At 41.6% G+C, this 144179-nt stretch overlaps 1 protein-coding gene and 1 long non-coding RNA gene across 5 annotated transcripts; one reads left to right on the forward strand and one right to left on the reverse strand.

Annotated features, from left to right (window-relative positions):
- Nucleotides 1-3841: 3841 nt before the first annotated feature.
- On the reverse strand, nucleotides 3842-113791 carry AKT1 (AKT serine/threonine kinase 1). Of its 4 annotated transcripts, XM_075129914.1 has the most exons (15): nucleotides 113774-113790; nucleotides 105980-106144; nucleotides 63965-64041; nucleotides 62025-62153; nucleotides 51304-51415; nucleotides 45600-45747; nucleotides 43813-43944; nucleotides 43571-43636; nucleotides 42462-42530; nucleotides 41599-41724; nucleotides 39676-39804; nucleotides 29179-29393; nucleotides 13305-13392; nucleotides 6939-7041; nucleotides 3842-5458 (listed from the first exon to the last, which is right to left on the reverse strand). In XM_075129914.1, exons 2-15 carry the CDS (start codon nucleotides 105994-105996, stop codon nucleotides 5379-5381), a joined length of 1491 nt encoding a protein of 496 aa, XP_074986015.1. In that variant the 5' UTR covers nucleotides 105997-106144; nucleotides 113774-113790; the 3' UTR covers nucleotides 3842-5378. The 4 variants fall into 4 exon arrangements, with proteins under 4 accessions (XP_074986015.1, XP_074986016.1, XP_048709578.1 ...); XM_075129915.1 differs by lacking the exon at nucleotides 13305-13392 and having other exon boundaries at nucleotides 113774-113791; XM_048853621.2 differs by lacking the exons at nucleotides 63965-64041; nucleotides 113774-113790 and adding an exon at nucleotides 113199-113551.
- Nucleotides 26993-36795, forward strand: LOC125638207 (uncharacterized). The gene is made up of 2 exons (XR_007357170.2): nucleotides 26993-27467; nucleotides 36468-36795. It is a non-coding gene; the product is annotated as an uncharacterized LOC125638207 (long non-coding RNA).
- Nucleotides 113792-144179: the final 30388 nt, after the last annotated feature.

The following is a 144179-nucleotide window of genomic DNA, read 5'->3' on the forward strand; positions in this document are numbered from 1 at the left end:
GATGTTTATGGTGAGTTCCTCCAAAGCATGTGGGGCAGCATGGGAGAAAGCCTGTTTGCAAATTTAACAAATGGGAGATGGAGGTTGGCCTCATGTGCCAATTGGAGGCAAAGGATGACATCCTGATTCTGAACGAAAGACGATAGATAGGGTGAGGATAGGCCATGAAGGGGCTTGAAAGTGAAGACAAGTAGTTATGTCTGATGTGATAGAGAAGGGATGTAAAGAGACGGTGACATGGACAAAGTGATGGGCTAGGAAAATCATCTTTGTGACAGCATTCTGAATAGATATGAGCATGGAAAGTAGCATTTGTAGAAGCCAAAGAGAAGGATGTTATGATAAAAGCCTGGGTGAGAGTTTTAGCTGAATGGACGGTTAGAGGAAGGCTGTATTTTAGGGCTGGTCTACACTACCGCTTAAGTCAATGCAACTTGCATCGCTCGGGGTGGAGAGTTTTTCATACCCCTGAGCAATGTAAGTTACATTGACTTAAGCGCTGTCCACACCGGCGCTATGTCAGTGCAAAACACTCTCCCACCAGCATAGCTTCTGTCTCTGGCGGAGGTGGAGTAATTATGCTGACTGGAGAGCATTCTCCTGTCAGCAGACTGCATCTTCACCAGAGTGCTACAGCGGCGCAGCTGCATCAGTGCAGTTACACCGATGTAGCACTCTAACGTAGACTTGTCCTTAGCAACGTTATGCAGAAAGAATCTGCAAGACTATCCTGGATGTGGGGACCTAGAGAGAGGGCTGCGTCAACAATGAGCCTAACAGGCGGGATGCAGGGTGTTGTTCACAGTGATTGACATGCAACTGACTCTCCTTATCTTCATCTACTAAATCATAATGAAAGTTAAAAAGATGTTACATTTCCATGTAAGCAAGTGTAATAGCCGTAGGGATATCATGCAATCAGAGGCAAGATGGGTGGTATAATCGCAAATGGGAGGGGATATGATCCATGAGACACTCTATTAAGATGCGGACCATACTGTGAAACAGAATTGGTGACTGTTTTACTCTGTTAACACTGGCTTCATTAGTTGGTTCTTACTGATTTGCAGGGTTTTGTTGTTGTTCCGCTAAGTGGCATTTTGTGTGGTGGTATTGAGACAGAATCTATCACCGCAGCAAACTGGCAAAACACCCCAGCGAGATATAACTTTTCTCTGGAGCATCTGAGATGGATTACATTATTTTTCTGACTCTTGTCTTTCTGCATTTGGAAGGCAAGGTCGCTCTTTGGGAGGTTTAAACAAATAGGCAGAAGTTATTGCAACCTATATTAGGATGCTTTATATATATGTTGGCTCAGAACTTGTAACAACTTGTAGAATCATAAAATTGTAGGACTGGAAGGGACCTTGAGAGGTTTTCTAGTCCAGTACCCTGTACTCAAGGCAGGAATAAGTTTTATCTAAACTCTCCCTGACAGGTGTTTGTCTAACTTGCTCTTAAAAATCACCAATGATGGAGATTCTACAACCTCCCTAGGCAATTTATTCCGGTGCTAACTACCCTGACAGGAAGTTTTTCCTAATGTCTAACCTAAACCTCCCTTGCTGCAATTTAAGCCCATTGCTTCTTATCCTATCCTCAGAAGTTAACTAGTAAATTTTTTCTCGCTCCTCCTTGTAACAACGTTTTATGAACTTGCAAACTGTTATGTCCACATCCCCCCCGCCCCGTCTTCTCTTCTCCAGACTAAACAAACCCAATTTTTTCCATCTTCCCTCCTATGTAATGTTTTTTAGACCGTTAATCGTTTTTGTTGCTCTTCTCTGGATGTTTTCAGTTTGTCCACATCTTTCCTGAAATGTAGCCCCCAGAACTGGACACTGAGACTGAATCAGTGAGGAGTAGAGCAGAATTACTTCTCGTGTCATGCTTACAACACTCCCGTTAATACAGCCCAGAATGATGTTTGATTTTTTTACAATATTGTTACACTGTTGATTCATACATAGCTTGTGATCCACTATGACCCTCAAATCCCTTTCTGCAGTACTCCTTCCTAGGCAGTCATTTCCCATTTTGTATGTGTGCAACTGCCTCTTCCTTCCTAAGTGGTGGAGTACTTTGCATTTGTCCTTATTGAATTTCATCCTGTTTTCTTCAGACCATTTCTCCAATTTGTTCAGATCATTTTGAATTTTAATCCTCTCCTCCAAAGCATTTGCAACCCCTAACTGCTCAGTATCGTCTGCAATGTTTATAAGTGTACTCTCTATACCATTATCTAAATCACTGATGAAGATATTGAACAGAACTGGACTCAGAACTGATCCTTGCAGGACCCCATGTGATATGCCCTTCCAGCTTGACTGTGAATCACTGATAACTACTCTGGGAACAATTTTCCAACCAGTTATGCACCCACCTTATAGTAGCTCCATCTAGGTTGTATTTCCCTAATTTGTTTACGAAAAGGTCTTGCGAGACAGTATCAAAAGCCTTACTGAAGTCAAGATATACCACATCTACTGCTTCCCCCACATCCGCAAGGCTTGTTACCCTGTCAAAAAAAGATATTAGGTTGGTTTGACATTTGTTCTTCACACATCCATGCTGAATTACTTATCACCTTATTATCTTCTAGATGTTTGCAAATTGATTGCTTAATTATTTGCACCATTATCTTTTCAGGTACTGAAGTTAAGCTGACTGGTCTGTAATTCCCCAGGTTGGCCTTATTCCCCTTTTTATATATTGGCATTATATTTGCCTTTTTCCAGTCCTCCAGCATCTCTTCCATCATCCATGACTTTTCGAAGATAATTGCTAATGGCTCAGATATCTCCTCAGTCAGCTGCTTGAGTATTCTAGGATGTATTTCATCAGGCCTTGGTGCCTTGAAGTCAGCTAACTTGCTAAGTAATTTTTAACTTAGCCCTATTTGGTCTTGGTGTGCTGGTTGGCTCCATTTCTTAACCCAAACCTAGGCACAGGGTCAAAAGCAATAGGACTCAAGGATGTGTTATATAAGACAAATGGGGCATGCTGTCTGGCACACACTGAAGGCATCCCTTTGCAAGGAAATAGACCTCACTCTGCCCCCCAAAATTTCATGTGACCACACAGACACATGCTGATGCTCCTAGCCCACCATGATGCTTAATAATTATTGCTTGGTTGGGTGAAGAAGACTGCAGAGAAACGCTTACGCTCCCTGGTAAGAACTTGAGCTTTGGTGGACAGTAAACTTTTTAGGAATTACAGCCCGTTGCTTAAACCAAACAGACCTGGTTTGGGTGTTTTGTTGCTTATTGCACAGCTGAAGCATCCATGGTTAGCTTCAAATATATTGTGTTTAAACAACACAGTATTTTTTTTCCAGCACCTACAAGGAGAGGGAACACTCGTTTTAACAGGAGCCCCTGGAGTCAATGAATACTGGCCTCCTGTGGCCCTGACTCAAGTGACTGGGGCAGGAAATAAAGATTTAGCAACATTCCTGCATGTCACACCTTAATTATACTCCAGCCCTTTCTTGTGCAGAGAGCTCAGGTGACCTGATCCTGCAGACTTTTAATGATTAGTCCCACTGACATCAGCGACAGCTCACAGACTAAACATGGCAAAGTGAGTCCCTTCCTTTTTCATCCCCCCTAGAGAAGATCTTCCAGTGCAGAATGAATTATTTCTTTAACAATTTACTGCTGAAAACACCTGTTACTAAACCAGCAGCAAAAGGAAGGAGTGTAGGGAAGGCAAATTCCACTCACAGAGGTGAGAGCTTTAGAGTTTGGATCAGGGAACGATGGAGAGAAATTTGAGAACAGCTTTCACATTTCTCTGAATCCATAAAGCTCCTATCAAAAGAAATAAGCACCTACCGTGTTTAAGCAATTTTTATTTAAGTATTTAGAGGGAAACTTCCATATCATAAGTAAAAATACTAGAGTCGAACCTTGTGTACAAAAAAAAGTCACGGCAATGGGCTTTCTGCTGGACCACAGTAGTTTCTCGTGGAAAGGGGAAGTGAGGGTATTTCCAATACACTCTCTTCCAAATTAAAAAAATAAATGCTAATTAACTGCAGTACATTTCATCATTTTTATACAGTCAAGAGAATGAAAACAAAAAGCGATCTAAAAGAATGCAACCTACAAGGGAATAAAGTCATTTGGGCAGTAGAGGCAGAATAAGACTGTTTTTACGAAAGTTACAAAGAAACATGATACAACAACAAAAAAGGGAGTGGGGGAATTTCTCACTAAGATTAAAAACAAAATATATTCACTTGAACACCCTATTACTCAAACACAGAGAAAGTTTCAACCTTCTTTCTTTTTTTCTTATTTACGGGAAACACGTTAAAGTGCTTCTTCAAGAGTCAGAAGGCACCAATGACAGTTGCCTGATACCTTGAATGCACACTGAAGAGTGAGGAAATTGTCTGGCATGATGCAAACAGTAATTGTTTACGTATCTTTATACAACTTCTCTTTAAAAAAAAAAAAGCAGCGACAAGTCATTACTTCAGTGCCATAATTTACTTCTGTTTGGTTGATTCATTCATCAAGATGAATTTCTCCCTTAGACCTGTGTGTGGCTTTTTATACACTGTACAAAGTGGGGCAATTCTGCAGTACAGCATTTTAGATTAGATTGGTAATCAGACTGTTCTCTAAGTTTTGAGCAGCCAATCCTGTTAAATACTCTTAAACATTAGACAAATGGAATAATTAAATGCACTATCTTGAAGGGAATACTCATCTGTGCGATGTAGAAATGGACTAGATTCCACAGAATTCAATTTGATACATAATGTCTTGTAGCAGATGTTATAACAAAATAACTTGCTTTTTGAACTACCTCACTGAGGCCATTAATGCTGTTCCTATAGTTGATTTTCTGGAGTAGGATGACACTTCATTGCTGTCCAAAGTGAGTTTGAACCTTTAACTCTCCAGAGTTTGTTCACTTCGTTGCTTATATTATTGCACTAGCTACTAAAGTCTTTATAGCTTCCTAAATAAATCTAATTGTTCAGAGTGCAGATTCTATATTTAGATAATGACCTGTATGAAATAAATAAAATAAGGGGATTTTTCTGGTCAGAGTTGCTGATATGTTGAATATCTTAATTATTTCTAATGTAAACTGTTTTGGTACGTATTCTTAAAAACCTAGTCATTCAGCATAAAAGGTTGACTTAAACAAATCCATTCTTAAATGTTTTCTTCTCAAAAATGCATCAGAGAATTGTTTTAAATACAGAATCTGTGAGGCTTCCAACAAATTCATGTAAATTGTAGTACAAACATAGTTTGTAATTCCGATAATGCAGACGGTTTTCTAGTGTCCATTGAAGTAAGGTCCCCAAAATGTAGTCGGTTTTGTTTCTGAATGGGAAAAAAGGCAAAACATTACGCTGTTCCACTGGCTGAATAGGAGAACTGAGGAAAATGAGGTCTTCTCTCATTATCTACACAATCCATACTGTCATCTGCAAAGAGAAAAATAAATTTTACCCACATTGAATAATGCCGCGTATATTTTGATTTTAAACAGAGCGGAGGTTAATGATTTTCATGTCTTGGAACAAATGCATTGTAACTTCCCCCCTAGACCCCAAACTAAAAATATAGCTAAAGATAGTAACAGAAAGGCATCAAACTTAAGACCTGCCTTGACTCTCTATTTAATGTAAGTCACAGAAGAAGTTAATTTTCAGCACAGAGATGTAGCTGTGTTGGTGTCCATTTAACATTGCTGGAAGTTGTATGGCTGAATCCATACTCACTGTACTGAATTTTCACCCCTCCGTGTCTAGTAGTACAAAGTGAATGCTAAGTTACCATGGAAATAGAGTATACTTAAATTAAAAAAGCACATTAGCCATTATGCAACAAGTGTTTGTTAATATACACCATGTGTATGTGTATGCATTTCTAAGCTTATGAATATTGGTGGTTGGAAATTTTCCAACGGAATGTTTTTCTGTTGGAAAATGCCAATTCATTGAAAATGAAATGTTTTGAGGAAACTTGTTAATTTGAACATTATTTCATTTGGAAAAGAGCCAGTGCAAAGTGTTCTGACATTTTCAGAATGAAGCATTTTGATTTATTATTTTGAAACAACTTATTAACATTTTTATATCAATTTTTGTAAAATGTCAAAATTAGAATGAAACTTTCTGATCTTGCAAAATTAAACATTTCAACTGACCTGAAATTATTCTTTTTCTCAGAACTTCATTTTCTAAGATATTTCATATATTTTGTTTTAGTTCCATTTCAGAACAGAAACCAAATTTTGAACTCTCAGAACTCCCCACAACAAAAAATCCAGTTTCTACTCAGTTCTCTTTATGATGTTCTATGCCTGTGAAAGGCACCAGACTGGAAGTCTCTATTTAGCTGTGGAGTGGGTACAGTCATTTACACTTCCCCAAAACACTAGACTGGAGAGACCACCAGTAGGGGCTGAGAGGGCAATTCAGTTTCTATGCCCAGTCAATAGTTGGCTTCTCTGCTGAGGCTACTAATAATGGGGTCGGTTATAGTATTGGTTTTCGAGGCATTTATGAGGATAGGGACTCAGACCGCCAGATCAAATCACATAGCTCACTGAGCAGCCACTGGATAACAACTTTCTGGTACTATCAATTAGAGATGGGCTCAGGGTGCAAAATTCAGTTTCAGATTTCTAAACATCCCAAAGCTGGAGCTGGAAGTTTGGTATGGACCCATCTTTGCCGCCATCCCAGATCTGAATAGGCAAACTAACAGTGAAAAGCTCCATATCAGTTTACTAACACCATGATCAAGTATAATCATACAGTTTAATTACTGTATATGAAGAAACCCAGATGAATCTGAACGGACATTTCTCTGATATTTTCTATAAGGCCAGATAACACTACTGAATATTATCTTGGGGTGGGCCTAAAAAGAAAGAGAGAAATATTTAGGAAACTTTACCTTGGTCAGGTGGAGTGATTGTAATCATCTGTGCTGTAAATTCTTCGTCAAAATACCTTGTGTCTGTTTCAGATGTAACTTGTGGTTTAAATGGAGGTATAAGCTGAAAGACACAAAAATACTGCAAGCTTATAGTTTATTGAAATACATTCTTTATAGGTTGGCTTTGAATTTCAGCTATAAACCACAGTGACTTTTCCTATACTGCTAATAAAATCATGGCTCGTAGGAAAGAAACGTATACAATACAAAGTATTTAAATGTGCATTTGCTGTTTATAGGATGTGAACGGCTTTGTTTCTAAATCGTGTTTGCAGTAGAAAGAGTTGTGAGCTCTTGATGCTACTTCAAGCAATAAATAAATAGCTGATATTTACAGTTAAGAAATTAATAGTCTGTTTTTTAAAAATAGTATACATACTATAGGCCTTATCACCTCTGCTTTAGGCATGAGAGGGGCAAAAGGAGCAGAAAGCCTGCCTAATTACCCAAAATTGTTCAGAGGGAGAGGAGCTGTACTTCAGTGGCTTTACAGCTCCCTCCTATCCCATGGAAACAACTGGATATAAACTCTGCACTTCTGGAGCTCTGAAGGTTTAAGGGAAACTGGCATGGTCAGTGGAGAGCTTCTTACATTGCATCCTTCTCTGGCTAAACCATGAGTAGCACTAATAAGACCCTACGCTGTGCTGTTAAACTCTCTTGGGTGTGAGGGGTAGAAGTCAGCCCCGTGTAAGCAGGGAGTCCGGCAGCAGGACTCTAGGTAAACAGAGCTGTTTGAATGGGGTGAGGGAGGAGGGAGCGTGGGAAGTAGCACGCCCACCATGCTGGTCTTATGCAGATGCAGCGTTCCAAAGGATTTTGTAATGTGCAGTTCTGGAAGGCAGCATATCTGGTAGACAAACCTTGTTCTGTTTCCCACTACATGATACAGCAGAAACTTGAGTGTGAAGTCACAGTCTGTAGCCCTTCCACAGAGGACATGATGCTGGGCATCAGTTCACCCACCACTGGGGATAAATCTGGCAGTCGTAATAGCAACTACACTACACTAGGCAACACAACAATTGGGGAATGGGATCATGGAAGCATACTGTATCCCACTGAAACTGCAGGGACTACGTTAGCTAAGCAGAACATTAAATCACTCAGGCCTGGTCTACAATTAAAAGACAGATCTACGTAGCTATGGTGCTCAGAGGCATGAAAAATCCACACTGTGAGTGCTGTAGCTATGCTGACCTAGTCCCTGGTGTAGGCACAACAAGGTCAAATAACTTAAGGACGGCCACACTGGATCAGACCAATGGTTCATCTAGCCCAGTATCCCGTCTTCCAACAGTGGCCAATGCCAGGTGCTTCAAAGGGAATGAACAGAACAGGCAATCATCAAATGGTCCATCTTCTGTCGTCCAGTCCCAGCATCTAGCAATCAGAGGCTTAGGACACCCAGAGCATGGGGTTGTATCCCTGACCATCTTGGCTAATAGCCATTGATGGACTTATCCTCCATGAACTTGTCTAATTCTTTTTTGAACCCAGTTATAGTTATGGCCTTCACAACATCCCCTAGCAATGAGTTCATAGAATCATAGAATCATAGAATATCAGGGTTGGAAGGGACCTCAGGAGGTCATCTAGTCCAACCCCCTGCTCAAAGCAGGACCAATCCCCAATTTTTGCCCCAGATCCCTAAATGGCCCCCTCAAGGATTGAACTCATAACCCTGGGTTCAAACCACTGAGCTATCCCTCCCCCCACAGGTTGACTCTGTTATGTTAAGTACTACTTCCTTTTGTTTGTTTTAAACCTGCTGCCTATTAACCTGACCCTAGTTCCTGTGTTACGCAAAAGGGGAAATAACACTTCCTTAGTTGCTACTGCAATACATACAATAAATAATACCATTAGGCCCCTTTAATTTTATTTCAGATTAGATTTAAAATTAAAGACAAAAATATGATCCACAGACACAGAATCTGGTGATACTTCAAAGAAAAATCCTGTGAGGTTTAGAACCAACAATTGAACTTTATGGGAAGTGAGAATACAACTGTTTTAAAAATGGCCCTTATTATAAATACCTAATACAGTTACAATATGCAAACAATATACATATTTTAAACCTAAATTTTCAAAACTAACTAATCACTTTGGGTGTCCAATGATACCTTGAAGGAGTCTGAGGATTGGATAAGTGCTCAGCACTTTCAGAAATTCAGGCCCCTTTAAGAGGTCTCAATCATAGAACTGGAAGGGACCTTGAGAGGTCATCTAGTCCAGTCCCCTGCACTCATGACAGGACTAAGTATTATCTAGACCATCCCTGACAGGTGTTTGTCTAACCTGCTCTTCAAAATCTCCAATGATGGAGATTCCACAACCTCCCTAGGCAATTTATTCCAGTGCTTAACCACCCTGACAGGAAGTTTTTCCTAATGTCCAACCTAATGTCCCTTGCTGCAATTTAAGGCCATTGCTTCTTGTCCTATCCTCAGAGGTTAAGAACAACAATTTTTCTCCCTCCTCCTTGTAACAACCTTTTATGTACTTGAAAACTGTTATTAAGTCCCCTCTCAGTCTTCTCTTTTCCAGACTAAACAAACCCAATTTTTTTTTTTCAATGTTCCCTCATAGGTCATGTTTTCTAGACCTTTAATCATTTTTGTTGCTCTTCTCTGGACTTTCTCCGATTTGTCCACATCCTTCCTGAAATGTGATGCCCAGAACTGAACACAATACTCCAGCTTTTAATAGATCGGCACTATATTTGCCCTTTTCCAGTCATCTGGAATCTCTACCATCTTCCATGACTTTTCAAAGATAATCACTAATGGTTCAGATATCAATGTTAAGTACCCCAAATTATTGGACCCTATTGAAAATGAAGGCTTTGTAGTCTATATGTTATTAGAGGTACATTAGAAGGGAGCTCCATTTCATAAGATAACAATCCTATTCTCAAGTGAGTCCGACCAATCTATTTTTTTGTGAGGATAAACATCCTTTCTCCCTGATACTGAACCCTCAATATTCTGATCATCCATAAGGCAGTTTCTCCATCTAAGCAATAGCTTGGCCCTTTTTGCGTGTTTGTTCTATCCATAACCCATTTAGCTAATGGTGATTTTGGCACATGTGCTGCTCCCCGTCACTCTCTAAATTGTCTGCAGTGCTGAGTCTCAGAATGCGTGAGTGATTAAGGACTCGGGCTCTGCAGCAGAAACCTAAACTCTATGCTAGAGAATGACTGGGAACCACAGAAGGAAACAGAAAACAAGTATAAGATGTGTTTTAGATTATTTTTTACAAAATACTTGTAAAATACAATCTAAGACAGGGTGAGCTGCACCTACAAAACGAGGGCAATATTTTTGCATATGGTCAGATTTGGATTATTGAACTACGAGGGGAAGTGGGAGAATGTAGCAAGGAGGTTTGTTTTATTAAGTGGATTTATTAAGTGGATTGCAGCCCTCACTGCAATAGCTCAGCAGACTATGGTTGAGAGGTGCCACTTATAATGTAATGTTGCTGCATGCCAGCATAAGATACGTGGACTTAAGTTGCTTACCTAGCCAAGAGAAACTGGTGAGAAGATGCAATTAAAATATCAATATTTACATGGAGTTTGTGGAAGGATGAAGTATTGCACAGTTAAAATGCAGCCTTCTCCAAGGACAAATGGCAAAGATTTTCAGCAGGGATCTTCTGATAAAGATTTTAAATTTCTGTGACTAGACAAACTCAGCCAAACTCCCTGTTGTTCAAAGCAAGGTCTTGTCTCCCAGAAAATGTCCTTGTTCATACAAAATCTCAATTATGTAAACATATTCAACATTTCCTGATGACACTGGGGAACCATGTCTGTCCCAGAGATTCATGTAGCATATTTCACTCACTATGGGGTGATATTCTATCACTTTCAGAAGCCCCTCCAGGCCACTTAAACCTGTCTCTTTGGCTTTCACAGAGTGGGTATTTCTACAGTAGATAATGTCTTAGATCCAATTTCTGATTTGCCTGCTTGCTAGAAATGGGCCAAAGAGGCTGGGTTTTGGTTTTGCAAAGACAATGTCAGAGGTAGTCTTGATCCAGGCACTCTTTTCCCCAAGGCAGCAAAGGTCTGGAGGGACTGGGAAAAAAGACTGAAGTTTTTGGCCCGTCACCACGCACTATAAGCTTCATGAAGATCATATTAAAAACAATATTTTTTACCCTGAACTGTGTAAACTCTGCAGTCAGAATGCTGGCACGCAGAAGTCCAAGACCTGATAAATTCACTGCAGACATTCTGCATGTGGCAGTCTCCTTTGATATCTGGTCTTAAAAGGGATATTGTCAAGGCTAGTAGACCCAAAATCAGACCTTCCAGACAGCTCTTTGTTTCCTGGCAGATGCACAAAAGGAAAATAAATGACTTGCTATCCCTCCAATTTGTTTGGCTGCCTTAGTCTGGGGAGCAGACAGAGTATGGAATATACACAACTCCTATTCTCTCAAGAATTGAGATCCTTGTAAATTTCAGAACTCTGCTTTCTGACAAGAATAGAGCAGGCAGAATGAGAGGCGCCCAGTAAAACATGCATGTGTGATCATGAATTAACATAGTTCTAGGGTTTGTTTTCCACTTGCCCAGCAGAAGAGTTGGAGTTCTGTCGGTTACAACGTTTTCTTTTAGAGGAAATGACAGATTTTCCAGAACCAGAAGGGCAGAGTTATATTGTAAATATTAAAATGTGTATATAATACAACAGGTTAAAATTTTAGTCTGGCAACCTGGACAGCATCCTTTAAAAGGATCAATATATGCTGAATGATGCATAGGCATTCAAGTGTGAAACATGCAATGCTGAAATATTTCATCAGGATTCAGATGCATCTCTCTCCCTTCTGTGAAATGATATAAAGGGGCAACCATCTTTTCTAATACAAGAGTCTTCTAGTATTAGGAATGTGCGTGTCATATTACATTTTGTTTGCTGTATCTTTTGCGTTCTCCAGGGGACTATTCAAAATCTTCATAACTTTATCAGGAATACAAAGAGGGACACATTTGTGCAAGGAGAGAGGGAAGTTTTGGAAGGAGAAGATAGGGTACCCTTTGTACTCCCAATACAATAGGAAAGCCAACAATGTTAATCTCTACTGGTATGATATGGAAACTGCTAACATATTATTACATTAGTTATACCAAAAGCTAAAACCCTGAGCAGATCATACATTTCTATTCATTAATAAGAGACTTTCAGGTTAAAAATAAATTATTATTGATGCCTACTGAGGCCCAAAGGCGGCTTTAGCACTTTCCAAAACCAAGGGAAGATATGACTCTTGCCTCCTAATTAAATTAGCTCTGATATGATGCGGGGAAAACAAGACAGTACGGAGGGCAAAGTGGGATAACATGAATAAAATCACACCGTTACTCAACAATGGCTAGTGCATGGCATGATGAAGTAGTTTCTCTTTTTATCACTAAGTAGATGTCTGAGTTCCATGTGGGTGTCATGACAAAAGTGTGTGTGAGGAGGGACTTGAATGAGTGGAGGGAAACTCTCGGAAGAGGTAATGAGGGCAACGTGGAAGATGGCACTAAGATAATGGAGGAGGAAGTGACTGAGGCCGACATCACTGACAGAATAGTGGTTATGCCAGTCACATGGCAGCTGGTCAGTCTCTCTGACTCTAGGGGCTCTTGTTAGAGAACATGGGGGCAGGGCTTCAGAAAAGAAGGTGACAAACCATGAATTCAGATACTTAAAATTGTCCTTCCCTTCTTTGTCACAAACCCCTTACTAGAACTGGACTAACTTTAAAAAAATCCAAGTTTTACTTTGCTGTGTTTATGCTATTTGTCTGATCTAGTCTATTTGCATTATTCAAACAGAGAGAAATGCGAAAAAGCAAAAAGCAGTTTCGCTATTATTTCTGATTAGTTTCATGTTCAGAGTCTCAGGCACTGGTTCAATGAGCCAGTTTCTGGGCTTCAAGCATCTTAGGGGTATCACTTGTTAAAGAGAAAACTGTTTCAACTAGAATTAAAACAGAATTCATGGAAACCAGTTTTGTAAAAGCTTGTGTTTACAAAAAACTAATATTTTGAGCCATTTTTGACCTAACAGATTCTCTTTTACTCCTATTATTGATTTAGATATGTTTTCTTTAGCAGGAATTTTTTAGTTAGAAATAAAGAACTATATTGGTGTAAGAACTATGTAACAATTCTGGCTTAGAAAAGCTGACTCAGAAACATAGCAAACCTTTTTTATGAAGTAATCTTCAATAACCAATATAGGGGACCACCTCAAACGTATTCAGTTTCTCCACAAACCCACTTTACATCAGAGGAATTATTATAAGTACCTTTTTCTCATATACGTCTTGCCAAACAATGCCAGAAAAAAATTTGTGTTGCATAATCTCCTTTGCATCATCAGAGCCACCACCTAACCTGTTTTGGGGCAAAAAAAAAAAAAAAAAAAAAAGAACACTTGAGCATATGTAGTTTTCAAATAAGATTATTACTGAGAAGTGAGGAAGTCATGGGTTATATGGTTAAGTAACCAACAGTTTATCAGTTTCGGGTCTGAGAACAAGCCTTTACCTTGATGCATTTGTTTCGTCTACTAAGACTCATGAATACTGTTTGATTGTCCATTTCAGACTTCAACATGCTTTCAAAACCTCTAGTGGAACTATTTTAAAGAGACAAATTATTGATACAGAAAAAGATGCATCTAAAATTTGTGCTTCAAACTATCTGACCTCAAAATGAAGTTCTATTATGTGACTTTAAAAGGGGGCTTCTCTTACTCAACATCTCTGCTCTAATTCATATTTGTTTTAGGGGCAAAAGTAAGTTATTACTTTTAGCATGCAGAGCTTGTGCATCCCTATGGGAGAGTGAGCTGGATTCTAGTCCTTCTTGTGCATTAAGTTTTACTGTGTTCCAATTAGAGGTCCAATCAGTTACACCTGGCAACTAGGAAAAGGGAATGAGGTTTGCTCATGTGTAAATTAAAGCTAAAATCTGAAGATAATGGGAGTTATACCATAGAAATGAAGAAAGGCAGAATTTGACCTGTAGAACACTAATCATTTGTTGGAAGCATAACTTACAGGCCATCAAAAAACTCTCTTTGTGGAAATATTTGATATGATTCATAGATTCCAAGGCCAGAAGGGACCACTGTGATCATCTAATTTGACCTCCTGTATAATACAGGTCATAGAACTTCCCCAAAATAACTCCTAGATCAGATCTTTTCAAAAAACATCCAATCTTGATTTAAAAATTTCCAGTAATGGGGAATCCACCACGACCCTTGGTAAATTGTTCTCACTGTTAAGAAGCTGTTATGGAAGATAATGAAACACAAACACAGAACTCCATGTTGCCATTTTAGTCAACTTTCAGAGAAGAGCTGAAGCTTAAAAATACATTTTGTAACAAGAGTTGAGTGAGCCCTGACTGAGCTAGCCAGACTTCCTTCTAACTCTGTTACAAGGAGTAGTCACTTCTCAGTGGGCTGGGATATTTTCTTGGAAGCCAAAATGATCTTAACGACCAACAGTGAAAGACACAAGGCTTTAAAAAGAAATGAATTATGCAACCTGATGTAAATGTAAATTATAAGAAGACACTTGGTGCTATAATAACACAAATAATATTATCAAATTGTACACAAACAGTACCCTCCTTCCTGGATTCAGGGAAACACAATGGGTTTTCTATTGATTTAAATTATATCGAGATAGGGCACTTTTATTACGACAGAGTCTTCACACAGACATGACCCAACATAATTACAGGTATAAATTAAAACAATTTAGTTATTTTTGTTCCAGTTAACGTGTAGAGAAGCCCTGAGTCAACAGGAGTTTTAACTTTATTATATGGGTGAAATGCTTTCTCTCAAAGACTGAACCACATTATCCAAACAATACAAAAAGCATGTTCTTCTGGAACAAAACACACACACAGATCAACAGGCTTCTAGTTCACCTATCACCTTCAGACAGATGAAATTCACAGATATGAAGGCTGGAAGGTACCATTACAACCATTATGATAATCTAGTCTGACATCCTGCATAAGGTGCCCATCACCATAATTTCTGAGCACCTCATGAACTTTAATGTATTTATCCTCCCAAACACCCTTGTGTGGTAGGGAACTATTATCATCCCCATTTTACAGGTGAGAAGCTGAGCCACAGAGTGGCTAAGTGACTTGCCCAATCACACAGGAAATAGGGTAGAGCTGGGAACTGAACTCACTACTCCAAGTCCCCGGCTAGCACCTTACCACTGGGCCACACTTCCTCTTATAACACAAGCCACAACACAATTTCACTCTGCAATTCTTGCAATCCTAACTATAAAAGCAATACACCATTAAAAGTTTACAGTGAAATATTACAAAGATTAAATGAGAACCGAGACGTAGAAACTACAGAAAAAACTATAGTCTAAATCAGGGTGGATAAAAATCAATGATTTAAAAAAAAATAAATAAAAAAAATCAGATTTTTTAAATTTAAATTGGATTTTTTTTGATAAAATGCTTTTTGAGGAAAAAACCTATCTAAAGATAGTTTTAATTAAGATACATTATAGCTCAAAGATATCTCATAATGGAATAGGGATTATAAATTCGAATTCTATACTATGAGACAATATATTCATGTAATGTTTAAGAAAAGTTTTGTAAATGAGTTCCAATAGTTCATGGATTAGGGACCCAATCTTATGGGGTTCCACAGGCTTCTGTATAGATTATTTAGGTTAATCTTTCTATCTACCCAATGGGATTCAGTGCTCAGTCTAGAAGATACCATCAGAGATGCTTAGTTTTGCAGTTCTCAAACTGTGGATTTGTGTCTCCAGAGCTAACATGCTTGTTAACAGCAAAAATGTTTTTAAATCAATCAATAAATAAATAATATACAGAGGTGAGAAATAACAGACCTCAACCCTACTGTCCCTCTGCAAATTTGTGTACACAGAGTCAATCACGTACCTCTCTCTAAAAGTGAAAAGTTTCAAAAAGTTCAATGAATAGAAGATTGTTGGGAGCGGAATAGATCTGGACAAGGAGAAGAAGTCTGGAGATAAATGTGAGAAGGGAGGGACAGGCAGTAGAAACAAAAGTGAAACCATTTGAGCAGCATATTCTAGGAGTCTTGAGGTCTTTCTGAGTGTAGCCTTCATTGATCTACCATACCATTCTCTCACTGGAAGGGAAAACCTATAGTGGCAGCAGACCGTAAAAGAGACCCAGTTTGGGAATATTTTAATGAAGCTCCTCTACCTGTGGGTAAGACAGGATGCGTGCAAAATGCAAACAGTGCAACAAAGAAATGCAAGGCCTGGTTGCCTGAATGAAACAACATCATGAGAAGTGTTGCTTCTTAGGAGGAAGCTGCGTTGAAGATGATGAAAGGAACATGTCCTAACACGCAGGATCTCCTGGTTGGTAAACTTTTTTATTTCATACTTCTTTCTTAAGGACTGCCTGTCTTCCTTCTGGACTAGTCTTGAATTCTCATGTTTGAGCAAAAAATATAGTTGTTACTCTATTGTACTATCATTTTAGATGCAGTGGTGATAAAAAATAAATGGCTGAAATAGGCTGATCTTCCTTTTACAATAATCATCTCTTGTGGTTCAAAAGAGAAAAATCATCATTAGGAAGGTGCTTAGAAAAAACCATGAAACATGTGCATTCTCTGAACTTATAAAACTGCATGCAGCCTGGAAGTTATTTTAATGATCTGACTGCAAACATCTGTGCTCCAGAAGTGAAAGACAGCCAGCTATCATTCTGAAGAGAAACCAAGTGCAAATACAGTAATCATTCTGCATACCTAAATCACTGACAGGATTACAATTAGGGCCCTATCAATTTCATGGCTGCGAAAAAAGTGTCACGGACCATGCAACAAGCCCTTCCTCGTGAAATCTGATCTCCGTCTTGCTGCTGGGAGTGCCCCAATCAGGGGGCTCCTAGCTTCGAGTCCCTGCTGGGCTGGGGAAGGACAGGACTTGTCCTTCCCTTGCATGGCAACTCAGTGTGGGGAAAGGGAAGATCAGATCCACTTCCAGGTACCTTTTGGGTTGGGACCCCCAAGGTTACAATACCATAAAATTTCAGATGTAAACATCTGAAAACATGAAACTGACCAATTTTAAAACCCTCTGGCTGTGAAACTGATCAAAATGATTGTGAATTTGGTAGGGCTCTAGTTATAAAGAAACACAATAAAAAAGGTTACTGAATCATGGATTCAGTATCATCTCAGCTAACTCATCGATATAAGGGTTTAAACAATGCTGAGCACCCATTTCCGTTCACAGCTTAAAAAAAATAGTACTAGTTCTTTATTTTAATAATCTCAACTCTACTGCAGCATGGTTCTGATCCAGAAAAGCATTTAAGCATGTACTTAACTTTAAACATGTGAGTAGTCCCACTGATAGTGAGCTTCTGCTTAAATCCTTTCTGGGCCAAGACCACACAAGATGGGATACAATGAGTCTATCATCATCTGGAAGGCCTTTTACACTATTAATCACTAGGTTATTGATTGTCTTCTGCTGGTTGCTCATTTTGGGTCTTCCCCAGTGACCTTTTATCCAGCAGACTCTTAAATCACATTATTCTCCAGTTGGTCTCCACTTATTTCCAATATATATTGTTATGCTAAAATATTTAGCAACTCCAAAATCTCAAACACAATATTTTAATATTCCCCTGCAGGGCTTTCAAGACATAACTCACTGTTATTAAAATCCTTATCAATCACCACAGTAGATATTCCCTATGGTCCACCTTGTGTATAGGAAGATCTAATCATTGCTAGCACCAGGCTGATGTATGTGATAAATGGCACACTTTGTTCCTTCCAAATGCTCTTCATTTCACTTGAATGCTGCAGAGAAGAATGACATTTTGGCAGTAGGCCCACATTTTCCAAATACTGTGGAACCAAGGAGCAGAATTCCTTCCATTTCCGGTTTGTATTGTTGCTAGAATCCACTGCTTCACAAGTGTCTCCAATTCCTATGTAGTCCCAAATCAGCACTAACTTAAGCCACTTTTCATTACTAGGTCTTAAAGTGTGATCCCTCTGACTTTATGATAAAGACCACATACTCAATACACCTAAGTTTACAGAATCTGCTTCCTTCCGTTCAAATTTCTACCATTCCAACCCTGAAAAGCACTCTACGTATACTGGTTAAACAAATGCATTAAACACACTGAAGTGCTGTGGAACTCTTTGGTCCTAAATTTTCACAGACAAGGTGGGTGAGGTAATAATATCTTTTATTGGACCAACTTCTGTTGGTGAGAGGGACAAGTTTTTGAGTTATACAGAGATCTATTTCAGGTCTGGGAAAGATACTGAGAGCATCACAACCAAATACAAGATCAAACAGATAATTAAGCATAAGTAGTTAGAATATGTGAAGGTGAAGTGGTCCATTAATATCCCTGTAGTCATAGGACAAAAAGGGGGGTTAATGGGTTACGGATTGTTGTAATAAGCCATAAATTCAGTGTCTTTGTTAAGACCATGATTTTTAGTGTCTAGTAAAATTATGAATTTAAGCTCCCAGGCTCATCTTTTGAAAGTGTTGTGCAGGTTTCCTTTGAGGAAGAGTTAGATACAGAGCGATCGCTTTGTCAAAAATGTTCACTCACAGGTGATATGGTGTTTTTGTCCTTTATCATTTTCCTCTGAGAATTCATTTGCGACTATAGTGATTGTCTAGTTTCACTCACATAGTTGTTATTGGGGCATATAGTGCACTGGATGAGATACACCACGTTTTGTAGGATCCATGGATCTTGAAAGATGTGTTGGGGGGGGGGGGCGTTGATCATTGTAGCAGTAGAGATAAGTCTCAAGTTTTGCATCTGTTGTTCTATTAGGGTCCAGTGCATCCTGATCTGTGGGGAGCTTCCTGCTGCTGATGAGCTTGGATAGGATGGGGAGTTGTGTGAAGGCCGGAAGAGGGGATTCAAGAAAGATATCTTTCAGAATAGGGTCCACACCAAGTATGGGTTGTAGTTGTTTCATGATACCCCATATTGATTCCAGTGTGGGGTGACAGGTGACAATCAGGAGTGTGCAGTCAGAGGGTTTTTTTTTTCTGTATTGAAGCAGGTTCTCTTGGGGTATTTGGGTAGCCCGTGCCATGATGTGATCTACTTCTCTCGTTGAGTGTCCTTGTTTGGTGAAGGTAGTTTTAAGTGTGTTAAGGTGTATATCCCTAACTTTCTCCTCAGGGCATATTCTGTGGTATTTGAGTGCCTGGCTGTAGGTAACAGATATCTTGGTGCGTTTGAGGTGGTTACTGTATCTATGAATGTAGGTGTGGTGATCCGTGGGTTTCTTGTACATAGTTGTCTGAAGGGTTCCATTACTGAAGTTGATTGTGGTGTCCAGGAAGTTGATGTTAGTGTGGGAGTGTTCCAGAGACAGTTTAATGGACAGGTGATGGTGGTTGAAGTTGTGGTAGAAATCTATGAGGGAGCTGAAGTCATCTGTCCAGAAAATAAAAATATCACCGGTGGTATCTCAAGAATATCATTGGTTTTGGGGTGCATTTGTCTAGAAATTCTTCTTCAAGATGGCCCATGAAGAGGCTGGAATATTGGGGAGCCATCCCAGTACCCAGGGCTGTTCCCATGGTTTGGACAAATTGTTTGTTGTCGAATGTAAAATTGTTATGGGTGAGGATGAAATGGATGAGTTTGGTGATGTGTTTTGGGGGGAAATCTGAGAGTTGACCATTGTCTTGTCGATATTTGAGGCAGGCAGTGATGCAATTATTGTGAGGGATGCTGGTTGATAGGGAAGTGACATCTATGGTGGTAAGGATGGTGTTCAGAGGGAGGTTGTTAATGTTGCAGAGTTTCTGGAGGAAGTCAGTTGTGTCCTGAAGGAAGCTGTCCCTTGTGTCCTGAGTGGTTAGGATGGTTTCTGAGTTCCAATATTCCTTCAGTAAGAATGCTGTGGCTAGATGATGGGTCTACTGGGGTTCCCTTGTTTGTGTATCTTGGGAAGAATGGAGAAGCTCCATGGAGTGGTGTCACAGGGAGGATTCCTGTGAGTCTCTCCCACCTTAGATACAGACCACACTCACTCCAGGTCACCTTCACCACCACCATGCTTTATGATAGTGTTCATTCAGGATGCTGACTGTCATACTATTTACATATATACAAGTCCCAGTCACTTCCCTTCTTACTTCTGGGGTAAAAGGGAATGGTACTAGCAGCAACCAGATCTTCTTTCTTTGAGGCTCTGTCAGCCCCCTTCCCAGGGCTTCCTTCCTCTCTATTTATATGCTCCCAGCTGCTGGGGTTGCTTCTCCTAAATAGCCATTCAGCTGTGGCCCTACTTGTTATCTGGTCTTCCACTTAGATTCCAGTTAAATTTGTGGGGATTTGAGTGACAGGTTACTGAGTCAACTCCTGACTCAGAACCCCTGTCACAGGTGGGCTCATGGGGGATGAGTTTGTAGAGTTTCTCTTACCATTGTTTGAGGAAGGATTTGAGGATATCCTTATGTTCCTGGGTAAATTGTGGCCAACCTGTGGCTTCGGAGTGGCACGTGGCTCTTCAGAGGTTAATATGCGGCTCCTTGCCTAGGCACTGACTCTGAGGCTGGAGCTGCAGATGCTAACTTTCCAATGTGCTGTGGGCTGCTCACTGCTCAACCCCCTGCTCTGCCCAAGGTCCCGCCACCACTCCACTCCCTCCCCCAAGGCCCCTGTCCCTTCCCCCTGCCTGCCATGCCCTCGCTCCTCACCAGAGCCTCCTGCGCACTGTGAAACAGCTGACTGCAGCGGGCAGGAGGCATGGGGAGATGCTGATTGGCAGGGCTGCCGGTGGGTGGGAGGTGCTGGGAGCGGCTGCTGATATATTACTGTTGCTCTTTGGCAATGTTCATTGGTAAATTCTGGCTCCTTCTCAGGCTCAGGTTGGCCACCCCTGCTCTCACACATTACCAGCTGAGATAGGACAGGTAATTTGTAATCTTAAAATTCCCTGATACCAGGCCAGGATTCATTAGTTACTGGCTATTTAGCTGAAATTTCCCAAGCACAGTACTTCACTATATCATCATCTGAAAAGAGATTTTATTGTGGGGGATCACATGGTTCAATTTCCCTTATAACTGGGGCTCTCTCCTCCCTCTCTACCACTTACCAGTATCAATTCAGTGTTGCTGATTTTCGGGATGGGCGACTCCTGCTGCTGGCAGTCTCATGATGACACAAAGTTCTAGCAATCATGTGACTTGAGGGGGGCGGGGGAGGAGAAGGCTTCTAAACAGTTTCCTGTAGCCTAGTGGAAGAGGCACAAAACTGCAAGCCCAGAGACCATGAGTTCTAATCCTGGCTCTTTCACTGACCGCTGTTAGTATTTTGATGCCCATACAAAACCTCATTATTAAACAAGGTTTTAGCCTATTAGACAGGAAGACCCAGAGACTTATAGACCAATCAGCCTAACTTTGATATCTGGAAAGATCCTGGAACAAATTATTAAATAATCTGTTTGTAAGCAGCTAGAGATAATAGGGCGATAAGCAACAGCCAACATTGATTTGTCAAGGACAAATCACGCCAAACCAATCTAATTTCCTTCTTTGACAGAGTTATTGGCTTAGTGGATATAGGGGAAAAACAGTAGACATGATACAGCTTGATTTTATTTAGGCTTTTGGACACAGTCCCACATGACATTCTCATAAACAAAGTAGGGAAATGTAGTCTAGATGAAATTACTATAAGATGTGTGCACAACTGTTTGGAAAAAAACAACAACACAACCATACTCAATGAGTGGTTATCAAAGGTTCACTGTCAAACTAGGAGGGCATATCTAGTGGGATCCTGGAGAAGTCAGTCCTGGGTCCGGTACTATTCAATATTTTCATTACTGACTTGGATAACGGAATGGAGAGTATGCTTATAAAATTTCCAGACGACACCGAGTTAGGAGGGGTTGCCAGCACTTTGGAATACAGGATTAGAATTCAGAACGACCATAACAAATTGGAGAATTGGTCTGAAATCAACAAGATGAAATTCAATAAAGACAGGTGCAAATTCCTAAACTTAGGAAGGAAGAAAAATCAAATGCACAAATACAAAATGGGGAATAACTAGCTAGGTGGCAGTACTGCAGAAAACGATCTAGGGGTTATAATGGATCACAAATTGAATATGCAACTGTGATGCAGCTGCAAAAAAGGCGAATAGTCTGGGGAGTATTAACAGAAGTGTCATGCCAAAGACACAGGAGGTAATTGTTCTGCTCTACTTGGTGGGGCCTTAGCTGGAGCAGTGTGTCCAGTTCTAGGCATCACACTTTAGAAAAGATGTTGACAAACTGGAGACAGTCCAGAGGAGAGCAACACAAATGAGAAAAGGTTTAAAAACCTGGGAATGTTAAGTCCTGAAAAAAGAAGGCTGAGGGAGGAACCTGATCGCAGTCTTCAAAAATGCTGAAGGGCTATTCGAAAGAGGACTGTGACCAACTGCGCAGGTGGTCCCCCAGGAACTGGTTCTTGGCCCTATGCTATTTAACATTTTCATCAGTGACCTGGAATAAACATAAAATCATCACTGATAAAGTTTGTAGATGACACAAAAATTGGGAGAGTGGTAAATAATGAAGAGGACAGGTCACTGATATAGAGCAATCTGGATCACTTGGTAAACTGGGCACAAGCAAACAATGTGTGTCTTTAATCCGCTAAATGTAAATGTATACACCGAGAAACAAAGACTGTAGGCCATACTTACAGGATGGGGGACTCTATACTGGGAAGCAGTGACTCTGAAAAAGATTTGGGGGTCATGATGGATAATCAGCTGAACATGAGCTCCCAATGCAATTATGTGGCCAACAAAAGCTAACGCAATCCTTGAATGCTGTAACAGGACTGGCCACCACCCGATCTCCCCGTTATCGCCAGAGGTTGCCCTCCAGCTCCCTGCATCTGTTGTCCCCCTCTTTAGGGCCCCTTAACCAAACTCAAGATAGTCCAAAGGAAATTAAAACATTCCCCACCTGGGGTCCACTTTATTCAGTTCTCAGGTATACACTGGTCCTCCCAGCCCCAGCACCAGTTCAGTGTCTCTCCCCCTAGCTGCAGGGTTCCCAGCCCTTTTCCCCAGAGCTGGGCATAGTTCAGTCTCTGCAAGCGCAAATCGTGTTCCCTGCAGCTGTTGTTTCCTCAAGCCAGCTACAGCTTCTCAGGCTTCTGCTTCCTGAGCATCTCCCAGCTTACTGCAGCCAGCTGCTGCTCTCACACAGGTGTACCTCCTTTAGTAATCAGGGTTGGCTAGCCCCAGGCCCTCCAGGCATTAAGGGGTGAGCCACTTTGTTACAGATACATAAAAAAAGAATCTTGAGTGGGAGTAAAGAGGAACTGGTGTGACTGCTGCTGGACTATTGTGTCCAGTTCTGGTGTCCACAATTCGAGAAGGATATTGATAAATTGGAGAGGGTTTGGAGAAGAGTCATGATTAATGGATTAGAAACTGGATTAGAAAACATGCCTTATAGTGAAAGACTCAAGGTACTCAGTCTATTTAGCTTAACAAAGAGAAGGTTAATGGGTGACTTGATTACAGTCTAAGTCAGAGCCTCATAAACAAACTAAGCAATTGCTTAGGGCCGCCAGCAGCTCAAGAGGGTCACTTATTCAGTTTTTATTATAAGAACTTGCTCTTGCTCATTTTAGAATGGGGGAGACAAAAATATTCCTGCTTAGGGCCCCCCAATGGGCTAGCACTGCCAAAAAGTACCCACAAGGGGAACAAATATTTACTAATGAGCTAGTCAGTCTAAGAGAGAAAAATAAACAACATGATCCAATGGCTCAAAATTGAAGCTAGACAAATTCAGACTGGAAATATGGCATAATTTGTTTAACGTTGAGAGTAATTAACCATTGGAACAAAGGTCATTGCGGATTCTCCATCACTGGACATTTTTTCAAGATTGGATTTTTTCTAAAAGATCTGCTCTGGGAATTATTTTGGAGAAGTTCTATGGCCTGTGTTATGCAGGAGATCAGACTAGACCATCCCTTCTGGTCTTTGAATCTATGAAAAAAACAAGTATTTACTTGTATTGTTACTGTTGTTCTTAGAGAGGAGGTGCAGACATGCATACATAGGTGTACACCCACCCAGGCTAGATTCTCCCCTGGTTATATAAGGGTAGCATCGACCAGACTCCCTCAGATGTCAAGAGTATAAAGTCTGATGTAGAGGCGACAGAGAGTGGTTGTGGAATACACACCTGCAACTCATCTCAAAGAACAGTTACAATGTAGGAAAAAGAAAAGGAGTACTTGTGGCACCTCAGAGACTAACCAATTTATTTGAGCATAAGCTTTTGTGAGCCACAGCTCACTTCATCGGATGCATCCGATGAAGTGAGCTGTAACTCACGAAAGCTTATGCTCAAATAAATTGGTTAGTCTCTGAGGTGCCATAAGTATTCCTTTTCTTTTTGCAAATACAGACAAACACGGTTGTTACTCTGAAACCTGTCAATGTAGGAAAGGAACCATTTTTCTTCTTTGAGGAGACACAGCTATGTTCCCTGTAGGCAGATCACAAGAAGTACCCTTGAATGACTTTACAGATGGAGCACTGTTCCTTAATGTACCGAGACACAAGCACCTTGGGTAGGGGACACTATTAGGGATGGCCCACACACACGACGGCCAATGCTTGAGCCTTGGTTAGGGCATCACACAGGGCAGCCAACTACTCTAACTCTAAACTAAACTTAAGGTACTACTAGCTATCATCTAGAGCAGTGGTTCCCAAACTTGTTCTGCCACTTGTGCAGGGAAAGCCCCTGGTGGGCTGGGCTGGTTTGTTTACCTGCCGCGTCCACAAGTTCGGCTGATCGCAGCTCCCAGTGGCCGCTGTTCGCTGCTCCAGGCCAATGGGAGCTGCTGGAAGCGGCGCGGGCCGAGGGACGTACTGGCTACCGCTTCAGGGGTCTGAAAGAAGACTATGTTCTGGAGGAAAAAGGGAGAGGAAGGATCCTGGACTCCTTTGAAGACTCTGACCACATTCCAAAGAACGCTCAAGGGTGGTGAAGAAAATGAAGCAAGAAATAGCATACTGGTATTTATTATTTTGCAGGGATCTGCACATCTCTTGTGCAGTCTAAAGTAAATTGATTTGTTTTAAATATCCTTCTGCAAAGTCTGTGTCTACTGGCTTCACTGTCACATGTCCCTGAAGGGTTAAACTATAAACCAGCGTGCACATAAGAGGAGTAAGGCTTTGCTTAAGCCACTGGGAGACCTGGAGGGTTCAGCACTCGTCCTGGGGCCTCGTTTAGGGCAGCTGGGCCGTGGGGTCCCACTTTTAAAAAAGGATACTTGACAGAGTCTGGGACCAGCAAGCATTCCAGAGGCCAGAGCCAGACATAATGTCTGAAGCCTACCGTGACTCAAAGAAGCTTGAAAGTACAAAGGCCCAATGTGTGAGTCCAAACACAGCAGCCTGGTGAGTGTTCAGAAAAGGGCTGCTTGACCAGGACTGTGACACCAGGTCTCAGAGGCCCAAATCTCAGCCACTTTTCCACACAAGTCTTTCAGGAGGAACACGGCAAATACATGCTTCTGTAACCCACACCAATATAGCATGATCCTGTGTCACCCTCTAGGAGCTGGACCACATATAGGAATGTACGACAGGATACTGCTTTGATACTAAGAGACATGGCTCCTTTGCTCAAGTAATATAGGGCCATACTTCATCCACAGGTCCCAGGTTCAGTTCCCTGCAGATGACCCGAACAGAGTCATTGTTACATCTGCCTATTCTGTCTGTAACCATTAGGCCACAGTCTGATCCTAGAGCTGGGCAGAGAAACTAAGATTTCTGGTGGTCATTTTTCCACAGCTGTCTCTCAAATATTTATGTCATGTATACTTGTGTAAAGTAACTAGCAGTGTGCATGTCATGCCTCCTGGTACAGGCTAGTCCACAGAGAATAACAGCATACTTTCTGCCTCCCTGCTTATACCTATAGCGGACACTGAAGATATCTATGTTCTATGGCAGAGGTTCTCAAACTGTGGTCCGCAGATCATAGCTCCTTTTAAGGCACACCTGGGCAGCAGCACACAGAGAATGAAGGGCCACCCACCTAATCAGTGGAGCCATGCAGGTGTGGCTCCACTTATTAGGTGCCTGGAACCTGGAGAAGACACACATGTAAGGTGAGGTGGTGGCCTTGGGTGGAATGGGGGTAAGTGGGGTGAGAAGAGGGGGTGGGGAAAATTTGGGGCGTGCAGGGCTCAACGGCCATAGAAAGAGGCTACTTTCCCCAGCTCCAGGGCTGGGGCTGCTGGGGAGATACGCCCCTCCTTCCCAGCCCCAGCTCTGTGGCTGCTGTGGCCGGGGAGAAACCGCCCCACCTTCCCAGCCCCAGCTCAGGGGCTGCTGCAGCACGGAAGAGAGGGCACATCCATCGCATTAGAACGTAAGACTACTGATATTAAAATAAGAGTTGTGTGCTTTTATATGTAGAGCAAAAAAACGTTAAATATTATTAAGGTTTTTTTATATAGCGCTTTTATCCAAAGCTCTTTGCAATAGTTAGCTAATGGTGCAAATAACATTTGGAAAGTTCATTAAGTGGTCCGCCGAGATCCTCAGCAATTTTAAAGTGGTACACCTCTACCCCGATATAACGCGGCCTTCGGGAACCAAAAAATCTTACCGTCTTATAGGTGAGACCGCGTTATATCAGGGTAGGGAGAGGAACTGCCCCCTGCCCAGCTCACCTCCACTCTGCCTCCACCTCCTCCCCTGAGCGCACCGCTGCCGCTCTGCTTCTCCTCCCCTCCCTCCCTGCCAGGCTTGCTGCTCCAATCAACTGTTTGGCGCGGGAAGCAGCGGAGCGGCGTGCTCAGGGGAGGAGGCAGAGTGGAGGTGAGCTGAGGCGGGGGGCTGCAGCAAGTGCTCGGGGGGGGGGGGGGAGGGGGGCAGAGGAACCGCTTGCAGTAACACAAATTCGGATATAACGAGGTAAAGCAGCCCTGCTCCCCGGAGCACTGCTTTACTGCATTATATCCGAATTCACGTTGTATCAGACTGCATTATATCGGGGTAGAGGTATATGCAAAAAAAAATAAAAAGTTTGAGAATCACTATTCTATAGATCAGAAGGTTGTACATTCAAACCCTGCTGAGGATGATTCGTGTGGAAGTGAAAACATATACAACGGCAAAGTTAGCATAAGAACCTTGGAGTAATAGTTGGAACTATTTCATATTGCAAAACATTGCATCTAGAAGTGAATTCGAATGCTGTGTTAATATTTATTTTATTGTTTGTATTTTGGTTAATAGGAGCTGCTCTGTTAAGGGGGTATGGCAGACTGAGAGAAGCTTGAAGGAGATTTTGCCTGTGTTTCCAGAGATTGGAAGAGGCTGTTTGCATAAGCTACAGAAAGGTGATAACTTGATCTAAGATGCATACTTTTCTGGAAAGCAGCCTCATTCTCACAGTGCAATGTTAATACTTAATAGCGATTGGATTCCTCAGAGTATTCCTAATAAACTATAGAACCTCTTCATTTGTAGGTTACCGGTTTGGATCCTAGCCAGCTCAGAAAGGATTAAAAATTGTTCCCATCTGATGGATGTTTGGTAGCCCCTATATGAGTATGGCAAGTCCCAGTTCCAGTTCCTAATATCACCATTAAGCTTTGAACTAGATTGATCCCTTGTGGGCAGGGCCTGGTTCTTACTAAGTATTTGTACCTACCACTATGGGGCCCCAACCTAAGTGGGGTCCTCCAGCTAAAACTCCTGCAGTGGGGGCCAGTCATCTTGCTATACATTTGTAAGAGTTGGGAAGACTAATGTCACACGCACACAGGAGTCTGGGCATGGGAAGTTCAAAAAAAAAAAAAAAAAATCAAAGGACAGACCAAAAAAACAGGCCTTACATTTTTTTAAAAGTCTCAATTTCAGGGTCAATCTCAGTTTTTTGGGGACAGACATGTTATTTTTGTATGTGTGGGGTTGGCAGTGGTGCAAATGGTTGTAAGCAGTGCCAGGTCACTGTGGGAAGGTCAAATGTCCTTTGTAATCCTGTGATACTGTACTGGTTGTTGTGTATGAAGTCTTTCACTTATGGTTATCAATAAAAAAACAACAAGAAGGGAGCAGAGAAAGAGGGCTAACTTCACGGCACAGATAACACCATCTACCCACTAAGTTGCGGAGCAGCACTGCTAACAGCCCACTGATTCAACATGGAACTAAGAAACAGAAAACAGAATTGTAGATGTGAAAGCAGTCACTGCAGAGCATGCAAAAGTCATGTTCACTGTGATCTAGAATGGGTTATGTGGTTTGTTTGGGTTATAGCCTTCTGTACAATACAATGGCAGCCAGGGTATTTTGCAGTTCTGCCTCTCTATTACTGCATTTGCTTCCTGTTGCCATCTGGAGTATCCAGTCTGTACCAACATTTAAAACAAGAAAGAAGACACCGGTTTGTTGGATCTTCCAACTACCCTTAGTTCCTGATAAATCTGCAGTATTTAACGGGATGTTGTCATCAAAAAAGAAAAAAAAATCATCACACTTATCTGAAGCCCTGAAAGAAATTAGAGGGGAAAAACCCCTTTTCCCTTTTCGTGTGTTTACTTAGGGTTTGTCTACACTGGCACTTTACAGCGCTGCAACTTTCTCGCTCGGGGTGTGAAAAAACACCCCCCCCCCGAGTGCAGCAAGTTTCAGCGCTGTAAAGCACCAGTGTACACAGTGCCCCAACGCTGGGAGCTACGCCCCTCGTGGAGGTGGGTTTTTTATGGTGCTAGGAGAGCTCTCTCCCAGTGCTGCCGCGGCACTGCTTTAACGTTGCCAGTGTAGACTAGCCCTTAGTGAAAGCGACCATTTACAAAGTGTGGTTGAACGCACAATTTGCTCTGATTGTGTGGGTTTTTCCAACAGCAACATTGGTGAGAAACTATTTTTAACTCATTTTCTGAAATCCACTGGACAGGCATATGTGTTCTTTTTCATTTAGTACCTCAGCTGATTGTGCCCCTGTGTTTGTTTTGATGTGGTGGATCCAAACAAGAAATGCGACCATAGCTATCATTCAGAAAACCGAAGAAATTAAAATGTTTGATTTTTAAAAAATGGTCTCACCTTTGCTTAGGATCCTTCTTCAGCAAACCTGACAGAAGAGATTTTGCTTCAGGTGACAAAGTGCGTGGAAACCTAATCTCCTCCATGAGGATAAGTTCAAAGAGCTTCTCATGGTCCTGATTGTAGAAAGGGAGCCGGCCACACATCATTTCATACATTACGACTCCTAAGCCCCACCAGTCTACTGCACGACCATAGTCATTATCTTCCAGCACCTGCAGAAACACAGAGAACAGCTTTAGTAGGTATTCCTGTGCTGTGACTATGCAAGGAATTCAAGTGACAGGGACTTATACTATTATATTCGTTTTCATGCATTTCACAACTCTGCAGGCACAGCATACTTGCTGCAGCTGAGAGAGCAGATCCCGTTGCACACAACTGACACTAATGCACACCAATGATTTATCCACAGGGAACGCTCTAGGCAAGCAAGAGGGAAAAAAGGCTAGAGAGAGATGGCTCTACCCCCCTTACCCCCCCCCACATTACTTCCATGATATGCATAACCTAATGCCTAGAGGCTGAGAACCCAAGTCTGTTCTCAGATTACACAGCCAGCTGTTAAATCCTAACTTATTCATTAGAAACCATTCCAAATGGGGCCTCATTTTAAAAACAGGATGCCATTTGGGGGGCAAGAGAGGATTGATTAACCTATTGCTTCAAAGCTACAATCATATCTATATCTGTTCCCTTTCCATGTCAACTTGTACGTTTTCTTTATCCTCACCAGAAAAGCTATGCAGCAACCCAGGAAAGACAGCTTGCAAGTTTTAGAAGAATTGCTGAGCTGAATTAAACTGTAAGGGCCCAAGGTTCAAAATAGCTCAGTTCTCTTTTGCACTTCTGGCCTTTATGTTGCCCTAAATGGGAGCCAAGTGCTTTTGAAAATCTGGCCCTAAATCTTTTCAATTTGCAATCTCCTTATTATACACACAGATGTTCAGAAAAAAAATTGTTTCTCTCTCACAGTGGAGAAAATCTACTATTACAATTTTCTCTTACTTAATTGTATCCTCAGGTTTAGGTTGGGTTACATGATATTTGATAGCTTTACTCTCCTTACAGTTCTGCACTTTACTGCTTCTCACTGGTAGGAGGTAAAAGCACTGTTTGTTCATTCTTTAGTGCCTTGCAGTGTCAGTGCCTACCCAATTTACAGAACTGCACTTCAGAACCATTTATGCTCAGAAATAAGTCTTCAGTAGGACTCAGGACCAAAGAGCCAACTGAAGCCAGAAGTAGTTTTGCCACTAACTTCCATGGGAGCAGAATCTGGCACTTTATGAATTAATTATTAAGATCCTGTGGATAAAGAGAAAGATCAAGATTTTCTTTGTAAAAAATTGTTTGTGTTCTCTCTATATATTCACTAATTATTTAGTACTCTGCCTTAAAAATGATCTGAATCAGAAAAAAAGTCCTGCAGTAAAAATCCAAAGGCTGTCAGGTATTACATTACCCCGCACAGGTCTATTTACAGCATCTCTTGCTGTATGATTCACACCAAACGACAGCTGGTTCTACAGCTGCCCCATATATGTATAAGACCAACACAGCTGCTTGTCTGCCAGGATTCCAGGAGCCAGCCTCATCCTTTATGAGGAATCACAGTCTCTAACTTTATAGGAGATAGTGTGTGATAATGCAGTTAGCCATATTTCTGAGCCACACCCTTTCACGAAGCACTTCCTGTTCATTCTAAACCACTTAGGTTACTTAAAATAAAGTAGACACATTGCTGCTAGATACACAATAGGAATAATTTTTTTTTTTAAAAGCCAAGATCGAGTCCTACAAAATCAGGCCTTCTAAAACTCAACAACGATAATTTGGCCAAGATACTAAAAAAACACTAGTTATAATTCAGATTACTAACTAGAACCCTGAATTTCTTACCTCCATACAGCACAAAACAAGTACCAATCCTTATTTTTCAAAGTAAAAAATACTTCTCACAAACCCCACAGTGCTTATATTAATGTTTATACAAAACAGGACAATGATTTAGTCTTACTTTAAGTATGTTCACAACTGAGAAGAGAAAAAATAATATAGAAGTAGCATGAAAGGTACTTATATACCCATGATTTATTGCAATGTGCATGGTAACTGAGAAGCAATAGGTAACAAGGTCATTTAACTTAAATTAAGCGGATGGTCAGTTCACCACAGTTCTTGGCAGCTGTGTGATGGAATTTACAAGAGAAGACACAACAGCTGTAAACAGGACAGTCATCAATATATCTGACACATCAAAGCGGACGCAGTTCAGTCCCTGCCATCCATGCACAAGATTCCAATACGAACCTAAAAACAACTATGCAACAACTGTATAAACACGCTCTTATGCTGGATTCAAGTTACAAATAGAGAGGAAAAGAAAGAGACCCCTACTTTTAAGGATACATGACCTTAAACATACAGAATACTCATTCATGCACAATTTCCAGATTTTTTGCATGCTATCAGCCAGATGACAAAAGCCTTCAGAATTTAACACTCCAACCAATAGCTGGGATTTGCAATGAAGAGTGTGAGCTAGGTTAGTCAAAAGGATTTGTCCTTCTGTGTTATGGTTAAGCCAGATCATTATAAATATTAAAGGAAAATATTACAGGTAAAATGATTGAGGGGTAATTCATATAGAAACATTCCGCGGCTGCTTCAGACACATTCCACGTCAGGAAAAAATTCAAAAGTTAAATAATCTCCAATGAGATTTGCCCAGTCTTTCACTGGCCCACAAAATCCACAGTTATAATCAGAGACTAAAGTTTAACACTGCTTTTAAAAGGGATAATGGCAGATTTAAAGCCATATTTGTAAACAACAAACTGCCTTAGCTGTTTTACTGATAACTCTTTGTGTCAGTGGTTCTCAACCTATGGACTGCTGATGATTCACAAGGAGCTTCTGGTTGTCCATGAGAGCTGGCAGACATCATGGAGCTGGCTCGATCTCCTTGCTTCAAGCTACTTTGACAGGTGCCCAGGTTCTTCATTTCAATGAAGCGGCTGGATGGCTGTACAAAGAGCTGGAAAAAATGAACACAGCTGCCTCCCCGCCACTGCTGTGTAGGAGGAGAGTATAAACAGAAGCCTCCAGAAAGGACAAGAGCCATCAGTGGAACAAAACAAAAACAAAAGCAATGTTTCCCAAAGGTAACTTTTCCATGTAATCAATTCCTGTACTTGTGCCTTACGCTGCTATAACTGAAAGCGTGTTTACTCGTGGCTCCATTTCACCCAACTTGGACAAAGAGCGAAATGGAGCCACGGTTTCATTTTCATGCTGTTGTGCACTGGCACAGTGCTCCACTGTCCGGACTGCAAACAGTTCAGGGGAAAGGTTTAAAAACTTTTAAAGAGGGAAGTCATGAAAACATTTCTGCTAATTAAGTTCTGCAAAATGTCTTTAGTACAAAGAAATGTAAAATTCTGAACATAGATTACCTGTCCGTATTGTTCCTTCCAGAAAAGGATGGTACACTATTCACTTTGGGGAATATCTATCTATCTATAATGGTATATGCTAGCTGCACCTTTGTCCCCTACCTAGTCTCTCTGAGTGTACCTCCTCAGGTGGTACCTCCTCCTATCCCAGGCCTGAATTCCGCTTTTCTACCTCTAATTAGACAGGGCCCTAGACCATCAACCCTGTGTATCAATCATGCTTACCCAGCAAGTCTGAGTGAGCTCTGACAACCTGTAGTTCTTCCCTTTGGGAGTCTCTGACCAGTGTTGTACAGTGACAAAACGGCTTTCCTAAAGGATGGTTTATTTTGCAGAAGGAATAAAGCATTTAGAGCAAAAAAGAGGGTCACTCACCTTGTGCAGTAACTGAGGTTCTTCAAGATGTATCCCCCTGTGGGTGCTCCACTTCAGGTGATTGGGTGCCCCATGCCTCTAGTCAGAGAGCTTTGACAGCAGTACCCGGTTGGGCTGCACATGCGCTCTCCCTGTCTCACACCTGTAGCAGTGGTTAACAAGCGCTGTGTGGCCAACCCCCATCTCAGTTCTTTCTCAACTGCAGAGGACCTTGCAAAAACTCCAAAGCAGAGGGGAGGAAGGTGGGTAGTGGAGCACTCACAGGGACATACATCTCGAAGAACCTCAGTTACTACACCTTCTCTTCTGCTTCGAGTGATGTCCTTGTGGGTGCTGCACTTCAGGTGACTGTAGAGCAGTGCCCCTCAGTGGAAAGGAGGGGCTTCAGAGTTGGATCTGTGACAGATGATAGGACCGTGAGTCCTAATAAAAAGTGTCAGATGTCAAATCTTGCTTGATTGCGTAGTGCTGAATGAATGTGTGGGCCGAGGACCAAGTGGCTGCTTTACATGTCTAATAGTCACAGCATTAAGGAAGGCTACCAACCGGAAGAGCGACCTGGTAGAATGCGTTCTAACCCCCCAGTGGGGGTTCAAGTTTGTCTTGGCGTTAGCAGAGATGAATGCACTCTGAAATCCATTTGGAGAGTCTCTGCTTATATATAGCTTCTCCTTTGGATCTCTCCGTAGTTGAGAGAAACAGTTTTGGTGCCTTCCTGAATAGTTTAGTCCATTTGAGATAAAAGGCTAGTGCCCTTCTGACACCTAGAGGATGAAGTGCTGCTTTTTGCCTGTTGTTATGAAGTTTAGGGAAGAATGCAGGAAGATTAATAGGTTGGTTGAGGTGGAACGAAGAGGGTACATTAGGTAGAAATTTAGGATGCACTCTTAGAGTGACCTTGTTCTTGAAAAAGATCATGTATGGGGGTATGCCAGGAGGGCCCCATATTCTCGTACACATCTTATGGATGTGATGGCGACAAGGAAGGCTATTTTAATTGAAAGGCGTAATAGTGAACGGCAGCCAAGGGCTCAAACGGAGGTCTGGAAAGTGAATGAAGTACTAAATTAAGATGCTATGGAGGCATTGGGACTCAGAGTTCAGGACAGAGGTTCCAGAAACCTTGTAGGAATTGTTTTGTAGTTGGATGGGCAAAGACTGAAAAAACCTCATCCACTTTAGAGTGGAACATTGTGACAGGTGCGAGGTAAACTCTGAATGAGCTCAGTGAAAGACCCAGGTTTTTTTATTGAAGTATATAGTCCAGGATTAGTGGTAGAGCAGAGGTGGTAGCTCTGATTTGTTTGTTCTGGCACCTGTGTGGAATCTCTTCCATTTGTGGAGATAGGCTGAGTATGTAATCAACCATCTCTGCTGCCTAGCAAGGTATCCTTCACCCTTTCTGAGCAGGTCATCTCCTTGCTTTGAAACCATGGAGGAGCCATGCTCTCAGGTGGAGTATCTCCAGGTTCGGGTACAAGATCTGACCTGCATCTTGTGACAGGAGATGTGGAAGAAGTGGGAGAACTCGCAGTGAACATGCAGACATCTGCTGCAAGTATGGAAATCAAATTTGTCTGGGCCATGTGACAGCTATCAAGATGACCCTGGATAGGTCAGTCTTGATCTTTTATCTGACCCTAGACAACTACAGGGTAAGAGAGAAAGCATAAAAGCGAGGTGCAGCCCATCTGAGGAGGAAGGCATTGTCTATGGATCCTGGCCCCAACCCCACTTTGGAGCAAAATGATGGGCATGTGCTGTTCTGACTCATGGCAAGTAGATCTCTGGGGGGGGGGGAAACCCCATTGCTGGAATACATGCTGTATCACCGAGGTATTTATTTCCCACTCATGATTGTAGGAGAACTTTCTGCTTAACATGTCTGCTGTGGTGTTGTGACGTCCCAGAAGATAGGAGGCTGACATGGTGATGTTATGATAGATGCACCAGTTCCACAGTCTTAAAGCCTTGGCGCAGAGGGAGCGTGACCTTGCTCCTCCATGTTTGTTTATATAGAACATGCAAGCAACGTTGTCCATCGGGATCTGTATGGTTTTGTTTTTGATCATAGGCAGAAAGTGGGTTCATGGGTTGCGAACTGCTTGCAGTTCCAGAACGTTTATGTGCAGTGCTGATTCCGAAGAAGACCACCTGTGCTGTACTGTCAGGTTGTTTAGATGGACCTCCCAGCCCACTAGGGAGACATCCATTGTGATTATCATTGTGGGGGAATCTGTAGAAAGGGGACCCCTGCACACACGTTGTGTGAATGGGACCACCACTCTAGCGAGTTCATGACCTTCTGTGGTATGTTGAGAGGCTTGCTCGGACTGTGTTTGTGGGGGATATACACTGTCCTGTGCCACCCTTGTAGGTAGCCCATGTGTAATCTGGTATGTTTTACGATGGAGGTGGTTGCCACCATGTGGCCTAGTAGTTTGAGGCAAGTCCTAGAAGATGTTTGTGGACTGTTGACTGTAGTGTTGATCAGATTCACTAATGTGACAAATCTGTGCAGCGGTAGTGAAGCTTTCGCCTCCAACGAGTTTAGGTGAGCCCCAGTGAATTCTAGTTCTTGTACTGGTGTCACTGTTGGCTTTTGAATGTTTATTTGGAGACTGAGTTTTGTAAAACTGAGTTTTGTGTGGCTTTGATGGCTTCTTCCCAAGTGGGGGCTTTGAGTAGACTGTTGTCTAAACATGGGTACATCATGACCCTTTGCTTGCATAGATGGGCCGCTACCACTGCTAGAACTTTGGAAAAAACTTGAGGGGCCATGGAGAGGCCAAAGAGCAGTATCTTGTACTGATAGTGATCTTGCCCCAAAACAAATTGGAGGAACCGCCTGTGTGATGGATGTCTGGCGACATGAAAGTATGAGTCTTGCAGGTCAAGGGCCGAAAACCAGTCCTCTCATGGGATTACTGTTGCTAAAGTAACCATCCTGACAAAAGTGTTTTGACAAATTTGTTTAGGTTTCTCAGACCAAAAAGGGGCCTCCAAACCCTGGATTAAGAAATATGGGAATAAAAGCCCTTCCCTCTGTGTTGTACCGATACTGGTTCTACTGCACCCAAGTGCAGGAGATGGTCTACTTCTTGTCTCAGAAGATGTTCGTGAGGGTAGGTGGGGGGAATAGAGGTGAACTGGATGGACTAACTGGTGGTGATAATTTCCAGCACCCATTTGTCTGAAGTAATAATTTGCCATGTTGGTAGAAAGAGGTTTCAGCAACTGGAATTGGGAGAGGTCTCTCGGACCCTCAACCAAACCATCAAATTTGATATTTCAGTTCAGGTTGTTATGATGTAGGAGATTGAGATGGGAGTGGCCTACGTCTTGTGGGTCTTTGTCTCTACCTCTGGGCGCCATATTACGTCTGCGGTTGTGTGTAAGGCACTGGTCTGGAGTGTTCTGATGGGTAATATATGACCTGTTTTCGTTTTTGTGCAGGTGTGTAGATGCCTAAAGACCAAAGAGTCGCTTTAGAGTCTTTCAATGCATGGAGGGACTCGTCAGTCTTACCTGCAAATAATTTTGACCTTCAAAGGGAAGATCCTCTCTGGTGGATTGCAGCTCCTTTGGGAATCCAGACAGGTGGAGCCAAGAGGCACATTGCATTACTATGGCAGTTGCAATGGATCTTGCCACTGTGTTTGCTGAGTCTAAGGATGCCTGAAGATCTGTTCTTGCCAGGAGATGGCCTTCAGAAATGACTGACCTAAATTGCTCCTTTTTGTCTTCAGGGATAATGTCAATAAATTCAAACAGTTTTGAGTAATTTGTGTGATTGTATTTCGCCATCATGGCTTCATAGCTGGCTATTCTGAACTATAATGTTGCTGATGAATAGGTGTTGTGATCAAAAAGATCCCATCTTTTCCACTCTATCATATGGGGTGGTCCTCGAATGGTGTTGCCTGCCCTGCTCGTTGACAGCTTCTATGAGTTTGGCTGGGGGTGTGAAAATAGAAACTCTAGGTCCTTCAATGGGACACAACACTTCTTATCCACCCTCTTACAAGTAGTGGGGGGGATTGCTGTGGGTGTCTGCCAGATAGTCTTGGCAGGATGCATGAGTGCCTCATTATAGGAAGGGCTATTTTATAGGAGGCTGATGTGTGTAATATGTCCACCAACTTGTGTTGGGAATCAACAACCTCTTCCAGGGGGATTTGGAGCGTGTCTGCAATTCTTTTAAACAGCTCCTGAACTTGCTTAAAATTGTCTCCTACTGTAGGTGGCAGAAGCATGATGGTTTCATCTGGAGAGGAGGAGGAGGAGGAGGAGGTGGTGTTAGTTGCAGAAGTGGCCTCCTGATCTAGAGCCTCCTGTTTCATCAAGAGTCTCCTCAGGGAGCTCACAGAGCCCCTCCTCTGATGCTGATGGGGAGCATCTCTGTCTTTCCCTGGAGTTACTGGGAAGCTTGGAATAATGTTCCCTACGGGTCCCAGTATGGCAGGAATGACACTCGTGGTGGCATCCATGAATGTCCATACCACCCCTGGGTGCCAGCTCTGGAGCGGTGTCCTGGCTGTTCCTATAGATCTGGTCTGTTGATTCTCTGGATGGGTGAAGAGTGGTGTGAGGAACAAACATCTCCCTCCTCATCATCGGCCTCCTCGCTGGAAAAAGGAGAGGCAGATCTGTTTGTCTGTCTGTATAATGGTGCCGAATGTACCGACGCTGTATCAGTACTGAAAAGAGGTGATTCTGGTGCCGCAGCAACTACTAAGTCCTTATGTCAGAAAAATTGGTGCATTCCAAGAGATCTCAGTACCAAAGATGGAATCTGTAATTGTTGCAGTACTGGGAATTGTTGTGGTACCAGGAGGTATTGCGGCACCAGGAGAATCGGTGCTGATTATGTCCGTACCGAAGGGGGTAAAGTAGACTTTAGTACCGCTGTCTCTACACCATGCGCCAGAGGGCCAGGAGATGGCGCCATAAGCTGAAGCACTGCACAGGTGCTCAATACAGAGTGTTTAATTGCTGCAGTCGGTGTCATGGTAGAAGGGGTGGTCTTGTCTCTGCAGTCCTTCTGAGAGCCTGCCCACTTAGGGTCTTTGGCCTTAGTGGTACTAGTAGGTACTTAGCCGTGGCGTGGTTTGTACTGATGATAGGGAGAGTTGGTGAACGCTTCTTTTTCAAGACTCCTTTCATAGGAGAAGTGGTAGCTCTCTTCTTCGTCTTTTTTTCTGAGAGACAGGTCCTTCCTGTGCAGAATCAGTGAGGGAAGTCTGTCAAAGCCGAGGTATGCAACCGGTGATCGGGAGGAGTTTGTGATCCCAGGTCAGAGGCTGGGCAGAGAGATTTCTCCATGAAGATGAGTTTAAGCTCCTTGCTTTGGCAACGAAAGCACTTCTGAGGTACATGCGTTTCCCCCAAGCAGCAGACACGCTAGGAATGTCCATCTGAGACTGGAATTGCCAGGAGAGGCAACGTTGAAAGCCCAGAGACCCAGGCATTCACAGATAAAATTATCCCCGAGAGGAGTGAATGAAAACAAAGAAAAAAAAATTTTTTTTTTAAATGGGGAGAAAAAAGAAAAAGAAAAGGGATAGGAAACAAATTTTACGTAACTACTCAATCTACTACACTATACAGCTAATCCTAAATTTAAAGGTAAGTCGTACAGAGGCACTGCCGAAGCTCTGACTTGGATCAAGGGTGATTGAGAAGGAACTGACAGAGGGTTGGCAGCTAGTTAACTGCCGCTACAAGCACAATACAAAGAGAGCACATGTGCAGCCCTACTGGGTACTGCTGTAAAAGTTCTCCGACGAGAGGCACAGGGGCGTACAATCACCTGAAGTGGAGCACCCACAGGGACATCACTTGAAGAACAGATTTTAGAACATCAGTCTATCTTACCTAAAGCCTTACCATCCTCTGATGATAACCTAAGAGGGTAACTTCTTCAGATACCCCCTTTGGATGCCAATCCCTCAATCTGGTTCCCCTGGACCAACTTCCTCCTAACCACCACTCCCCGCATTCCTCAAGTCTTCCTTTTCAATCCTGCCACAGTTCTTTTGATCTTCTGCTTCCCAAGACCATTCCTGTCCTGGCTTTGTCTCTAAATGTCTCTCAAAGGTTTGCTGAGAAGTGGCTTGTCTTGAGCCATGCTATTCCCCAGCCTGCTTGTTCTTTCTTACAGACCCCTATTAAACTAGACCAATAGATTCATACAGGGAGCATCCCAATAATCAGATCAACATACAGCATTCATAAATTATTATATGGAGCAGTTCCACATCCATCACAAAAGTTACTCATTTAATTTTTAAAAGGATTTGAAATATATTCAAAATATTTTCTATAGCTATTTAATTTTAAAAATTTAATATAAAATATATCCTGCTATATAATTATAACTTTTTATATACTCCCTGAAGTGAACTGTACTTTTCTCTTCTTAAAGACGCACAGACAGAAGAAAATAACCTATGTGAAAACATTTAACATTTCTCTATACTAATGAAATTTTGCAGAACAATGAATAAAAAGGTTTTTATCTATATCATAAAATAAAATATACACATTTTTACAAATAAACAGTGCAGTTAGTACAGGAAATATTTAAATAACAATTCTGCTATCTCAAGAATGGCATTTATTTAAGAATACAGTTAGGTACAATAGCTGTAATAAAAGGTACCTCTGGTGCAAGATATTCTGGAGTGCCACAGAAAGTCTTCATTGTTGCTCCATCCTTGATACCTTCTTTGCATAGCCCAAAGTCTGTTATTTTTATGTGTCCATCTTTATCCAGCATAAGATTTTCCAACTTAGATAAAAATCCAAATTAAAATGGTCATTAGATACACAATCCACAGACTTGAGTGAGTTTGTAAAATACTTGGATTTCTGCAGGTTATTCTTTTCAGCCCTGTTCACCCTGGGATAAGAATTATACTAGCTACCAAAGCACATATAATGTAAATATACATTTACATCATTTCCCTTAGGGATAACTTCAGAAAAGTAACTTGAGATCATTGGGCAGTTGACATACATATAGTGAGAATACAGAAAACAGTCATACTACATCTAAGCTCCTTAAATGTTACAGTCAGCAAAAGCACAAATTTAAAAACAAAGAAACTCCTTTGCCCCTGCTTTTACTTAGAGCATCTTTCATAGGCCATTTCAATACTGACAGAGGCTTGCAGCAGTGACAAAAACAATGAATCAATTTAAAGCTAAGGGATCAATTTACAATAGCACACTGTACATGGTAAATATGCTGTAAATTTACTCAAAATTTGATAATTATATAAAAACTGAGAGAATGCTGGCACTATCCATTTCTGATGGCACTACCCATAGCTCATGAAAATAAAGCTCTATATGCTGACGGTACTTATGCTATAGGGTGGGGTTTTCAAAGGAGCCTCAGAGAGAGAGGCGCTTAACTCCTACTGAATTTCACAACAGCTTCAATATTCATAGATTCCAAGGCCAAAAGGGACCATTGTGATCATCTAGTCTGACTACCTATATAACACAGGACAGAGAACTTCCCCAAAATAATGTGTAGACCAGATCTTTTAGAAAAAAACATCCAATCTTGATTTAAAAATTGTCAGTGATGGAGAATCCATCATGACCCTTGGTGAGTTTCTCCAATGGTTAATAACACTTACTGTTAAAAATTTACATCTTATTTCCAGACAGAATTTGTTTAGCTTCAATTTACAGCCACTGGATTTTGTTATATCTTTCTCTGCTGGACTGAAGAGCCCATTATTAAATATTTGTTCACTGTGTAGACACTTACAGACTGTAATCGAGTCACACCTTAATCTTCTCTTTGGTAAATTAACTAGATTGAGCTCCCTGAGTCTTTCGCTATATGGCACGTTTTCTAAACCTTGAATTATTCTTGTGGCTCTTTTCTGAACTCTCTCCAGTTTATCCACATCCCTATATACACAGCGCCTTTCATCTAGATGGCTCCTAAAATGAACTGTGGACTGAAAGAATAGTAATAGCACTTCTCATACACTTCTGGTGAGGGAATGCAGCCATCATTCTTAATCAGAAAGAACACAAAAGTTTGTATGATTCATTTTTCCCCCTCAAATAGAAAAGCCAAGGAAAACGTAGTCAGTTTTAACTGCAAGTGAAAAATAGGACAAGGGAGGAGAATGTTCACACAGTCTGAATTTGTACATAGAGTGTACATTGACCAAGACACCACAAATACCCTCCATCGCTTAGAAGAACTACCAGGGTCTTTTTCATAATAAAGTGGTCAATTCTTTAATTTCATATCCATGTGAAGATGCATCCCCAATAACAGAGTGCCCGTTCGTATTCTACCAAGGCACTGGTTCCATACACTTGGGGAGAATCAATCCCAAAAATTCGCTTTCTGTAGCAGTAGAGTATTCAAGTGCTTAGTTTGAGATCTTATAACAATCATGGCCAAAATAATATAGCTGTAATATTTCTGTTATAACAAAGTTTGGTGGATAGATTTATTGTATTTAAGTGTAATCAGCTTCTGTGACTTTAAGAACTGTAACAGTCCAAACCCATTTTTAATAGCCTATGAAATGAACAGTCTTCTAAGTACCTTTAAATCTCTATAAACCACATTCTTCTCTGAATGCAGGTAATCCAGTGCTGATACAATCTCAGCTCCATAAAACCGAGCCCGGTCTTCAGAAAAGACACGCTCTCTTGACAAATGGAAAAACAACTACAACAGCAAGAATTTATTACATTAGAATGCACATACTTCATATACGCTATAGACAATCCTGCCTGGAATCAGATATTTACCCAGAAAGGAACCTTTTTCCCCCGGACACAGCTGTACTCCGAAACATTCTAAAAGCTGCACCATAAATTAAATGATTAAACGTAAGTGTAATAATATATTTCAAATTCATAGCTGCTCTATTTGACAATTTGATGTACTATTAATTTTTATCACTATATATAAACAACTAAAACAAATCAAATTATTTTCTTAGCTCGTTACTTATTAAACCAGATTTTTATTGCATTACTTTAAAAGCAGGAGATTCCTTATTTGACATAAATTGGATTTCTCTTCTTCTGAAATGTCTAACAGTATGTGTTTTCATTTACAGCTCTGTCCTCAAAGTACCGTGTGCTTTGAAATTATAATACAAAAAGCTTCAATGGTGTAGAGAAAGCAGCAACAAGATGTATAAACCTCCTGCACCAATAAAGACAGACTTTAAGATACTAGTATAATTTTTGTTAACTAGGGGCTCACCCCTGAATATCCTTACTCATGTATGTAGTCTAACTCATGTGAACAGCCCCACTGATGTAGGACTACTCATGTAAGTTAGGGCTACATATATGAGTAAGTTAATGAGGGCTCAAAGACAGCAAATCCTAACATGAAACTGAATACAAAAAAATATAGGAAAATCCCAAAGCCTTTTAACATGGTTTCCTTACCTCTCCTCCATTAGCATACTCCATAACAAAACACAAACGATCATGTGTCTGAAAGGAATACTTTAAAGCCTGAAACAAATTTAAACAAAGACTTAGCAGAGATCCCATATCAAGATTTACAAAAGCGCTTTCAGTGAAGTTTTAGAAACGGGGACAGAGAGAAAATACATTATATTGTAATATTTTATAGAAACTTCTCTCTGATACGTTCTTCAGCAGCATTTCTTCATCACTGATCCCATGGTGGTTTTACTAAAACAACATATAGGTCAGATATGGGAGTTTAACTAAAGTAGGGATCAATTCTGGAAAAACACACATGGATTAAAAAAAAATTGTCAAAGGGTTATATTACTATTGGACAGTTATATCTCTGTCCCTTCTGCTTTCTCTACTGCTGCTGCTCCAGGCTGACAGCCAGCCAGGGGATTGAGAAATTCTGTCAATATGCATTTACCATCAATTCACAAAAAACAGAACAGGCACGGAGAGTGATGAAATGTCATGAAGTGCCTTCATCCAGTTGTGTCATGTGCATTCCTGCATCACAAGTCCCACCATCTTGTTTGCCACACCCTTGGATTTATTTTGTTTGGGTCATAACCCAGGCTTATAGCTAGGTTTTCAAGCCAGGCAGTTGCAGCCCTTTGCTTTGAAGATATATTTTGATTTATGCAAGCATACTTTTATATACAAACAATTATGTCAATCTGGTGGCACATTTGAATCAATAACATCTTGTGCAGGAAGCGAGCATCAGATTTTGGGGTTTGTCAACTCTGACAGTATTCTGTAATAAAAAGTAAACAAACATATGCCATACAGTATATTTTCAAAAGTGACCAATGATTCTGGGGGCCCAAACTGAGACACCATAAAGCATCTCTGATTTTCAGGAAGTGCTGAGCATCTACCCTCTGAAAATCAGGATCTTTGAAAGCGTCGCAAGTTGTCCACCCCAAAAATAAAGGTACCCCAAAACACTACTTACTGTTAAAAACCCAGACCTGTGAGACTTGTTTTATAATCATGATAATAAGGAGGAAAGCCGTAGCTGTCACAATGCTCAATTTGCTTACCAGATGTACTAAAAAAGGAGGAACACTTACTGTCAAGAATGGGTGCCTCGAATTCTGTAAAACCCGGTTTTCTGTCAGCGTGTGAGCTACTTCATCCTGCAATGCCACCCAGAGAAAGTTATCAATGCAATCACTAAAGAACAAGAGTTCGATTAACAACAACAAATACGTGGTCACATACACAGGGTAAATTGCAACCCTGAGGTCACTCTTTAGAAGCTAGAGGGTTACACCAGGGGTGAACTGGGCCCAGAATGTTCTAATTTACTCACCTTTGCAACAATAACTTCCTTCTTCAGGATTTTCATAGCATAATATCGTCCAGTTGCTTTTTCTTTGACTAGAATGACCTTGCCAAAAGTGCCTTTTCCCAGTAGTTTAAGGTATTCAAACTCATTCATGGTCTGTTAAAGATATTTAAGTTAAATATAGGTCATGACCAACTTCATAATACATGTAAATACTGTCTAAAGTAGATGAATTTACTGTTTTGGTCAGTTAAAATGATGTATATACTGTTTATGATTTGCTTCTAGAGAGTTAAAATAAAAAACTAGTTCTTCAAAAAGAATAGGATTGTTACACTTCCAAGGATATGACACTTCAAACCCATAGAATTAATTAATAAAGGAAAAACTCTCCTCCATGTAACTGAGAATTTCTTCACATGAAATAGGTAAGAGCCAAAATAGGTGTTTTATTCACGCAGCCTGTGTCAGTGCGCAAGCTTGGGAAGGCCATCCACATCTCATTCTAAAGATCTGTCAGTCTGATTCCCACTCTGATATGAAAATAAGTCTCCCCATATTTATGGAGGATCAGCTTTGCTGTGACCCACGGAACAGTGCCAGAAAATGTGCAGAAACCACACTGCACATAGACTATCTTTCTCTTTCTTGTTTGTTTTTCTATTAAAAAAGGTGGAGGGAAAATAGGAAAGGGTTTGTCTCTTAGATCCTATTCCAGCATCTTCAACGGACAGTGCCAAAGGGGTGACAGAAGATCTGTGTATCCAGGGGCTCACAAGTTCCTTGCTAGAAAGGATTATGAGATGCTCCTGATAACAGCTTTCTTGCTCCCTGAAAGCATGATGAACTTTACTCCCACACTGTATGCTCTGCAAGGACTGTTTTAGTTCACTTTGAAATGCATTAACAAAAGCAAGACTGCACTTTTGGTTGTGTGGGACAATTGGTTTCAGGATTTAAACCAGGGGTACTCAATTTTCTTTGTCAAGGTCCACATTTCTTGGTCAAAACATAGTCAAGGTCCAGACTACAGAGAAAATAATTCAAAAACAACAACGATAATAAGAAGTAAATAAAAAGATGTCAGGGTCCGTTCAAATGCGTCTGGCATGGATTTGGCCCATGAACCACCTATTGACTATTCCCGATCTGAACAGTCATTCAGACCGATCCTTGCTCAGAATGAATCAGCTCACTAGAGCTGAGAAACTTTCCACCACCTCCATGACACACTAGCCAAGCTAGTGAGGTCCAGTCCTTTTAAAATTCACCTGCAGCATCCTACTGGAACCCTCCGACAAGATGCTAAGGGCCCAATTAGTAGGGGTCATATTAAACTGATGGCAGCCGTGGTTCAGAGTGGCATATGGGTAGTTGCCCAGGTTGGTATAAATTTAATTTTGTAGCATAACCAAGCGTCAAAGCATACGGTGCATGTTCATTAATGATGCAATTTGACAGGCATGATCCTTTTGCTGTTCATTGTTTTGGTTCATTTTCCCAAAACACAGGCACAACTCTGGAAACAAATGGAAGTGAGAGGGGCAAGGGCACAGAAGAAAGCCTTACTATAATTTACAGAGTAGGATCTTCTCACAAATAAATATATTGCTATGGGGGGAGGGGTGTCTTAATGGCTGCCTCTCGCTTGGATTCAGTATACCTAATAGTGCTCCTCCCCTTATAATTATTCAGGATCTAAAGGATTACTAGCTGACACTGGACTCAAAGCTTGGAGCTGTGGCATTAGCTAGGTGTGCACATGTAACAAGGTTCCCTTTAAAAACACTGATCCTGCTATACTAACTTACCACTTTATGTTTTGGTTTTGTCATAGAAACTTCCATTTCTTCAGCACCTGAATTATCACTAGGGGAACCAGATCTAAAATCCATCATTTCCTCCTCCTGTTTCTTAAGGCTGTCTGCTACTGTTTGGATGGCTTTTGTCCATTCTTCCCTGAGAAAATGTAAGCAATGACATTTGTTATTCATGACCTCAGATTACCATCTGCCTCAGCAAGAGTCAGAAAAACATAAAGCGTGATTATCTGATAATGTCAAACCAGTTCAATGAATGGTGAAAAATCCCATGTGTTTTTAGATGTAAAAGTTGGTGTTCAAAAAAACGCTTTTAATGTATATATCCATTATTACAGCTATTAATTGTTTTACAAACAGGAGATGACTCAAGTCCCTGGAATATGAATACAATAACTAGGACCTTCAATATATAGCAAAATTTCTAAAATGCACATTCAATCTTTAGGGCAACACATTGTCTAAGGATACACACATTACATCTCAACATTAGGCCTGCCAAAGCCAAAAAGCTACAAGGCACCTCCACAGCACAGAGCTATTTAACACACCCTCGCTTTTTCACAGTACATTGTAACAAAAACATGCAAGAGTTCGACACATAGTGACAACTCATGACACACTTATGCCATTTTTTAAATGAATATACGTTTTCCAGTACCAGATAACACTGCCCAGGGTTCTTGGGCTATCAGAGAGGACACTAAATGTGTTGCAATGCTTGTATACAATATACAGCGTTTAACAAAATATCTCTGCTTTTGTCAGTTGTTCTCGCCTGCTTTGAGATTTCCCCCCGCCCCCAAAAATAGTACTTTTGATCTGAGATGCGGGTACTAGGTTACAGGAACTAGGTTACAGGAACGTGTCCACCATTGTTTCAGCAATGGATGCTCTAGTATCGCGCCCCTATTCCTTTGGAGACACTCCAATTGCAGTGAAAGTGTCCTGTGGGGAATTTTACACTGTAGGAAGCTACTGGAGTGAATGTTCTTGCCATTCTGGTTCATTTCAATGCAAGTCTACCAAAACAACAATTCGCATACAAACAATCGCTTATTTAAGTTGGTAACTGTAACCATGTCAGGTATTTTCCCTCATCCCTACCCCCAACTTGCTAGAGAGGCCAAAACAAAAAATAAAGTGGATTAAGTTTGGGTATCGGTAGATTGACAAAAGTGGTAATTAGCAGCGAAGGAAAAAGTGCTGGGTTTTTTTGGTGAATCTTACGAGGTTTCTACTGAGCACTTACCTACATTAAAAAAATGGGTCAAGATTCAGTTGGTGTATTAATTTACATCAGTCTAGCCACAACTTTTTTCCTAACCTGGACAAACTGCAGTGCCTTCTACTTCAAATAAGCAGGTGAAGGTGTACTCAGATAAAAAAACCTAGCCGACATCTTGACCTGCTCTGTCAAGTTAAAAGGTGTTGCAATATATACACACACTAGGAAAAAGATCATGGTTAGGAGAGGTTAATTAACACACCCGGGCCTGCAGACAAGCCCTTAGGAGATGAGCTCGCTATGTCCCTAATACACCCAAACTCTTGGTACCAATGGACAAGAGCCAAAAAATGGAAGTTTGATATTCTAAATGGCTGCGAAAAGCCCTGGAAACCTATTGGACTGGCCCACTTCTTTGTCCTTAAAATAAAATTTGCACTTGGTAAGCAGTATTCACCGACTGAAGCCAAAATAGAGCTGAAAACATGCTTCCTTTTAAACTGTTTCCATAGACTTCATTTTCTAGATTTATTTACAGCACAATTCCTGACAAAGAACAGAATGAAGCCAAAGGAACCACCACTGAGAAGCTGATGAATTTCAGAAATCTTTGCTGAATGACACTGCTCTGCCAATTAACATCAACACCCACATTTTAGCAACCTATTTATTCAATACTGAAACAGCTACATGTGAAATGTCCTGCGATTAACAACAACATAAATACTGCACAGGACTATCCAACTTACAAAAGATTTTCAGAAGTGTTTGGCATTGGCCTAACCCTGCTCCCACTAAGTCACAGGTGGTAAACTCCCAGTAACTACAATTGGAGCAGAGATAGACCAGTGCTGAATACTTCGGAAAATCCCTCCCTACAGCTAGACAGGGAAAAGTAATTAAGAGCATTTAATTCTAAAATTCTGGATAGAGTGACTCTGCAGCACAGGCTCCCATGATTACATCCAAAAGATCTGCCTAATAAGAAGAAAGTGTTAAAAATGTTTAAGATGCAGATACTGCTGTGTCCACTTCATCATAACATACAAATTTTTCAAATACGCCTCCACAACTGCACCTCCAAATATGCACTGGAGTGAACACACTAGAGTAAGTAGTTTGCAGGCAGCTACACAGAATTTGGGGAGATATGTTTCCCAGGTGCATTTTGAGGGGCCATTGAAAAAAATTAGCTTTAGAAAGTACATCTTTCAAAACAGCTGAACTTCAGTTTGAAAAATAAAATAGGGAAAAACAAATACAAGGTCCAGGCAAGAGAGAGTATCTGGCATACAATTCTAGTTAAAAACATAGCAGCTGCACCGGCATTTCCTTGTAAACCCCACACTCTCGCCTTGCAGTACCTTGAATTTTTCACTGTCTGAATAATACACTTGTCCTATCTAGTTTCTTTAGGCAAATTATGTTCAATTTAGTATTCTCTGTCTGAAGAATATCTGCCTATCCTCAAAGAGGGGATGTGGAGTGAAGATAGCAAAACCTGTGGATTTTGTCCAAGCAACCTTAACTTGCATGATCAACCCTTGTTCAGAAGATCCTCAGACACTGGAGTCTTGAGGTGAGGCCCTTGAGATGCCAAGTGGTCACATCTGTACACGGAATAATAGTTTCTGAACAAAGGCACAGATTTTTCTTCAACATTAGGAATGCCTGTCTTTATGCCCCACCTCTAAACATTAAAAATAACCATTACAAAGAAAACATCCTTCCTCCATTTGTGTTCACATTTCTCCATTTCCCTCTTAAAAGCAGCTTTTGGGTTTAAAGGATAAAAGGACATTCAAGCTACTTCTACTTTTAAGTCTATTTTTAGATCTCTTTTACTGATTTTGGGTGAAATGCCACTGACTTCACTGGGGCCAGGATTTCACCCTTAGATCCTGTCTACACTGGTGGAGGCATGTAGGCTACGTGTAGCTAGAAGCCACAGTGAAAGGCAGTCTGTGTCCACACTCAGTGCAGTGTATAGCTACACAAGGCAGCGAAAGGTTCTGGGAGTGGGGAGGCAGTGGGGAAAGGTTCCTGCAGATCCCTGCTGACGGAGCCTTTCCCCAGGCAATGCAGCAGGAAAAGGCTCCAACAGCAGGATGCTACACTGCTAAAAATGGCAGTGTTGATGTGGAAAGCGCTGCGTGGGCATCCAGAGCACCACATACAGTATATACCTTGGGGTTCAGGTGTGTAGGGCACTCTACTCGACTCACCTAAGCAGTCTACACTGCTATTTATACCCATGCTAGCTGGGCGTGCAGTGTGTGTATTCTACATGCCACCGCATGATGATACACCACTGATGTACCTTCAGACTATCTTCCAAATGTATGTTGCAGAGATGACTAGTATTAGCATTCCAGGCTGTGATGCAGGCAGGGTGGATTTGATTTAACCATAGTTTTACATAAAAGTGCATTCTTGTTGGTTGTTATAAACTTAATACATATTCTTCACAACTCAGAGATAGATGTAGGTTTCATTTTTAGAAGGTACACACTATTAATTTTTAAACAGTGACTTATTTTGAAAACTTTTCTGATTAGTTTTACAGCTATATTAGAAAATGAATGAATGATTAGTTGGTTATTTCATTTACCAAAGGTAACTGAAGCAGATATTTATGAAGTCATTGGGAGGTGAACTATCATTAATATTTGGAGGATTTTCTTGCCATGCTGTATGAGGAGGAGAACATCACTAGACAGACATTTAAACTGTTCTATTTAACTAAAACGATGTTAAGTATTGTGGATTTTTTTTTCAACAGCAAAGATATAATATTTTAACAAAAAAGCATATGTCCCTCGCTTCTCACATTTATCTCCAGACTTCTTCTCCTTGTCCAGATCTATTCTGCCCCCAACAATCTTCTATTCATTCAACTTTTTGAAACTTTGCACTTTTAGAGAGAGGTAAGGGATTGACTCTGTGTACACAAATTTGCAGAGAGACAATAGAATTGAGGTCTTTTATTTTTCACCTCTATATGTTATTTATTTATTTTAAAACATTTTTGCTGTTAACAAGCATGTTACCTCTGGAGACATAAATCCATAATTTGAGAACTGAAAAACTAAGCATCTCTGATGGTATCTTCTAGACTGAGCACTCAGTCCCATTGGGTAGATAGAAAGATTAACCTAAATAATCTATACAGAAGCTTGGGGAACCCCATACAATTGGGTCCCTAATCCACGAACTATTGGAACTCAGTTACAAAACTTTTCTTAAACATTACATGAATATATTGTCTCATACTCATATAGAATTAGAATGTATAATCCCTATTCCATGGTGAGATATCTCTGAGCTATAATGTATCTTAATTAAAGCTATCTTTAGATAGGCTTTTTCCTCAAAAAGCATTTTATAAAAAAAATCTGATTTAAATTTAAAAAAAATCTGATTTTTCTGATTTTTTTTTTTTAATCATTGATTTTTATCCACCCTGGATGCAGCCTTTCTAATTGGTTGGGAGGGACGAAAGGAAGACTGAAATGCAATCTCCCTGAAATGGACGGTGTCTCATTCATTTTTGGGGCCATCTGCTACAAAGTGATAAAAGAAAACACGTAATTTACTTTTCTTTGCTTGAGTTTGTTTTCATCCTCCCCATGTCCTCATAACAGAATCATAAGCCATTAATATGACACCAACTGGAATCAATGAATGAAAGACTAAGTAGAAAATAAGCTAAGAGAATCAGGTAAAAATATGTGGAGGTTAAAGACAAATATTGTGCCTGTCATACATAAGGGGGGGCTGGGATTTTAAATACCCCACAATGATACCGGGGAACAATCTAAATTCAACAGCTGAACAGCAATTTAAATATTTAAACAGCCAGTAGCTGTAAACAGCTACGCTGGGAGTCTGTTCTCTCAGCAGGTAAGAGATCAATTCTCCACTAGTCAGAGTACAGGATACATTCTTTTAGCTCTGTTTCCTTCAACAGCTGAAATACAAGTCTCAGGCAGCAGCATATTACTTCTTTGTCATCACTTTTATCATCTTATTTACATAACCCATTAGCAGGTGGTAGCAATACAACTAATTTGTTCCTTAAAAAGGTGTCCTCAGAAAGGGTCAGTAGGCGGAGACAGCTCAACTCTGCTGGGATTTTTGTTTTGCTTTGTGCTGACCTCTCCCCGTAATCTCAAGGTGGGAGAACCTTTATTTCTTACGCAACGAGAGCCCTGAAATCAACAACTCGCGTGGGACTGAGCACCCATCCTCTGAAAAATCAAGCCCCTTTATAAAGGTCTCTCAGGTTGGACTACCCCAAAATTGTGATATCCATGATCATTTGTACTTTTGAAAACGTAAACCTATTAGATTCTAGACCTATGTCACTTGAGAAATCAGAGCTTTCGCAAGGACTGCACTAATAGCGCTGAACATTCACATCTGCTTTTGCAAGTAGTTTATGTATTAAATATGAATGAAACATACCGCTCCTCTAGAGTCTCCACATGAAATGTTCTTTCAATTACTGTGGTCCACTGGAGGCATCTAATGATGAATGTGTTTGGTTTAGGTCGTTCTGTCTTCATCAGCTGGCATTCTACCACAATCAAGGAAGAAAAAGTCATGGTACATAAGCAGGTTTAAATAATCATTTGTCTTTATTCTTATCTAGCAAACTGTTGCAATTAATCAGCCACAGAAATCTCTAAGTACTTCTTTAGGAGACATAAGACAGTTTGCTATGCTGATGAAACCAATAAATAGCTAGTCATTTAAGCTTTGCTTGAACCAAGTTCTATTTAGAAAGCCTTCAGAGCTGACCAGCCATACAGGGTAAGGCCACTAAAGAGATCCAAACTCAGGTCCCACATTCCCCTGACCCTGTGGAGCAGAGCACATGACAGGGGCAGTTCACAGTGGGTCTGATTACTGCATCCACTGAGGTTAATGGCAAAGCCCTCATCAATTTCAGTCACACAGGCTCAGGCCCATAGCTTTGAAGAAGTTAGCAGAGAGTTTCAGAGTAGCAGCCATGTTAGTCTGTATCCGCAAAAAGAACAGGAGTACTTGTGGCACCTTAGAGACTAACAAATTTATTTGAGCATAAGCTTTCGTGAGCTACATCGGATGCATCGGATGAAGTGAGCTATAGCTCACGAAAGCTTATGCGCAAATAAATTTGTTAGTCTCTAAGGTGCCACAAGTCCTCTTTTTCTTTTAGCAGAGAGTGTGTTTGCAGTCCTTGTTCTACAAAGGCCCCTGTGGCTAACAGAAAGATCAACAAAACAGTCTCTGGAGGAAAGAACCTCCAGTCCTCATTACCTTATCATTATAAGGGGCAGATCACAAAGGGGCATTCTGAAAAGCACCTTCTTAGCATAAAAAACACCCAGAGAATGGATGTGCAGACACCCATGTTAAACTCTGGTGACAGCTTTCACCCCTGCAGATACCACAACACAATCTAAACTAACAATTCCACAGAAGTAAGGATCATTTCATAACATCCATAAACCATAAAGTGGACTCCTTATACCGTCATTCACACAGCACTTTCTTCAGAAAATTATTTCTGCATCTCTTAGGAATAAAGTGGCCCTTTTTTTCTTTCTTTCAAAGCCACATTTGGTATTTTATGGCCATTCCTCATGAGACAGACAGCTTAAGATCCTTCAAATTTGGGGCCGACACTGATCCTCATTAATAGCAGAATGGCTGCTGTAAGCTGAACAAACTCAAATAAGTTCAGCTAAGTAGCAATCTTCAGGCTATTTTAAGACATTTTTTGTACCTAGTTTTCTGAATTGCATTCAGCAGAGCTCTAATAATAATAGAGTTCCTCCTTCTAATGGAAACCTCAACCAATTGCCCAAATAAAAACAAAAAGGACCAAAAAAAAAAAAAAAAAAAAGGGAAGAGTTGTTGAATGTAGCTGTTCTTGTTCCAGTATCAAGTCTCTTGCTCTGCGCTTTCTGAAAGCGCTGCCTCATTATTATTTGGTCCTAAAGTTCTAAATTAACTTCACAGTAAACAAAAGGCCCTATAAAAAGTCAAGAAGACATCTCTACTTACTACTAAAGCTTCTAACAGGTTCCACCTTCAGTAAGATACAATTTAGTAATGTGTACTGTCACTCTGGATCCATTCTTTTCTTAAGAGTATACACTCTAGCATTGTGAGGCAAATTTTATTATTGTGAAAACTTAGAGCGTCCCATTTTAAATTCAAGCCTTTAATTAGCACATTGTCTGTCAGATAAAATATTTACTGCCAGGGTATTTGGGTTCTGTATTTTTGGCAATATATTTCATGCCTCATTTGCTGCTGAAATTATAAGCTTTTCAACAAATCTGCATTTTTTATCACAAGAAAATCTAATTTTTCTTTAATAGCATGCTGACGTTATACTGTGTCCTACTAAAGAACTGCAATAAGAAAAGAGAAAGTTTATTAATGAGTCATGGAAAGGTTTTAGTGTGATAAACAGCACTTCCTCATTCCCTAGAAAAATGAACATTAAAGAACCACCACAAACAGATGCAGTTATGCTTTTATTATGCTGCACCCACCTCTACTGCATGTGCTCCTGTAGCTGCCACAATCTTTTAAGGAACTATAGTTTACACTGTATATTATGATAAGAGTTAGCATGGTCCAGTGGATAGGACTCTGGAATGAGTTCTACCTTTGGCTCTGCAACTGACCTGCAGCGTGACCTTGGGCAAGTCACTTTACCTCTCTTTGCCTGTTTCCCCTCCTATTTTTAGTCTGTTTTGTCTAGTTAGACTGTATTCTCTTTGAGCAAGGACTATGCGTTTGAACAAATGGAGCACTGATCTTTGCTGAGGCCTCTAAATACTACTGTATAATACAAACAAATAATAATACTGGCTATAGCTAATGAGATTAAAAAATTGTGAGTTGTCTGCTATGTTTACCCTGCAGCTCAATATTATTTTTAAGAGACTATTAATAAAATTTTTTTATATGTATTTAGTCAATGTCCTTGTCATGGACCCGCTTGCTACACTACTTGATATCTATGAATAGATAATTTCAGCTAGTAAATATTTCTGTAAGTCACCATAAAAACAAAAATTAACTATTTAACTTCAGCATAACAAACTATGCTAGGCTTTTCAATACAGAGAACTGGACCAATTAAATATCAACACATTTCGTCTAAATCAGCACTGTCCATTGATATTTGTTAAGCTTGCTGATCAAGCAATCTTTAACGCATGCAGCAAGATGAATAATAGAGATTTGTCAGTTAATAACCACTATAATTCAAATATGTCACACAGAAGTGTTTTGTTTGGTGAACAATATGCTGTCTAATTACTCTGCTCAATCATAACAGAACGTATCACAAAATGCAGTAATCTTTATTTTTAACTTGCATTACACTAAAGTACTGTACCACACAGATTTTTTTAAAAATTAATCAAGTTACTACCCAATTTCCTCCAGACATAGCTGAGTCTCCTGGACTTTATTTTATCAATGAACCCAGGAAATACCTCTTTTAAAATAAATAAATAAATAAAAAAATCTTTAAATCTGACAGTGCTCTTTGTGGTACTACTCAGGACAGGTTACCATTTTTATATGTCAGTACAGCATCATGCACAGTACAGCACCTATAGCACTCCATAAATAAAAAGTTATTACTGGCCCTATGATACTATGGATGACTGATATCACATTTTTATGTTCTGATATGAAAACAACCTCATGCCTCCAATATCAGCTGAAGATCACCTGCACACTTAGAAAAAACAATCAGTCCTGTCAAATGGACCCATACCACTATTCCCCATTTGCAACGAAGTCTGTACTATAAACTGCAGCCTGTTTAAAAAAAATGATGTAAACTATTCTCAAGAACCTCTTGATTCTTTCTTGGCATTTGGTCTTAAAATAAGTAGGACAGAGAAATTGTTTAACAGGAACAGACACGAAGGCATTCAAATGCAAATGATCATTTTGTATTTGAAAGACACTTAGTATTATCCTAGTGACTTTCTAAAATGTCACAATATTTGCTTCCCTAGCACTTAAGCAAAAGCCAGATTATTTGTGATGAAGGTGTCAAACTCTGCTCCCTATTTAATGACATCACGTTTTAAACCAATAATGTCAAGGAAGACACCTTCGCTCCCCACTTTTTTTTTTTAATTAAGAAAAATTAAAAGGACAGACAGTAAGAAGAGCAGTCTGGTGAAGAAGAGATGGTTTGAAAAGGCAAATAAGGAATGTTATGTCTCATAGCAAGCCTTCTCTCTGTGCTACTGGATAGACCTAATCATACAATACCAAGGTGCAAGTGAGAACAGAGTTCTGAATGCCACCTTATGCCCAGAGTCAGCAAGGTATGTAAATTCATTGGACCCTGGAGATCGCTGATAAAATCAAGTTATCTACTGGAATCTGATCACCTTGTGCAAAACCAGAACACTGATAATTCTTGGCCACAGATACACAGTCCTGCCCATAAAACTACTACTAGTTTAGTTGGGCGCCTGCAGTTGTCATATACCAAATGCAACAAAACCTCTTATATTGAACATAGTCCACTCAAATTTTGATGACAGGAAAATAATCTGTTCCTTGTAGCAGGCTCTTCTCTATTTCCATGTTAATTTTTTCTATAAATTACCTCTTTCAGATGCATAAAATTTAAAGGAGGGTTTATAATCTAATATGGAGATGTGCGTGACACCCAGAGATTACCATCACTATGAGTTCCACTAACCTAAGCTGTTCATAGCAATAGAATCTATTTGTTATTTGCCTGCATGATCTCTGGGGTGTTTTACATTATTTCAGAAAAGATCCGCATGAACACTGATTTGCTAGAAGGTCTCTTACCTAATCTCTCTTGGTAGTGCAGGAAAAACAAAATAAATTACCAATAAGAACAGAGATTCAACCCTGCAAATCTGTTGGAGCTGCACACTCAGATGGATTAGGCATTAGTTTTGATGGAATAAATTGAAATCACCAACAAGTATTTTATGGGAGGAAATTTCCAAATTGTATCCTTGAACTACACAAACAGGTGAACGGAGATTTCAAAATGTACAGTAGGCAAAAGAGAAGCAGGCTTTTTCTTTTTTTCCTTTTTTAAATAAAGATAAGACTGATTTTACAGAGGCGGCTTTTCAGACAAGCTTTCACAGACAGTGATGGGATCAAAGCCCATTCCATCTGAAGCATGAGAGTCTAGCCTGATCCTAGAGTAGTGAGGGACTTGCAGATTGCAAAACTGTAGATGCAACTTATATTTCTGCATCTACTGTGCAGAAATGTGGTTAGCATTGGACCCACCGTCTTATTTATTCTTCCTTGGGGGGGCGGGGAGGGGGGAATCAAACTCTTCTCTAATACCATCTGCCCCCTTCCTTCAGTGTGTTATTCTCACATGTGTAGCAGGAGGTGCAACTTATTCACAACAAAACTGGAATACTCAATATTTGAGTTTTTGCATTTCATTACAAATATGAAAATGGCCCTATTTTCATTTAAAACCTTTTCTTCTGGAAGATTAGACCACGGAGTGAAAACTGAGCTGTTTTCTAGTGAAAAACATGAAGATTTCAGGCAGCAACAGAGTAATTTTTGAGCAAAAGTAGTTTTGCCATGAAAAATCTGCAATTTCACAAGTTTTTGACAGAGAAAGAGCCACTTAGTTGAATTTCACTAAATAGCAAATATTTGGAGTTGTGAAATTACTGAAAACAAATTGAAAAGTTTTTATGTAACACTCTGGGGCAAGCCTGTCCCCAGTTTTGCTAGTATCAACCTTCCCTGAGCCACTGCTAGCTATGTGTATCCCACTGGCAGAGTGAAAACAGTATTTTGGGCTGTGTTCTTCATCTGATACTTGTAAAGGAAGCTTGAGTTAACTTTATACATTTTGGACGGCCCTTTACCCAACTACAAGCATGCTTCACAGACTAAGACTCCAATCCGAGACAAATGAAAGTGGGCGATCAGATTTGGGGGCAAAGAGAGAGGTCTGAGCAGGCTCAGAGAGACAAGAGTGTAACATAACTGGGCCTCCAATGCCAATAGTATGCAGGTGATTCCCAGTTCTATTTAAAGTGCCAGAGCTCAGTGCCTCGATGACAAGTAGTTGAACAAAGCTAAATCTGAGCAAGATGGAAGAGACAGTCTAGTGAGATCTAAATAGTTTTTTATACCATGCTCATCATCATAGTATCTGAAAGCCTTCCAGTAGAGCATTAAGCAATGTGCCCACACATTGGTCAAGTGTTTGTTCTCTCACTCTCATCTCAGAAGGAGAAACATGTGCAGAAATGTGTCTTATTTTGGTAGGGTTTTTTTTACAAAATAAATATGCCTGTTGCCATGTGTTTGTATTAGAGAAGGCAAGATCAAATAGGCGTGCCTTGCACTTGGAGTGGAAAGTGGTGAGGTTTCTGTCTCCCACACGGATAACCTTTACTCTCAATAATAAGGGTCCCACTGGGCCAAAAGAGCGTAGTTGTCAATGATGGTCTTTGTCCCAGAGCTTTAGATGGTCTTTTAGGTATCCTGAGTCCAGGCCATGGAGCGCTTTGAATATAAGGACCATGCCAGTGAATTTGACTTGAAGCCAGCAAAGAGTGTAGGAAGTTGTGATGCGTTCATGGTAGTTTCAACAACTAGCCCAAACTACAGTCACTGCCTCGAGCAAAGATGTCTGCCGGTTGATCATCAAGATAGTTTGCAGTCTTGGGATCCTCTTGGACTCTTCATTGCCACTGTATTTCCAAATACCAGCAGCTTCCAAAAACACTTTTCCTCCACCACCCCATTCTTGCCAGGATGATACCCCTTATGGTGGACCTGTGTCTGTCTGTAAGATACTCTGATACCATGACAATTAGCTTGTTATACATGCCTAGACCAACAGGCTTGATCTGCCAAAAATTCTCAGAACCCTCAACTAAGGAATAAGTTAACCCCTTCTGAATGAGTTATGGAAGAAAAGCAGAAGAAAGGAGGTAATGCTCACCATTTTCAGACCTTAGCATTAACATTTCCTCTGTAATTACCATAAAAATATAGTTAGCATCAACTTAATGAAGGTGTTAAAATCTTCAGGGTACATATCAAGTGCTTGAAAAGACAGTCTAGGACTTTGTCTACACTACGCACCTTTTAGCGACACGGCTTTGCTGCTACAGCCGTGCCACTAAAAGACACTCAGTTTAGCCACTGTTTGTCATCAAGAGAGAGCTCTCCCACCCACAAAAAACTTCCATCCCCAACAAGCAGTGGTAGCTTTGTCAGCAAGAGAGCGCTCCTGCTGACAAAGCGCAGTTTACACCGGTGCTTTTCATTGGCAAAACTTTTGTCTTTCGGGGGTGTGTGTTTTTTTTAACACCTCTGAACAACAAAAGTTCAGTTGCCAGTGTAGACAAAGCCTAGGATTTAATGGCTTTCTGCTGCTTTCTTTACTTTTCTGACCTGTAAGGAGAAATCAGCATAAAGAGGGAAGCATTATAGGCTCTAGAGGAACAGCCGTGTTAGTCTGTATTTGCAAAAAGAAAAGGAGTACTTGTGGCACCTTAGAGACTAACCAATTTATTTGAGCATGAGCTTTCGTGAGCTACAGCTCACTTCATCAGATGTGTACCGTGGAAACTGCAGCAGACTTTATATACACACAGAGAATATGAAACAATACCTCCTCCCACCCCACTGTCCTGCTGGTAATAGCTTATCTAAAGTGATCAACAGGTGGGCCATTTCCAGCACAAATCCAGGTTTTCTCACCCTCCACCCCCCCACACAAATTCACTCTCCTGCTGGTGCCAGCCCATCCAAAGTGACAACTCTTTACATAATCAAGTCGGGCTATTTCCTGCATAGATCCAGGTTTTCTCACATCCCCCCCACCCCCATACACACACAAACTCACTCTCCTGCTGGTAATAGCTCCTCTAAACTGACCACTCTCCAAGTTTAAATCCAAGTTAAACCAGAACATCTGGGGGGGGAGGGGGGGTTAGGAAAAAACAAGAGGAAACAGGCTACCTTGCATAATGACTTAGCCACTCCCAGTCTCTATTTAAGCCTAAATTAATAGTATCCAATTTGCAAATGAATTCCAATTCAGCAGTTTCTCGCTGGAGTCTGGATTTGAAGTTTTTTTGTTTTAAGATAGCGACCTTCATGTCTGTGATTGCGTGACCAGAGAGATTGAAGTGTTCTCCGACTGGTTTATGAATGTTATAATTCTTGACATCTGATTTGTGTCCATTTATTCTTTTACGTAGAGACTGTCCAGTTTGACCAATGTACATGGCAGAGGGGCATTGCTGGCACATGATGGCATATATCACATTGGTGGATGTGCAGGTGAACGAGCCTCTGATAGTGTGGCTGATGTTATTAGGCCCTGTGATGGTGTCCCCTGAATAGATATGAATAGATTATAGGCTCTATCATTGCTGAGGTGAAAATACTAATCAAATCTCTCTTGGGATTGGCTTGGCAAGACAAAAGCCCCAAACACACTCTCTTGTCATTCTGGACTGATGCAACTTGTGATAACATGCTTGTTTTTTATTCCCAACCTCATCTCACCCTAAAATAAGTGACTACACACCTATTGGGCACATGGGTACCAGGTCTGTCATGCGAATGGCTGGCACAGAGCAATAATTCCAAAGAACCTTTTTGCATTTTAATAGGCCTCAGGATGCCCTAGAGGAAATCTGATTGGAGATTCATTTTTGTAGCTAATCTTTAAAAGGCATCTATCTCCTTCCAGATGTGCAAGCTCCCCCCTCAATGTATGGAGTGCCCACTGCTGCTCCTCAGGCAGAGCTTCACTACCCAGCCTACCAGGCAGGGACGCTCAATGGAGCACTCTTTATAACAAATGCTGCATGATTCCATTTGTAAAGCTGTGGGAAGTGAGGTGAAATGAAGGGCGGACTGCATATCAGCATGAGGAAGATAGACGTTGAGAAAGAATTGCGGACAATAAGATGGAACGGAAGCCAAAATAGGGGACGAACAGGTTAAAGAATATTTAAATAAGTTAGATGTATTCAAGTCAGCAGGGCCTGATGAAATTCATCATAGGGTACTTAAGGAACTAGCTGAAGCAATCTCAAAACCATTAGCTATTATCTTTGAGAATTCCTGGAGGACAGGTGAGTGGAGAAGGGCAAACACAGTACCTATATTTAAAAAGGGGAACAAAAAGGACTCAGGGAATTATAGACCAGTCAATCTAACTTGGATACCAGGGAAGATACTGGAACAAATTATTAAACAACCAATTGGTAAGCACCTGGAGGATAACAGGATTATAAGGAATAGCCAGCATGGATTTGTCAAGAATAAATCCTGCCAAACCAACCTTATTTCCTTCTTTGACAGGGAAAGTAGGGAAATGTGGTCTAGATGAAATTATTATAAGATGGGTGCACACCTAGTTGAAAAACTGTCCTCAGAGAGTAGTTACCAATGGTTCACTGTCAAACTGGGAGAATGACTCTAGTAGGGTTCCACAGGGGTCAATCGTGGGTCCAGTACTATTCGACATTTTCATTAATGACTTGGACAATAGAGTTGAGAGTATGCTTATAAAATTTGCAGATGACACCTTGCTGGGAGGGGTTGCAAGCACTTTGGAGGGCAGGATTAGAATTCAAAACAACCTTGATAAACTGAAGAACTGGTCTGAATTCAACATGATGACACTCAATAAAGACAAGTTGCAACTGGCAACTCAATTAGGAAGGAAAAATCAAATGCACAACTACAAACTGGGGAATACCAGGATAGATGGCAGTACTGAGGAAACACATCTGGGGATTATGGTGCATCACTAACTGAAAGAGATACACCAATGTGAAGCAGTTGTGAAAAAAGGCCAGAATTCTGGGGTGTATTAACAGGAGTATTTTATATAAGACCCAGGAGGTAATCGTCCTGCTCTACTTGGCATTAGTGAGGCCACACTTGGAGTGCTGTATCCAATTCTGGGGGGGCCACACCTTAGGAAAGATGTGGACAAATTGGACAGAGTTTAGAAGAAAGCAACAAAAATGATAAAAAGGTTTAGCAAACCTACCCAAGCAAAGGTTAAAAAATCCTGGGTGTTTAGTTTTCAGAAAAGAAGACTGGGGGGGTCAGGGGACCTAATAACAGTCTTCAGATATGTTAAGGGCTTTTATAATGAAGATGGTGATCAATTGTTCTCCATGTCCACTGAAGATGTACAAGAGGTAATGGGCTTAATCTTCAGTAAGGGAGATTTAGGCTAGATATTAGGAAAAACTTTCTAACTACAATGGTAGTTAAGCTCTGGAAAATCCTTCTAAGGGAGGTTGTGGAATCCCCATCATAGGAGATTTTTTAAGAACGGGTTGGATAAACACCTGTCAGAGACGGTCTAGGTTTATTTGATCCTGCCACAGCGCAGGGGGCCGGACTTGGTGACTTCTCATGGTGCCTTCCAGCCCTACATTTCTACGAACATGGTAAAGAATGCCAGGAGAAGGGAAGTAGGAAGAGGACCAATTTCTATTATCCCCTGAGCCCAAAAATTCTCTTGTTGCCTCTGACACACAATTTTGATTTTAAAATAAATAAAAAAATTGAACACATTCCGTCAATTTCAGGGCCTGATCTCATGCCCATTGAAGTAAATGGAAAGACTCCCATTGATTTCAACACACTTAGGACCATATCCAAACAGCAAACATGTAGTTTAGGGTTGAAAGCCCTGATTCTGCAATGTTCTTAATCTTATACTACTGAATGGGATTAGCCATGTATAAGTACTTTGGTGAATCAGGGCTTAAAGTTAGCTATTTTTCCTAACGTACAATGTATAAGAAGAGTAAAGGTAAAATAGTAAAAGAGTATTTTGTATTGTAACTATAAACAACGATTAGTAATTTCAACTAGAAAAGACTGAAAAATAACAGTGTATTACATAAAGTAAATGTAATCACACCTTTGCATTAATCATTTGTACTTCAAAGCTACAAATCAGATTAACACTGCAAAATCTAATATTACATAAAATGAAAACTTTTTATGTTTTCATAGAACATTTGTCTTGAGCTGATTTTGATTTAACATGAAAGATATTGAGTATAAGGGCTATGCTTACAATAATTCTGTAAAACCCATACAGCAAGAATGAGAGTGCCTGTGAAAATGCTTACGAGCTACGGAGAAATTATTTAAAGGGGATTCCCGTTGGTCAACATCCTGCGGCCGCTCTTTGTAGCCAATGAACGTGCCATCGTTCTTCAACAGAAAATACCTTGGCCTCCATGTCTTTATGTATTCTCCTGGAAAAAACAGAGCAGAAAAGACAGTAAAATATTCCATATACTCCATCCTAATTCCTCATGTTCCAGAATTCCAATGAGAACCTCTTTAAAATATTAATACTGTACATCCTCTTAATACGGAAGGCATTTTAATTCATTGTTTGTTCTGCTGAAAACAATGGAAAAATATAGGCATCAGTTCAGATATTGACAGCAGATTTAACCATAAAATGGGACTTCATAAAAAGTAAATAGCTATATTTCCCTCATCTATGCCTATTTCATTCAAATTCTGCAACATCTGCTTAAATGCAATTTAAAATTTAAAAATCAGAGCAGATGTCCTATGTATTATTTTTGCCATTGTCATTTTTCATACTGACACGTGGAGACATTTTTTTCATTTACATTTTGCAGCGCAAGTATTTTAAACAACGGTGGGTAATTTAGTAATTAGTCAACTGCTTTATCAAACCCACAATAATTTTTAGAGCATAAAGAGGCAATTCTCCACTTAAGTTACATAACATCACTCACTCCTCTAAAAGAATGAAGCACAAGAGAGATTGCAATGTGAAGGGTAAAAACCTAACTTTTAATACGCAAAAGTTCTAAAGGTCCTTCAAAGTGCTTGTTCTCTCTTTTCTGAAGAAAGCATCCCTAAAGCATATCATGCCACTGGTCGTATGAATATTTTGCAGAGATAGCGTATTGTTACACACAAACAATACAGCCACACACAAACTCCTGGCAACAGAAGTAACAGTGATTACAAAGATCAAATCTCTATTTACTAGGGAAGCAGAGTGGTCTACTTGACAGGGCATTGGACTGGGATACAGAAAACATGGGTTCTATTCCCAGATCTACTACTGACTTGTTGTGTAACCTTGGGGCTCCAGCCCCACCTATTCCCCCCCTTCCGCTGAGGCCCCGCCCCCATCCACTCTTCCTCACTCGCCGCTTTTCCCCTCCCACCTTCTCCTGATCCAGGTCAGGAGGGACTTGCCTGCAGAGTCAGGGTTGGGAGCTGCAGCCACCCGATGAAGGTAGAAGGCAGCCCCAGCTCAGCAGGGGCTGGAGCGGGGGGTGATGACTGGCGCCTCCTTGCCTACCCCGCTCGCAGTAACCAGACTTTAGGTGTCTGGTCAGTAGATCTGCCAGGTCCCCTTTTCAATCTGACCTTCCGGTTGAAAACCAGGCTCCTGGCCACCCTAGGCATATCACCTCCCCTCACACTGCCTCTGTCTCCCTTCTCACTCTTTGCCTTTATCTGTTTAGACTGTCACTCACCACAATTCTGCAGCACCTAGCACAGTGGTATCCAATCTCAGCAGGGCCTCTAGGCACCATAAGTAATTTCTGAAGAATTATTTCTATTGCATTGTGCCTAGAGGCCCTCAATCCTGGTGTTAAACAAATCCAGGGACTCTGCTCCAAGCTTTCTTCATCACTTGCAATTTGCTAATTTCATTCAGTTTCATTATAAAAAGCATGCAGGTGCACATACATACAGGAGAGTTCACTGTAGCAAGATATAGTGATCCTGGCTGGTTGTTTGAAGGGTTTGCTCCCAAATTAAATAATAGACAAAAATTACAAAAAAAAAAAAAAAAAAGGCACAACAGGTTATTGACCAAATCTCCTTTATTCAGCTCTCTTCCCATCCCCCACCCCCACCCCACCTCTCCTGCTGTTCTGCTTTCCACCCCAGGTGATTTCTTTCATGATGATGTGTACTCTGCCCCAGGAACTCCCCTACAGCTGCCTGGCCTCTTTCCCTCTCCCACCTCTCCTTCTGTGGTGCAGCCTCCTCCTGCTTCTCCTACCTTCTCTCCCCTTTCTCAGGGGCACGCACACAGCTGGCTGTCGCTTGTTGCCACAATGGCTTTTGTCACCTTTTATTCTAAAGCAAAAAAAAAAAAAAACTCAGAGTAAGTGGAGGAGAGGATCTGCCCAAGACTTAAGGGGTGATCTCCTCTGGGTATTGGGACTGTCTGAGAACATCTATTAGCACTGATACAAGTGTTATTGCAGACAGAAAAAAACAAAGACCCTGCATACAATCTAGTATGTTTGCCCCAGTTGAAACAGGTTTAGAAATAGTCAGAGGTACCTTAGGAATTTCAGAGGAACTCATCCACAGGTGTTGTGATTTAACATTTACATTCAAAATGTTAAATATACTTTTTTTTTTTAATCTGAACTTTAACGTAACACTGGCAACTCTTGGGAATCAGTAATAGGCTACGGAGCCTTTCACTTCTAAACCATCAGTTCAAATCCAGCCCAGGTCAGCAGTGTCCAAGAGTCATTACCATCAGGCTGATTAGGTACCTACTCTGAGTAGAATGAGCTCGTGGTGTCAGCTGAGATCTTGTAGACAAGAGTCTCAAATGAGAAGAGCCACCATCATGACTGGACAGGGCAGACTGGGGGCAGCTTGCCCACCTGCTGTCTGGACTGCCACTGTTTTGTGACTTGTTCTCTAGGGCTGTCAGGCTGGCACCATCTCCAGCAGTGAAAACGTTCTTCGCTTACTGAAGCAAACGCAGCTATAGACAATGAGCATCAAAATAACCAATATCCACTTACAGAGGGTAAATGCTTCAGCTTACCCTACAAAATAACCCTCAACCCCTCCCAACAATACATGGTATATTTAAAATAAAAACAGACAAGGAAATAAGTTTCAAATGTGGAGGACTAAGCCCCTAACAATTTTAAGGTAGGTCAGTTTTCAGGCTTAGAAATCTTGATGATATCCCTTTAATGATGAACTAGAGCAGTGGTTCTCAAACTTTTGTAGTGGTAACCCCTTTCACACAGCAAGCCTCTGAATGCAACCCCCCCCCCTTATAAATTAAAAACACTTTTTTTTATGACAGGTTTCAGACTATTATAAATGCTGGAGGTGAAGCGGGGATTGGGGTGGAGGCTGACAGCTCGCGATCCCCTGAGGGGTCTCTACCCCCAGTTTCAGAGCCCCTGAAATAGAGAAAGGGTCTAGTTCATCATTAAAGGGATTTAATTTAACCTGGCACCTTACAGTGTCTTGCTGAGTTCCCTCAACTCCCACCGACTTCAGTGTCTTCAGCACCTGCAAAATCTGACCCTCACTTAAAGCCAAAATTATAATTAATAGTTTTACCCTGCAAATTCACTAAGAGTAAGAGTGTGACGTTACAATCTGCCCTTTGTGAGGAGTGGCATGTAGCTATGTCCCACAAGCGGACCAGAGAATGAATTCTGTCAGTGTTCCTCCCCTGTGTTCCCCCATTACTCTGGGGAGGAAGTTATTTCACTTGTTTCATGGAGCAGCTCACTCCCAGCTATGCACCTATCCAGTAACTCTAGCCAGTCCCCTCCCACTTGCACAGGAAGGGACTGGAGTGGAAGGGTCAGGCAAGAAGTAGCTGCTACTTGTACTTCCCACCACAGCCTGAGTCACAATCTGAGCAGGGTCCAGCAAGGGATTTTTACTCTTCCTTTCTCTTTTCTACAAATGAGTGACAATCTGCCATAAACTCTTTCTCCTCATTAAAGTTTTCAGAGGAAAGGTTTAATTTTAGAGACTTTTTTTTTTTTTAAGTGAAATATGAGCAGGATTTCACACAAAACTGCACTGAGTTGTTGCAACAAACATTTTACCTCCTCTTTCCCATTTTACATTTTATAATTTTATTTCATGTTTAAATTTAATCACTCCAGTATTTTTGCCCTACAGCTTTATTCCACCAATAAGTTCCAGGTAGAAACCCTTGAGGAATTAGGATTTTTGTTACCGTCTTCTATACGCTTCTTTAGAATGGGACCTTCACTTATTCATCACTGTAGGTGGTTCTCTTTCCTGATTCACATTGCTAATTTGCAGACTAGTAGTAAATTTCTAAATTTTCTTAAATTTTATGCTTGGTCTATGTCTGGAGCTTAATAAATTGTTGAGTCTTTTGGTTTTTGTTTGTTTGTTTGTTTATTTTTATTACCAGTATCAAGGATTACAACCAATCAGTAAATAATAATAAGTACAAAACCAAGATGTCTTGATGACCTGCAGCATTATGAAGCACATTGCAGTAACTATAGCATATGTGCTATTACATAACATGCTCTGAAGTGACAGGATAAACCAGAAATGTAACGAATGGGCATGAAATTGACTTATCCGTGGTTACAGGTGAAAATGATAAGAGAAGCTTGAATATACACTTTATCTATAGATTAATAAAACCGTAGGAAGTCTGATGATCCATCTACGGAAGCGCTGGAACACAAATTTGTCGATAAAAATCATGAATACATTTATGAAATTTCTGTTCTTCATAAACAAGTTTAAATTTCTATGATCGGCAATTGTAACTGCTAAAAAATATAAACCTACTTTACCTGTGACAGCTGTCATATTTTATCCCCCTTTAGAAACCATTCTTAAGTATAGAACAGTAGAGATGTTATATGTAAAGGAGTTGGAACTTTAAAAATAATCACTCAGTAAAGCAATAGAAATGTATGAAATGAGGTGAAGTTTTGCTTTTTTTAAAACTGTGTGTGTAATTTTGCCTGTTTATTAGAATACAAACTAATTACAATAGGATATTTGAATATCTAAAGACAGAACTCTACGATTTTTGTTAAAACAGACAAGATACAGCAATGTCAAAATGCCCGGACAAAGCTGATTTAAAAAACAAACCAACAGCCTTTCCTTCCACTCGTGTTTGGAGTGTTGGACATTGGCATATTTGAAGGGTGAGTTAAAATATCGTTTTTAAAAAAGGTTTTATGTCCTGATTTTATTTCTTTAAGACAATTGTAAGTAAAAAGATATCTGAAGTGGCTTATATTAGTCATGTTGCTGCACATCCAACAGTTTCAATACATAAAAAATTCAAAGTGCAAGAGATGCAGGATAATGCAAAAGTGTGTGTGAATAAGAAAAGTAAAACTGCAGCTTTATTAGGTAACAGTAAAAAATAGCAATGAAGCACCATAGAAAACTGAACAATTTACAAAGCAAAACATTTTTTCCTCTGTGATTCATTGCTTGTGTAATGCCTTGGCAGTCATCTTTGTTTTCAGTAACAGAATGCTAACAGTGCAAAGAGAGAAAAGCAAAAGTATATTTTATAAATCCTACATATAAAATCTGGATTTGAATAAACTCATCTACAACTTGCTAGCTTAAAAAAATATGTAAAATCTTTATACACCATTCTATTTACCCAAAGCAATTTTTGAACCGCAAAAATTCCAAAACTATACATTTCTGTAAATATACACAAAGGTTGTTAGACCGGTTTCATTTTGTTGCCTTGTCTCTGCCCCCCGCACACACAGCACATTAAAATCCTTAATATACACTTTGGTAAACCTGTCTCATGCCCAAACCACTTTTCATTACAAGACGTACTGCAAAACATACTTGCACTTTAATATTTCAAAAGTTAAACATGAAACTCTTTTGGTTCATGAAAAGTTAATTCTACAGAGAATTTACAATAATGCAGGGTTATTTTTTTTCCTCTCCTCCCCACAACAGTGTCTTACTGAATCTGGAGCTGTCTACCACTGATAAACTGTCTAACATCAGAAACAGCTGCCACTCCCTGGGAAGCTTACAGGGTAAGTGGAGAATAATGAGCAGCAAGCACCAGCAGAACAAAAGAAAATCCATCTTTATTTACCAACTGCTGCATGCTTGTTGCTGCATCAAACTCATTCAAAGCCAACACCACACCCTCTAATTCATAACAGACTGTATTTAAGCAGTCTTTGCTTAAAATATTTTATCTAAACTCATGCATACACAGAGGATTTTTTTAAAAAGAATTAGATTAATAAAGCAAGAATCGAACAAGTTTACAAAAAGTACAGGTTTGACCGTTAACTTTTTAATGCCCCAAGCTAACTAGAACCTGCTTAGAAGCTTTGGGGGAAAAACAAGCCCACAATTATATTAAATGTACTAGAGTGACTATCGGAAACTATGGACAAATAATGTATTATTTATTCTGCTCTGAGCATCAAAAAGCACCTTTATTAATGGACAAAACGAACACACTAAATATTACATACAGAGAAAATTATAATGCACTCCTTGATTGCACACATTACTATCTGAGTGCAACATGAATGTTATGCCAAATGCAGTACTAATGTTTCGCCAGTCAAAGAAACAGAATGACTCATTTATAAAACTTCAATGGAAGCAAAGAGTGGTCTGCATCCTGTCTGCCCAATAAGGCTTCAGCAAAACAGATGCCAGCTTCCTTAAAGATGTGAAGTTTTTAAAACATGCCATCTCATGTGCACTGGTGTGACTGAAAAACGGGATGTGAATTCACAACTAGTGTCTGCTGTTCAAGCAAATTATGTCCATTCACTTTAAAATCAACTTTATTAAAACCAAGACAGATTCTTTTGTTGGAAAGGGTTTGACAACCCTCCTTGTGGTGGTGGGTTTTTTTGTTTGTTTTTTTAAATAGAAGCAAGCAGTTTTCAGACAGGGAATTAGTTTCACATCACATGTACATTTGATGCTTATAAATTAGAGAAGTCAGTTATGCCAAACAAAATATGTGTTGTAACTTTTTTAATTTCTAATTTGTTTCCCTCAGTTGATATGCCTCCTTTTTCTCCCCCTGAACTAACTGTCAAAACAGTATTCGGGTTTAGGGAGCTTGGGAAAAAAATAAAATGTATGCTAATGTCTTTCCCAATATGCTCACTAAGAGGCGAGGACCTCTGGTTTGTCTGCCTATTCACAGGAGTACAGAAGGGGGCCAGTGCTTTGATTATTTTTGGGTCACACTCTGGATGTGTTCTCAGCCTTTGCCTCCAGCATACAGCTGCGGACACTTTGGCTGTGCCCTGAATCTCAATGAGCCAGCTCAGACTGCAGTCAAGGGTGCTCCCCAATAGGGAGGTCAAGCCTGAGTCAGCAGACTGTCTGCACCAGACTGGCGCTCCACAGCTTATCCCAGCTCTTTTTCCTTTCACTGACCATATATGGCAGTCCACTGTCACAACAAGCTAATTCAGTGCAAGGCAAATCTGCTCACTGCTTTATTCTTACTCATTTTCCGTGCAGCTGGATTGTAGTACATTACATTTAAGGCCCTACAGCAGCCTGCATGACAATGATTGACATTATTGCCAACAGGTTAAGAAGAAATGCCTCTGCCTCTAGTGTGGCTCTGATTATCCTAAAACTACTACTGTTTCTCACGGTCACACAAAGCTACAATATATGGCACCTGCTTAATTATCATATCTTCAGGGAATTTGAAGAGGGGAGAGGGAAGCTGGAGGAGGGGCAAAGGGGACTGATTAAATGGTCTCGTGTTCAGAGCAGCACTTAAAAAAATCTTCACACTGTACTCAAGTAGAAGCCCATTAAAAACAACCAAACAGCAACTTATGTTCATCTGGTTTCACACATCTGTAGATTATTTTTTAAAAAAAACCAACACCACATCTCTCACATAGGGCCACAGCTACAAAACAATACGACAAATTATTTGGAGGAACTAGCAAAACAAAGACACCGAGATTGCTTTAGAAGCTATGTTGGTCTTTAAATATATGGACAGTGTAAATACAAACATTAATTAGGGGACCAAAAGATGCTCTAAATCATAAAGCTAGCTTGTGTGCACACTGGACACCTATGAGACATCAAAATAAAGAACATGGGGAAACAGACATTGATGATGACTTATTCAGGCACCATTTTCACATAAAAGGTGGACGGTGACTGATTTACATTTTATATATACTTAAAGTTTTAAGAACACCCAAGTTCAAAACTAGGCATCATCCAACAAGCAACACCCTGATCTATATCAGAATATCTATATTCTATACCACAGCATTTCAGTTTTACTTCATAGTGTATTTGAAACACAGGGTTGGGTTTTTTTGGTTTGTTTTTTTGTGGGGTTTTTTTGCAGCGTTTTGTTTAGAAGGTCAAAAATGTTGCCATCTTGCTTACAGTAATCAATTTAAGCAGTGCCAGATATTCCCAAAGGAGTCCAAGAGAATTAATCAGCATACAAAACTCCTTACTCCTACCTTTGGCACAGCTTACTCAGGCTAGTCCTAACCTACAGCTGTCTCTAGTGAGAAAAGATGCAAATGAGGTTTCATTAAACACTGCAATTTTAAGGATAGCTACATAAATTATAAGGAAGGATACACTGAGCTCTTAAAGTATGGTAAAAACAATCAGAGTGAACTTTGTCTCCATTACGCCATGGTGGAAGTAAAAGGGCTAAAAAGAAAGCTATTAGAAGCCATGCAATGTAATTTTAAAACTTTTCCATAACACAATATGATCAGCAATTACAGCATTTTAAAAATGAAAACATGCAAGTAAGAAGTGCCATAGTGTATTACTTTGTTTTTGACAAGTGCCTTTATGTATTTTAACAACAGAAACAAACTGAATTAAATGTATTTTGAACCGTTTTTTCCCAGTGTTTTAGTTAGACTTTAAGGGGGACATGTCCAAAAGCACTTAAGCAAACAAGCCCCACTGACATTTGAAAATCCTCTTGATTTTTCAGAAGAGTTGCGCACCTACAACTTCACCATGACTTCAGCTGGATTTGTGGGTGATCAGCACTTCTCTAAATCAGGCCCCAAATACATATAAACATAACCAATTGTTTGTGACAGGTGCGACATAATCCCCAAACAGCATAATGAGCACTAGTAAAATAAATAAACTTTGCTGACGTTTTTGGACACCCATGGACTTGTCTAAACAAAGTCTAAAGGCCTTGGGTAGCCATGAAGATTGACACACACCATGCCTACACTGCAAACTTTTGCTGCCACAAGTTACCTCGACATAAAGCTGCCGCAGTTAGTATATGGCTTGTACATGTGCATACTTGGTTCCTTGAGTCTATGCTACATGTACTCACCAGGAGCGCTTGTGTCAACTCACAGGGTGTGGTGCAGCATGAGTAGGTAACCCAGTGTGCATCTCACTACCATACAGCACACACTCGTTTGAGAAGTTTTAGCAATGCATGATGGGGCAGAGACAAGTCGCACAGGGGTGACTGGGAGCAATGGATCAACTTCCCAGCACCCAACTGGCTCCGTCTCATAATGTCATTTATATCCCATAATTTTCATGATTTTTTTAAAAAAATCCCATGAACTTGCATGGCCCTCCTCGCTGTCCACCATCTCGGACAGAAGCACTGAGCCTGCAGAGCTCTACACTACTGCAATAAGTATAGCAAACACAGGACACACAATCCTCCAGTATTTTCAGAGCTGCAATGACAAACGAATCAACAGAGAACATAAGGATTTCTTGGAGGACAGATGGCTGTGAGACATAGTGAGAACCAATTCAAGACTGCTAGTGGCATTCACGGAGCAGCTGCAGACAGTGGTGCTTCTGGGCCCGAGAAACAAGCACTGACTGGTGGGTTCACATCATAATGCAGGCCTGGGACGATGAGCAGTGGCTGCAGAACTTTCAAGGCCACATTCCCGGATGTGTGTGCTGAGCTTGCCCCAGCCCTCCAGCACAGGGACACCAAAATGAGAGCTGCACTTACAGTGGAGAAGCAAGTTGCAATGACACTGTGGAAACTTGCAATGCTGGATTGCTACTGGTCAGCGGGAAATCATTTTGGAGTTGGAAAATCCACTGTGGGGCCCGTTGTCATGCAAGTGTGCAGGACCATTAATCACCTCCTGCTATGCAGGATTGTGACTCTCAGCAATGTGCAGACATAGTGGATGGATTTGAAGCAATGGGGTTCCTGAATTGAGGTGGAGCAACGGATCGCACACACATCCCTATTTTGGCACCAGACCACCTTGCCACAGAGTACAGCAACAGAAAGGGCTACTTTTTTGTCGTTACGCAAGCATTCAGGGATCACTGGGGACGCTTCACTGACATTAGTGTTAGCTGGTCAGGGAACGTGAGTAACACTACCATCTTTAAGAACACATGACTGTTCAAAAAGTTGCAAGCAGGGACTTTCTTTCCTGAATAATGGAAATGCTGAAATGCCAACAGTGATCCTCAGGCACTGAGCATACTCTTTGCTCCCCTGATTCATGAACTGTACACTGGCCACCTTGACAGCACCAAAGAAAGATTCAACTACCAGCTCAGAAGATGCAGAATAACAGCTGAATGTGCTTTTGGTTGACTGAGGGGACGCTGATGTTGTTCACTCACGTGACTGGATCTCAGTGAAGAAAACATTCCAGTGGTTATAGCTGCTTGCTGCTTCCTGCATAATAGCTGTAAAGCAAAGCGGGGGAAGTTGCCACTGGAGTGGAGGTGAAGCGGTGTCTCCTGTGTTTGAACAGCCAAACACAAGGGCTATTAGAAGAGCTCACTGTGGAGCTATATGGTTCAGTGAGGCTTTTAAATACCACTTACAGCGAGCCACAGTAATACCTCCTGGTGTACTGTGCTCTACCTGGCCCTGCTGTTTTGGGGCCTCTTGGGAATTCTACATCTAAGAATATAACACTGCAAATGCACCTGTTGATTCTGTGGTGCATACTGTACATTTTTTATTATTATACTGTGTTTGTCACTGATCCTATGAGTTGTGTCATACAGCACAATAGCAAGTATGTGGGTGCTTTCTGATCTGCTCGGCACTTTGCAACATATGTTGTGAACTAATGAAGATGAATTATTTTCCAAATAGAATTTTATTCAATAACAAAATTAGTGCAAAGAAAAATCTGTAAAATTTAAAAAGCAAATACATTAAAAACTTAATAAATTAATGGAACTGAACTTAACAAGGGGAGAGACTATTCATGCCCATTTTAGCTACACATACAGCAACCGTGGCTTTCACAGGTCAGTGTATGTAAAGCTGTGGTTGTCCTTACTGTCTCCCAGGAGGGATCCGACCCTGGGGGAGGGATCCGACCCTGATGTCATGTGCAATGCTGAGGGGCGGTGTAGGGAGGTGCTGCAGTGGAGATCTCCATGGACTGCAAAGGCAGGCAAGCCTGGACTTGTTGAACCTGTAGGTCCACAAAAGTCTACAGCATCTGTGTTTGCTGCCAGAGAAGCCCCATTGTTTCCTGACACACATCCCTCTCCTTTTCCTGTTGGGACTTCCAGGCCTTTCTCCTGCCTGCTCTTTCCTTCTCCAGGCTGTCTGCAATATTCACCCTCCAGGCCCTTTGCACACGGTCTGATGCAGCACTGGCTTGCAGGATCTCATTGAACACGTCATCCCGAGTCCTCCTCTTTCTTCTCCTTATCTTGCTCACATATTCCGTGGATGTGGAGGGGAAACCCTTCAAGGCCACAACAACAGCAGCTACAGATAACACACACAATGTCAGTACAGTCACAACAGAAAGTGAAAGTTAAGATTCAGAACTCCCTTTCCTTGCTCCCCTGAAGTGTTAAACAAGACATGCTTATTGACAGTTGGTCTTCGGATTACTTGTGCATGGCACCACTCACAGCACAAGCAATGGTGAGTACGGCCCACCGGGGTGAGGGGAATGGAGAGGAAATTGCTCAGGTGCATGAAACCATGAGTGCAGGGCAATGGCACTGACTACTGGCACCATTTTCCACACACAGTGGTGATTTTAGCAGATATCTCACTCCTGAGGGTAACAGAGGCAGAGAGACCACAGCTGCAACTGGCCTCCCAAAGCTGCCCAGGCCCGTATGCTGCTAGCCTGTTTACTGTGACGGAGCCTGCTGAAGTTATCGCCAACTGGCGTAGGAAAGTGTCCTACTGCAGAAGAAGAAATAAAGGCTGCCATCCTTAGAAACCTCTGGGAGAGGACTTCAGAGCACGTCCATGCAAATCTCTCAGGAAGATTCAAGGAACATGTACATAAACAAACTGTGCTGCATGGCCCCCACTGCCAAACTCTGTAGGGGAATGACAAACAGGTAACGTTACCTCTCATTGTTGCACCGCTACCTCTTCTAGTACAAGTAAATAAATTAAAAGTCGATTGTTGTGTCCTGCTAAGTTGGGGCACCACCAGCACATCATTGTAATGGGAAAAGCAATTACACACATACCCAAGGTTCCTTCCCCTGTACCAGGCTTGCCTATGCTTAACTGGCAGGACCGACTGAACTGTGGTGGAGTCTCACACAGGTCCCAGCTTGCAACACAGCTGGATCCTCTGGTTACGTATCCCTCATCCTGCTCTTCTTCCTTCTCCATCTCCTCCTTGCTGTTCATGCCAAGGGCTTGTGACTCGGGATCCTCGGAGGTATTGATGATGGCCTGCGGGATGGTGGTTGGGCCTCCGCTAAGTATGGCGTGCAGCTCCTTGTAAAAGTGGCATGTCTGCAACTTGGCACCAGATTGACTGTTGGCCTCCCTGGCCTTCTGATATGTCTGACACAGTTCCTACACTTTCATGCAACACTGCTTCTGGTCCATCATACTCTTCTCCTGCATCCCATGTGCAATATGCTCGTACGTGTCAATGTTTCTACATCTGGTCCATAGCTGTACCTGTAACACCTCCTCTCCCCACAGGCCCAGGAGATCCAATATCACCTGTTTACTCCAGGCAGGAGAGAATGTCTGGAGCGTGTAGCTGGCCTGGTCACTGAGCAGTTGCACACAATGGAGAGCTGCTAGGTGTGCTTGCCAAGCTGGACAATCAGGAAAAGGCATTTCAAAAATTTGTGGGGCTTGAAAGGTGGGGCAAAGGGACCTTCCACTCTGCGTGACCCCTGGTCAGTGGCGTTCACAACTGTGACCAGAGTGGTCAGTGTCAGGCATTGTGGGACAGCTGCTAGCAGACTGTTAGGGTCGACACAAGTAACACAGTGTTTACACTTGCATTGTATTGGCCTCAGTACATTGACCACGGCTCAGTGCTGCTTGGGAAGAAGGTGTTACTGTGTCAATGGAAAAGGGTGCTTACAATCGGACGGGAGACAAATTTAAGTGTAGACACATGCGCAACTAGGTCAACACAGGTCAGCTTACATGGACCTAACTTTGTAGTTCAGACCAGGCATAAGTTTCTATAATTCCTGGAATAAATTGCAAGCAGCATTATTCTTAACATGAGTGTTGCACTTATTTGAACTTTGAGTTTATTTAAATAATATACCATATCTAGTATTGTTCTTCAGTGAAATTCTGTTGAAAGATTCAGAGATCTGGGAGTGGGGACAGGTAGAATGCAAAAAGAAAAGCAAATACAAACCAAAGAAGCATCCCTCGCAATGTATGAAAAACAAAAAGTGAATCAAAAGGCATAATGCAAGTTTTAATTCCACACACAGTTTATATATACTGTGCGTTGAAGACATTTAGGACAAGCTCTATTAAATGAAATAAAAATTGATTCCTCTTTTCATATAAAAGTTAGTAGAATCCAATACATACAAATTAGAATTTTATGGTGCATTTAAACTCTTATGCACTTTGCAAACATTAATCCTCAAAACCACTGTGAGGAAAGTTAAATATTAGCATCCCAAAATTACAGGTGGGGAAAAGAGACAGACAGGTGAAGTAATTAAATTAAGGCCAGAAAGAGAAAGACTGAGAGTGTGTCACAGGTAGAATGAGGGCTCATGATTTCTTGGCTCACACTCCTGGGCTCACACCACTACATCCTGGCTTCACTAAAACTCAACAGAGACTTTGGAGAAAGTGAAAAGAAACGGGAAAAAAAAGAAAGGACTTCAGAAGAACAAAAGGGGTTACCAATACCTTTAGGGAACAATAGTTTCACTGAAGCATGCATATGAATACATTTTAGAAACCTGCCATTTTGGAATAGAATGAAATGGTTGCATTCAGCACACCTGCCCAATAATCCACTTGATAATGAAGATAAATGGGTTTATTCCACTCAGTAAATTAGAGGGAGTTGAGAATAAAGACTCAATCCTGCTATCCTTTGGGTTCTGGGTTCTAATCCTGGTTCTGCCACTGATTCACTGTGTCATTCAATTACTGGAGTTTTGCATGAGAATGGAAATATTCACCATGAGAATGGAAAGGTCGAACCCTAGCTCCAAGTTGTCCTGAACAATACAGATGTACCTCAGAAAGTTACTTTTTGTTTTGTTTTTCAAAGTCAATGAAAAAGTTCTAACTAATTTACAAGTAACAGAATGGACACATTCAAGATAGACTCCGGAAGTCCTGGGTGTATTCCAAACACTCTACACATACATGCAAAAAAACCAAGTTACAAAAACAGGTCAGTGCTAATACAGATGCAATACCTAGTCTGTAAAAAGTCACATGAGAAAAAGGATGGCCTTTTCCATAGATAAGGCCAACTCTGTTCTCCCCTCCCCAATCCAACACACTCACTTGTAAGTTTATAAAACCTCTGGAAGTGGATGGTGAGACCAAGATAGTCCTGACTGTCTCATTAACTTGACTATTTAAATGGCTGCCAAGGGAAAATTTCAAGCAATTGTCAGCAAAAAAATTTTAATGCTTGTTATTATCAGGGCATCCCTCCCCGCTTTCAGATTTGGTATTGTACAGATAAGAACAACAGCTCTCTTTCTAACTTAGATTGAGTCACTGCCCTGATGCTCAGTGAGGAAAGCCCCATGGAAGATAAATAGTAGGAATGCCCTGTTTGTTTCAGAGGAGTTATGAGAAGTAAAAATACACTCCAGTTGGTTAATGCATTATCAGTGCAAACTGATATGCCATCCGAGCCCTGGCCCCAGGCGTATCAGTGCAAAGTGGCCCTAAATGGGGAGCTGAGGATTCCTCCTATGGAGGATTTGGAGTCGGCCTGCCCAGGATCAGGGAAGCAGAAAAGGTGACTTACAGCCATCCCCAATCTTACTCTCCTCAGTCGTGCCAAGTGTAAACTCGTGCAGCTGAGCATATGTGCCAGAAACCAGATTATCTACACTAATGTGATGGAACATATCATAGCTGCCTACAGACAGTTTCACTGGAATTCATACTTTTTTTTTTCTTTTTTTTAAATCACCACCACCACAACCACCAGCAATCAGTGTCCTTTTGTCAGTTTCAGCACAGAAACTACTGACTGAATGGATGTGGAGAAACCTCTGGGGTGGCTTCTTTGGGCTCGGATGAGGCATGTTGTCAGGGTAGCATAGGGCAGCTATGTACCACTACAGCCCCAGGATTCTACCACAAAGCAGAGATCTTCCATCAGCCACCCTTCATAATCCTGGCTCCACTGAAGTCAACAGCAAAACTCTGATTGACTTCAGAGGGGCCAGGATTTAACTCAGTCTTGGGGGGAAAAAATCTCTAATACTCAATAGGAAACATGACTGCATTTTTAGCACACCTAATCTCCATTCTAATGGAGCATCAGCTTCATCCCTAACTGCTCAAAGTCCCAGCTGAGCAAACATCCCGTTCACTCCCATGCAAATATACTGCTTACTAAAACAACAGGATGTGAAATATAACTAATTCAGTGGATTGAACAACTGACTCTACACCAATACAGTATTTATTAATGTTCATATTGCACTAACAGCTTAGAATGTTAAAGATACTTTTGGTTAAATAAAGCAACCAGCTAAGGTGCCTATCCAATTCCAGGGACAGTCAGGATTTTCAGCTGAAGATGCAAAAGCAAAAACTCAAGGGTGAAGGCAGAGGAGAGACAGGACATTTCTTATTTAAAATAAGATCACAGGCTTTGCAATTAGAGCAATCCTACAGTAATGACGATAGGCAGAGGGAGGAGAGAAATTCAGTGGTTCCACCCTCTAAAATTCCCCCCATTCCCAGGGGACACAAACAAAGGACAAGCTCCCTCACTCTCCACACACACAGCCCACCCCCCACAATCTAGTAGGGCGTCCAAAATAGCACTTCCTCCACCATAAGGATGTACAGAGGTCGGGGTCAGCTGCATAAGCGCCACCTTCCAGAGCACCTGATATCTCAAGTGCAGTGTGGCACATGCACGTGATTCTCCTCCCCATCACACACGCACGTCTTCTACCCCCAGCATGTATCCAGGGAGCCCCCAGGGCAGACCAGCGTTGGTTTTTCCCCCCAACATTTAACATGACAAAAATCACTTGCCTAGTCAGGATATATTTACCCTAATAACTGCACATTCTCCTATGAACATGAAAATGGCTCTCTAGCTAAGTCAGATACCTGTGCTTTAAACATGAGAGAACCAGGAAGCCGTAAATAAAGCTTATGTGAACCTTTCCTGCTGAAGGTCATCTGGGGTAACGCTCCTGCAGAAGGGCATCTGGGAAGGCAGTCCTGCCTCAGGGAGTTTTTGCACAGGAAGGTGCACAAAAAAACCCCACGAATCCTGCTTTGCTTAGTGTACGTTTTGGACACATGGCAAATTTCCCCCTCCTCCTCCCAGCACTCCCTGAGCTGATACTGTCACCTCACTGCAGCTGCTATGGGGGGTTTGCTGCTGCCACAGGGGTCAAACCAAGAGAGGCCACCCTGACGATCCTGCTTCTGCCAGCAAGTTAGGTGGGGGAGGGGAGAAGCAAGGTCTGGCAGAGATCAGCCAAGATGTTCCGGCTGCTGTGACTCCGACTGGAATCAGCTGCCCCAGAGAGGATGCTGCTGATAAAATGACAGGATAGGGGTGGGGTAGACGGCCATGCTATTAGACCGGTGGGGTCTCTGCCAGTCTAGGATGCTGCCTCTTCTGCAGTATACCCTAAGTCTCAAAATCCCACACTCAGGACCAGCATGGGTCACCAGAGCACACAGTGGGGTCGGAGCGACGGATTGGCTGGAAGGCTTTGTTTTGTTTTTAAAAGTGGGCTTAGCACTGCTCCACATCCAGGGTTTCTTTCCTATCTCTGAAAGCTGCCAGTTTAGACTGAGGCAATTTAAATAGCCTATATCTATGAAAAAACAAATGTCAACTGGGTTCCAATGCAAAGACTGTGGATGGAGTTTGAGAGCTACTCACTTCTGTTCTCACCTACGACTTTGTAGCCCAGCAGAAGGGCTGCGAGTTTCTGTAGTGGAAACTCACAAAAGATCAGCTCTGCTATGGAAGCCTCGGCCTGTCCTTTTGTTTAGTGACATTATAAATCTGGATTATTCCTATAATTAAACTAAGATTTTAGTCCCTCCGCAAAAGTAAATATTGTACAAGCCAAGTTTTAATTTGCATGGTCACTATCAAACCTAAGGACAAGTGAATATATGTTCAACAGCAAATCTCCACTGTTCATTTCATCCTAAGGATAGTAAGGAGGATTGTTTTGATGGGGGGGGGTATTTGTTTGTGGTTTTTTAAAGGGCTACCTTCTTGCAAAACTGTATTTTTCAAAATTAAGACATATTTGGCACAGAAGAAGGCAGAGAAAAAAAACCTTTTCAGTCTCTCCTTTAAAAAACAAAAATTAAACCACTGAAATCATTTTTGGCAAAAAAATGATATTTCAGTGAAACACTTTACTAAGTACCTAGCACACTTTATGAGTGCTCTGTAAACAACAACAACATCCGAGAAACTCCGCAGTCTCACACTTCTCATCCTGCACCCCTCACTTTAGTACGTGAGCATCCGAGTTTAGCCACCTTTCCCTTTCTATGAGAAATGGATGTCCTCCCCCAAAAGAATGACAGGCATTGAATCCTCTAACTACAGTGACACTAATGGCTGGAACTATTATGAATCCAAAATAAATATCTCCAATATTATAAGCAAGTTTCCCACTAACCTCAGATCAAGGGTTTTAAAACTCTCAGGTTAAGGTGTAAAATTTGATTAAAGTAGCATATCTTATAAATTCACCTCCCTTTCTTTTCCTTATTAAAATTACTCCCCAGAATGTAATTTCCATGAAGAAGTGAATCTAATATTGACAAGAGTCGTATGAAAAGGGAATTTTTGAAAGCCTGCATGGGACTCTTGCAGAAAGCCTAAAAAGGTAAAATCTATAGTAGTTTATCACACAAAATCAGCTGCTCTGCAGATCAAGGCTCAAATTCCATGCTTCAGCTGGAATTCCTACAAAGAGGATGGGTAAACAAATTCCTGCATTTTTAATTCTTCGCACTTATTTTTAACAAGAAACAGACTAACTAGAAAGAGAGTTACTATTTTACAGTGTGCACTTAGTTCCTTGATGGGTATGCTTACTCTTGAAGGTAAAATTGGGAAATTATAACAAGCATTTGATAAAAAGGTTGGTTACAAAACAGCTGCCCCCCCCAAAAATCTTTGCAGTACTGCAATTGTATGATTGTTTTAAAAGAACAGAGCCAGTATAATTCCCTTTTCCTCTTTACTGAAGTTTAATAAACATTTTTTCTGAGTTACCAATTTTAGGAAAATTGCTGGATAAACACTTGCGTTAACCCAGCAGAATGGCTCAGTGCCAAATGTAATGCCAAACTTCCCAGTTGCAAAATGAGCTGTTTTTACACACCAAAGTAACCACACAGCAGGCCTGTGGAGTCTGAAGACAGCTGACAGAGATGACTGTTGCTGTCCCCCCATTGCACCGACATCCATCCAAATACCAACATCTGCTGTGCTACAATTTACTTTTTACACAACATTTAGCAAAACAGTGCCTCTGACTGCAACATCATTAAGGAAGTAACAACAAATAAATCGCGAAGTCCCATCAGACAATTGTAAAATTAAAGCGTAGTTTGTCTTGCATACGCTGAGCTTTAGTTCAGATCTATTTGGACTTCAGAAATAAGCACTGGAATCTGTTTCCTTTTATTAAACACCCAAGCCAAAATTCCATAAACGGTGACAAGTGTAATCCATCATTACAGTGAAAATTACAGTTTTGAGGATATTGACTTGACTCAATAGACCAAAAAGCAGATGTCTGAGAGGCATCCTGGCCTGCCCAGTACAATCTCTGCAATCCAAACTGCTGAAAGGATTACGTTATGCCTTGAAGCAAGAGAAGTGTGCTTTCGTTTCAGGGCCCACTCCTTTTTAGGTGACCTGAGTGCATATTTGGGTTTGTGAAGCAAGGAATTAGCGTTCCTAAAAACTGAAGTAGTCCTTGGTGTAAATGCAGCATAAAGTGCAGGGCAAACGCAATCCAATCTGATCACACAAGACCAAGGTGGTATGGTGGGTTGATACACCAATCCTTTTAATTTTGTAGACCTGGGTTCAAATCTGGATTTAAGTTTCTAAGGCCACGTCTATACGAACAGCACTGCAGTGTACTGGCTGCACCGCTGCAGAGTGTCCGATGAAGCTGCTCTATGCTGACGGCAAAGAGTTCTCCCATCAGCATACAAAACCAGCCTCCATGAGCAGCATAAGCTATGTCGGTGGGAGAAGTTCTCCAGCCGACACAACACTGTACACACAATTGCTTATGTCGGTGTAACTTATGTCACTCAGGGGAGTGGAACATTCCCACCCCTGCGTGACATAAGTTTTACAGACTTAGGCTATGTCTACACTATAGCCTAAGTGAAAGCAAGGTTTGGGGGTTTCAGTTTATTTCCCACAGACATCTGTTCACAACACAGAACACAATCTGACAACGGGCAGTTGCTGGTTAGCTGTCTTTCAGGATTGTGCTGCCAGGGCTACTGCAAGTCAGATTGGTAGAGCACTAAAAGCCACAGCAGGGTGGGGAGCTTAGAATGTCTGCCCTTTGCTTGGCTACTGCTGATAGTGTTTGTCCCTCCTTTTCATAAGCACAAAAAAAAAGGGGGGGGGGGGAAGGCAACAAGTTCTGTCAGTGAAATCCTCATTAGCATAAATTGTGACTTTTTAAACATAAAAAAAGGCACCCAATTGCTTTCCAAAGAAGCGTGTGAAATTTTTCATTCAAAACGTTTTTTCAATGAAATATTTTAATGAAAAATGGAAATTTTCACAGGAAACTCACTTTTGATTTCTTTTGGGTTTTATAAAAAAAAAATTACATTGAATGTGTTTGTTTTCAGCAGCAACAATATCTGGGTTTTTTCAGTTTTTGATAAAATCCTTAAAGCTTTTAAAGAAAAGTTGTTTTTCCATCAAAACATTTTCTCAGGAAGAAAAAACATTTCCCTACCCAGCTCTAGGCAAAGTGTATTTGCCCACTTCACTAATCGGCTATACCAAACACTCAGCTGACGAGTGCAGCAAACTTGACAAAAAGAACCAAGTCTCCATCACAAAGCACCCTATGTCATCCTATAGAAGCCATACAGCTCTCTCACTGAATCATGTGGTTAGAACAGACCACAAGGGTCATCTAGTCTAACCCCCTGCCAAGATGCAGGGTTTATGTCATGTCTAAATCAGTGGTCCCCAAACTGTGGGGCACACCCAGAGGAACATTTAGGGAGGCACAGTGCGGGGCTCAGGCCAGCCCCCACGGGGAGGGAGTGCCATCCAGCCTCACTTCCACTCCATCCCCTGCCCAGTTCTGCCCTTATTCCCTCTCTGCCCCCAACCCAGCTCCAGTCCCAGCCCCGCTCCGACCCCTGCTCCGCCCCCAGACCACTTCTGCCCTTATTCCCTCTCCACCCCAGTCCAGCACCAGCCCCACTCCGCCCCCTGCTCCGCCCCCAGACCACTTATCATAGAATCATAGAATATCAGGGTTGGAAGGGACCTCAGGAGCTCATCTAGTCCAACTCCCTGCTCAAAGCAGGACAAATCCCCAATTAAATCATCCCAGCCAGGGCTTTGTAAAGCCTGACCTTAAAAAATTCTAAGGAAGGAGATTCTACCACCTCCCTAGGTAACGCATTCCAGTGTTTCACCACCCTCCTAGTGAAAAAGTTTTTCCTAATATCCAACCTAAACCTCCCCCACTGCAACTTGAGACCATTACTCCTTGTCCTGTCCTCTTCTACCACGGAGAATAGTCTAGAACCATCCTCTCCGGAACCACCTCTCAGGTAGTTGAAAGCAGCTATCAAATCCCCCCTCATTCTTCTCTTCTGCAGACTAAACAATCCCAGTTCCCTCAGCCTCTCCTCATAAGTCATGTGTTCCAGACCCCTAATCATTTTTGTTGCCCTTCGCTGGACTCTCTCCAATTTATCCACATCCTTCTTGTAGTGTGGGGCCCAAAACTGGACACAGTACTTCAGATGAGGCCTCACCAATGTCGAATAGAGGGGGATGATCACGTCCCTCGATCTGCTCGCTATGCCCCTACTTATACATCCCAAAATGCCATTGGCCTTCTTGGCAACAAGGGCACACTGCTGACTCATATCCAGCTTCTCGTCCACTGTCACCCCTAGGTCCTTTTCCGCAGAACTGCTGCCTAGCCATTCGGTCCCTAGTCTGTAGCTGTGCATTGGGTTCTTCCGTCCTAAGTGCAGGACCCTGCACTTATCCTTATTGAACCTCATCAGATTTCTTTTGGCCCAATCCTCCAATTTGTCTAGGTCCCTCTGTATCCTATCCCTGCCCTCCAATGTATCTACCACTCCTCCCAGTTTAGTATCATCCGCAAATTTACTGAGAGTGCAATCCACACCATCCTCCAGATAATTTATGAAGATATTGAACAAAACTGGCCCCAGGACCGACCCCTGGGGCACTCCACTTGACACTGGCTACCAACTAGACATGGAGCCATTGATCACTACCCGTTGAGCCCGACAATCTAGCCAACTTTCTACCCACCTTATAGTGCATTCATCCAGCCCATACTTCTTTAACTTGCTGACAAGAATACTGTGGGAGACCGTGTCAAAAGCTTTGCTAAAGTCAAGAAACAATACATCCACTGCTTTCCCTTCATCCACAGAACCAGTAATCTCATCATAGAAGGCGATTAGATTAGTCAGGCATGACCTTCCCTTGGTGAATCCATGCTGACTGTTCCTGATCACTTTCCTCTCATGTAAGTGCTTCAGGATTGATTCTTTGAGGACCTGCTCCACGATTTTTCCGGGAACTGAGGTGAGGCTGACTGGCCTGTAGTTCCCAGGATCCTCCTTCTTCCCTTTTTTAAAGATTGGCACTACATTAGCCTTTTTCCAGTCATCCGGGACTTTCCCCGTTCGCCACGAGTTTTCAAAGATAATGGCCAATGGCTCTTCAATCACAGCCGCCAATTCCTTTAGCACTCTCGGATGCAACTCGTCCGGCCCCATGGACTTGTGCACGTCCAGCTTTTCTAAATAGTCCCTAACCACCTCTATCTCCACAGAGGGCTGGCCATCTATTCCCCATGTTGTGATGCCCAGCGCAGCAGTCTGGGAGCTGACCTTATTAGTGAAGACAGAGGCAAAAAAAGCATTGAGTACATTAGCTTTTTCCACATCCTCTGTCACTAGGTTGCCTCCCTCATTCAGTAAGGGGCCCACACTTTCCTTGGCTTTCTTCTTGTTGCCAACATACCTGAAGAAACCCTTCTTGTTACTCTTAACATCTCTCGCTAGCTGCAGCTCCAGGTGTGATTTGGCCCTCCTGATTTGATTCCTACATGCCCGAGCAATATTTTTATACTCTTCCCTGGTCATATGTCCAACCTTCCACTTCTTGTAAGCTTCTTTTTTATGTTTAAGATCCGCTAGGATTTCACCCTTAAGCCAAGCTGGTCGCCTGCCATATTTACTATTCTTTCGACACATCGGGATGGTTTGTCCCTGTAACCTCAACAGGGATTCCTTGAAATACAGCCAGCTCTCCTGGACTCTTTTCCCCTTCATGTTAGTCCCCCAGGGGATCCTACCTATCCGTTCCCTGAGGGAGTCGAAGTCTGCTTTCCTGAAGTCCAGGGTCCGTATCCTGCTGCTTACCTTTCTTCTCTGTGTCAGGATCCTGAACTCAACCAACTCATGGTCACTGCCTCCCAGAATCCCATCCACTTTTGCTTCCCCTACTAATTCTTCCCGGTTTGTGAGCAGCACGTCAAGAAAAGCTCTCCCCCTAGTTGGCTCCTCTAGCACTTGCACCAGGAAATTGTCCCCTACGCTTTCCAAAAACTTCCTGGATTGTCTATGCACCGCTGTATTGCTCTCCCAGCAGATATCAGGAAAATTAAAGTCAACCATGAGAACCAGGGCGTGCGATCTAGTAGCTTCCGCGAGCTGCCGGAAGAAAGCCTCATCCACCTCATCCCCCTGGTCCGGTGGTCTATAGCAGACTCCCACCACTACATCACTCTTGTTGCTCACACTTCTAAACTTAATCCAGAGACACTCAGGTTTTTCTGCAGTTTCGTACCAGAGCTCTGAGCAGTCATACTGCTCCCTTACATACAGTGCTACTCCCCCACCTTTTCTGCCCTGCCTGTCCTTCCTGACCAGTTTATAACCATCCATGACAGTACTCCAGTCATGTGAGTTATCCCACCAAGTCTCTGTTATTCCAATCACGTCATAATTCCTTGACATCACCAGGACCTCCAGTTCTCCCTGCTTGTTTCCAAGGCTTCGTGCATTCGTATATAAGCACTTGAGATAACCTGCTGATCACCCCTCATTCTCAGTATGAGGCAGGCGCCCTCCCCTCACAGACATTCCTGCCTGTGCTTCCTCCCGGTATCCCGCTTTCCCACTTACCTCAGGGCTTTGGTCTCCTTCGCCCGGTGAACCTAGTTTAAAGCCCTCCTCACTAGGTTAGCCAGCCTGCTCGCAAAGATGCTCTTGCCTCTCTTCGTAAGGTGGAGCCCGTCTCTGCCTAGCACTCCTCCTTCATGGAAGACCATCCCATGGTCAAAGAATCCAAAGCCTTCTCTCCGACACCACCTGCGTAGCCATTCGTTGACTTCCACAATTCGACGGTCCCTACCCAGGCCTTTTCCTTCCACGGGGAGGATGGACGAGAACACCACTTGCGCCTCAAACTCCTTTATCCTTCTTCCCAGAGCCACGTAGTCCGCAGTGATCCGCTCAAGGTCATTCTTGGCAGTATCATTGGTGCCCACGTGGAGAAGCAGGAAGGGGTAGCGATCCGAGGGCTTGATGAGTCTCGGCAGTCTCTTCGTCACATCACGAATCTTAGCCCCCGGCAAGCAGCAGACTTCTCGGTTTTCCCGGTCAGGGCGGCAGATAGATGCCCTTATTACCTCTCCACCTCACCCCACCCCAGCCCAGCTCCAGCCCCACTCCGACCCCTGCTCCGCCCCCAGACCACTTCTGCCCTTATTACCTCTCCACCCCAGCCCAGCTCCAGCCCCAGCCCCACTCCGACCCCTGCTCCGCCCCCAACTCAGTTCTGCCCTCATTCCCTCTCCACCTCAGCCCAGGTCTGGCCTCAGCCACAGCTTCTCTCTGCCCCCTGCGCTACCCCAGCCCAGCCCGAGACTCAGCCCTAACTCTACTCTGCCCGCAGCCCAACTCTGCCTTCATTCCTTCTCTGTCCCCAGCCTCACTCCGACCCCTGCTCTGCCCCCAGCCCAGTTCTGCCCTTATTCCCTCTCTGCCCCCAGCCCAGCTCCAGCCCCAACTCCACTCCAACCCCAGCCCAGCTCCATTCCATTCCCTGCTCTGCCCCCAGCCCAGTTCTGCCCTTATTTCCTCTCTGCCCCCAGGCCAGCTCCGCCTCTAGCCTCAGCTCCTCCCACATCCCCACTTCAGCCCTAGCTCCTCCTTCAGCCCAAGCTCCTCTGCTGAGCCAACCGAGCTGTAATGGAGGAGGAGCGCAGACAGATTCCATTACTGGGGGCGAGAGGGACGTGACAGGGAAAGTTTGGGCCCCACTGGTCTAAACCATCCAAGACAGACTCAAAACCCTATTAACTGCATTGTGAAGAGAAAACATCTTTTAGCAGATACCACTAAAACTTCAAACCTTTTCACTAAGGCTTTATCAACACTGGCAACTGAATGACAAAACCTTTGTCTTTCAGAGGTGTTAACCCCCCCCCCCCCGAAAGACAAAAGTTTCGTCGACAAAAAGCGCTGGTGTGAACAGTGTTTTGTTAGCAGGAGCGCTCTCCTGCCAATAAAGCTAACACCTCTCGTTGAGAGTCGTGTCACTAAAAGCTGCGTAGTGTAGACATAGCCTAAGTAAGGGTATGTCTACACAGCTGACATTAAATCACTGCCACGGCAGCGCTTCAACGTGGCTGTGTAGTCGCAGCTCCAGTGCTGGGAGAAAACCACCTCTGCAAGGGGAATAACTACCAGTGCTGTCTACAATGCCACTTTACAGCGCTGAAACTTGCATCACTCAGAGGGGTGTTTTTTCACACCTCTGAGCAAAGAAAGTTTCAGCGCTGTAAGTGGCAGCATAGACAAGGCCTTACTGTGGCTACTAATAACCTCTTCACCCACAAACCAGATACAACAGTTGGAATCCAGTGTTTGTTACTGACATTAGTACAAAGTGTGCCAGTCCTGAGGATACAAGAAATTCAGTCTAAGCACAAATCTTGCCCAGAATTTCTTCAGGGAAGAGATTTAAAAAATATTAAATATTAAATACAGAATTTCACAACAGGAGTTAAAGTCCATAGGAGACTTATCTGAAGATTCGTTCTCTTGAGAATTTTAGGCTGAATCCCAGAGCTCAGAACTGAAACCCCGTATGTGTCCATTGATCCCCTGTTCCTGTTAGCTTTTGTCAAACAGATGCATGCCTCGTGCATATGCAAGTCATTTTATTTCCCAATCATTCTGCCCCACCCACTTCAAGTGTTTTGACCATATTCTGACCCGTCAACAAGTATTCTAATTGAGGAAGAAGGGTTTCTTCACAGCAATTTTATTACAGGGTATAAATGTTTTCTACCACCACCACTCACTTCTGAAAACAAACGAATACCTTAAACCCAGCAGCAACAGAAGAGAGGATGAAAGGAGAGAGAAAGGCTAGATTACACAGAAGTTATTTTTGTCTACTTGAAGTGATGGGCACAGACAACTAAATATAGGATTTCCCAAAGCAGGTGAAAAAGGAAGATGACATGAGCCACATGTTTAAAGGATTCAGAGTAACAGCCGTGTTAGTCTGTATTCGCAAAAAGAAAAGGAGTACTTGTGGCACCTTAGAGACTAACCAATTTATTTGAGCATAAGCTTTCGTGAGCTACAGCTCACTTCATCACATCACTACATCCGATGAAGTGAGCTGTAGCTCACGAAAGCTTATGCTCAAATAAATGTGTTAATCTCTAAGGTGCCACAAGTCCTCCTTTTCCTTTTATGTTTAAAGGAGATGCCAATACATGAGCTGCTCCACACTCCAAAAAAGCCACACCCCTCAATTTGCACATGCAAGATGCAATTTTACTCTCCATTTCTTTATAACCTCCTTTGGATAAATGGCAATAGAAGCCTTAGGCAGATAGATTTCCTGTCTCTTACCTGTATGTGTATAAGTACATACATATACACACCCAAACACAGAGTCACTGTAAAGGATCCGTGTTAAGCTTAGCAGAGTGTGAACCTTTTCCAGTGGCATTAGATAGAAATTCCTTAGAAAAATATGTTTGCACACACATTTGGGTATAAGCTACTACCTGAATTCAAACATTAGGGAATGTTGCTGTCATCGTCACTGGTAACAACAAGGATGTAGTTTTTATGTAAATCTGACTACTTATACCAAAGACAATTTCTGTTTTATAGTTTGCTCAGATTACAGTCTATGCCACTTGAAAAGCTTGTGTGTATAACAACTGAATTATTCTGAACTCCACGTTTGGAGATATAACACTAGAGTTTGTAACTTTTTCTTTAAATCTACTTTTAGTGTTTAAATTAGTTTGTGAAACGTGCTGCATTGATAGTACCAGAGTCTGAAGCCTTCTATTTAATCACTGTGACTATGCCTGCAGGGCAAACATGAAAGCTAGCTCACGTACAGACACTTGGGTTCCCAGACTTTGTAGTCAGTGGTCCAAACATCATTTAATAAGGAAGTTAATTGCAAGGTTTTATTTACAATACATTCAGACAGTGAGAGACAGAAAGACATACAGGGGAATACATACTGCAGTGATCAGCTCTGGGCTTATGCAGATGCCCCATTTTCACACCAGCATTCTAACCTACTACTAGCTTGAGAAGCAAAAGAACGGTCAGGAGGATGCTACATAGAAACATTCTAGCCATCTAGCCTGGGTGCTTATATGGCCCCTATTACCATAATATCCAAGTGCCTCACAATCTCTAAGGTATTTATCCTCACAACCCTCCTGGGCAGCAAAGCAGTATTATTCTCCCCATTTTGCAGACAGAGAACTGAGGCACACAAAGACAAGGTAACACAGGAGGAAGTCTGTGGCAGAGCAGGGAATTGAACTTAGATCTCCCAAGTCCCAGGATAGTGCCCTAATCATGAGACCATCCGTTCACCACTTTGTTTCACTCTCTTCTCCTATCAACCAACTAATGGAGACTACCTATTCCCTTTCGGCAATAGGAGTTGGGGAACATCTGCACACTTCGTGGGTCCCTTTCCTACTCCAGGCAAGTTGAAAGGGGTGCAGCACACGTGCCACCTGCACTGTAGACGTGTGCACCCGTCTTTCATAGAACAGCTACCGCCACTTTAATGTGGGAGGAGCTTCTCTTATAGTCAAGGTTCTGCCCGCTTTCAGGAAGTCTGTCTCTCCCAACTAGGTAAAGAAACTGGTGTCCCTGATCTTCAGCATTAGCCTGCCTCTGGGTGAGGGGAATCACACACGAAGCATCTGAAATAAAGGAAATTCCACAGGAGGCAGGAAATTCCACGTTTTTAAAAACGATCAGTGAAACACACTACAGAGGCAGGCACATGAAGCATGCATCCTCCAACCACCTTACCTCTCTTTTCCAGGTATTTTGTTTTAAAAATAAATAAATAAATAAATATAGAAACGCCACACCAATCCAGCTTACATACTGATGAAGCTCCATACACAGATCCTGGCTTCAGATTTCAGGGTAGTGATGAAAGTCTCAGACCCAACACCAGGTTCCTCCATAAGCAGTGGACAGCACAAGATAGCCCCTCTCCCTCACCACGTCTCAACCCCGTCCTTGTGTGGTCACCTTTCAGAAAAAGAGCATGGATCAACCTCTAATGTCCATCCTGTCCTCAGCTATTTCACTGAGAGCCACCAAGAGCTCAAGGTGTGATAGGGAGACCTACAGCAGCTGGTAACATTACAGTGAAGCTTCAGAACTGCCATTCAATGGCAGCAACTTTTAGTCACTATTATCCTGGAACAGTTTCAAAATTAGCAACCTAGACATAACAAGGGTCCATTATCCTGTTACTAACTACCTAAGCTAGCCTGTCTCCCCACTGGAGGTGGGTCCTCTACAATCACCACCGTCAGGGAAAGGGAGAGGTGTCTGTCATTCCAATACCACTGGGTCTTGTTGACAAGTGTTAGCACTTTCCACTCTGCCCAAGCACTGGGAAGGACAGAAATGCTTGGATCAGTTCTGTCTCAGGCACAGGGCATGACATGTCAACCAGTGAGCCAAGCACAGCAGCAGATCAGCCTCTGCCTCTACTTTGTCATTTTGGCCTCCAGTTTATCCACAGAGACTGGAGGGACAGGTTCACTGACCAAAGGCCAACTCTTCTGCACTAGAACAGGTAATCTAGTGACCCTAACCTTTAAACCTCACTGATACAGCATGAATTGAGACCATGTCTTGGATACAGCATTGATGCAGTGGACAGCAGCAGCCACAGGCAAGCTGTTGTGGCTCCTTGATCTTCAGCCACCCAGTTATGATGGATGTTAGAGTAGGACCCTGCTGCCGTAACTCAGCCGGTGGCACAAGGTAGCAGACTGCGTACATGCAGATCACGCAGAGTAAAGCTCAGTCCACCACACTGCCTCCCGACCACACCTCACCCCTGCAACTCCCTCTCCCTCCCCTTACGCCAAGAGATCACGAAAGCAGCTGGCATCAGAAACAGCTCTGTTTTCTGACAGCAGATAGCCAGTAGGGAATTTCTGTGTAGGGGAACTATCTCTGGCCATTTTAAGACCACTTTTCATCCTTACTGGACTAGAGAATTGGCCCCACGTATTTAAAAGCAGGAGGAAACTGTCTGTCCCAGTGACTGGACCGTTACACTAAACCAAAAAGAGTAATAATGTCTCTATACTTGGTTACCCCCTGAACTACTTCTCTTAAACAGCCTTATTTTCAATTTATCTGAACACAACATACAGAATACTAGCAATGGAGAAAACCTGCTGACAACAGGGGGAATGACTTTTTTTTCTCCTTGGATAGGACAGCGATCAGCATGGTTTCCGTCACAATGAATATTGGGCAGGATGAGTGCTCATCCAAATAGCTTTGGTCTGGAAATCAAGCCGCCCTTCTCACACACAGATCAGACTCAGCCCTGCATGAGATTCCAAGCATTGGAGAGACTCCCCAAACACTTTAGCACTTGTACTTCCAGCCACAGCCAAGAAGTCAAGAGAGACAGCAAAAATCAAAGGCGGGGGGGGAAGAACACCACAATTAACCATACTTTTTCAAACTCTCGGAAAATATTCAGGTCAAATTTGGGGAGACGGGGCTGGTTGGTTTATCGAAGTCTGTTTGGCCACCCTCATTTTATTCCTCTTAGCTCCAGTCTTTGGTTGGAAGGTATAAAAGCCAGCAGAATGATGAACACTCAATAAATATCCTGTATGTATAATGGTTAAACAAGTAGAAATGAAAATTCTGAGTTCTCCCATGCTTTTATTTCACCACATGAATCATAAGAGAAATTGTCCGGCATAGTACATCGTCAGAGATATGTACAGACACTGAAGTGTGAATGTATGTTTACAACCACACATCCTGTTGTGTCATTCCATTTCTAAAATGGTACAGCGAAAGAGAAGTCTCCAGCATCATCTGGTCTTGTCATTATCACACCCAGTCTAGTCAGTCACTAAACAGATCTCTCTGAAACAAAGCTAGACAGTCCAGCTCCAGTCTAGTAGCCTTCATCTGCTGACAATGACATAAGCATTACTCCAACTTCAGGCCTGAACATGTTACCCCTAGCACAGGTAGGAGAGGAAGTGTCAAGAACACTGACTGCTGCATGAACTTACCACCAATCAACTAGCCAGCCCAATGACATTATCTAAAAAAAAAAAAAAAAAACAACTATTTAGAAAAGATATAATAAATCTGATTTTTCTATTCTAAATAAAGCCTTCTAGATTCTAATACTTTTGGGGAGAGAGCGGTAATTTTCCCTTTGTATTTTACTCGCTTTTGATTTCCATGAATACTCAAGAGGCTTCAGGACCATGTAGGACACAAAAAAACAGTAGCTTTGGACATATCAGTCTCTTTAGGCCCAGAGGTACTGTTTCAGCTGATAAACTAGTTAAAGTTGCCATATGTTTGAGAGAAGCCACTATTTCAGAGAGAAGGCCTCCTCCTCGACTAAACTGAGTCTCTGACATACACACACAATGCTAAACTCTTTTCCAAAATTACAATTGGGATACAAGAGAAAAAAAAATCAGTAATCTGCAAGATATGCCTAAACTGCAAGAGGTGTTGTTGTAATAATGACTTATACGTGGCTGGCTAATGATTATTACCTACCAGTCACATGGCAAACGTTTCATCTTTGCCCATTTTATAACCAGGATTTTATATTCTCTCTGTTGACCAAACAGCCATGGCCATTTTAGACCTTTTGCTTCTTTTGAAGTTAGGGGTAGTGTGTGTATCGGAGAGGCTGGAATATCTCCAATCGTCAGGAACAAGAAAAGAAAAAAGAAGTGTTAGTAGCAATTGCCAAAGGATGAAAACCAACAATATGACAGGCCCCTAACGCAGCAGAAACAGGATTTTCTAAACTGAAAAAGTACTTAACAGGTCTGCGCCAGGAGAATATTCAAAATCAGACCTGCTTGCTCCAATGACAAGAATAAGTTTTTCCTGCTTTCTCTCCTCTAAATGTGCAAAGCCCAGAATGGCTACAGAGAAGACAAGCTGGATCCCATTCCATCCATGCTTCATTGACAGAAATGTTTACTATGGTCCAAATGGAAGGCCAATAATTCTTTTATTAACCCTGCCAGGCTTTCAGAGATCAAACTGAGTTTGCAAGACTGATGGTGAGGCAAAAAGACAACCTCTTTCTACCTGTAAACTGAAAAACGCTGATCTGGAAATGATTGACACAGAAAAGCATGGAACCCACAGAACCTTTTAAAACACACAATCTGGACTGGAACCTTACTTCATGTTGCACAGTCAAAGCTTTGTTTAGGAGACATATTTTCCTGCCTCAAACAATTCTGTCACCAGGACAGTCTAGCTTGGACTCAAATGCTGCTCCCAGTTACTCTGTGAAGCCCAGATGAAATCAGTTGGATTGCACCGGTTGTAACCAAGAGCAAAAGATGGCCCTCCATCCTTCAGGAACGCCCACCACCTCAATATGCATTTACCTGGATCCTTCCAGCCCTGTGACTTCCACAAACAATGCACACTCTTCCTCAGCCTGCTGGAACACGTTATTCTGCCTGTCCTAAATATAAAACTCCCAACAACATGAAGAACAACATGAGGAACCAACATCATAATTAAGAGGAAGATGGTGTCGCTAAGGAATACCAAACATCTCCTCACAACAACTTAGGCTTTACTCAGGAGTTGAACTTCAGGGAAACAAAACAGTTTTTAGGGTCCCAGAAATAAAGCATAAAAAGACAGAAAGAAAGAAAAATATCTTAATTAAAAGCCATTCGTCCAGAGACATTCAACATAGCTGCTCAGATTTAGTTTGCCAACTTAGAGCGTGCCTTATACTGCAATAAAAGTCCCCCCTCACAGACGTTGCTGGCCAGGGTCAGCTGACTCAGGCTCACGGGGCTTGGGCGCAGGGCTAAAAACTGCAGTGTAGACATTCAGGCTCGGGCTGGAGCCCGGGCTCTGAGACCCACCCTCCTCCTGGAATTTCAGAGCCCAAATGTCTACACGTCCATTTTCAGCTCTGCAGCTCAAGCCCCATGAGCCTGAGTCACTTGACCTGGGCTCTGACACACAGCAGACCTGAAAACAATGATAGAATTCCAGGGAACAAATCTGCAGGACAAGATCAACGGTGCGTTTATATTCAGCCAGCAATATACCGTGAATGGATAGTTTCGTTTTTGAAATGAATGTTTGCATTGTCCTCTAAAAAATGCCACTCTCACCTTATGTTTTTAATATTGGAAATTTATAATTGTGGAAGGAAGTGCTCCAGGAGCCAAAATTTACAAATTCTTACCATAACTTTGGAACGGTAAACTTTTCTAGTGTCACAAAGGCCTAGTCTCCAAGGGCTTTTTTCAGAACACACACACACATTTGGTGTCTATTAGTGTGAAGAATACACATATGAAACGCCAGAAACACAACCATATACCACATACTGCAGATTTCATTTCTTTTATACTTACCTTTGCCTTTTCTTGCTGCAAGGGATATCTAATGACAGTTGGGAGTCGGACCTGTTTTCTGCCTCTCTCTGCTTTTTTTCTCCCCCAAACCCACACTTTAATACACTCTGATTTTAATTACAAATTAAAATAGGTGACAAAACCCCAGTTCTTATGAGCAATGTCTGACAGCATACACGCAGGATTAAAGGATTCTGACAAGGGAATAACGGTCAGTTGCCACCTTTCATGGAATTATTTTAACCAGAGTAGAAATCCTTAACAGTAACCTTTTAATATGTAAAAGGCACCTTCTAACAATCTAAACAAAAGACCCAAAGCCATAAAACTCTCAATGTTGTTGCATTATAAAGACAAATCAAACATTGAGAGTCAGCACTTTTTTCTCCCATTATCTTAAGTTATAAAAAAAATCTTCCAACACATATTTCAAAAAGAAAAACAATAGAAAATCTAACTTAATCTAAATGTATATAGTTATCTTTCAGTTTTCACAACCTCTCCTAGCACTTGTGTGTATGGAGTAATATTGATTAGCTAAAACAAAGCCAAATGGTACATTTAAAAAACAAACAAAACAAAAAACTGACTTTGAAATATTGTTATGAGAACAGGGGCAAGCTATGTAAACCCTTCAGTTCTGTGGATTCTTTGTATTCACGATTATTGTCACAAACCGAAAGGCTCATATTCCCTACTAAGCAAACATTTACAATTAAATCCATTCTGCACAACACATTTGCATTTTGAGATAGAATAGTCAGTTGTTCAGCTGCTGTGATTTAGATGGATTGGTTCATTATTGCTGCAGTTCGTTTTCAGCCACACTGTATAACAAAGGGGTGCCAATGTAGTCTGGAATGGCTTTAAACTCTAAGTATTCTTCCGTGATGATGTAATTTAACTATTTCCCCCCATCTCTCTCTCTCTCTCTCATTAAAAAAAAAAAAAAAATCAAGGTATCAGGACTTCACAGGCTAAACTTCACTGAAAACGATGAAAACAATTGTGCTCAGAAGGGTAGGTTCATGAAAGTCAGTGGGAAGGTTATTACTGGGGAATAACTGACAACTTCCCAAATATGAAAACTGTATTAGTTTCCTACTTCTCACTTAGAGGAAGTTATTAATTATATTATGGGGGGGGGGAATAACACACTCATATCATGTCGGCAATTTAAACTATATCAAGAGAGCACAGAGAACAAGGAAACAACAATTTCTAGTTTAAAAAATTAGAACCACCTCATGGGATAAACCACGAAAATCTCACTGCAAAGAGTTTTTCAGGTTAAGAAACAAACCATCATCCCACTCCCTTAACCCCTGACAGGCGAGGGACAATGCCAACAAACTGAAATAAGTTAGTTCTCCAATTGAGGCCCCCTTTTAAAAAATACAACTTTCTCTAAGGTAGTCCCAATCTCAAATCTAAGCATGTTTCATCAATGACAGTGAAAAGTCATAATGCGGGTGCAGTCCACCAATATAAACATGGTCCTCACCAACATATAATGGCAAAGCACAACAGCAAAACCAAGAAAATGCTATACATCGCTTGCTATTACAACTCACTGAGGGCTTATCTACTTGGGAGCACACAGGAAAATTAATCCAAATTATCTAAAGGTGTGAATTTAAAGTGGATTAGTTAAACTGGATTAAACCTAGGTGGATGTTATTCTTCAAAATTCAAGTGCCCTTAATTCACTTCCGAATTAGGCCTTAATTTGGTTTATCTTAATTCCCTTCCAAATTGAATTGAACTAAACCAAATTAAGGCCACTTTAATTCAGAATAAGTGGGTCCATGGTGAGATTTAACATTGTTTAGTTAATCCACTTTAAAAAATAATTTGGATTAAATTTTCCTGAGTAGACAAGCCTTAAGTATAGCATACCCTCTCTCATGTCCAGAAAATAAAACTCTAACTCTAAAATTACTTCCCTTCCCCAGAGCAAGCAACGCTGTCACATGCTAATTAGTACCATTAGGCTCAGGCCTTGCGCCCAAAACTTTGAAATTAGGGGCCTAGTCTATGCACCAACCTGCACTGAAATAACAAAAGCTGAAAATGCAAACTGATCTAGTTTCGAGTATTTTGGCACAAGTATTTTTATTCTAAAATAACAGTGTCCACACGTAGACTTGCATGAAAATAACTAACCCAGCTTAGTTAAATCAGAGAAGATTTGAACGTAGATCAGGCCTGGGATTAAGAAGTAAATGTCTTCAGCTGAGGATCACTCACTTTACTTGGTTTCACCAGAATTTAATTTTTACTTAAAGCTGATTTTTTAAAAATTCTATTGTAACTGTGATCTGGAAAGTAACATTTGAATTTAGATAATTAATACAAATAATTCTATTAGAATAGCGCCTACAGATCTTAACCAAGACCTACATGTATGAACACAGAGAATGAAGCAGTCTCTGCCCTGAAGAACTTACAGTTTAAAACTCAACATACAAAGGAAGAAGCAGTATCCCCATTATAGAGATGGGGAAAACTGCGGCATAGGGAGATTAAGGTCTGACCCACACAGTGTTTACAGCGATATAAACATTTTGGTTAGGGGTACAATTTTCACCAAAATTGTTATAGAACAGCTCCTAGTGTGAACATTTATACTGGTATAAAAATGCTTTAAACCAACATAGCTTATTCTCCTAAATTTCGGGGAATCAACTACACCAAAATAAGCACCTTTATACTGTTATAATTGCGCTCATATGACCGGAGTGGTACCGTTTTAACTGGTGTAACCTGTGTTTAGACAAGGCCTAAATGGCTTGACCATGGTCACACAGGAAGTCTGTGGCAGAACCAGGAATTGGCCTCAGATATCCTGAGTCCCAATCCAGTGCTTTAACCACAACATGATCCACTACATATGATTAAATAATAAGCAGGGCCTAATTTTGTAGGCATTCTTGTTAAGTTATCTGGTCAGTTTTAGTTTGAAGCTTACAGTAATGAACAGTGTAAACTCAGTTTGCAAATGATTTGTTTGTGTTAAAAATTGTTATATGCAAAGCAATACCATTTACTCATATCAATGGGGCCCTGATTTTCATTTTGTTGGCTGTTTTACTGGATAATCTGAGGAAGATAAAAATCAGTTCTGACAGAGTTCCTTATTGATTCTGTGTGTACTAGAACTATTATTTGAAAATAGTAATACACTAATTTATTAAAGGAGGTTGAACCTTAGGTTTTTTTAGGCATTTTTGAATTAAATATCTAGATGTAATTTATCAGATAAAAAGGCAGTTTGGACATAATACCAAAATAGAAAACTATATAGCCCTGTTAAATTTCTTACAGTATATGCTAAAGTTATTCTTTTACACTGCTAGCTTTTTAGAAATGTATCATGTTTGCCTCCAGACCCCTTCATGGGAATGATCTCAATTAATGGAGAGACCAACAATATTGCTAAACCTAAGCATTAAAAAATTATGAATCATTCTCCCGAAACCATGAGACTTAAAAACTAATACAATTTCAGTTCTTTTTTCTTTGTCTTTTGGTTTTCAAGCCTTTGCAGTACACTTAAGTCATGTTTTCAAGCTTTCATTTACAACCATGAGCGTTACAAACTTTCACTTAAAAAAAAAAAGCAAGCTGAAATTCTCATGTAATCACTTGACAATTCCTAGAGCTGGGACTTAAAAATACCAAATATCACGAGACTTGTGATGAAATCATGGAAGTTGGCAACAACACTGTAAGCAGCCATGACTCCCGTAACACCTACATTCTGCTGGAACAATGGTACCATACACCTCAAGAGGAAGAGTCTTTTTGTACTTATGAGCTACCGCTTTTCCAGCAACTGTGGAACTCACTCCCAAGACAGATCGTATTGCCCACCAAACTCAGGACCATCAGAAGAAAGGCAAAACCCACTTCCCTGGCTTGTGTGTCCCTCTATGATCCCCACCAAAATCACATATTAAAAAAAAACAAACAGCATCCTACACAATGAAAAGGAAGAGAGATCCCCTTGTGTTCACTTTATTAAACTTTCAAGCCACTCAGACACTGCACACTTATGCTCTTGGTAAAAGAACTTAGATCCTGGACCTACAATGCACTCCCTCCACCCCTCCTGAGCCCTATTGATTTCCCAGATTCTGCCCACACGCAGACCACTGCATGATCAGGGCCTTAGATGGGTACTTCAAAATACTCCCTCCAAACTCACTCAAAAATTAAAAAGTGGACAATTTTAGCCTCCTCCCCACAACCCTCAATTTATAACTTCTGTGTACCTCTCCTATAATCAGAGATGATCAAGTCTTTGTTGAATAAACTGATGATTCTAACAATTCTTTTTGGACCAACTGTCTTTTTTCATTATTGGCTCAGTTTAGTGGTGGGAGCATAATCCATGAATTCTATAACTTTTTCCAACTAAAAACATTCTAAAAATAAGCTCTTGTTATTCCACCCCCACCCCATTTAGTTGCAAAGTATAATTCCCACAAATATGAACTATATCACACCTAATATGGTGCTATTGTTTCTCCATTCTTTTTCTTCCTCTTTCCTTGTATGGTTTCCTGGTTTTTGTTCCTTTTTTAAGACACACATTGCACCTGTAGTATGATGCATGCAATACCACTGGGGTGAGGGGAAGGGAAATCTATTTTTAAATATATTTTTAAAATTAATTAAATCTTATAAAAAATCTCTTAATAAATATTTCCAATATGTTTAGCTTGCATCACAAAAGAAAAACATGGCTTAGAGATATATTTCCCAACAGGCCACGGAGTTATTACTGGAAGATGATTCAAAAAAATGTCCATCTGAATGAAAGGTTAGCATATTAAGTAGTAAAGTCTGTTTCTTGAATGAAGCTATGTCCATCAACTGTCCTAGTCATCTTTAAAGAGTTTTCCTTTAAGAGTACTTTGCAGATTAAACAAATAATGTCGCATGGCAGCTACATTCTGCCACAGATGTATGGTTCTTTTCTCTACATTCTCTTTATCCTGCTTTCAGACTACCCCCACTCAGTACTCTATTTCTTGCTAAGCCCAGACTTGATGATCTTACATTACAGATAAGTGGGAAAACACATAAGCCATTTATTTACTCATTCTCCCAATTTATTTTTTTCTTTCAAATATGTGTATGTACCAAGGACTCATGAAAACGAAAAAAAGAAATGATACAAGTTAAGAACTAGAAATATTGTAGGCAGGGACTGTGCAACCTGCCCTACAAAGCATTACCAGCTCACATTAAGCTGGACTTGAAAGACTCCAATCCCTCATTGCTGAAACACAAGCAAGGTGGTCTTTTAGTGACATGATCTGATACTTATTAAGGATAAGACTGAAACTTAATTCATTTAGTTTCTGACAGACAGTAAGCAAAATGTGAAACTACGTTTCCAGAGGCGTAGTGACAGGGCATTAATCTAATGAACTGCACAGTAACATAAGATATCAAATGTGCCAGCATCTGATCTCTTCTTTGTATCATTTGATCGGAAAGTCTATATAGTATCATGCTTACACAGGGGTTCCACGGCAAGTCATTTATAAACATAGTGAAAAGTATCTGGCCCAGTGTAATTCTTGAATATGGGGGGGGGGGTGGCAATTTCATTTCTTCAAAATTCAAAGCAGAAGCAGTCATTTATTTTTAATTAAAAATTTATTCCCAAGAAACTAAAAGTTTTGACCAAAATAAAAACTTTTCATAACAAAATCTGTTTTGCTCAGAAAGATATTTGCCATTGGAAAAAAGTTTCAGTGGAACACTTTTGACTAGCTCTACTCCCGTGGTAGCCTGTTCATGCCCTTCCTTCCTCCAAGCAATCTTTAATCTCCCTTCAGTCAGCCTTTTTGACTGTTCAGTGCTGATGCCACCTATGTTGTACTGGCTAACCCTGTCCATTTGTGTCCTTTGCCATCCAAAACAGACCATCTCCAGTGCTTTGCACTCATTCCTGCTTCTTACAATCTCTCCACAAATAATTCCATCAGTTGAGATTTTCTTTTTAAAATAGTCTAGTGACTAGCCATTATCACCTCATATTTCTCCAGATGTTTTGTGATCTCATCCTTTCTTAATGTCTCTAGCATCTTGCCTACCACCGACATCCGATTTATTGGTCTATAATTTCCTGGTTCCTCCCAGCTCCCAGAGCAGGACAAGAAAGAGACAGAAACTGAGAGCTAGAGCACACAACTATTGCACCTTGTGTTGAAAAAGTGACCAATGCGCAAAGCCAAAGACTAACATTGTTTATCAAAGGTTCTTTTTAACCCTAAACCTCAGTAGCAACAGATTTCCCTATAAGATACAAACCTTCAGCTATATACTTTGTTATTCTCTTTAAAACAAAGGAAGCAGCAACTCCTTTCCCTTCATTATGAATCCCTCCCTTCCCGCCCCCCCGCCCCACTTCATTTCTTGTTCAAACCCTAGCTTACTCCTTTTCTTTCCTCATCACCCTGCTTTCTCCTCTGAAGTATCTTTATACTTTGCAGCTGGCATCTCCTGATGTGTTTTAAGATACTCTGTATCAGGTGCCACAGCCACTCCTTTGAAATACCATGAAAGTCCGCAGATCCTTAAGCTAATCTGAACCTTGAAGGTTCTGGTTGCACGTGTCAGTGGGAAAAGCCCAAAATTACATTGCAGGAAGAGACAAAAACTCCCCAAAAATTGAAGAGCCAAGTAGGGGGCAAGATGATAACAGAAGAGAAAAGCAGTAAGAGTTGAAGGGGAGCAGTAACACTGTGTCCCAGGGATTGCCAAACAAGCCAATCGGTGGAAACATGATCATGTGACCCTGGTTCAATCGATACTAATAGATGAACAGTTAAAAATATTGACTGGCTCTCAGGGTAACAATGTTAAAATATTTTAGGCTATGTTACACTCCCTCAGCAGAATGGAGTGTGCATCAACCCAAAGGTTTAATTATGCATATCCTGCAGTCATCTTATGCTGTGATTACAACAGACCTCACAAGATAATCAGGTTGGCAACAGGTCAACGCCTGGCTTGGAGATCTCTGAAGAACACCAGTTATTCAACAGGGGGTAATGGTCCCTCCATGTCGGAGCAGAATCAAGTCTCCAGTGTGTCAGTGGAAGGCATCCTGCCACTGGAAGCACTATCTTACAAATGAGACAAGGAGCCATTTGTCATTAAAAATCTGGTAATATCTGCCTGTTGGTCAGCCAGATACACAATTGGGTAATTACAGTCTACATGCCTAAAATCCTTCTGCCGTTTCTGCTGGACAAGGTATTCTACGCTTGTTGGCTTTACTGCTGTGTGGTGCTTGTGTTCACTGTTTAAAAATACCACCACCACATTTGGTACCTACCGGTGGACAAAATCCCTGTGTAAATTTGTAACTGCTTTGGGATTCCCATGAGGATTCTTATCTCCTTATTTAGCCCTGACAAAATTCTCATCTGTATACACTATATACAAAAGAGAAAATCCCTTCCCCAAAGAGTTTACAACCTAAATAAGAGAGACAGAGGATAGGACACACTGGAAAAGGCAGATTTAGGGATGGAGAGTTGATATTGGGAGGACCCACTAGTATGAACAGATGAATGAAAATGGGAAAAGGAAATCATTAGGACCTTGAGACTGGTATTTACTTCAGTCTAGAAGAAATTCCACATAAAAGGGCACCCATCCAAATCTCTGGGTGCCACTGACATACATTTAGAAACACAGTTACATAGAGTTTCAACATCTAAAACCATTCAGAGCAGATGATTTTCTCCTCCCTCCCGCATATCATTTAATCATTAGTCACGGGACTTATACCGCTTAACTGACCCGTTATGCCTTCCCACAAGACAAAATCCTAGCCTCCAATGTCTCGTCCCTCTACCAATGTAACATCGTGTACTGTATGTGCATGCACATATACACCCCTAATCATGACAAAGTCTAAGTTACTCCACTCCAGGTTTTCCACATGTGCATAAAGAAATACTGCAAAGAGAGGTCAGGGTTTCTAACTATTGTTTTCATATGTATAGCTGATGAGCAAGCACTTGTTCCATCCTGATTAGGGTTACAGAGCTATGTGCTGCCAACTGAAAAAATAAAATGAGTTCATTCATGAATTCTTATACATCTGATTGGCTGAGGCTAGAAGTGTCATGGAGATAGATGCCCCGGCCCCTCCACAAATAAATATCTGAACTACTGGAAGTGGCATTTCCCAGCAGTCCCATGAGTCAGTCACTTAAAGGAACTATCAGACATGCACAGAAAAAGATGTTGAATTTCATTTCTCCATTTATATTTTTCACTTTGAAACAAAAAAAAAGACAAGAAAGCTACCCAAGAAAGTCATGCTATTTCTATTTCTACCAGGTCAAAAACACCTGCTCTAGACATTAATGGCATATAGAGCACCTGCCGTCCAGAAGGGCTCCAAAGCCCTCTGCAAGCTGATTTACACATACACAAATCACTGCAACCACTGAAACGCAGCCACCGCTGGGGTGAAATGTAGCAACTGTTTAACTGCACACAGCCATGCTGTTCTACTGTTCAGGACAGGAACTAAAAGATACCTTATCCAACTGAAACTAAGGAGGGAATTTAAGGTAGGCAGAACATAATTACCCAAACTGGCATTTGGCCAGTTGGGGTTAACACTGATTACACTTGTGAAAAGAACCATGGGATCTTTAAAGACTGCAAGCAGTCAGGATCTCGGTTTTACTTGTTACCCAAAAGACAAACTGTATATGTTTACTATATCTGTAATCCTCCCTTTGTAGTCCTTCCCTACAGTAATTACTTTTTATGTCTTCTTTCACAAGCTCACAGTACCAGGCATCAGTTTTGGAAACTTCCTCTGGCTGGAGCATTTAGCCTTGCAGAACTAGCAAATTAATCTGGTCTTTTTCAAGTGCAGATCTATAACAAGCATTGTAGCTGTGAAGTCACTTAAAAAACAAACAAAAAACCCCACACTCATGGACCAGCCTCTCTCCCTCCATGCAAGTGAATCAATTTTCAAGACCAATCTCATCACTGCTGCCAATGAAACTCAGAATATAGTAAAAAGAACAGGAGTGCTTGTGGCACCTTAGAGACTAACAAATTTATTTGTGCATAAGCTTTCGTGAGCTACAGCAACCAGTCAGAATATAGTGGAGCTTAGCACATGTGGTATCCTGGCAAGCAAAGAAGGGGATACTGCATCGCTTTCTGAAATCTCCCAACAGCAGGTTAGTGAAGTAACATTACCAGTTGTGTTTCGCTACTGAAGTGGAAAGAAATACGTGCCAGAGTATTCATCAGAAAGGGGACAGGAAGAGGGGAAAAGCTGTGCAGCAACCACGATAAATAAATGGGGTTTACTTAGATGCAAAACATCAAGATGAATATGCAAACTCCGAGCACAAAATTAGAATCTCAGATACACAGCATGCACTACTATTTACCACACCAAAAAGAAAAAAAAAAGTTACAACACACATGGTCAGCAGGCGGTCTTGTCACATTAAATTACAGATTATAATCTCTGATGCCTGGAGGGCAATAAAGTGTCTCTAAAGGCATTTAGAAATCAATTCAAGAATCTAGAACCAAAATGTCCCTCCAGCTATATTGCAAAGTAAGAAGAACCAGTACGTGTGTTCAGCTCATCTTTTTATCGTAGGAAGCATAGAAATTTCAATTTTCAATATGAGGGTCACTGTCATCTTGAAATCTAGTCAGACTGTTAAAAAAAAAAAAAGAGAGAGAAAAATAAATAGTTTTGGATACTACATCTGCCCTTGAATTCCCCTTGAACAATGTCTGTGGATTTACAACAATGCTTTCTTATTTAAAAAATGTTTCTCTCTCTCTCTCCCACCGTTCTTGTGAGAAAAAAAACCCACCTAAACAGAGGAAGACTGACTACAATAAAACTGCATAGACGAAGTGCTGCCAATGTGTGCGCACACACAAAATACACATTTCCCTCCAACCTCTTTCAGTTATAGTCATGTTAGCTGTTAGCTGTAACTAGGTAAAACAAAATATTCAGGCAGAAATGTGATTTAAGTCCACAGTGTCCCTTTAACTGAAAGAGTTTCTAGGATCCTAAAATGAAAAATAAAATGTAAGCAATTCTTTTCCTTGCCTTGTTTTACCCAATCAAAATGTCTCTCTCAAACATATTTATTGCAAAAGATAGTTTAGATTCTTCAGAACTATCCAGTGACATGAATTAAGATGTTATACATTTCTCTAAGCTCTAGAGAGGGGACATTTACGTGCATAAATGCTGTTTGAAACAAAACTGAATAAAAAATTATACTGCTTTCATATGGCCATGTCAAATTCTCCTGACCAATCATCAGACGAGAATGGAAAACTAAAGGCTATAACAGATTTTAGAAAAAATAATTGCCCTTTTATTTTAACAACATGGATTTTATCAATTTTATTCTTGCAGAAGAATCTTTAACCTTTATCAAGGTTATGATAAGGAATGCCATCTTCTTCCCCCAAAAATTATTCTGTACCTTTGCACCTTCAGGTTACATTACTTTGCTGTTGCAAACTGTCCAGAAAAATCCTGAGTCTGCAGAAGCAGCAAGCTGGAGGATACAAAATCTGGAAGATACAAAATCTGTTGTTGTCTACAACAAATGATGAGATGATGAAAAGCACCTAATGATGTTCTCTCCTTTCCAGGAAGCAATAGTACAGTACAAAGAAACAGGTAAGCCAAATACCTGATAGCATAACAACACTGTTCCTAAGGAAAAAAAAATCATACAATAAAATTTCACTTACTCTTAGCAAGACCTTGAGGGAGTGGGGGAATGTCTCGTAATGCAACAGGATAGAGGGACATGCAATTACTGTGTCAGTTATATTTCAGCTTTCTCTGCCCCACCTCTCATACAGAAGGACTTTATTAAAGTTTTATTTTACCAGTGTTAAAACAGATGTACATGGAGTGTGCAAAATTAATGCTACTGCTCATGTCTTGGGTACAAAGAGTGAAAGGGTTTTTAAAAAAAACAAATCAACCAAACAGTGCATTCACTAGCAAATCTACATGGGATCACAGTGGGATCACAGCATAGCTAATAATCATTGTATCCCTTGCTGTCCACGTGAAGATTCATCTTGAGAATTATATTTTCTGGTGATACATGCTCACAGATAGAACAGCTACAGATATGTTATCCCCATTTAAAATGATACCATAGAGACAAAATAAATTGTCCCACCATTGCAATAGTCCAACTTTCAAGTCTCTATTTTAAGGAGCCTCTTTTTTTCTATTAGCGTAATTTTCAAACCAAACAGTGAAGACACTGAGTTTTCTGAGAAAAACATAATACACACATTTCACAGAGTCTTGCATGCCTCATGGAAAGTCATACACCTTTCCTATGTATATTTAGTATTAGGAAGGGTCAGATTTTAAGAGAGAAAAATAAGGAAGAGCTATTTAAAGGTATGTTGTTAAAGGTGAGACCAAGCCAATTTGTTGGTTGACCCAAACGGACAGTGTTCCTTTAAATGGGAAAGAAAAGACACTTACCTCGCTTGTGAAGCCATCCTTCCTTCACTATTGCTACTTCATTCATAATGGCAGGAATGTCTCTTGAAAAAACAGTTTATGCCAAAAGATCACCCCACTGTTATTTCTGGATTCCAGCAGAAGGGGCCACGGAAAGGGCTTCTTTCCTCTCTCTTTCAGCTATTTCTAGAAATTAAAAACAAACAAACAAACAATGTTTTGCAGCATTTCACATATGTGCAGTAAGGAACACAACAGAAGGTAGCTTATATTGCTGTTTTGATTACAAAGTCCAAATGAGGGATTTGTTCTTCAGAAGTATTTTTATTTGGGGGAAGAATGGGGATGCCAAAGTGAATGTCTGAGGAAGTTCTACCTAGTCACTCAACAGATAGAACAGCAATGTCAGTACAAAACCCTACATTAGACACGGACTGCAAGTCTTAATCCAGGTCTCTTCCATCTCCCCACCAATAAAAAGTACTCCCCAACAGTAATTTTATCCAGTCTAGTTTTTATATCCCTCAGTGTGGAAGCTTCCCGCACTTCCTTTGGGAAACTTCTACAGCCTAATGCATCTCAATGTCAGGAAGGTTTTCCTAATATTCCACTTCAGTTTTACCTGTTAAACTCATCCCATTACTCTCACTGACCTCTCTAAGCAATTCAACTCCCCTCTTAAATGAGCATATGGTATCTTGGGTAAAATCATTTAATTTTCTCTTGTCATAAATCAGCCCCTACATCCCCTTGCTCTTGTTGCTTGAGGCCTCTGCTTATGCAGCCCCAAACTGTGTTCCTTGGTCTTCCTGGCTATTATAGTTCTCTGTTTGCTCTCCACTATCACCAGGAGGTCTGTTTTCCAAGTTTCGCTCCCTCACTGAAAATCCTTCTTTCCAGAACTATAACCTTGTATTATCTTCCAAACTGAATCTGATTTTGTTCCTTATTTTCTGCCCACATTGCCAATTTCTCCAGGTTTCTTTTTATAAGTCCTCAGAGGTATCTGCAACTTTACCTAGTTCAGTATAACAGGGGAGTATCATTAAAATGTAATTTATGCCAAATTCCAGATAATGGTGAAGATATTAAAATAACACCCCCTCACCCCCCATCCCCAGCAACTAGACACACATCCTTCTGCTACTGAACTCAGTGCACTGGCTAAGATAAGACTGGACAAACAATAAGGGCTGTTATTCACTCCTCTTCTGAAGGGATCACATCTTTATGCCTATTCAGTCCATGACATCTCTACTTGGATTGGCAACAAACATAGCAGTCATGATGGGGATAGCAGTCCATTAGGAACTGGACTAAGGTCAACTAATTTCATGTTATCCACTGACGCGATCACTGATTGTAACAACCTCTTGCCATTATGAACCTGGACTACGACTGAACATCTGATAGAGATGGGAGGTTCCATATTTCATTGCCAGTATTCTGAGCCAGCCAGAGCTTCTGTCTAATGAAGTTAAAACTGACTTATATCAATCACTGTAAATATAAACTATGCAACTTTGAGTGGGATGAGTTGTGAGAGAAAGGAGGTCAGGTCCCTGTTTGTATTTCTGTGAACTTTCACCAGTTATCAGAGTTCTATATCTTTAGAAGTTACACCCTGTATTTTTCAAATAAATAAATAAATTCACTGTTTTTCCAAGTTAGTAATCTGCCATTTCTCACTTCTTACAATTATCAGCTCTAAGAAACGAGCCTGAGATTTGCCTACCGGGGGGGCGGGGGGGGGGGAATACAAAAATCTGATCCTGGAACACAGACATGTAGGAATTTCTTGACATCACAGACAAGTACAGAAGAATTATATGTTACAAAATGGAGATGAGTTTCACCAAGAAGGTATCTTAGGACAAGCACCTTTTGACATGCAGCTAAGATACGACTGGACAAACAATAAGGGCTGTTATTCCCACACACCTACTGACAGTTACACCAAGACATCAATGGGAGAACAGACCTCATTTAAAGCCTTCTCTCAAATACGGAGCTATCTGCAAAGTGTTGAATAAAATCCCTATGATTATCACAGCTACAGTCTGAAAATGGAATTGCTGTGTGAAAGTTAACACACATTACTTATTGGTATAACACTATGCCACAACAGGTTAGGGTACTGTACATCATACCCACGCACTGAATTTAAAACAATGGAAATAAGCAGCCAACCCCTTTTCCACAGTCACTTGGTGAAAGAGAAAGTTAAAAGCAAAATAACTAATTAGTAGGAAGGCTAATCCCCCGATTAGAAGAAATAAAAAACAATTACAAAAAGGTTTCTGGAGTTTCAGGCTAGGTGATGCCATATCCATCTGGAATCACAAACCTATATATTTGCATAGCACCACCTTATTTATTATGGGCTTGATTGTCAATTTGCGCAGGGTTAGTAGCAGCATCTTATTCCGCTACCCCTGAAATAGCCCAGAAGGGAGATCATGATTTGGGAGTCATTCTGCCTCCTGTTCCAGGGAGGGAGTGGCAGCATGAAGTACAACATACACCAGCATGTTGGAGAGGGTAACTACACACTGCCAGGCACACCCTTGCTCCCTCTCAGCCTCTTTGGGGAGAGGGAGAAATAACATAGTGGCTCTGTGCAGTGAAGTGGCAGTATGGCACAAAGAATTAAGAGGCCCCTAATACCCTTCATGCCAGCATGCAGAAGAGGCCAGAGTCAGGCCTTATATTCTTTATTCAGCTATGCTGGTGTGTGTGTTAGTGAGAGCAAACTCATTTAAAATATCTTAAATTCGTAACATGGGAAGGTGGGATGTCTTAGTGCAGTTGGACATAAAGCTGTATCTAGCATAACCTCACTATACCTGGTGCAATTTTAATTGCACATCCAAATTATATCTAATGCAATTCAACAGAGAGGGGGGGGGGTATTTTTAAAGACACAATGGTAGCACAAAGATCTCACATAGGAAGAGGCAGTCAGCTCTCCTGGGGGGATCTATGCATTAGTGAATATGGACAAATGAAAGGTATGCCTTTTGCACACGCTGAAAAAATGGATGATCATAAGGCTCATTAAGTAACTTTAGGAATGGTTCCCAGTGAATAGATGTCATTTGAGGTGACTATGGGCTGCTTTTAGAGCCTGTATCTGCATGTGACTGAGTGACAGCAGGAGCTGCAGATGAACAATTCTTCCTTTTTCTCTCTTTTTTTAAAAAAAGATTTGTTTCTATGACACCTTATTCAGTATCAAAAGACCACCTGTACTCATCATTCAGACAGATTAAAATAAATAATTATTTATATAAATAATACCTTGTGTCTCACTGCTGACTATTCTACCAATATAGGGAACAGTTGATAAGTACGTGCATAAAATTAAGTTGTGAAAATTCAGTACGCTATTAATTTCAGAAAGATACATCATCTCCTTATGTACTAGCATAATGAAAGCTGTCTTAAGGGACCACCCAAACTAATCTTCCAATAGAAGGTAGAGCAGAACTATACTCAGTATATTTGGGGCAGCCTCTTAAGACAGGAAAGAAGAAAAGGAGTACTTGTGGCACCTTAGAGACTAACTAATTTATTTGAGCATAAGCTTTCGTGAGCTACAGCTCACTTCATCGGATGCATCCGATGAAGTGAGCTGTAGCTCACGAAAGCTTATGCTCAAATAAATTAGTCAGTCTCTAAGGTGCCACAAGTACTCCTTTTCTTTTTGCGAATACAGACTAACACGGCTGTTACTCTGAAACCTGTTAAGACAGGAAGTTGCCTAATCAGGGTGCACTCTTTTACTGTCTTTCAAATGTGACCCTTTCCTGTTGTAGGAGCCCCATACAAAATTAAGAGATGTACCTGTTCTCCTCTTACAGAGAGCGCTCTCCTGCTCAGGAAGAGATTTTATTTTGTCTTCATTTCCTGCACAATCTGTGGAGCCAGGCCATGTTCAGGGGGAACATGCTGGGATCTTGGTAACAGAGTTGAGGGAAATACCAGCACTCTGCAGTCACAACTGCAGAAGCAGCAGACTCTGTAGGCAGTGCCCTATCCTCAGTGAAAGGATTTGAAAGGTAAAGTATCAGGCTTTCATTTTAACAATATCCCGTGTTCCCTTTAGCTGGAGAAAGTTTTAGAAAGAAAAAACCCACCCCTTGTTTGGCAGTCTCTTGGGTGGTCTCAAAGATTGTAGTAACTGTCCTTTTGGGTAAAAGAGAAGAAATTTGTCCAGATGAGCTGGAGCTGTTGTTGCTGGTGCTGCAGTTAAAGTCTGAAACTGTTTTTCGTTCTTTTATTCATCTTAATTAAAAGGTTAAAAGGATTTTTAATGGTGTGTTTGCCATGGTGCTAAGCAGGCTGAGGTCTCTGTATATCAAACCCTGGACCTCGCTTAATACTGTTTAATGTTGGACACTGACTAGGTTGTGTTAACACCTTTGCCCCATTTATTCCATCTAAATTCATACAACAGGTCAATCCAAGCAGTAACAGATCCTCCAGCCTCACCCTTTTATCTCTACCTTGACTTGTATGTTAGAGCCCCACAAATTCCACCATCATTTCAACGAGAAGAACCATTAATTCCACTGTGTTCACAGGCTCGATACCAACTGCAGGTGTGGGGAGGTAGAAGCCGACCCACAGCCATCAAATCCTAATGACTAATTTTCAAGAAAGCAGAAAATGAACAACCACCTTTATATCTCAGCTTAATTTTGAAAATCCTGTTGTGGGCCACCAATTATGTGCGATTACTGATGTTCTCCATTAGTCTAGAAGATGTTCCACTTAAGACACCACCATGTCAAAACAGATTTCAGAGTAACAGCCGTGTTAGTCTGTATTTGCAAAAAGAAAAGGAGTACTTCTGGCACCTTAGAGACTAACCAATTTATTTGAGCATAAGCTTTCATGAGCTACAGCTCACTTCATCGGATGCCCCACCTTGATTATAATACACATTGTAAGGAGAGTCGTCACTTTAGATAAGCTATTACCAACAGGAGAGTGGGTTGTGTGTGTGTTGGGGGGGGGGGGGGAAGAAAACCTGGATTTGTACTGGAAACGGCCCACCTTGATTATTATACACATTGTAAGGAGAGTGATCACTTTACATAAGCTCAGGTTTCAGAGTAACAGCCGTGTTAGTCTGTATTCGCAAAAAGAAAAGGAGTACTTGTGGCACCTTAGAGACTAACCAATTTATTTGAGCATAAGCTTTGAAGTGAGCTGTAGCTCACTTCATCGGATGCATATAGCTCACAAAAGCTTATGCTCAAATAAATTGGTTAGTCTCTAAGGTGCCACAAGTACTCCTTTTCTTCATGTCAAAACAGGTATTTTGTCATAATTATACATGGAGCTTATGATAAGGCTTAGAAAAGCTTTTCCAGATATTGCAAGCTACAGTAGAAGCACAAGCTGAGAGCAAAAGAAAACTGTACCACACGTCCCATTTTCTGTGACTCCATAAACTTAATCTAGACTTCCAAACTGCAGTTTGCAATGCTTACATTTCTCATGTCTTTAATGATCTAAGAACCAACAGATACGTCTGTTCAAGATGGTGGGGAGGAGGAGGAGAGGGCTACCCAAGTTTAGCTCTCCTGTCTCTGGTTCTGGTTGTAGTGTGGACAAACTCTAAGCAGGGTAAAACTGAGTGTGGCTGCAGAAAGGGGACAGCTTCTCCTGAACCCTACATTTTTATTATGCCCTTCAAGTGAGAAACAAGCCAGTTTATAAAATTCTTGTACAAGTTTTAAATTATATGAGCATATAGAGTCAGGAGACTGTACAATGGAATCAGAGGGAACACATTTGTAAACAAATGGTTTGTCCCAACCTTTGTAAAGATAAAACAAGTCATAGGTCCATTTAATTCTCAACTAAATTACTTCTATCAAATATTATTAACAAGTGAATGCTAGAGCTCTTGGTACCACGTAATAAATTGGGACACTTCTTTTAATTAGTGACCGCATACTTCCAAGAATTTGTGTACAATATTTGCAAAACAATGAAAGCCCACATATTCAAAAAGTAAAAGGTAGTGGCAAAGTCTTTACATCCACAAATACTACTGTGTCATGGTAAATGTCCTGGCTGTCACTATGAAATTAATAACTACATAAAATCTAGTAGCCACAAAACACATATTTTTCACTTGTAAACAAATATTATAGTACACTTAATCCAGCAACTCCCCTTAAAAACTGCATTTTAAAAGGTATGTTCATGTCATGATGTAAAGACAAACAAATCAATTCACGTATTTGCTTCTTGTATATTGGGAAAGGGAAATAAATACAGTTAACACTTCACCTAAGCAAAACATGTAAAAAGGCTGTAACCACATGAGTACCAATGGCACCAAATCAAAACTTCTAATGCATCTTCACATTGGTTATGATAAACAAATCCAAAATACACCGGTCACGTTAAGGAAACACCCACATACACACGGAGTGTTTTTCAATGAAGCTGAAGTGAAGTGAAGGTGCTAGAAGTCTCCAAGGAACAATTTAGTCATTACAGAAGTTGGAAGGGGGCGGGGGGGGGAACCACCTCGATTATATTGATTACAGTTCTACCCTACATTGAGTCATAACTTTTGGGGAGACTTAGAAACCTAGTATGAGCCGTCAACAGCCTTCAAAGCATGGCAATATCCGCCGGCGCACACAGAGAGGCTTGTGAAAACCGAAGGGCTCCTCTTGCCGAGGACTCCAACGAGCAAGGCTCGAAGAAAGATCCAACCTCGCTCCTACCCAGGCACTGGAGGATGGGGGAGGCTCGAGGAAGGAGAGCCCAGGCTGGATCCACCCCAGAGCTGGCTCCGCCGGTGAGAGACCCCGGACGCTTCACTCACCGACACTCGCACGTACTGATTCCCAGCCCGCCAGCCGGCCGGCCCCTTCCTGTTAGCGACGCCCAGACCCCCGGCAGAGCGAAGAAAGGGAGTAAGTCAGAGAGGGGCCAGCCCCCAGCCGCTTCTCCTCCCTGCAGGCTAACCCCGGCCGGGGGGGCGCCGCTGCACGCTGCAGCGCGCCACCCCCCGCCCCGCCGAGGCCCAGGCGGGTCGCTAGGCTGGGCGCGCCGGGGGGCGAGGCTGGGCGCGCCGGGGGGGGGCGGCGGGACGCGCACCCCAGCCCCCCGCCCCCGGCGCGCATCCCGCGCGATGCGCCAGCCCCGGCGGAGCAGGCCCCGGCGCTTCCTCCCGCCGCCCCGCGCGCCCGGGGAGCGGGGCACTTACACGCCTGCGGCGGGGAGCAGCCCCCGCAGAGAGGCGGCGACGGGGGCTTGGCCGCGGGCGGGTTCTCCTCCGGCGCTAGGGCCTAACCGGGCTAGCGCAGCCTCCCGCTCGCCGTGCCCGGCCGCTCCTCCGCCCCCTCTCGCGGGGAGTCAGCCCATGGAGCGCGCCGGCCGGCCGGACCCCCGCCTGCGCTGCCCGCCCGGCGCGGGGCTGGCCTGGCTGTGGCCGCTCCGGGAGCAGAAGGGGGCGGCCGGGCCCCGAGCCGCTTGCCGCTGCCCCAGCCAGCCCGCTTCAGGCTGGCCCTGCTGCAGCCGCCGCTCCCGGCTCCGCCAGCCTGCGCTCGCCTCCTCTCCGCCTCTCGCTCGCTCGCTCGCTCACACCCACAGGCTGGGGGAGCCGCTGCCTGGCCTCGGCGATGCCTGCGGGGTCCTACCGCCCGCGCAATCAGCTCGTCCCCTCTGCAGAACCCGCCTGGGCGAAGGGGGAAAAGGTTCTGCAGCTCCAGAAGCGCTTGTCCCGGCCACCCCCCCCCCCCCCCCACACACACACACACACTCACACTCACACTCACTTACACACTCTGCGGGTCGACAAGAAAAGGTGTGTGTCCTGCATGCTGCAGGAGGAATGGGGAACTCTGCTGGCTTCCTGCCCGCAGATTTCCTTGTCGTGGTAACTAGGGCTGCTAGTAAACACTCACCCGGGTGTTTACTAAAAAGAGAGCTCAGCTCACACACGCACATGGATGGGACCAGAGTCCAGCCTTATTAGCTCGAGTCACAGCTCAACCCCCCCCGCCCCCGGCAGACTGCAAGACAAACACACAGTGACAGAAGAGGGGAAACTGGCCAGACTTAGATCGGGAGCTTTGGGGGATTTTGCACAGTCGGGCCCTATGCAGTTAATGCCTTACCACAATACAAATAGCAATAAAAGCTGTGTGGCCAGCTCTCCCAGTCTTTGGTGTGTTGAGTAAAGCTCCAGCTCTTGGATGCATTTGGTAATGTGAGAATCTCAGTTTTCGTTTTTAAAAAGTAAGGGGTTTTTTAGGCCTCATGATTCTGGAGATAGGCCTAAAAATGTGATTCAAGAGATTTCGAATAGCTCAAAATGCAGAAGTCACCTAAAAAAAAATTCTGTTCAGAATTTTTTTAAAATTGGATGAATTTTAAGCCAATCTCATGATTTTGGAGGGGGCATGACTCATGATTTTTTATGTTTGGGATTGGCAACACAATTTTAAAAAGAGTGAAGACAACCTCCACCCACGTATAGACAGACAACAACCAGAGGTATGGGCAATTGATTTACAGATCAGGGCGAGAGACAAATATATGAGACACAGAAGTCTCATGACTAGGGAAAGTAATAAATACATATATCCTAAGTGGAAACAGAGTAGCAGCAGTAATCCCCAAATGGTGTAGGGAGGATTTTGATAGCCTCATTCTCCTCCTGCCTACACTTCACCAAAGAGAAGTTATTCATTAAGGTGATTGCTTGTTTCACCTTACAGACTTGAATTTTTCATATTTAGGCTTCAGGCATGCAAATATACACATATGAGGAATCCATTGAAATCAAGGGGGCTCCATGCATGCACAGTGGTGGTCAAATTGCAGATCTGGAGCCTCAGCTATACTTGCAAGAATTATTTACTCCACTGAAATGTGTCTCGGAAAGAGCTTTTCCCATTCCATTAGAATTAATCTTTTAGTTGTAAGAGCACATTACAGTACTGAGTAGATAGAATGGAATGATTCAGGATCTATTGCTGATTCAAATTCTCCCTTAATTCATGGTGAAATTTGTGCTTTGCATTTCTCTGAGGACCTCAAAGCACTTTACAGAAGTGAGTAGTATGGTATGGCTCAAAGCAGAGGCACAGGTGTAGATTAAGGCAGCGGTACAGAGGCCAACAAACAGAGCTGTAAACAGGGGAAGGAGTACTAGTAGGACCTTAGAGACTAACCAATTTATTTGAGCATAAGCTTTCGTGAGCTACAGCTCACTTCATCCGATGAATTGGTTAGTCTCTAAGGTGCCACTAGTACTCCTTTTCTTTTTGCGAATACAGACTAACAGGGCTGCTACTCTGAAACCTGTAAACAGGGGAGTTTGTAAGGGGAGTTTGGGGGGAAGACACAATAAGAGCCAGGCAAAGGAACAGACAAGCTAGTGAAGGGAGTGTGTGGTGTTCTGGCAGTGTTTTGGTGCTCATTGGGGGTTTGTGTTGCTGTGGGTGGTAGTGTTTTGGTTTGGTTTGTTTCCCCCAGACGAACAGGACTTAGGTGAGAAGGCTACGACAGACACAGAGGCAGCAGCGGTAGTGACCCAAGCAGTGGAAGACACAATGAAGATGACTGGATGTGGAAGCTGTGGCAGGTACATGATCCTGGAGGGGGTACCTGAAAATAATTTCATCTGCATGAAGTGCTGCCTGATAGAGCTGATGGAAGAGAAGATCTGAGGATTGGAGATGCAGGTGGAGACTCTGGTTGAGTTTAGAAGGGGATTCAAGCGGATGATGGAGCAAAGACATGAGGATGCTGAAGGGAAAAGCTCAGACTTGCAGATGGAAGCAGGACCAAAGAACTCTGAGGGGATACTGCTGGGTGAGGAAAGTGGATAGTGGAAGCATGTGACTAAGAGAACCAGGCAGAGGAAAAGACCGGCCAGTGAAGGAGAAATAGAGCTCAGGAACAGGTTTGTGGAGTTGGAAAATGAAGAAGGGGCACAGCAGGTGGTCACTGAAGGTGAGAGGGCAAGGAAGAAGAGAAGAGCAGATAGTCCTATAGGAAGAGGGCAAGAGTCAATGGAGATAACACCAAATATGAGCCCCAGGAGGATACGGGATGGGTTGCAGAGGATTGCAAGGGACAACAGGAATTGAGCCAGATGGAACAGGGGATAGACTGGAGAATCGCACCATAGCCAGGAAAAGGCAGGTCTACTTGATTGGGGACTCATTACTGAGAAGAATAGACAGGCCTGTAACAAGAGCTGATCCAGAGAACAGAAGGGTGTGCTGTCTGCCTGGGGCTAAGATACAGGATGTGGACCTGAAGCTGAAGAGGATCCTAACGGGAGCAAGAAAGAATCCATTGATTATTCTTCATGTGGGAACATGTGATTCGGCTAGATTCTCACTAGAACGTATCAAGGGAGACTATGCCAGGCTGGGGAAGACGCTTAAGGAAATTGAGGCTCAGGTGATCTTCAGTGGGATTCTGCCTGTTCCTAGAGAAGGGCAACAAAGGTGTGACAAGATTGATGCTCAACAGATGGCTCAGGCAGTGGTGCTATAAGGCGGGCTTTGGGATATGTGGCCACTGGGAGGCATTCATGGACAGAGGACTGTTCTCTCGGGATGGACTTCACCTGAGTAAGGAGGGAAATAGACTTCTAGGATGGAGGATGGCACAACTGATCAAGAGAGCTTTAAACTAGGAATTCAGGGGAGATGGTTGGGAGATGTCCAGGTAATCTCCATGCTGGATTTTCTCTTTGAGAGGGAAGAAAAGTAAGAAAGGATACAGCCATGGGTAGGAGAATGAACATAAGGCAGAAGGGCAGTGTACATACCAATCTAACAGGTAATATTGGCGGTAGAATGTCTGTGCCCAATCGGGTAAAGAATGTGAGCGAAGACAAACAGCAAAAATTAAGATGTTTGTACACCAATGCGAGGAGCCTAGGTAACAAAATGGAGGAACTAGAGCTACTGGTGCAGGAAGTGAAACCAGATATTATAGGGTTAACAGAAACATGGTGGAATAGTAGTCATGACTGGACTACAGGTATTGAAGGGTATGTGCTGTTTAGGAAAGACCGAAATAAAGGTAAAGGTGGTGGAGTAGCATTGTATATGAATGATGAGGTAGACTGTAAAGAAATAAGAAGCGATGGAATGGATAAGACAGAGTCCGTCTGGGCAAAAATCATATTGGGGAAGAAAGCTACTAGAGCCTCCCCTGGGATAGTGCTTGGGGTGTGCTAAAGACCACCGGGATCTAATTTGGATATGGATAGAGCCCTCTTTGATGTTTTTAATGAGTAAATACTAACGGAAACTGCGTGATCATGGGAGACTTTATCTTCCCAGATATAGACTGGAGGACAAGTGCTAGTAATAATACTAGGGCTCAGATTTTCCTAGATGCGATAGCTGATGGATTCCCTTCATCAAGTATTTGTTGAACCAACAAGAGGGGATGCCATTTTAGATTTGGTTTTGGTGAGCAGTGAGGACCTCATAGAAGAAATGGTTATAGGGGACAACCTTGGTTCAAGCGATCATGAGCTAATTCAGTTCAAACTAAATGGAAGGATAAACAAAAATAGATCTGTGACTAGGGTTTTTGATTTCAAAAAGGCTAAGTTTAAAAATTAAGGAAATTAGTTAGGGAAGTGGATTGGACTGAAAAACTTGTGGATCTAAAGGCCTGGAATTACTTCAAGTCAAAGTTGCAGAAACTATCAAAAGCCTGCATCCCAAGAAAGGGGAAAAAATTCATAGGGAGGAGTTGTAGACCAAGCTGGATTAGCAAGTATCTCAGAGAGGTGATTAAGAAAAAGGAGAAAGCCTACAAGGAGTGGAAGATGGGAGGGATTAGCAAGGAAAGCTACCTTACTGAGGTCAGAACATGGAGAGATAAAGTGAGAAAGGCCAAAAGCCATGTAGAGTTGGACCTTGCAAAGGGAATTAAAAGCAATAGTAAAAGGTTCTATAGCCATATGAATAAGAAGAAAACAAAGAAAGAAGAAGTGGGACTGCTTAACACTGAGGATGGAGTGGAGGTTAAGGATAATCTAGGCATGGCCCAATATCTAAACAAATACTTTGCCTCAGTCTTTAATGAGGCTAATGAGGAGCTTAGGGATAATGGTAGGATGACAAACGGGAATGAGGATATGGAGGGTAGATATTACCACATCCGAGGTAGAAGCCAAACTCAAACAGCTTAATGGGACTAAATCAGGGAGCCCGGACAATCTTCATCCAGGAATATTAAAGGAACTGGCACATGAAATTGCAAGTCCATTAGCAAGCATTTTTAATCAATCTGTAAACTCCGGGATTGTACCATATGACTGGAAAATTGCTAACATAGTTCTTATTTTTAAGAAAGGTAAAAAAAGTGATCCGGGTAACTACAGGCCTGTTAGTTTGACATCTGTAGTATACAAGGTCTTGGAAAAAATTTTGAAGGAGAAAGTAGTTAAGGACATTGAGGTCAATGGTAAATGGGACAAAATACAACATGGCTTTACAAAAGGTAGATCGTGTCAAACCAACCTGATCTCCTTTCTTTCAGAAGGTAACAGATTTTTTAGACAAAGGGAACGCAGTGGATCTAATTTACCTTGATTTCAGTAAGGTGTTTGATACGGTTCCACATGGAGAATTATTAGCTAAATTGGAAAAGATGGGGATCAATATGAAAATTGAAAGGTGGATAAGAAACTGATTAAAGGAGAGACTACAGCGGGTCACACTGAAAGGTTAACTGTCAGGCTGGAAGGAGGTTACTAGTGGAGTTCCTCAAGGATTGGTTTTGGGACCAATCTTATTTAATCTTTTTATTACTGACCTTGGCACAAAAAGCGGGAATGTGCTAATAAAGTTTGTGGATGACACAAAGCTGGGAGGTATTGACAATACGGAGAAGGACCGGGATATCATACAGGAAGATCTGGATGACCTTGTAAACTGGAGTAATAGTAATAGGATGAAATTTAATAGGGAGAAGTGCAAGGTCATGCATTTAGGGATTAAAAACAAGAATTTCTCCTATAAACTGGGGACACATCACATGGAAGTAACAGAGGAGGAGAAGGACCTTGGAGTATTGGTTGATTACAGGATGACTATGAGCCACCAATGTGATATGGCCGTGAAAAAAGCTAATGCGGTCTTGGGATGCATCAGGCGAGGTATTTCCAGTAGAGATAAGGAGGTTTTAGTACCGTTGTACAAAGCACTGGTAAGACCTCATCTGGAATATTGTGTGCAGTTCTGGTCTCCCATGTTTAAGAATGATGAATTCAAACTGGAACAGATACAGAGAACGGCTACTAGGATGATCCGAGGAATGGAAAACCTGTCTTATGAAAGGAGACTCAAAGAGCTTGGCTTGTTTAGCCTAACCAAAAGAAGGTTGAGAGGAGATATGATTGCTATCTATAAATATATCCGAGGGATAAATACCATGGAGGGAGAAGAATTATTTAAGCTCAGTACCAACGTGACACAAGAACAAATGGATATAAACTGGCCATCAGGAAGTTTAGACTTGAAATTAGACGAAGGTTTCTAACCATCAGAGGAGTGAAGTTCTGGAACAGCCTTCCAAGGGAAGCAGTGGGGGCAGAAGACATATCTGGCTTCAAGACTAAGCTTGATAAATGTATGGAGGAGATGATATGATGGGACAGCCTAATTTTGGCAATTAATTGATCTTCAACTATTAGCAGTAGATATGCCCAATGGCCTGTAATGGGATGTTAGATGGGGTGGGATCTGAGTTACTACAGAGAATTCTTTCCTGGGTGTCTGGCTGGTGAGTCTTGCCCACATGCTCAGGGTTTAGCTGATCAGCATGTTTGGGGTTGGGAAGGAATTTTCCTCCAGGGCAGATTGGCAGAGGCCATGGGGGTTTTTTGCCTTCCATTGCAGTGTGGGGCACGTGTCACTTTCTGGAGGATTCTCTGTACCTTGAAGTCTTTAAACCACGATTTGAGGACTTCAATAGCTCAGACATAAGTTAGGGGTTTGTTACAGGAGTTGGTGCGTGAGATTCTGTGGCCTGTGTTGTGCAGGAGATCAGACTAGATGATCATAGTGGTCCCTTCTGACCTTAAAATCTATGATTCTGTGATTCTATGAAGACTCTGTTCCTACAAATACAAACAACTGCCATGCTGGCTCAGACCAACTATCCATCTAGCCCAGTATCTTGTCTCCAACAGTGGCCAGTACCAGAGCTTTAGGAAGAATGCAGAGAACAGAGCAGTTGGAGCGATCCACCCATCTTCCCCTGTCAGCTTCTGGCAGTCAGAGGTTTAGGGTCACCCTGAGCATAGAGTTTCATCCCTGACCATCATGGCTAATAGCCATTGATAGACCTATCATATATGTAGTTACCTAGTTCTTTCTTGAACCCACTTATATTTTTGGCCATCACAACTTTCCATGGCAATGAGTTCCACAGGTTGACTCTGCATTGTGTGAAAAAGTACGTCCTTTTGTTTATATTAAACCTGCTGCCTATTCATTTCACTGAGTGACCCCTGATTTTTGTATTGTGGGAAACAGTAAATAACACTTCTCCATTCACTTTTTCCACACCATTCATGATTTTATAGATCTTTGTCATACCTTCCTTTAGTCATCTCTTTTCTAAGATGAACAGCCCTAATCTTTTTAGTTTCTCCTCAAATGGAAGACTTTCCATACCCTTCATCACCTTTTTTGCCCTTCTTACCTTTTCTAGTTCCAGTATATCCTTTTTTAAACAGGGCAACAAGAACTGGACACAGTATTCAATGAATGGGTGCACCATACGTTTATAGAATAGAGTTATGGTATTTTCTGTCTTATTTTCTATCCTTTTCCTAATAATTCTTAACATTCTGTTAGCATTTTGACTGCTGCTTGCACACTGAGCTGAAGTTTTCAGAGAACTATCCACAGTGGCGCCATGATTTTTTTCTTGCACGGTAACAGCAAATTTAGAACCCAGCGTTATCTATGTGTAGTTTGGATCATTTTTTCCAACATATATTACTTTGCACTTATCAGTGTTGAATTTCATCTGCCATGTTGTTGCCCAAGAAAGACAAGGTGGGTGAGGTAATATTTTTTATTAGATGAACTTTTGTAGGTGAGACAGACAAGCTTTCGAGCCACACAGATCTCGTCTTCAGATCTAGGACAGAAACTCTCAGCTTCAGAGTGAAATGCAAGGTGGAACAGATTGTGTAGCATAAGTAGTTAGCACATATTGTAAGGGATCATTCAAGGTAGATGGACAGATTAACATCTCTGCAGTCGGGACAAAAAGAGGGGGTTAGAGAGTTACAGATTATTATAACAAACCATAAATACAGTGTCTTTATTAAGATCATGATTTTTAGTGTCTAACAAAACTATGAATTTAAGTTCCCAGGCTCATCTTTTGAAAGTGTTGTGCAGTTTCCTTTGAGGATGAGGACTGAGAGGTCAGATATAGAGTGATCGCTTTGCGAAAAGTGTTCACCCACAGGTGATAGGGTGTTTTTCTCTTTTATCATTTTCCTGTGTTAGTTCATTCAAAAGTGTAGTGCTTGTCTGGTTTCACTCACATAGTTATTAGGGCATTTAGTGCACTGGATGAGGTATACCATGTGTTGTGATAGGAATGTGTAGGATCCACGGATCTTGAAAGCTGCCATGAGAGGACCTTTCCTATTATCCCATGAATACTTAGTTTCTTTAATAGTCTTTAGTGAGAGACCTTGTCAAAGGCCTTCTTAAAATCCAAGTACTCTGTATTGCAGGGGTGGGCAAACTTTTTGGCCTGAGGGCCACATCGGGGTTCTGAAATTGTATGGAGGGCTGAGTAGGGAAGGCTGTGCCTCCCCAAACAGCCTGGCCCCCACCCCCGATCTGCCCCCTCCCACTTCCCGCCCCCTGACTGCCCCCCTTAGAGCCCCCAGCCCATCCAACCCCCACTGCTCCTTGTCTCCTGACCGCCCCCTCCCAGTACCCCCCACCCCTAACTGCCCCCCAGGACTCCACCCCCTATCCAATCTCTCCTGCTCCTTGTCCCCTGACTGCCCCAACCCCTATCCCCCCCTGTGTGCCCTCCCCGGACTGCCACACCTATCCAACCCCCCCAGTTCCCTGTCCCCTGACCGCCCCCCCCACCGAGAACCTCTGCCCCATCCAACGGCTCCCTGTCCCCTGACTCATGCCCTGGACCCTCTGCCCCTTATCCAACCCCCCCACTCCCCACCCCCTTACCATGTCGCTCAGAGCAGCAGGACTGGCAGCCACATGGCCTGGCCAGAGCCAGCCATGCTACTGTGCTGCCCGGCAGGAGCTCGCAGCCCCACTGCGCAGAGTGCTGGTGGCACGGCGACCTGAGGCTGCGAGGGAGGGGGGGCAGCGGGGGAAGGGCTAGCTTCCCTGGCTGGGAGCTCAAGGACCAGGCAGGATGGTCCCACGGGCTGGATGGGCCATAGTTTGCCCCCCTCTGCTATATTGACTGGCTTACCCTTATCCACATGTTTGTTGACACCCTCAAAGAATTCTAATAGATTGGTGAGGTATGGCTTACCCATACAAAAGCCATGTTGACTCTTCATCAACAAATCATGTTCATTTATGTGTCTGATTATTCTGTTCTTTACTATAGTGTCTACCAATTACTATAGTGTCTACCAATTTGCCCAGAACTGAAGTTAAGCTCTCCAGCCTGTAATGTCAGGGTCATCTTTGGAGCCCGTTTTAAAAATCAGTGTTATCTTAGCTACCAGTCATCTGGTACAGAGGCTTTTCGGTGATAGGTTACATATCACAGTTAGTAGTTCTGCAATTTCATATCTGAGTTCCTTCAGAACTCTTGGGTGAATGCTCTCTGGTCTTGCTGACTATCAGTGTTTAATTTATCAGTTTGTTCTAAAATGTCTTCTATTGACACATCAATGTGGGACAGTACTTCACATCAGAGCTATCCTTTTTGGGTGTTGAAGTCAGTGGATCTACTCACATGCTTAAAGTTACACCCTGATACTGTAAGCATGTATCTAAGTAATTTTCTCATGATCACATAGTAAAACAGTGGTTGCACTGAAAATAGAACTCAAGTCTTTTTATGCATGGTCCCCTGCCCAAACCACTAGATTATGCTCCTTCCCATAAATTAATTTTGGAGGAGACATCTGATTATACCAGCTGAATTCTTTGGAAGTCCCATAACAAGACAGTTATTATTATTTAATATTTATGTTACAGAAGTGCACAGATGGCCCAATCATTAGTAATGCCCCATTCTGTTGGGTCTTGTTAAAACACAATGATGCCCCAAGAGTTTACAACCTAATCTAAGAAGGAGTTTACAATCTAAGGCCCAATCCACCTGCAGGAAAGGGGTTTAAACATTGTCTCATCATTATTACACTTCTAGTAGGGTTCTAAGGAAATAAAGTTAATTGTTAAGGTACAGTGATTTCCAATTATCTTAAATTGGATTGAACTAATCTTTAGTTCTATGGACATTTTAAATACCTTAATACTGCCATCCATTATCAAAATATTATAATACAATAATGGTTTGCATTTGTACAGTGCCTTTAGTGCAAGATTCCCAATGTGTCTTATAAATATTAATTAGTTAGGCACCACAGTACCTCAATAAGGTATTTTAATATCCCTTTTAAGAATAGGAAAACTAAGACACAGAAAGGTTAAGTGGCTTGCCCCAGTTTGCTTAGAGAATCAGTGGCAATGGAATGGTTGAAGGAATGGAGTCCAGGAATCCAGACTCCCAATGCTCTGTTCCAGTCATTAGATAATATTGACTCTGCAATAATAATGGCCCACAACATTGGACTTTCAAATTATGGTACTTTCAAATTATGCAGTGTTTTGAACCATTGCTAAATATATTGTAATAATTTGTAAGAGTTTTAGTGCAGTTATGTTCTGAAAAGTGATTCTGTGACAATGTGACTGATATATTTTTTGTTTCTCCATATCAAATTTGCCTTGTTTACTAGTTAAAAGATGTTTTCCGAGCTGAAAACTCAAGTTGGGTTGTGAGAGTAAAGTTCAATTCTTTCAGAATCATAAAATCACGAGTAATAATTGAAGTTTCTGTAACTGGAACCTAGTTAGCAAGTATACTGATGATGTAGAAGCCAGAAAAGAATTCATTACACTTTCCTACTGCTCAGTTGACTCTGCACTGATAACACAAATAAAAAGGGATAAAAACGTACTAGCATCAATAAAGTCAGCAGATCTGACTTTGCATAGACACAGGTAGCAAATCTGTTCAATATGCAGGTGTAATTTTTATCAGTTGAATGATTATACACATTCTCTGAAATCAGCAACCAAACCCCATATCCTGTGGTACCTATTTTCTTCTCACAATTTAATCTAATGGATCTATCTGAGCAGTTATACCATGGCCACCACAATGGTCCATAGATTCTAACGCCAGAAGGGACCATTGTGATCATCTAGTCTGACCTTCTGTATAACACAGGCCATAGAACTTCCCCAGAATAATTACTTTCTGAGTTAGAAATTTACATCTTATTTCTGAATCTGTCTAGCTTCAACTTCCAGTCAGTGGATTGTGTTATACCTTTCTCTGCCAGATTGAAGAGCCCATTATTAAATACTTGTTCTCCGGGTGGGTACTTATAGGCTGTAAACAAGTCACCCCTTAACCTTCTCTTTGTTTAGCTAAATAAACTGAGCTCCTTGAGTTTCTCACTGTAAGGCATGTTTTCTAATCCTTTAATCATTCTCATAGCTCTTCTCTGAACCCTCTCCAATTTATCAACATACTTCTTGAATTGTGGGCACCAGAACTGGACACAGTTTTAGCAGTCCCCACACCAGTGACAGATACAGAGGTAAAATAACCCCTCTTTTCCTATTAAAGATTTCCCTCTTTATGCATCCCAGGATCGCATTTGCTGTTTTGGACACAGCACCGCTCTGGGAGCTCACGTTCAGTCGATTATTCACCACAACCCCCCAATCTTTTTCAGAGTCACCACTTCCCAGGATACAGTCCCCCATCCTGTAAGTATGGACTACATTCTGTGTTCCCAGATGTACACATTTACATTTAGCCATACTAAAACCCATACTGGTATCAGAGTGCCTAATGGATTATTGTATGTAACCCCAGCCCTGCCCCCAACCCTTAAAAAACCCACAACAATGAAGCACCAAGAAAATCCCTAACAGGAAAGAGGAGCTTGGGTTTCATTCTCTCCTGTGTCAGGGGAAAGGGAGTGTTTGTTTCTCCTTTTCCACCAAAACTAAACTACAATCAAAACATCTTTATAACTCTGTCCTCCTGATGAAGAAGCATTAGTAATATTATATGATGTATGACTGATTGCTGATATACTCAAGCATATATCAGTATATATTTTAAAATCTGCTGCTTCAGATGGTGGTACCACATGCCATACCACCTCATCTTGGGCCAGGCCCAACACCTGCTGAAGACACTGGAAACTTTTCCATTGACATCAGTGTGCATTGAATTTTTGCCTTCTGTAGGATGTAAATGCACTGAAAGGGAAGAAGCAGTGGTAAACCCTGCTGTTTCACTTCTTTTTCCCAGGTTTGTAAGCACACTTATGCTTTACACTAAATATCAAGCATATATTTAGCTGTAGATTAAAATGAGTTTGAATACAGAAGGTATCTCTAAAACTTATGCTAGGGGATTAAAAGGAAACTAAAAGTCGAAGTGTGGAGCCTGTAGCATATTAAATAGACCTAAATGAAAATTAATAGATGAATCTAGAAGAAAGTTAGTCTAAAGGATTAATTTCTTTTCTATGGCCCCAGTTCTGTAATCAGACCAGGGGTCTGTGCTAACAGATCTGATTGCAGGATATGGGCTACATTTCTTGCCCTTTTTACCAAATCTTGTTCTGATTGGTAAGATCCCCAATCAGTTTGGAGAACAAGTTCTGTAGGGTTTCTCCCACTAATAAAGCAGCAGATTAAGAAGTAAGATCACAGAAGAAAAGGCAAATATCAGCCCTGAGAGAGGAAAAGAAACCTCATTTTGTTTGCTGAAAAGGAAGTATTTTAAAACAGCAACAGATCATTTAGATTTACCAGCTGCTTATTTACAATGATATTAGAGATGGGTTCAAACAGCAAAGTTCTGGATCTGAACTTCCCCAAAGTTTTGGAGGTGTTTAGATTTAAGGCTTAGATTCAGGTTTAGCTCCAGAAAATATGAAAGTACTAGAGATAAAATGCCGAGGTAAAGTAGGAAGTGGCTGCTTTGCAACAACAGTTGGGATGTGTATTAAGGAGTGAAGAAAAACATGGCATTTTTTCTCTAAGGACAATGAAATCACTAGGGAATTGTTATAAATGCATACATCATGAGTTTTATAATACAATTATCACCAATGGCATTACAGTCTATGAACCCCATTTTTCAGGGAAGTCCCTAGATTTCCCTAAACACTTCCTCAAACTTCACATCTGTTTACTCTGGTTTATCAAATACTAGGAGATAAGGTGTACAAACTATTCCCCTGGTATTATATTACCATAAAAGTACTTAATATATAGGTTAATGGCAAAGAATGGATGGATTACCAGAATATAAATCAATGGAGTAGCATGAGACAGGCCCTTCTGTCCTATTCCATTGTTAAAGAAATATAGCGATAAGATACAATTTTATGACAAATTTTAAACAGTTTACTTTAAAACATTTCAATTATTTAACTTCAGAGAGAATATTTATATCCAATGACAGGAAAGAAAAATCAGAACAAACAGAAGCATCAGAACTAAATTAACCCTTGACATAACAGGTGCTAATCCGCTGGTGTTATATGCCAGTGGTGAATTTGTTCCTCTGTTTTTAAAAGATATATTACACTGAACTAAAGAAACACCAGTAAAGAGATGGAGGGTGAACTCTTGATCCCACTGAAGTCAATAGGAGTTTTACCATTGATTTCAATAGAGCTAGGATTTCACCTAGGTAGTTGCACCTTTTAAATAAAGATGAATTTGGATTAGCCCAAAAATCTAACTTGATAAATAAAAAAAAAATAAAAGAACATAACTTCATGGTGCCAAACCTAGAAATCAACAACTGGTTCTAAACTGTAAAAGTCTGGTGTTTGAAGGGATGTTAAAAATAGATATTTCTGGAATAGCCATAGAGTAGTTGACTAACTGGGAAGATTTTTTTATAGCTATATAGTCACATGGATCATTAAAACTCTTGACTGTGAGAAATTTACATTGGAAATAATTTAATGTATTATTAATTATTATTTGGTTTGCACTTCTATAATGACTTTGATCCTAGGATCTGAAAGTGCTGTTTAAATTGATATTTTAAAAAGATGGAAATCTGAACTAGTCCCCATTTACTAAAGCATTTGTTGGAAGTACTTCCCAATGGCTTTGAACAAGCACTCTGCACAGTCTTATAGGAGACCTGTTTGGTTTCTAGTCCGTTTCCTGCTCCCCAAGATGACAAAGCCTGAGAACATTGAGGAGGCAGTATGCTTTCTTCAGCTGGAGAAGTGGGAGGAAGGCATGCTTCTGAAGAATTCAGTAGCAGTTTCTCTGTCTCTCAGGGCTGTGTGGTGCGCAGCCTAGAGTAGGCTGCTCAGTATCTGTGCCAGAGAGTCAAAGGTCATACTGGGGCCAGCCCAGGTCAAAACTGCAAAATCAGAGACCATTACCAAACTGAGTTCATAAGGCAAGAAGTGGGGTCAGACTATGCCAGGGTCTTGCACCAGGGTCAGCAGTGGCTCTAAGCCAAGATCAGGGTCAGGAACCAGACTGAGGTCAAGAGCCAAGAGTTTGGGATCCAGGCAAATCACAGAGAGAAGCGGTACATGGGGTCTGAGAAAAGAAGCATACCAGAGGTTTACATTGCTTAGACACGTTCCCAGCCATGCCTTCCTGCTTTATATGGAGAGTGTCAGGAAATCACAAAGGACTGTCATTCATCCCCCCACTTCCTCCAGGGCTTAGCGTCTCAGTACTTTTTGGTGGCATCTTTCCATGGGCTGATGAGGAAGTAGTGCCTGCCTCAGATTTGCAGTCCTCAGTTCTAGGCCTCTGGGTTCCTACATGACTTTCCCTCTTCAGGCTTCTCCTTTTTGGGGTGCAACCAGGCCAGGCTTGTCTGGATGAGCTTTTGAAACTCTCTCACCAGGCTGGGGGCATGGATGAGGAGGCAGGTTCCCAAGTCCTCTCTTTGGATCCATATCCTTCCCAGTCTACAAGGTAGTATAGTCATCATTAGGTGCATTTGGAATTGAGGATGGCATGCACCTTGTATTCTTCATGGTTCTCGTCTTCAGCAGGTGGAGGTGGAGGAATAGTTTGGCCAGGGAAAGGGTTTTCAACATAGGGTTTTAGGAGGTACGCATGGAATCCAGGGTGTATCTTGAGGGATTGGTTAAACTGTAATTTGAAAGCAACTGGACTGACTTGCTGGCAGAGTTAGAAAGGTCCCAGAACAGGTGGTCCAGTTTGTGGGAGAGTCTACTGGATGGAAGATGCTTTGAAGTGAGCCAAAATTTCTGTCCTTTGGAGAAGGCCGGGGCCTCCTGGTATCTCTGATCAGCATATCACTTTTAAGCTCTCTTTGCATTCTCTAGTTTCTCCTGAGTATGATGGATTTGTTGGACCCAGTCAGCATCAGCTGGATTCGGCAATGCTGCTGATTGTGCTGGGTGGAATAGGGAGTGGAACTCATAATTTGCAAAGAAGGGTCTCTTTTCTGTAGATTCATGGTCCACATTGTTGTAGGAAAATGAGGCAGGTGGTGAGAGGTTGTACCAGTTACCCTGGTGACAGTGAAGAAACTGAGATACTGTTCCAGTACCTGGATCACCCTTTCAGACTGTCCATCGGTTTGAGGGTGGTAAGTGGTGGAGGTAGCGGCATAGAAGTCCAAGAGTTGCAGGATTTCATGCCAGAAGTATGAGGTGAATTGGGTCTGGTCTGAGACAATGGGGTCAGGGAGCATCTGAAGACAAATAATACGTATTATCAACAATTGGCTGATTCTCTTGACCGAGGGAAGGCAGCTGCAGCAGACAAAGTGGTCCATTTTTATCATACAGTCCACAACTATCAGGATGAGAATGTGACTGTCAGAGCTGGGGAGTTCTACAATGAAGTCTAATGTAATCGATGTCCAAGGCTTTGGGGGTATTTCTAGGGATATTAAAGTACCAAGGTTCAAGGTGTCTTGGTGTGGGCACAGAGCTCACATGAATCTACATAGGCTTCAACTTTGGCCATCATGTGGGGCCAATAGAAAAAGCGGGCGGTTGTGTGGGATGTCTTATGATAACTGAAATGTCATGACAGTGGGTTGTTATGACAATGATGTAGTACCTTGCGGTGGGGGCCCTAGAAGGGCATGCATGTGCCCACAGAAATATGTTATTTCTTCTTTTTGTGGAGCAGGCATTCAAGTGCCCGAGTGCTCAGGAAGTGGTTCCTGGGCAAGGGGGTTCTCCTTCAAGGTGGACTGAATAAGGGTGATCAGAACTTGGCAAATTGCCACATTGAGGAAATTACTATGTTTGAGGAGGCATGGTGGTTTGGAGGATGGTTCCTCACCCTCCTGTTAATGCTCTCCTTTTTGCAACAGGTGTTGGTCTTCCTTTTCAGGACTTAAGCTGGTAGGTCATGGTGAACTCAAACTGAAAGAAAAACAGGGTTCGCCTTTGGTTTAACACTCAGGTCTTGCAGAGATACTCAAGGTTCTTGTCTGTGAAGACCTGTGTAAGGTGCCAAGTCCCCTCAAGGTGGTGGTGCCACTCCTCGAATGCAGTTTTAATTGCGAGCAACTCCTTATCTAATATTTTGTCATCTCTTTCCACTGGGGTGAGGTTGCGGAAGTAAAATGCACAGGGGTGCAAAACTTGCTGGGGTCTGAGCTTCTGTGAGAGTACCATCCAAGGGCCACATTGGACACATCAGCTTCCACTATGGACAGCCAGGCTGGGTCAGAATGCACCGGATGGGGGCCATTGTGAAAGCAGATTTGAGCTGTGTGAAGGCATGCTGGGTTTCGGGCGACCACGTGAACCAAATGGTCTTATGCAGGAGCAAAATCAGAGGAGCCATTTTTCCTGAGAAGTCAGTGATAAATAAGGCTATGATTTTATCATGGAAGTCACGGAATCCATGACTTCCAAAGACCTCCATGACTTCATCCCTGGGGGCTGGAAGCTGCAGGGTCCCATCACTTCCACAGTGGCTGGGAGCTGTGAGGTACCCCTGCCGCCTGAGGCAGCGGGCGCCTAAGCTCCAAGCCACCCTGGGCAGTGGAGATACCCACGGTGGCCAGGAGCTGCAGGGTAAAGGGGATACCTCGCAGCTCCCAGCTGCCATGGTCGACAGGGGGACCCCTGGCAGCTGTGGTGGCAGGGGGATTCTGGCAGCTCCCCCGCCTCTGCGGCGGGGCAGGGGGATCCCCGCGGCTCCCCACCACTGCAGGGAGGGGCAGGAAGACTCCCACAGCTCCCCGCCACCGCTGGGGAGAGGGGACCTTGGAGCTCTGAGCCCCGGGGGTGGTGGGGGCCCCAGAGCTCCCAGTCACCCTGCAGCTGCCCAGCCCCTTCCCATTTTATCATGGATATTTTTAGTAAACGTCAGGGACAGGTCATGGGCTTTCGTGAATTTTTCTTTATTGCCTGTGACCTGTCCATGATGTTTACTAAAAATATCCATGACAAAATCTCAGCCTTAGTGATAAACCACTGATAAAAATGGGCAAAGCCTATGAAGTGTTGTAATTCACAGAGTTCCAGGGAACTGCCCAGTCACAGATTGCTGCTATTTTTTATGGATCCATCCGAATGTCCTATGTGGAGAGATGTAGCCTAAAAACTCCAGTTTGGCTAACAACCCGTGCTTCTGCAGCCTTTCTAGAACACGTCAGACATGACAACGGTGTTGTTCTTGGTTCTCCGAAAATATCAGGTTACTGTCGAGATAAACGATGACATATTGATCCAATATGTCCCTGAACAGGTAGTTCACAAAGTGTGGGAAAGTTGCGGGGACAGTGTTAAACCAGGGGTATTCAAAGTGCCTGTACTGGGTATGGAAGTTGGTTTTTCATTCATCCCTGGCTCTTATATGCACTAGGTTGTAAGCTTCTTCAAGCTTTAGCTTCATGAAGATCCTGGCCATTCACATGCAATCTAGCAATTCTGGAATATTAGGCAGAATATACTGGTTGTGAATTGTGACCTGATTTAGGGCTCAATAGTCCATGTAAAGTTGCAGCAATCCATCTTTCTTCCATACAAAAAAGGATTGGTGCCCTGAATGGGGAAGTAGATTAGCAGATGAAGCCCTTCTCAAGATTTTCTTAGATATACGTGCACAGTGTTTCCAGTTCTGATTAAAACATGGTGTATGTTCATCCATTAGGGGCCTTTGCCCTGGGCTGTAAATCTATGGGGCAATCATAGTCCCAGAGAAGGGGCAGGATGTCCACATTTTTTTTCTCAAAAACATCAGTGATTTCTTGGAGGGACATGGTTGTGGGCTCAAGGTACCTCGTTTCTGGCTGGCTCCCACTGCCCTGGATGTCTCCTGGGGTGGTAACATCGCTTCCTGGAGAACAAAGGTTAGCTCATATGGGGGTTGCAGGCCCACTTTTTTGCAGTAATTGAAAGAAAAGTTGACATTCTGTCTCCTCCAGTAGATAAGTGGTAGGAGATGTACCTGCTCTTTCCATCATCTGTTGAGAGATTAGCGGAAAAGGGAAGTCTGGGGGTGGTCTGAGCACTCTTTTAGGGCTGGGTTGTGGGTGGCCTGTGGGCAGGGGGTGAGCTGCTCAGTGTCTAAGCTGAAGAATTGAACATCAGTCTGGTGTCAAGCCAGGTCAAAATTGTGAAGTCAGAGTTTAACAAATTGAGAGCATGAGGCAAGAATTGAGTTCAAGCCACCTTGGGTCTGGTCCCGGGGTTAGCAATGGTCCTAAGCCAAAGAGAGTAAACCAAGATCGGAGTCGGGAGCCAGACTGAGAGTCTGGGATCCAGTTGCAGCGAGAAGCAGCAAGCAGGGTGTGGGGTATAAACATACAAGAGGTCTGTGTTGCTCAGACAACTCCCAGAAGTGGTTTCCTGGGTTATATGCAAATTGCCAGCCAAACAGGGAATCAGAGGGTAGTCTACACAGCAAAGAAAAACACGCAGCTGGCCCATGCCAGCCAACTCCAGCTCACAGCGCTTGGGCTGTGGGGCTCTTTCATCGCTGTGTATGCTTCTAGGGTTGGGATGGATCCCAGGCTCTAGGACTCTGCAGGGTGGGAGGGTCCCAGAGCTTGGGCTCCAGCCCAAACCCAAGCCAGGAAGTCTACACAGAGATGAAATAGCCCTGTAGACCAAGCCCTGTGAGGCTGAGATGGCTGGCACAGCCACGGGTTTTTCTTTGCTGTGTAGATGTAGCCAATGAGGCCAGTTGTTTAGACCCTGTTAGGCAAGTCTATCCCTTTCAAGTTCTTCTCAGGGATAACTCTGCCTGGGTCACCGGTGGCAACGAGGTAGCAGCACCTGACTTAGACCCTCTGGTCCTACGTTCTAGGCCCATGGGTTCTAATAGTGACTGATTAATTAATAGTGTTGACAAACTCTTGCAGGAGTACCCTTCATTTCTCCTCATCTGAATGACTGTGACACAAGCCAAAACGTATGCTACATGGAATATAATGACTGAATTGGTTAGATATTGAACATGCTAAAGTAGCAAACACATGAGTCCTGTCCCTTAGATCCCCCCAAATGATTAATTATCATCACAGTAGTACCCAGAATTCCTTTCAGGATAAGGTGCCTGCCATGATAGGCACTATACACATACACACAGCAAGTTCTTACTCTGAACACACAGGAGTCTTTCTTCTGAAGAGATTACAGTCTGCTTTGAAAAGCTGAATTTTCCTCTCTCCGTAATTATAATATCTGCTATGGCCTCATTTTGGGGAACTTGTTTGAGAATGCTAAAATTTGCAATGAGATTTTGGAAGTTAGATCTAAATCTTGTTAGTTATGTAAAAAAGGGGAAACCTTAATTTAGATTACAGACACACATAAAAGTCTGGAAATAGAAATATTAAGGTTCTTGTAGTAGACTTAACTCACTCACATTGCTAGTTGCTATTAATCTGTAAATGTACAAGCGAATCAATGTAATGGTGCTAGCAGAGATTCTAGTTGTAAATTTCCATTTGGTTCCTGATGCTAGGCCTTGGTATTGAACAAAAGGTCTATTGGGCTAGATTGGTTCCCATGGTACTGGTTTCCCAGTAGAAACAGATTGAAGCTTTCTGATGGAGTCTTCTGGAATTTCCTCAAGGGTAAGAATTTTACTTTCTGAATCTAACAGTTCAGCACATAGTTGCTTTGGGGGGGGAGAGGTGCTTTATGTATGCAGATAGATAGATTTCAAGTAAAAAGAAAAGGAGGACTTGTGGCACCTTAGAGACTAACAAATTTATCTGAGCATAAGCTTTTGTGAGCTACAGCTCACTTCATCAGATGCATTCAGTGGAAAATACAGTGGGGAGATTTATATACATAGAGAACATGAAACAATGGGTATTACCATACACACTGTAACGAGAGTGATCAGGTAAGGTGAGTTATTACCAGCAGGAGAGCGGGGGGGAGGGGGAACCTTTTGTAGTGATAATCAGGGTGGGCCATTTCCAGCAGTTGACAAGAATGTCTGAGGAACAATGGGGGGTGGAAGGGGGGAAATAAACATGGGGAAATAGTTTTACTTTGTGTAATGACACATCCACTCCCAATCTCTATTCAAGCCTAAGTTAATTGTATCCAGTTTGCAAATTAATTCAAATTCAGCAGTCTCTCGTTGGAGTCTGTTTTTGAAGGTTTTTTTGTTGAAGAATTGCCACTTTTAGGTCTGTAGGTCAGTAGGTTTCCGGTATAGGGTGGTGTTTATGTGACCATCACTTATTAGCACCGTAGTGTCCAGGAAGTGGATCTCTTGTGTGGACTGGTCCTGGCTGAGGTTGATGGTGGGATGGAAATTGTTGAAATCATGGTGGAATTCCTCAAGGGCTTCTTTTCCATGGGTCCAGATGATGAAGATGTCATCAATGTAGCGCAAGTAGAGTAGGGGCATTAGGGGATGAGAGCTGAGGAAGCGTTGTTCTAAGTCAACCATAAAAATGTTGGCATACTGTGGGGCCATGCAGGTACCCATAGGAGTGCCGCTGATTTGAAGGTATACATTGTCCCCAAATGTGAAATAGTAATAAACACAACCCTGTACTGGAAACCTACTGATCGCCATGCCTACCTACATGCCTCCAGCTTTCATCCAGACCATACCACACGATCCATTGTCTACAGCCAAGCTCTACAATACAACCGCATTTGCTCCAACCCCTCAGTCAGAGACAAACACCTACAAGATCTCTATCAAGCATTCTTACAACTACAATACCCACCTGCTGAAGTGAAGAAACAGATTGACAGAGCCAGAAGAGTACCCAGAAGTCACCTACTACAGGACAGGCCCAACAAAGAAAATAGCAGAACGCCACTAGCCATCACCTTCCGCCCCCAACTAAAACCTCTCCAATGCGCCATCAAGGATCTACAACCTATCCTGAAGGATGACCCATCACTGTCACAGATCTTGGGAGACAGGCCAGTCCGTGCTTACAGACAGCCCCCCAACCTGAAGCAAATACCAGCAACCACACCACACAACAGAACCACTAACCCAGGAACCTATCCTTGCAACAAAGCCCCTTGCCATCTGTGTCCACATATCTATTCAGGGGACACCATCATAGGGCCTAATCACATCAGCCACGCTATCAGAGGCTCGTTCACCTGCACATCTACTAATGCGATATATGCCATCATGTGCCAGCAATGCTCCTCTGCCATGTACATTGGTCAAACTGGACAGTCTCTATGTAAAAGAATAAATGGACACAAATCAGACATCAAGAATTATAACATTCAAAAACCAGTTGGAGAACACTTCAATCTCTCTGGTCACTCGATTACAGACCTAAAAGTGGCAATTCTTCAACAAAAAAACTTCAAAAACAGACTCCAATGAGAGACTGCTGAATTTGAATTAATTTGCAAACTGGATACAATTAACTTAGGCTTGAATAGAGATTGGGAGTGGATGGGTCATTACACAAAGTAAAACTATTTCCCCATGTTTATTTCCCCCCCTCCAGCCCCCATTGTTCCTCAGACTTTCTTGTCAACTGCTGGAAATGGCCCACCTTGATTATCACTGCAAAAGGTTCCCCCCCATCCCCTCCCCCAACTCTCCTGCTGGTAATAACTCACTTTACCTGATCACTCTCGTTACAGTGTGTATGGTAACACCCATTGTTTCATGTTCTGTGTGTATATAAATCTCCCCACTGTATTTTCCACTGAATGCATCCGATGAAGTGAGCTGTAGCTCACGAAAGCTTATGCTCAAATAACTGTGTTAGTCTCTAAGGTGCCACAAGTACTCCTTTTCTTTTTGTGAATACAGAATAACACGGCTGCTACTCTGAAACCTGTCAAAGGATTTCAAGTAGGTTTTTTGTACCTAAATATGTCACATTAACAGTTCTTTTTATTATTTGTGTATTAGCATTAGGAGAGGAGATTGCATTTAATTTCCTTTGTGCTTCTACCGCCCACACTATATTTTATTAATACACACACAAAAAATCTGCCGGTGCATGTTAGCATTTGCATGGTCTCATTTCAGTTGTACAGTTCATAGATTTTATAGATTTGAAGGTCAGAAATTACCATTATGTTCATCATTCTAGTCTGACCTCCTGCATAACACAGGCCATAGGATTTCACCTAGTGATTCCTATATCTGCATTCCTGCACTTACACGTACCTCATCAAGATGAATGGCCTCTGGGTAAAGAGATCGCACTTCAGGGAGGTGAATAAGGCAGGGATGAGCTCACATCTTTGTTGTTCTCTTCCTTCAATGCTCTCAAGACCCACTTCTGCAGTGATGTCTATGAGAAATCAGCCAAATTAACAATGGCCATTTAAGTGACACTGTGGAATAAATGGATCCTGTTTAATTCATAATAAGAAACTGCAAATGCGTATCTCTGTATACAAAAATAGTATATATTTGAATGCGTCCCTCTTCCTACACTTTGTGTATCACTTGTTTCCTTAGGCTCTGATTCTGTAAACTCTTTATTAGTATTATTTATTATTTGCATTACTATAGGACCCAGGAGACCCAGTCACGGACCAAGACTCCTTTGTTTTAGGCACTGTATAAACACAGAGCAAGAAGACAGCCTCCGCCCCAGAGCGCTTATGCATGTGCTTTACTTTCCACATATAGGTAATTTGAAGGAGACATCAGTTGAACTACTTAGGGGTATAACATGAAGCAGATACATAAGTTTTTGCAGAACGGGGGCCTTACATTCAAAGCTGTTTGGGGCAGGAACTGTCTCTTAATATGCCTTTGTGCAGCGCCTAGCACAATGTGGCCCCAATCCTGATTGGAGTCCCTGAGTGTTATTGTAATACAAATATTAAATGCTGAAAATAGTAACAAGGGCAACAGTAATAGAGAGAAACCAGGGGGCCAGTCCTGCAGTCCTTACCGCAGCAATCAGTCTCCTAATTTGTGTTATGATGAAGGCCTCTGCTTTATGTTTCAATGAGATACTTATTGCAAGACAGGCCCACTGTATTTTCTTCTGGCTTCCATCTGCCTCCTATATATTGTTCCAGCAGCAGCCGTATAATCAGTGAGGACATGCAGGGAAGCTGTACAAAGTGATGTCACAGAATGGCCAGAGCTTCTTTAGGCTCTGATAAAATCTTAGCAGATGCCCACTGAGCATGATCACTGTTCTTTTCCAGTTCAATACCTCTGTTTTTAATGTCCCTTTCACCCACCCACCTCCTAAATTAACGAAGAGCCTTCTCCTGGGTAAAGACTATTTATATGCAATATTTGTTTGGAGGGGTTTTGTGGCTTTTGCTTTTGTTAAATATTTTTGAGTTATCCTTCAGCCAATAAATAAATAAACAAATAAATAATTGAACAAATAAAGAAGGTCTTAAGCCTTGATTCAGCAAAACACTAAGCACATGTTCAACCTTGCTCATATAGTCCATTGGCTTCATTGTTGAAGCCAATGGGATATAAGTGCTTGGCAAAATTGAAGCCTGACTGTTGAAAATGTGCATTTTCTGTGTACTAACGTAGTAATGTTCACGTCTCTTATTTCAGAACAAAATAATCATTTTCAAAACAGCAATTTTCATCAGATCTCAAAGCACTTTACAAACGTGTTCAGTATCATTCCCCATTTTGCAGATGGAGAAACGAAGGCACAGAGAGGCGAAGTGAAGTCACTTGCCCACGGTCACCCAACAGGTCAGGGGCAGAGTTGGGAATAGAATCCACATTTCCTGAATCCCTGTCCATGTCTCCATCCACTAGGCCACACTGCCTACTAAGCAAACTAGGATGCCTCCACATTGCACAATTACCTAACACACCCATCCATGCAGTCTTATTACCCATGGTCACCTTTCTGTTCCCATAAACCCTTTGACTTGTGCACCTGTCTTGTCCCTATTTAGGTAATCAGCTCCATATGGGTGGACCCTTATGCCTCTGTAGAGTTGCAATGAAATCACTGGAGCTCCACATAGCAGTAGGGGTCCATCCATGTGGTTATTATCTCTTATTCTATGTTTACACTGTAAATAGAACCTAAACCTGACTTGGACCTCTGGATGCTACTGCTATTCACTGGCATTGTGGCTAAGTTAGGGACTTAGACTCGAGATCTGGGTTCAGTTCCCTGCTCTGCTATTGGCTGCCTGCATGACCTTGGATAAGTCACTTAACATCTCTGTCTTAGCCCTATTCTACAGATTAGGACATAATAGTATTTTACTTTCTTTGGCTATTTAGATTGTAAGCTCTTTGGGGCAGAGACTGTCTCTTACTACATGTCAGGACAGCTCAAGAGGGATGGGGGTCTCTAGGCTCTATTGTAATACAACTAATAAATGAATAATAACCTCCAATAGCTGACAAATAGCTGAAGGGATTGTCCTCAAAAACTCACCTTTGAGCTAAAACTAAGCCTGGAGAGAGTCAGCATCAATGGGATATTTTCATAAAAACATAGGGTTCTAATGCAAATCACTAGAGCAGGTTTTCAATAAAGTGAAAAAATAAATATAAAGAAAAAGAATTATTTTTTTTCAAATTTAATACAATATGGATGGTTTAAAACCTTGGATAAAATATCACCAGCCATCCAGCTTTCCTTCTTTATGATCGTAGATGTGGAAAGCTATCATTATAGTTTGCAAATAATGTTACCCTTTTATGTATGTTGTCTGAGCTTTTTTATGACAAGTCTTCCACTAGACAGTTTCTTACATGACGGCATTCTTCTTTTTACTTCAGAGAAAGCTGTTAGGCAATGATTTTTCACTGGCAGATTTTGTTAATAATATCCACCGAAACCTGCACCTTCAAGAAATTTTCCACTTTGAAACTGTCATGACATATTTTTTCTTATTAGAATGTTTGCCTAATGCTAGACATAGAAACAAATATTTATCACTCTAGGTATGCTTACACAAATCACCATTATTAATCTAAATCACTTCAATTAAAATTGACACAATTGAGATAATTAATACTGTTTTGATTGATAAATAAACCCTTGTTCCTTTTATCCTGGCATTCATTAATTACCTGCCTAATGTTGTTGCTGACCAGGAGGGATATACTCCTGTTCTGTGGATGTTGTGTATTTGTGTGCATTCCATTTTACCAGTGATTGGCTGTGTCTTGAAAATAACAATATTTTTGGACTATGATATAAAGTTTTGTCTATTTGTCTGTCTAATTGCTGGGGTAGAGTGTGCATTACCTCACATAGAAGAGGGTAAATATTATTTACTATTTGATTTGAGATGAAATTCCAGTATTATTTCATTCCCATATTTCTTCCTCCCCACTTCCCCCCAATTCTATGGAGCACTGGTATCCACCACAGCACTCTAGAATAGTGAGCAGACTGCGACACTGTTGCAGGGTTTCCCTACAGCAGACCTGTGCCAGTACTATTGATCAAGACACAGGCACTAGCTAAGCAATGCAAGGTTGTTCTAATTCCCTGACTTATCTCCTCCTCCCTCTACCCACTGGAAATAGTAAACCCTGGTTCTCAAAATCAAACTGCAGTCTTCTGACTGCAGGGAGTCTAAGTAACTTTGATTGCTGAGTCATTCAATTGACCCACATATATAAAACTTCTGTGTGTAGCTAGTGATCATATAAAATGCTTATTGTAATCCTGTAAAATTGGAAGCTCTAACTAAGCACTATTTTAAAATATATTCAGCTTGAGATTCTACAGGCTCCCCAAATCACCATTCACTCAATGTTCACCAAATAATATTTCATTATATCCGCTGAATTAGTATGTTCTTAGGGGTCCTTTTTTTCATTCACAAGTCATCTTAGTGCTAATCAGCAGTCTGGTCTTATACCTGCTACTGCTGAGAAAGTCAGATCTTGAAAAGCCACAATTTCCAGACAATTTTTTCCCGTCAAAAATCATATATGGGTTTTTTGGATCTATATGTGATGTAGAGGAAAACTGAAGATTGACTTATTTTCAGCTATGAATTAAGTCTGTTTTTAAGCAGCCAAGACTTCTCTCTGCTCTGCATTATGAAATTCACCTTGTAACCCACTGCATCTTTTTGTAAACATTGTTTTTAGGAGTGTGAGCTGTTTTTTGGAGTAGCTGATCAAAATGTATATTCCAGTACCACTGCACCAACATGAACTACTAGTGTTAATGTTGTTTGAGGGGCTCCCACCAATCCCTTCCCCCATTTCTAAGGGTGTTATAACTGGGCCAGGAACATTTTGGTCTCGTCTGAAACTTGACAAAATGTATGTCATGTATGCATGTAAAGATGGATGCATAAAAGGTGATTCCTGCATCTATATTTTTTTGGGCAAGTTATTAAACTGGTCTCAATCCTTCAGGAGGAAAGTTGCTGTGTCAATGTGATTGTAATAATTATCCTTCATTAGGAAAAATGATACTACTTGTTAACCAGTGCAAATAGTGGATGAGAATGGATGCTCCAGGTACACTTTCAAACTGGCTAATTCATAACAGTCGGGTTACAATTCATACCAAAATAAGACAATTTAAATAAAAGGAGAAAAATCAGAGAAGACATGATCAGATGAAAAGGTATGTGATCAATCTACAATATGAATGAGCTTCTTCTGCAACAAATCTCTTAAATTGCCTTCTTCACTGCCACGTGAATCAGAGCTCATCAGCCAGCTGTCCAAGAGAAAAGGAATTTTTCCATCTACTTTATTTTCACTTTTGGGCTGGCCAGTTTGGGATGTATATGCTGTATTCCGATCACTGCCCGGATAATCTGGCGTCTTGCTGAAGTAAATGGGAGTGTGACTCTGGCAGACAAGGTGCAAACTTATGTCAAGATTTCTAGACCTCACTGAGTGCTGACAAATGCATAGCTAGAAACCAGTCTGGCTCGCCTGTGTGTTAGTAGTGTTAAAATGGGTATTAAAGTTATAAAAATGTGTTTAGACTTTATGAAATGCTTGTGAGTTTCTTCATGCATTAATCTCTGTAATATCTGTATCCCATTTGCTCTGAAACTATAAACCCTCATAGTCAGGAGAGATGCATTACCAAGTTCTCCACAAGAGGTGTCATCTTCTGCCCAACAAAAGAAGGCCCATAGACACCAGATGAGCCACTGTGGAACATCAGAGGAAAAAAACTTTGTTGATTGCTTCCCCCACACCCATGAAGAGGAGATGTGCAGGTGGACTCATCCCATCAGTTTGAACTCTGGGAGAACGGAATAAAAATCTCTGACTAGAAGGAATTGTATCTCTTTATGCTGCTTGGACTCTGAGAGGCAAAGATTTCTAAGCATAAGCAAGAGATCCCCAGCTGCTTAGCCTGGCTTAGCCCTAAAGGACACATAGAGCTTGCATATCACAGCACTTCTACCACCTTTTGAAACCTAAGCCTGTAATTCATTTGTGGGTGTATGTTTACCTACTTTAACCTTGTAAATAACTCATTTCTCTTTCTTAGTTAATAAATCTTTAGAGAGTTTATTATAGGATTGACTACAAGCATTGTCTTTGGTGTAGGATGTAAGGTGTGGTTGACCTTGGGTATGTGACTGGTCCTTTGAGACTGGGAGTAACTTGAATGGTGTAAGAGACCATCTATCACAAAGGCAAGCTTGCCTGAGTGGCAAGATAGATGGGAGTACACAAAGAGACTGTCCGTGACTCCATGACAAGGTTGTTCTAGTGCTTGAGGAGTTTACACTTGATATTTGGTTGATGAAATCTAAGTATAGAATTCACAACCAGTTTGGGGTTTGTGCCCTGCTTCTTCACAGTCTGTCCTGAGGTTGGTATTCATGCTCGTGAGCCACTCCAGACAGCTTGACAGGAAGTCTTTTCATTGATTCGTAGATTATAAAGCCAAAAGAGGCCACGTTGGATAATCTAGTCTGACTTCCTGTATAACACAGGCCATAGGACTTCCCTGAATTAATTCCTGTTTGAACTGCAGTGTATCATTTAGAAAAACTTTCAATCTTGATTTAAAAATTGCCAGTGATGGAGAATTCACCACAACCCTTGGTAATTTTTTTCAGTGGTTAAATTACCCTCACTGTTAAATATTTGCACCTTATTTCAAGTCTGAATTTGTCTAGCTTCAGCTTCCAGCTATTGGATCTTGTTATATCTTTGTCTGCTAGATTGAGGAGCCCTCTTTATCAAATTTCTGTTCCCCATGTAGGTTCTCATATACTGTGATCAAGTCACCTTTTAACCTTCTCTTTGATACACTAAATAGATAGAGCTTCTTGGTCTTTCACTATAAGCAGGTTTTCCAATCCTTTAATCATTCCTCCAGCTATTTACTGAACCCTCTCCAATTTAACAGCATCTCTCATCCAGTAAGTACTGCCTGCATTCTTTGTTGCTAGATGAATCACATTTGATCACATCAACATGCATATTGTTTGCTTGTCCCCAGCTTACCAAGTGATCCAGATTGCTCTGTATCTGTGATGTGTCCTCTTCAATTATTTACCACTCTGATCAATTCTGTGTCATCTGCAAACTTTATCAGTAATGATTTTATGTTTTCTTCTTTTATGTTTAACATTGATAAAAATGTTAAATAGCATAGAGCCAAGAACCAATCCTGGTAGGACCCTCTAGAAATACACCCAACTTGATGATGACTTCCCCTTTACAATTACATTTTTAGACCTATCAGTTAGCTATTTTTTAATCCATTTAATGTGTGGCATGTTGATTTTGTATTGTTTGGGTTTCTTAATCAAAATGTTATACAGTACAAAGTCAAATGCCTTACAAAGGTCTAAGCATATTCCATCAACACTTATCAAGCAAACTTGTAATCTCATAAAAATATCAAGTTTATTTGAAAAGATATTTTTTCCATAAACCCAACTTTATTGGCATTAATTATATTACCCTCCTCAAATTCTTTATTAATTGAGTCCTATCTCAGCTATTCCATTATTTTGCTTAGGACCAATGTCAGGCTGACAGGCTCATAACTACTGCGGGTCATCCCATTTACTCTCTATAAATATTGGCACATTGATTTTCTTCCAGTCCTGTGGAATTTCCTCAGTGTTATAAGACTTTTTGGAAATTAGTATTAAAAATCCATTGAGCTCCTTGGACAGCTCTTTTACAATTCTCAGATGCAAGTTATCCAGAACTGCTGATTTAAAAATGTCCAATTTTAGTCGCTGCTGTTTAGCATCCTCCTGAGTTCCTACTGGAATAGAAACTATTTCATCATCATCATATGATATGACTATATCATCTGGCTATTTCCCAAATACAGAACAGAAATCTCTATTACATACTTGTGCATTTTCAGCATTATTATTAACAATTCTACCATTCTACCAATGGACCAATACCATTAAGATTCCTTTTGTTCCTAATATACTTTAAAACGCTTTTTTGTTGTAAACTTTTCTGGACTTTGAGTTCTTTTTGTATCCTTTTGCTTCCTTTATCAATTTTCTACAGTTCCTAGCTTCTAGTTTATATTCATCACTATCAAATTCCCCTTTTTTCCATTTTTTATATATTGTTGGGTATTTTCATAGCTGCTTTTGCTTCCCTCTGAGCCAGGTTGTTTTTTAAAGCCATGTAGCCTTGTTTCTTAATAGTGGTATTGTGGATTTGGGGGCATTTAGTAACATATTATTAAACAATTCCCAACATCATTCACATTTTAATGTTAAAATTCTTCAGGCTGATTCAGCTCATAATTATTTTTAGTTTTGTGAAGTTGCCCATTTGTCTGTATTACTGGTCTGGACTTTATTCTGTTTGCACATAACAAATGTAATCAAGTCATGATGAATTATGCCTAAGCAACCTCTAATTTTTAGTTCTGTGATCTGTCCTCCTTATCTGTCAAGATGAGGTCTAATATAGAATTCTCCCATGTTGGATGCAACACTTTTTGATTAAGAAATTGTCATCTGTAATATTTAGAAATTCTGAAGACATTTTAGTCATGGCAGTATGAGACCTCCAGCACTTGTCACTCAAATTCAAGTCCCCCACATGATCATGCTGTTCTTTTCCCCTACACATTATAGATAGGTGTGGAAGGAGTCAGTCATCCTGTTCCCTAGTGTGATTTGGTGATCTGTAGCAGACACCAACTAGTACCCCATATTGCGCTTTATCTGTTAGGACATGGATCCATAAGCATTCAAGATCATTTGCTTCCAAATTGTTAGTGACTTGGAAACAGAAATGCCATTTCTGGCATAAAGTGTCACTCCTCTTCCCTTTTTGCCCACTCAGTCCTTCCTAAATAGTGATTTTAACATTCCAATCATGCAAATCTCCCACCAGGTTTCAGTAATATCAGCTAGATAGAATTTATGCTCATAAATGAGAAATTCCAATTCCTCTTGTTTATTACACCAAGCTAATAGCCTTGGTGTGTATGCAATTAAAACGTTTAGTCTCTTCATTTTCCTTAGTGCCTTGATTATTTTTGTTCTATTGTTTGACTATTTTGTTTTGTTTTGTTCAAGATCATG

The sequence above is a fragment of the Caretta caretta genome, chromosome 6 (genome assembly GCF_965140235.1).
Source record: "Caretta caretta isolate rCarCar2 chromosome 6, rCarCar1.hap1, whole genome shotgun sequence".
Taxonomy (NCBI): domain Eukaryota; kingdom Metazoa; phylum Chordata; order Testudines; family Cheloniidae; genus Caretta; species Caretta caretta.

Bases quoted from the DNA above. Each gene is read 5' to 3' on its own strand.
- AKT1 (XM_075129914.1), bottom strand. The intron at 41,725-42,461 runs GTAAGGAAACCA...TTGCTGTTGTAG, and splicing joins AGTATGCTAATGGAGGAGAG to TTGTTTTTCCATTTGTCAAG. The intron at 39,805-41,598 runs GTACTTAGAAGA...TTTTTATCTAAG, and splicing joins TGGTTTATAGAGATTTAAAG to TTGGAAAATCTTATGCTGGA.